Source organism: Plectropomus leopardus, chromosome 7 (assembly GCF_008729295.1).
Source record: "Plectropomus leopardus isolate mb chromosome 7, YSFRI_Pleo_2.0, whole genome shotgun sequence".
In the NCBI taxonomy this organism is placed as follows: Eukaryota; Metazoa; Chordata; class Actinopteri; order Perciformes; family Serranidae; genus Plectropomus; species Plectropomus leopardus.
The window spans coordinates 22,431,085-22,545,633 of NC_056469.1; the positions used below are offsets into that span (position 1 = coordinate 22,431,085).

The window sequence follows — 114,549 nt, forward strand, 5'->3', positions numbered from 1 at the left end:
CGTCATAGATCACACAATAGCCACTCTGAGCACTCAGCCTGGTATTATAGCATTGAGAAAAAGCCACTTAGCTCTTACTGATAATTGTATATCTGAACTGTAAATACCCAAATACCCTGTGCCATACCCTGCAAATACCCAAACAAATTCTCAAGGGATTATATGTCTAGGAATGAATGGTATGTCTGTCAACAGCAGACAGTTTAACCCCACTCCCAAGAAATTGCCTCCGGTTGTTTTGAAAATAAAAATCCTAATTTAAGACAAATGCAATGTTAACGGTCGAACCAGGGCAGGAAATTTGTCTGTGAAACAAAGTAGCTAAAGAAAGGTGTTTGTTTTCCCAACCAATTGGTTTTTGGGTGAGACTAACCCTGCATTCATGTAGTTTCTGAATAATCTGTAAAATGAGTTCCTGACAGGGAAAATTCAAGTGAATGCCCCCTCAAGTCAGAACAACAACTTGAAAAGCTGGTGAAAACTTAGGTACAGGAGTTGCTGAGTTAACATCATAAATGCAAAAAACATGCCACCTTTCATACAAGAAATGCACCCCAAGTGCTTTACAAAAAAGAAATTAAAGTTAGTATTAGTTAGTATATTAGTTTATAATGGTCATTCAAAAAGGGAAACGCGAAAACCATCATGATTCTAATTAGCCAGTTAGCAAATTTACAACACAATTCAATGCTAAAATAAGATAACTTATTTACCATGCGCTGGTGATTATAAACACAAATGACATATTTGCTAAAGAGCTCAATGGCTAAAGAAAAATAATCTTACCCAATAAAACAAATTTGTTTCGATCTCACTCCTTCTTGAATTTACCCCTTTGTTTGCTTATAACACTTCTGTTTTTCTTCTTGTGCAATGAGCTGAACTGCCAAACAGAGTGATACAGTGTCTTTCGTTGGGGCCTCCGCTGTATGCGAGGCCAATACAACATGCTGAAGCTGCTAAAAAAAAAGTCGACAAAGGGCAACGGGGCAAAGACTGGGGCGATCAACGCTCATCGGCAGCTGAACATTGACAGATGGCCGACCATCGGTTTGATGTGTCAGGGCCTTTAAAGCTCATGAACACACCAAAATCACCAAATGATTTCCCAACTTGAAAAAAGGGACCATCTGAGGGGCACGTGAATGCAACACAAGACCTCTGAGTGATGATTAGTAACCTGCAAGATTAATATACTAGCCTTTAGCAATAGCAGATGAAAATAATTTCCCATGTCTACAGTTGAAATATGTTTTCCAATTTCCCACCTAATTAACAGTTAATTGTTCTGCAGCCAATTTTATCAACGTTAATATGAGTTTTTTTTAAATGCCATGTCATTACCTCTATCATTTCCAAGTAACAAAGACATTAAATTGTGCCATACTAATACTTAATACTCTAAATAAGTCTAAAAATAACGTTAATAATCTAGGCTAATAGGGACAAAAATATAATGTGGTAGTACAATAAACTTAATGTGAGCTGGTACATTTCCTCTAGTTCATTGGGGATTTTTCTGCAGCGAATCAACCTGATGAAACTTGACTTTGCAATGAGTCAGAGAGCCTCATGATAAAATCACTTTTAACTTGCTTTAAAGAAATCCTGCGGGCCCCAGTGGACCTACGCGATTAGTCAAGCAGGTCTTTTCATTGCAAGTGAGGTAGAGAGAGAGAGAGAGAGAGAGAGAGAGAGAGGGGAGGGGGGGGGGCGGGATTGGGAGGGGGAGGAGGAGGAAGTGGAGGAGGGGGGGTCACCTTTTGTGCAAATATATCAACCAAGAAGACTGCCACCAGCATCAGATTTCTGTGTATGTGTGTGTGTGAGTGAGGGAGAGAGGCAGTCTTTTGCAGAGAGACAGAGAGAGAGAGAGAGAGAGAGAGAAGTCCAGAAAGCTTTGGTGCATTGAAAGAAAAAGACTCGCTGTTGCCAGATTTCCACTCTACAACCCAAAACAAAGTGAATACTTTTCCTTGAAAAGTTAGGGGGAAAAAAGCAACCATGATCGGGATAACGTTTGGACGCACGTCGGTCTTGTGCACCTTGCTGCTCTGGGCATTTCAAGGTAAGTCTTTGATACTTTTCGTTATATATTTATATATCTTTTTTTAGAAATCACACCCTGTGTTAGTAACTTTATAATGCTTTGGACACGTTCTTGGTTAGTTTTTCGTGGATTCAGGGTGCAGATTTATACTTTTCGCGGACTCTCGAGTTTGGAGGTCCGCTGCTTTCGGGACAAACCTGTCCGTACATGCCGCAGTCTGAGGCATGGAGTTGCTCTACTTTAACACTTTGTAATTTATGTTTGCTCTCTATTCTTGGCTGCTGTCGAGCAACCTGTTACCGGCTGCGCAGATAAGCAGGTGGAAAACCGAATTTATCCCCAGCGCAACATGTAACGTACAAGTTTGTAGCAAACTGTTTTTTTTTTCTTTCCAAAAACAATAGGTTGAGGTTGTAAGATTGTGCAGCCCTGACATACGGGTTATCTCCACGGATAGGATGTTTTAAGGGTTTAGTGTCTCTTCGTAGTTGTGCGGCAAGTCTCAGCGTCTCACTTGAGTGCACGTCTTAGCGCACAGGACTGCGGCACTCCGTTATTTCCCTCTGGACCCCGCTGCCAATCCAATCAAGCCTAAACACTTCTATGCTGCAGCTGCAATAAAACATCATCAAAATCATTGAAAATTCATAATTTTTTGGTAAATCTACAAAAAAAAAAAAAAGCTTCCAAAATGTTTTAGGCATCACAAATACTCCCTCCGCCAACTGTGAGAAATGTTAAGCTTTTATTTTGAAGAGCACTCTGGCCGTCTCTGTCTCATCCACGCTGCTATGTCTGGCTGCTGGGTGCAGTTTCCAGCTGCTTTGATGTCTGATCTGCGGGATTTGCGTCTCCTTTGCTGGCAGCGCGCCTCACCCTCAGCACCCCTGGGTGCTGCCAGAGAGGCTAAGCCATTTTAAATTCAACTCTCCTTATATGCTCGTCAAAGAAAAGTTTTGGATTGCGAACTAAAGCCAATAACACTATATCCATTTAAGGTGTTGCTGTGGTGCTCTACAAGTTTATCACTGACCTCGTTTTACATTTACCATGGAGATTTATTTCCCATGCTCTTCTTCTAACTGTCCCATAAGAATTTACAGAGCTGCAAGTGAGATTATACTTCACTGTACTATATGGTTTTAATACCTCTTTTTAGTGTCACTATAATATTAAAGTTATTTATGTCCTTATTAAATGAGTAATAGATTTCCAGTTTGATGCTGAGGTTTGTTTTTTCACATGTTTGATTTGGAAATACACGTTACAGCCATCAGTGGGTCCTGTGTGACTGTGTGTGTAAATTGAGATCATACTTGCTGAATGTTTTAAGGGCATTTCATGGAAGTTATTTCTAATTTCTTGCTGGTGCAGTGGTTTGAAGCAGGATGAGCTAAAGGGCGGGGCTGCTGGTGCTGGGCGGCTCCCCTCTCTCTTTCACACTCACGGCTTCCTTGTGTATTTCTTATTTCGCTTTAACCTGTAGCAATTTATTTTAATTTTACACAAACATATATATCAGCATCCACCTCAAGATTTACATGGTCTTCTCTTTTTCCATAATACTATTTACACCACGTCTTCCCCTAGATCTCCTTTTACGACCCCCCTCTTTGGCCTCAGAGACAGTTGTTTGCTGTCTGTCCCTCATGGAGCCTTTTAACAGGTGCTCAAAAACAAAACTGCCCTGTAATTGTTAGACGCACTGTAGATCACACATCCCTCTGTACAGCTGTGGTGCGCTGATTTAAAAGCTCAGCTCCAGGTGCTGAGCTCCCCTCGATCCTCGCGTGCTGCTCAGAAGTATGAAGGAAAGGAAAGTCATTATTTCACTTGAGCGCTACAAACGTTGCTTTCTTCAAAGAGAAAGTTTGCCAAATCCCTCAGTTACTGAAGTCTCTCCCTCATCCTCTCTCTCCAGCATAGTTTTGTCTAATAATAGCAGCTCTTGTTGGGTCTCACTGGGATTCTGTCACACAGACCCACATTCTCACAATTACTGGTCACACACCGGCAGCTTGCAGCTATGTCGTTTCTGAACATAGAAGCGCGCTGAATAGAAACTCGGGACACGTAACACCCAGATGTGTGTCATCTCCTGAATGTGTGACGACATATCTCTGAGCATGTGTGCCTGTATTTATGCGTGTAGTTGTGACACACAGATATGTGGTGTATGGTAGCGTGGGGCGCCCCGAGGTGCTCGGCATGCTTGTGCCCAAGATCGCCGCTGACCCTTTGACCCACTCACCCAGACATGTGAGTAAACGGCTCCTCTTCTGCGCTCCTGAGATGCCATTGCGTTGACATTGCAGGGCAGGCATCAAAAGTGGAAAATGTAACTTTATTTTCAGTGTCTTTTGTTGGTGATAGCACAGTTTGTCCAAATTAGAAACACTATTTCTAAGCAGAAGTTGAAGAAAATACATTACAACACTCTATCCTCACTGCAAGGTTATGTAAAACACAACCGGCACTTTATCAGAGTAGCAACTTCACACCAGCACTGCTTTACTTTCTCCCTTAATTTGGATTTTTTTTCGCTTTTGTGGGGGGATAAAAAGAACAAAGTGACATTAAGGTAAAGAGACAAAAGCAGAGTCAAATGGTCAGATGAGTCTGAGCTAAACTGTAGAGACTCCAAAGTGGTCAGGGACAAGTGGAAAGAATCGTAGTGACAAGCATCAGCTGAGTTCAAGGTGTTAAAGTCTAACACGCAGCGTCAGCCTCTTTGTCTATGGCCACCCTAATTCCAGCAGTCATTTCCTCACTTTTAATTTCTGTCCCCCCTGCCAGCGCCGCATCAAAAGTGCACCCCCTGGAGATTTGTGCAATTATTATGGTATTAGGCCCCAAAAAGAGCCATTTAGCCACAAGGAGATAAAAGCCAGGGGACCTCTTTTACAACTGTCCCGGGGCACTTAGTTTTGTGCAAGCATACACACGTGTGCATTCTTGAACACTTGAGTGCAAAAACATTAACAGGTATGCACAGGTAACATACATTCACTCATCAGCAAGGGAGTAGTCACATGCACTCATAATATATGTGCAGTTCATGGAAACACACACACACACACACACACGTAAAGCTTCTTAATGCTGGATTCTGATGTTACGCAACACTGGAAACCTTCGCTCATACAGCAGTGAGTGACAGGTTGATAGTGGCTGCTTTGGGGGTGAGCAAGTCTATGTTTGCCCCCTTGTCATTTAGGCCTCTGGAGTGGGATGGAGCTGTAATTATTGGGGTGATTCATGTGTGTGACAGTGATAGAGCAGAGCACTGAGAAGAAATGAGTGGCATTCCTCTAGACACGTCGGCACTCGCTGTGTAAAGTGTGTGTTTGTTTGTCATCACTTCAAATTCTATGGACGAGGGCTTCCCTTCTGGCTTGAAAACCTCCTCTCACCACAAGTTTCAGGCAGTAATCCACATACAAACAAGCGATACCACAATGTGGCATCTGTCTCTCCATGAAAAGGCAGTGTTACAGGTGCAAAGCTGGAGTCAGTTCACAGCCAGGGTGCATTCTTGTAGTTTGAAGGGGTTTCACTTGCCCGCGCAAGCAGGGGGCACCAGTTAAACATTAGTCAGTGAAAATAAAGGGCATGTTGTGGTTGGCTTGTGTCAGGAGGTCCAGCCATTCAGTAATCATTGAACTCAGAGAAGGAAATTTGAGCTCGGCAACCTTTCACATACCCACTAGTGTTTATTATTCCCAATGAATGACACATTAAAGTCAATTACAGCAGTGTGAGAGCACGCTGATGTTGGCTGGTGAGCTGGCAATCAGCACCGACAGGCAACTGGGCATCAGCAGATGGCAGGTTGCATGCATGTGGTTAATCCCGGTTTGAAGTCAGTTAGCAAGTATGATGTGGTTCACAGCGGAGACGGAAAAGTTTATCCCCTCGCTTTTTCATCCTCATATCCCCACGAGAGCTTCAAAAGAGCTGCAGCCAAAGCTGTGATTACACACACTTCCACAGGTACTCATACATAAACAAAAGGTGTGTTTCTCCAGATCAGCTTTGTCTATGTTCCCATCTTTCTCCTTATCTTTGTCTGTCTGCCTGTGGCTCTGCCTTAGTCTTTTTTTCTGTTTTGTCCTTAAAGGGATATCAATATCAGTTCAAGTGTATGCTATATTTAGAGGATTTTCACTGATTTACCTTTCCGTCACACAGCTCTTTCCGACGGGGAAGCAGTTAAAGGCTTCAGTTCCCCATCTATGCATGCCACCAGACTCCAATGACAACAACAAAAATTTTAGCATGCTGAATACAGGAGCTGCTGGTCTACTGCTTTTATGATCAGTAGGTCAGTTAGTGTGACTTTGGTGGATCTGAACTAACCTTTTTAACTCCTAAAACCCTGGGACTATATCATTTTACTTGTGCTGCCTTTAGACATCTTTCACAAGTATTTAAACATTTGAACTCAATGTTCATTTGGTTTGATTTTTTTCTCTCAAAAAAGCATGGCAAAAGAGGCAATAAGCAACTTGGTAAGAACTGTTCCATAAATTTCAAGAAATAAGTAGATTTAGAAAATTATTTTCAAAAGAAAATGGGGAAAAACTGTATTTATAACTATCATAATTAAATTTTTAAAATTATTTTAATTTATTATAATTTTTAAGCACCCTTTTCCAGTTAATTAGTTTTTTATTTTTTTAATTTACAAATTTTCAAAAAAAGTTTTTTGTCTTTTTTACTATTTTTTGGGTCATATGCTCAGATTTTAAATCGTTAAACACCAAAGTCACAAAGTGTTTAGTGATGTTAAATCGCTGTTTTTCTCAGGTGAGTCTGGCTTTGAAGAGAACGATATAACTGCTTCATTATCCCGCTGGAAAATGAATGTTGGACAGCAAAGTGAAGTGGTTGAGCTTACACTTAAATGAATATAGATTTTTTTAGGTGGGACTTTCTTCGTGGCCAAATCACTTCCAGAACCGTAGATTTCTTAGCTTCCATGTTGATTTCCAGCTTGCTTCTCCAAATTTGGGCGTGTCACCCAAAATCTACCGTTTGTAATATACTGTCTAGGGATAAGTACCCCTCACAACCCCACCTCAAAAAATCTGAACTATCCCTTTAACAACACCTTCAGTTTTGTTTGTGCGTGTTTGCTTGCTGTGATTTACCATGTTGTCTTTGCCCGTGTCAACCACTCTGCTTTTGTGCGTGGCTCACTGTTAATAACCCTGCATAGCATCAGGAAGATCGCCCGCTGTGTTTTTAGTGGGAGAGGGCTCTGTTTGCTTTTACGCCCATCCCTAGAGACGTTCCTCGGCAGATTTATGGCTGCTATTGATGATTTTAAAATAAGAATGACCGTCCTCCCCCGCTTGGCAGGTTCGCTGTTTCCCACTCTCCAGCGAAAACATTCCAGTATGGTGTCTGTCTGCCAACTGTGTGTTTGAATCCTCATTTAAACTTTCAAAGTTGTGGAAAAAAAGTTAAAAACACATTGCTGTGAATATAAAGAAGAAAAAAGCGAAAAAGAAACTGGCTAAAAGTTGTTTTGGTTTCATCTGTTGCTTTTAAGATGCTCTCTTGTCATTAGTGGGAGTTGTAGGGAGGGAAGGAAGGAAGCAGAGAGGAAGGGATGGACAACGAGAGATCAAGGGATGAGATGAGAGATGATTACAGCGGACTGTTGTGGAGCCACTGTGCAGTCTTGTTGTTCTTGTCTCAGGGGAGGAAGATGATGGTGATGGCTAATTTCAAATGCAGCCTTGAAAAGAGGGTACATGTCTCTGTATGTGTGTCCTTGTCTCTACATCTGTGTATGTGATAGTGTAGTGGTGGGGGAAGCTTTTCAGGGTTGGAGCAAAATTGAAAATTCACAAAGCTCTTTCGGGAGACGAGGTTAAGTGCTGCCAATCCATTTAGCAGGAGAGTGCTGTAGCAAGATGCGGAAAAGAGGTTCTGTTTCTGAATATGTTTGTTGTAGGAATACACAAAAACAGCAGGACTGGCTTGAGCTTTTTAGCCATGCACTATACAAATGTGTGCCATTAAATCGCAAGGACGTACGATGGCCGATATTTTTTGTCTGCCACAGAAAATGGCATTTATAGCATTCAGCTCGTGTCCAGCTGTTTTGATCAGTCTCACAGCGTATGAGGGGGGAGAAAATGAACAAAGGCGATACGGGCAGAGATAGCAGCAGTGAGGATCAGACAGGCGGAGTACGTCAGGATTGAGGGATACCAATTAGGAATGGGGAATGTCATAGAAAAGCCTGGATCTGTGGCCAAGGAGATCATTTTCCTGGCAGCAGAGAAGAAATCCTAACCCCTGCGCCCCTCCAACCCTAAACCCTCCATCTGACTGTTGGCTGGCAGAGCGTCCTCTGGGAGCCCCGCAAGCTGTTGCTTTTCAGACATCAACAGTTGCCTCAGCAGCAGTTGTTGAATGCACCCCTCCAAGGCTCTGCCACCCCCTTCTCACACACACACAGACACACACACACACACACACACACTTGGGTTCCATTACCACCTCATGTCTTTCCACACCACTGGCTTGTCCTGTTGTGGTGTAAGGAGAGAGTAAAACTGTATGCTGGCTGTGAACGCACCCCTAATTTAGCTTGTTTTTCCCTTTCTGTTTTTATTTTTATCTGACATGCTTTTACCTACAGCTGGGCATGGTGTAGTGGAGGGTAGACACAGATATTAAGTATTAATTATACCACTTCTTTTTCTGGCCGTTTATAGAATGCTCATCCATCAGACAACGGCTGCAACAAATGATTATTTTTATTGTCAGTTAATCTGGCGATTATTTTCTTGATTAATCGATTCGTTTTTTGTAGGGATGGTAACAATTAATCATCGATTGATTAATCTGTTGTTAAGAATTGAATTGATCATGTGAAATGTAATCAATCAATCAATAGGCTGCCAAAGGATATGCAATATTTTGTTCTGAGCTTTTATTGAGGAATAAACACATTTGGTAATGTCTGAAATAAGCTAAATAAGTTTTAATGTTTTTTAAAAACAACAATTGATTAATTGATTGTTGTTAAGTTTACCAATAATCAGTGAAGGAAGGGTCTATAAAATGCCCAAGATGACATCCTGAAATGTCTTGTTTTGTCAACAACCCAATGATATTCAGTTTATTGTCAATCAGGACTAAAGAAACCAGAAAATAGAAGCTGGATTTGGAGACTTTTGACATTTCTTTCATTAGTTGGTGATTAAGTAATCAATTAATAGTTGCAGCTCTACTGTGGTGTGGTGAAGTGGGGTGTATTTGAAGGATTTTGCAGTTCAGTCTACCAATATGTGACCAAAATGTTTAAAATTATGGCTACCAATACAACAACTCATTCATAACATAGGTATTGAATAAAGGCCTCTATTGATATTGCTATTCAAATAGAATTTTTTGAAATGATACCCAGCCAGACATGCTTTTTTAAAGTTAGTGTACATGATTTAAAACACCTCCCACGCTACTGAGGCACAATTTCAAGCATGTGAACAGATATTTGAATGCACCTCTGACCCAGTCATTTTTTCCTTCGAAGGAGTGGTTTCAGAAATATGACGGTGGAGCCTCAAGGGATTCTTTTCCTCCCTTATCAGTGTGGCATAATGATAACTGGGAGATGAGGGTGACTTAAAGTTCACTAGGCTACAGAATGTCCTGTGTTTACATATGTGCACACTTGTGTGAGTAAATTTACTCAAACTCGCTGCCACAAAGGTTGTCCCAAAACCACAGCCATTACTCCTCTCTCTTCATAACCACTTTTCATGTCCAATCTCTGTCTTCCATCTGTCAGAAAACATTCCTGCGCCTCCTTGACTTTAATCTAGTTAATGGTTAAGCAGCGGTGGTTAACCTCTCCGGTGAGGCTGGTCACTGTTTGACAATGAGATCTTATTGCTTTAACTGGGCCGGGGGGACCTGGGAGACAAGAGTGGGAACATTAATCCTCCATGCAGGGAAGGAAGAGGAGGAGCAGGAGGTGGAGGAGGGGCAGGCGTTTGCATTACAGCACTCATATATACTTTTTCAGCTTGCGTCTGTGTGTTAGATGTTCGCTATGACTTCATGTTTGTGTGTGAGAAAAAGGGGGCTCCCCCACGTTACCTGAGAGTGGGGCCAGAGTGTCATCACTGAACACTCAGTGTCAGCTTTCAGCGCTTCTAACTTGCCTAAAGACATAACTCGTCTTTGTTTCATCAAGGTTTCGCTTACCTGAGCCCCTCTGAAACAACGACCACAGCACTAAAGTTCCCTTTGCGCCCCTCTGCCTGTGTGAACTTGACTTTGAAAGAGAAGAGTAGAGGAGTGAAGTTACCATGCTCTGACTGTTAATGTTCTCCTCTAGTCACATCTTGTACTTAACTTTAGTTTGAGTCTTTTTTTCTCTGTTAGTTCCAGTCCTCCCTGGAATTCTCTTGTCGGTCTCGTTACCACTCCCTAACTCATGCCCAGCTCTGTGAATCATCACTTTTATCACTGTTTTTCTTCTCCACATCTCGCACTCATCCATCTCTCCTCCCCCTCTCACTTGCCTCAGTCTCCATCCGTCATCTGTCTCTCATCCCTGCCAGGGACCAGCACAAAATACATGCATCCTCCTGACCATGTGCTGTCTAATCATCACAATAGCCTGAACAGAAGGTGCCACTAGAAGCAGGGCGTCTCAAATCCCTGGTGGTTCTGAACAGTAGGGGAAGGTAATCTTTTTTTTTTTTGACTGACGGTTCAGTTAATGACAGTAATCAAGCCAAAGGACTTAAGAGTCACTTTTTGCAGGTGTTACAGTATTTCTTAAGTTGCATCAGTGCAGTAGTGGTGGTGGAAAGCAGTTAAGTCTGCAGATCCATTAAGCCAAGTGCATTTCTCAGATTTGTTGTCATTGGCAAATTCAAACTGAATCTCTCGTGTTGTTCATCAGTTGTGTCCATATTCCGGTAATACAAGGCGAGTCAAGTTTCATAGCTTCATTTTGATTCAGTCTGGCAGGAAAAAAGTACAAGCTTGCTCCCGGTCCATATGAATATTTAATCCAAAATCAATGCCTTTCAATTGGGTTATAACTCCATCAGGCTAAATGATTCCAAATTACATGTCAGTGCAATCTGCAGAACAACAAACGTGATGGATAGTTATTGTCGACATAATGTTGGACTTACAGAGTGCCTAACTGATTTAGCCTCTTGTTATTGGGGGATAAAGTAATTATAACCCCAATGTTTTGCCTCGGGAGCATCTTGCATTCTGCCCTGGTGGGTATGTTGCAGCAGTAAATTTAAATTTAGTTAACAATTATTCGTACTGAATGATTATCAAGCAGAACTGTACATGTGAAGGGTGACCACGGTAGAGATTTGAGCTTTCCTGGCTGCTGTATGGAGTGTTGAGAGAGGCTGAGAGGTCTTGGACAGGCAGCTCAGAGGACCTCCTTTGATCCCGTCCCCCCCACCACACACACACACGCACGCACACACTCACTTCAAGATTTGTCTCTGTGGAGAATGATGAAAGATGCACCGACTCCACATGTCAATTAGCAGTTGTGTGTGTATGTGTGTGTGCCTGTCCATTGAAATCAGTGTGTGAGGGTGGGGTTGGTTAATGGCAGGGGCAGAGAGGGCACATGTTCAATAATAAGGCCTGACAAAGGGGGACAGGCAGAAGGAGGGATGGAGGGAGGATGGGAGGATGATGGAGCACTCAGTGTGTCACTGCTTTTCATTATGCCTCACTTCTACTTATTGGTGGAAATCAAAATCATTATAGTAATAGGAATATTTTCCCCCACACCTAAAAAAAAAAATCATAGTATAGCCAGTCACATAGTAAATAATGTAATTTAAATTGCTTAGCTTAATAACTTTTGGAAAAGTACTGCAACAAATGATCATTTTCATCTGCTTATTATTTTCTCTATTAAGTCTCTTAATTATTTGGCCTACAAAATGTAAAAAAATGTTGTCCGACAGACAGTCCCATCACCAAAATATTAATTTAACAGTGATGCAAAACACAGTTGACCACAAATGAGAAACATTAAATAAAATTGTTGTTAATTAATCTTCTGTTGTCCAACTATTTGATTAGTCAACCTATTTTTGCACAAATAATTTGGACTACTTAGTAAAACAACATAATAGAATGTACCATAATTCAACGCATTCTCATAAAATATGTATCCTCATAATGCCAAAATGCAAGCACAAAAGTTTATATATACAAATTTATATATATTATATTTATATATAATTTATATATATATACAAATTATATACAAATTTGCGTCCAACTAGAAACGTAAAATTCTTAACACTAGGTTACAAAATTAATGTACAGTTTAGGAGGTTTAGGCAATAACAGTTTCTATGGTTAGGTTGTAAGTCTATGGTTATGGTTCTTAAATGACTCAAAGTTCATACAGTTCCAAACATGCATATCCTAGGGAAAGTCCAGATTTTTGTGACCCATCCACCACCCCAACCTGCCTCTGTACAAGACTGCTGTGGACTGCTTCCTGTCAGCGCAATGGTCACGTGATTGCAGCTTTTCAAAATATGCAGGAGATGAACAAATTTAGAAGCATTATTTTTTGTAGGAAATCGCACAAATAGTTTGTGAGAACAGCTTGCATCATAGTATATTACCACTGAAAAGCATTGAATTGTAACACTGGAATATCACTCTGCTTAGCTGCATCTTGATTTATTTCAAGCCACGCAGGCATAGACTGTAGAAATAACATCACCCATTGGTTTGTGGACTCCCGTTTAGAGCTGGATCTAAATGAGAAGTGAGGGCACTTTTGGCAGGTAGCCTGTCAATTCAAGCAGCCTGACCTTAATTATGTATAACTTCAAGTCTTAAGAAAGGATAAACAGGTGAACTGTATAAAAATTCACCTCCCCTACAGTTGAAATTAAGCGGAATATTGGCTGTATAGGTCAAAACTGTTTATTATTTTTTGCACTAGGCTGTTCACATTTTCATTTCTGCTGTAAAGTTGGGCATTTTAACATGGGGCTTTATGGGGATTGACTTGCCTCTGGAGCCAGCCTCAGGTGGCCATTCAAGGAAATGCAGTTTTTTGCATTTCCACATTGGCTTCATTTCTCACTCCTGGTGTTTGCTGCTTGATCCCAGGCTTTGAGACTCTAAGAGTTCCCAAGTGGCACACTTGACTGATGCGCTCTATGTATGTGTGTTTGAGTGAAGCTTTTTTTATGGACTAGCCTCAAGTGTTGGAGGCAGCAGGAGAGCCAAGTGTAAACCACTCAACAGTGTTCATCTCAAATCATAAAGTGCATCACTTAATACATGGTGGGTGCCTCTTTGCAGCATATTTTAATGTATTTTTCAGTGAGGTTTTTCTCTCTCTGCACCTGAACAAGGCTGCATTGTTAAGACATTCCTGTAGGCTGTAGGAATGCAGGTATTAATACTGGGCTGATTACCCACACACCAGAGAGAGAGAGAGAGAGAGGGGGAGGAAGAGAGAGGAGGTGTGGAGTGGAGCAGGACGGCGTAGTGAAAGGGAGAGCCTGACTAACGGTGGTACTCGTCAATGTTTAAACCGTATGTGTGATTGTGCACACATGGATGGATACATGTATGCACTGTATGCAGGTGCTTAAGTATGTCAATGTGTGTGTCCATCTACATAGTTGTAAGACGGGGGTGTCTGGGTATTTGAAAGTGTGTCTGGAATGCATACCCCATTAACTGAACTAACACTGCAGTGTGTGTGAGCGTGTGACAAATCAGAGAGTTAGCTGTGGGTGTGGGACAGGACCCGGCTGTGTGTGTGGGCACCCGTCACTTGGAGCAGTCAGGGCTGTTAGGAGCATGTGAACATTACTGCAACCCCAATGTGAACTGGAATCCAGACTTAATGGAGGATATAAATAGGTGTGTGTGTGTGTGTGTCCAATCTCACATCGATGGCAGTACCAGCTGGTGATGGGACAGTGGTGGACTTGTCGCAGAGCCTATAAGTATACTTGGGGGGCCTCACATTCACATGCCCAAAACCACATCTTGTTAGAGGTGATTATTAGAGGGTCTTTAAGTTGGCATTATGTCTACAAAACATTTATTTCATGCATTTTTATGTGGCTTCACTTAAAAAAAAGATTTAATTGTTAGCATTCTCCGCTTCATTTTACTTTGTCTTAAAGGGACAGTGCAACCCAAATTAAAAAAATAAATAGTTTTCTAAGTTTTTCTGATTTCTTGCTCATTTCTTGGGTAATTTCTGCTCAAACTGCTCATTGCCTTCTTCCAAAGCTTTTAAAATAAAAGTTTGGTGTGAGTTGCTAAGTGCTGAAGATATCGGATGTAGAGATGCTTGCCTTCTTTCAAATGTAATGAAACTAGATGGCACTCGGTTTATGGAGCCCAAAGCATAAAAAAATTAATTTGACAACTGAGCAGCAACGTCTCTCTCCAGAAATCATGACCCGGACACTCAAGATAATCACAGATCTTGCTGTGAGCGGTTTTATGTAGGAATAATTTTCTTCCTTCTGAACCACGCCCACTAACCATATCACCATGCAGAAGGCATTGTGTATCTACTGCTAGCTCCCCTAGCATCACAGAGCTAGTTAATGTTACAGCTTAGCCAAGGAGGAAGCCATTAATGTCCCTGATTCGGTAGGTCAGTGTAGTTGAATAGAAGGAAAATAGTTCCAACTGGATTATCTTGAGTAATAAGGTCATGATTTTTGGAAAGAGGCATTGCTGTTTATCAAATGTATTTCTTTGGTGCCTTGAGCCCCACTAGCCAGGGGCCATCTAGCTCCATTATATTTGCAAGAACTGGACATCTCAAACTCTTTATCACTCAGCAAAACACAATAAAACAATCTAGATTCCTAAATAGCACTACAAGAAAGAAGAAAAAAACGTATTTTTGGTTTTGTGGCAAGCTGTCCCTTTAAATCAGTTGTAGCGCCTTTCCCTGTTTGCATTGTGTCATATTGTGGCGCCATGGTTGTGGCCCCTGGTTCACCAGCTGGTGGTATATGATCAGAATTGGAGCCTGTTCTCTTTGGCAAGGAAGTCAGCAAGGTAAAGCCAGCCAAAAAATCTACCATCCACTGCCTACACCCTTTTCTGTAGCCCCTCACCCACACACACTCCCCACCTCGTCCCATCTGTTTGGGTGTGTGTGTGTGTGTGCATGCATTTGGCGCTGATTTTAGAGTCAGTTGGTGTAACGGTTCAGGAGAGCATCAAAGCTGGGCCCACCATCGGCATGACGGGGCAAACAAAGTCAAAGCTCAGGATGCAGCAGTGACCCCTCACTAACACTAACTCTCCAAGGTAGATCAGTCAGAGATGCTACATGGCTAGGTGCAGTTTGAGGAGACATGGAGCTTATGGTTACATTGGTACCAGCCAAACAATGGCATACTTGTCTTCCCGTGGCTACCCACCTGTTCTCTCCTCCCTCGCTTTGGCTGTGTCCAAGTATCCGAACATTACCTCCTGTCCTTCATCGAAACACTTTCTCCTTCCCCCACCCACACTGTGCCTCTTTCTTTGCCTTCTCCCACTGGGGAGGTTTAGCATTTTCATCAGGACAAAGGCAATGGTGGCAGTGCCTGAGAGAGAGGAGAGACAGCTGGACGGTCATGGACTCAAGATCGTGTTTCATGTGTTCACTTGCAACACCGTCTGCACCTCTTTCTCTCGGTGGCCTCATTTCTGCCAGTCACCGTCTCCTCACTGTTTCCTGTTTCTGACACTTTCACCATCTTCCACTTCCTCTTGAGTTCTTGATTTCTATTCTCACTACTGCTATTACCACAGCCACTCTGCCCAAATTCTCTTTCGCTCATTCGATTTCTCATATCACATCCCACTGCCTCCTCTCTCCCTCTCTCTCTCTCTCTGCTGGTTCTTTTTTCTTGTTTGTGTCAGTCTGTTCCCACTCGACTATGCTGGTCAGAGCCCCTGCAGTGGATTATCAGTCAGTTGACTCACAGAGGGCAGCCAAAGCCTCCAGTACAAACATGAGACAATATCCAAATGATTGGCTGGTTGGCTTTGGACCGTGGAAACAAGCCGCTATATCAGTTTGAGCCAGGCTCGGTCCACAGGTCTGCCCATAAACCATATTAGCCAGTAACACGGACACACTGCAGTGCTTCTGTTTGTTTGCAGCAGCTGCTTTGGGTGTAGTGCAATCCAAAATGGAACAATTTATCAGATAAATACAGAAGCTGCTATCGCTTGTTTTCACATAAGGTTATTATGCATGTGGGTGGGAAAAGCCATTTGAATTGCAAATTCTGAATTTTTTTCCCTAATGTTCAGCATGTTGGGCCATCAGTGAATTCATTTTTTATCAAGTTTTGTGTCCTTGCTTCCTGCAGCTGTACTCAACAGAAAAAATAATTACAAACCTGGAATTCGGTCAAGGCAGTTCCCTGCTGTAGGCCTGTACTATAACCCCTTTACTACACTATAGCCCTGGAGTTGCTTTGCCTTTGCCAGCAATGGAAGTAGTAACAGCGCCAAATCAATGCCTGTGTAAAAGGGACAGACGGCAGGTGTGTTATGTGTGCGACAGCTGGCAGCAAAATAAAAAAAAAAAACAGCAACTGAAAATGTCCGCAAATTAAGAAAACACCTAGATTCAGGAGCTTTCACACTCCGAACAGAGGATGAGATAGGCTGCCATATGACAGAGATTATAAATGATTGTCGTTGTATGCCATTGTTATTATTTAGAAAAAGCTGCAGAGCAATATTTTTTATTGGTCACACTAGAGGCAGATGCTGTTGTGTTAAATGTCATGCCTGTCATGCCTCTTTTGCCTTCATGATGCCATGATGCCTGCATGCTATCTAAAATCACACACTGGAGGGGCATGATGCTTTGGTGTTTGATTCTGTGTGAAGATGCAATGGCAGCGCAAAGAAGGGACTTAGCCGTAGCCAGAACCCGACCTATATGTCGGTCAGCCAATTTTTTTTTGGCTGATATTGGCCAATAACAGATATATTGTTATCGGGTTATATGATGTCAGATATGCAGGATATAAAACAAATATAGGAAATTTGTTTCTAACAAAAAATAATGCAGAAACAGATATTAACAGAAATATAGATTTATCAAATTCCCATTGTAGTTTACTGTTTCAGTGCACAGTTGTCATTTTTAAAAAATAAAGTTTATTGTTGAACTGTAAAATATCCTGCCTCCATTACATATCTTTGTCTCAAGTATTTGATTACCATATCCAAGGGATAATAGAATTGCTTAATTCTGTTTATGTATTAAATATAAGCCAATATCATATGTATTAATATCAGAATATTTACTCCCCAATTTCAGTATCAGCATTGGCCCCAGAAGTCCAGTATTGGTCAGGCATGTGCAGATAAGATGATTGTATAAAATCTTGCATAATGCACATTTTGTTTCAAAGCTCCCATATGCAATGAATGAAGAATGAAGCAACCACTTGGCATGATTTATGACAACAGAGGGTGGAGAGCATCTGGGTTCTGCTATACTAAATGTATATAATGCCTCTTCAATCTGAGGAACACATTTGCCTCGATGAAGTGGGTCTTCCGTTCCCATCTGCCTTCACTTGTGCACGGCTGAAACTTAAGCTGGAGTGTTACCTCCAAGTATTACCTCTGTGTATCTCCCTGCCTCCTCAGCCGGTGGTTCACAGCTCATTATAGAGACATAGAAATACAGGGGTGGCTTTTCTGCCCCCCAGCTACCTTTATGCTTGGAGATAGAGAGTTGTAGTCATGGAAAATTCTGGAGCAATGGCGATGACAGACAGCCTCCATGTCTCCTGTCCGTCAGCTTGACTTACTTCTCTTCCACATTCCTCAGCTCCATATTTCTTTAGTTCTTCTCACCTCCTCCTGGATTTGACAGACCCCCCTCCTCCTACTCACACTCCTTCCTGCCATATACCTTTAAGGACATGCTGTTGCCTGCCTGTGCAAACCCATCTCAAACACCCATCCCGCCATAAATGTCAAAATTCGCCCAAGGGGCCTCCACACCAACTGCAGATTGTGCAATTCTAACCCAAGCAGTACAAAAGGCCGCTGTTCTCAAATGACATTTAGTGACACACAGACCCAAGAGGACGATCTTTGAGTAAAAAAAAAACTCACATCGGTGACTCACATCATAACCATTCTAGAAATGTAAATTGAATGTAAAAAAAAAACAAAACATCTGTCATGAGCATGCTTGTGATTTTGGACACAGTGTTATTAATAATGAATGAACGGTGCTGATGGGAGGTCCAGCTTCGCCATGGCTGCCTTTGAGTTCATCTAATTGAAACGAGTTCAATAGTATCATGTCTGCTTTTATCTTCATCTTGTTTCCCCCCACCCCCTCTTTCTCCATCCCCCACTCCAATAATGAAAAGCACAGGCTTACAGCTATGAATATAGTCATATGATCAGATGTTGAGCAATATACAGGATGCATTTCATTTCACTCTTTTCATTTTGTGTCTGTCTTTGACCACTTAGATTAAAATTAAATATTTTCAATCAGTACATGCACGGATAAGTCAAGCTACAGTTATAGGTTTATTAGGCCAATTGATTGGACAACTGTCTAACTAGACTAGCACCAGGGGAGAATCGATTTATTGGCAGAAGTGTGTCTCACACCAACTTGGTAGGTTGCAATATGCCCGATTTTAGTTAGTTGCAATTAGACCTTCTTCCGAGTGACTTATTACGTGACATACCAAACAAGTAAACAAGCAGCAAACAGGCTGCATGTCTAACCAGGACAACATGGATAACCTTTCGGTGCTGTACATTTCATATGTACTCAAATACTTTTTGTTGGTACCTTCATTTTGTTTTCCCTTTTCTTCTTTATTTGTTTTTCCTAGCATTCTTTTATGAATTTATGCTCTTCGACTTTCGGGTCAAAGCCAGGCACAGGGACTATTGGGGCATGTGCAGAACCCTTTGGCTAGTTCAGGTCTGGTTGAGGCGTATACATGAAAGAATAAATCGACCCCCAACCACATTGTCTAGGTGTTTTAGTCTGACGTTGAGAAATTTGAAAGTAAGTCAACGTTTTCTAACATCATGTAAACGATCTGAAGAATTCCCTTTTCTTTCATAAATTGCTAAAAATGTAAAGAACGCTTGTCGGCAGTTTTTATCTCTTCCATCTTTATCCCCTGCCCACTACCCTCTATCTAACCCCACCCTTCTCTCCTCACCTCCATACCACCCCCCTCCTCCTCCTCCTTTTTCTTGTCTAACCACCCATCCATGCTTTCTCCCCCGACTCTCCCTCCCTCTACCTATATACTCAAACATCTCAACATTATTACCAGATGCTTGGAGTTGGAGGAGGTGAATGGGATGGTGCCAGGGTAGTAGAGGTGCTGATAACTAAGCTTCAACACCCCTATGAACTTCCAGAAGCCTCGGTCTTACACATATGCACGAGGATTCACACACATACACACACACACTGTGATGCTGCTCGGCTTCCCACCATATTTTATTTTGCGTATTATTCTAAACAACCAGCACTTGCAACGCCTACCTGGACCATCTGCTCCTGCAAACACATGCTAGACTCATCTCCTTGGACGGAAACCAGAGTTTTTTCTCTGTATTTCTGACTGTATAATACTTATTTTTAAGGAAACCCAGGGTTATGCTAACCTTAAACTTATGTTTTAAGGCTGGTATATACAGACATGTACAAAATGTCACCAGGATATACTAATTAAGAGAGAAGCAAACCACTCTCCATACTGCCTGCCTCTGTGGTATGCAGTAGCCATGATGAAAGTGATCCAAGGACACCCTGACACACTCCTTTTGTAAGCCTCATTTTTCCTTTGATCTCGGTATGCTGGCAATCATACAGCATTGCGTCCTCATGCCAGTTTTGCCACATTTACTTTTTTCTCCCTCTCTTCTTATCAGCACCTGTCATCCTCGTAATCTCCGCCTGTCAGACTCCATCTTCTTGTCATCACTTGTTTTGTTTTCGTAGTTTTACTGACTGCGTTTCTTGATTCGGTATCTTGGCTGGACGTGTTTGCATGAGAATGAAGGCATAGAGGTGTAGTGTTGCAGGTGAATGAAGACAGTCCTTTTCTCGATATGTTTGTGACTTGTGGTTGCTACAGTATAAAGGACAAATGGAATTTCAGTTGAACTCATCTCGGGCTGTAATCAGTCTTCATCAGTCACGTGTGTGTATTATCTGTGATATCACTAAAGTGCCATTTTAAAGATATAGCTTTAGCGTGCAGTGCAGTAAATAGCACAAATAAACACACTTTGTCAAACTAGAGAAAAAGAAGTGCCTGTAAATGGTTCAGAAACTATAAAACCCTTGAAGCCCACCAACATTTCACCAACGGCTGTGGGCAGGATTTGTTAATATTTCTGTCCGAGAATGTGTTACTGACTTACAGTACTTCTTTTATATCATGAAAAATGAATGCCTGAAGTCATTTATAATACTAATTTTTTATATCACTGATATTACTGACATCTGCTGCAAATTTTTGTGTCGAGTTTCACTCAGTAGAGCTCCGATTTAACAGTCATAAAAATCTATAAAATGTATCATTTTCCCCTTTATATGAAGCTAAAATTCATTCTGAATTATGTTAAATGTTTGCCATATTTGTTGGTCTATTTTTTAGTTGTAAGAAATCATAAATCATCTTCTAGAAGGTGTAGATGTTAAGCGTAAGCAGTCGGTTTTAGTAAATAGATTAATATGTAAATCGAGCAAGGCGACTTAATTGCTAACACAATTCATTAAAAAATTGACTGCTCTTGTGATCTAACTTAGGTTGTCCAATTATTTCATCTTGTCCTTACTCATCAGGGCACAATAAACAGGTTTCATATTCTCAAATCCTTATTTTTTGTCAGTATTTTTTTCATTTACGTTGTTATTACTAATTAGTATCGAAGAAAAGTTGTTTAAAATATTAACATTGTGATAAAGAAACTGCCACATGTTCAAAAAGGCATAGGAAGAAGTTAAATGATTAAATCCTACCTCCTTTTTTGTATAACATGATTACTTGAGCATCCTGAGATGATTTACCGCTATACGCTGAAACATACAAGCAAGCACACACATACAAAAAAAAGCACAATACCCCAGAAATTGCAGCTCAAGCCACAATGCACGTCTGCTCTAGTTTACTCTTGACAAATCTATGGGTACTTTGATGATTAAAAATGCTGCAGGCTAATTTCCTTTCAGTTGACTAAATAGTCCTTTCAGCAACTTTAGTCCACTTTAACCCTCTCTGAACTGGCATCCTTCCTTATAGAGGAAGCGTCTTGTTGTTCCTGCACTCCGTGATAACCAGGCGTGCCCTTGGTTTCCAGAAGCCAGTAAAAGAGAAACCAAAATGAAGGGGCCACAATATCGATGAAATGTCAGTGGGAAACACAGACCTTGTAGAAGTGTAAATTTGCTTAAATTAAATCAGAGTGAACGATTGTGTGCGTGGGTGCAATAGGAAGCATAACCTGAAGGGTCACCAGCCCATCTGGTGTGAGATCTCATGGGAGGCCAAGGCATCACACATCAGCGTATGACCTTGGGTATGTTCACTCCAAAGGTGAGGTGGAGCTGATGGTGTTTTTTCCTGAAAAGCAGGACATGGGCGCTGTGTGAGCAGAGGAAGTTGTGGCACCGAATGAGTCAAAATCTGTTGTTGGATCCACAGTGTTGGAAAGAGAGAGCATGTTTGGTGGTTCAGAGGTTTGGTGGGGGGAGTAGAATGTGGCTGAGATATTTTTCAGTGTATCACTAACCTTTTCCCACCCACCCTCTTCCTCTCAGCCCCCACCTCCCATCTTTGTGTCTTTCTCCATCCATGACGACATCCCACTGTTTTTGTCTGTTTGTTTTTGACTTTGCAGCCCTTTCCAGCAAACCCCCCAGGTCTTTACCTACACTCCTTCCCCTTCCACACGTCTTCATCAGCACATTGTGTCTCTATCTTCCATCTCCCGGAGCTGCAGATTTGTCTGTGCAGGTTGAGGCGCGTGTTGTTTTGTCTCTCTCAGGTTACACACATTCCAGATATTATCACCTGGCTCCCTTTAGCTTAGCTGATAACCATCTAGACAAGGGAAGTCAATCACTTAGCAGACAATGACGGATGGTGCCCTCTGTGTCAGGCCCGGTGCCCGCAGATGAAAGGCCTGCACCAGGCACGGCTTTAAGATAATGCGCATGTCATGTTGGACACAATGCAGTTATCTTCTCAGATGACTCTGTTCTGCTGTCAGTTACATTTTCTGTTTTGCTTTGCGAAGTCACCAGACGAGTGTCCCTGGAATCCATCACAATGAGAATGAATGTTGAATATTTAAATCTTGGCTTCATTTCCCTAATTGTTTCATCTGTTGTCTCCCATTTCTTTTCTAATCACATCATCAGCCAAGCTATGAATAATAATTTAATGAAGCATTAATGAATGTAAAAAACGTACCGTGTAGCAGATTGGAATTTTATAAGGATTGGAATAATGTACCTTCTGAAAGTCTCTGGTGAGCCTTGATGTGTAAATGAGTTAGACAGTTTTTGGTGTCTTATTCAGAAAAATGTCTAATTTATGTCAAGTGGCTCCATTATTTTTTTTTTTTAAATCACAGCTCGGAATTGAAATTGTTCATGGCTGACATTTCCTCTAGTTTCATTTTGTCATTGTGGAGCTCTCTCTTTACAACCTTCATATTATCAGGGAACTTGAGGACTGAGTTTGTATTGTGTGTTTATTTCTGTGTTTGCGTCTGTGCGTGCCTTTGTGTATCTCTCCACCTCTAATCCAGCCTCGGGCTGCTTCTGTCCCCTGCAGGCTCAATGTCAGCAGCCTGACTTTGATGTCAAGCCACAATTTATTTGTCTGTCTCTGCGGACTCCCCTGCTGTCCACATAATGTCAGGCAATCAATAATAATGTGACCTACCTATATAACCCGCCTGCCCACTGCTTTAGTTATTCGCCCCCTGGCCTGCACTGTTCCAATCTCTGACCTGCCCCCCGCCCCTGGAAGAACCCCTCTCTCGCCCGGCCTTCGTTCTTTTAACCAATAATGCCTGTCTAGCTATGACAATAACCTCTATGTCTGTTACCGTAGCAACATACAGCTCCCCTAAAGCACATACTCCTTTTGTTAAAAAAAATAGACTCTCTCTATGGAAACAGGTCAAGAGAGGGAGGGTTGAAGATAAATAGAGTGATGCATAAATAAAGAGAGGATGGATCATCTGTTTGTTCATGAATATGTTTAGTGTGCCCCCCCCCCCCCAAACCACCGCTGTACTTCTGTGGAGGTAATGGAGAATGGGAGAAGACAGGTGTGCCATTATAGCGCAGATTAGCGAGGAATGCTGGAAGGTTAATGCAGACGGGAGTTGGCTAACTCCGATGCATATTTGTGTGTGAGCTCCTATTCCCTCTGGGTTTACGTTAAAATATGTGTGCATAATACGTGATCTGCATGCCACTTATGATATGTGTGCTTGCAATGTCCATATGCTGAATGATATTTGAAATATGCACACTGGGTGTGTAAATATGTGTGTGTGCATAGCTTTCTTCCGCCTCCTTGCCCTACCCATGTATGGGCGAGAGTCAGCCTCTCACTATCTCCTCGTCTCCAGCTTATCTGCCGGCCTGTCTTGAAGTGTTGATGCAGAAAATAGAAACTGCTTTGTGGGAATGCATTCTGCTTTTTTTCTCCCTCCTGTGTAAAATATGCATCTCACATGCAACAAAATAGCATGAGACACAGAAGATAATGCAGAATGACATGGGGAATGATGTAGGATGCTTTTAACTGTATACTGCAAAGGGCATTATATCTTTCTATAATAAGTTATCTGCATGAGAAAACTGTTGGCACCAGTTTGAGATATTTGAGGAAGCTGTCTGCATACAAATGACTGTGCGGCTACTGTATCTATATCTATAAATATATTAGCAGTGTGTGCACACTGGTGTGTATATCTTTCTGTGAATCCTCCTCACAGCTAGCATCTTGTCGCAGTGTGGTTGTTAGTGGGTTTCTCCAGTAAACAGCTTCCCAGCCAGTCTTACACCAGCCATGTGGTCCCCCTCCACTCTAATTAAACCCACCGTGGTTCCAAAGTCCAACCAGAAAGACGCAACCTCAGTGCCAGACTCTGTGTCAGCTGCTGCCAAGACCTGTGCGCTGGTTTGTGTGTCAGAGCAAGAAAAATTGAGAGAGCTCATAACCATATTTACCTCTCATTTTACTCTGTCAAGACATAGCGTAGAGGAGCCTGCCAAGGCTCCAAAGAAGCAGCAGGGGGAAAATAAATAAAATTGTGGAAAAGGAGACAAAGACGGATCTGCAGTAGACAGTATATTCAAATGCTTTCCGGATTGAGGGAAAATAGGGAGTTTAGTGGATTTAGAAATCAAGGAGAAGAAAGGGAGGAATGCAGGAGAATAGTAATTAACTCCGAATTATTCTATCTCTGAGGGATCAGGGGGATTAATAGGGGCTTTGGTTTGGATTCTGCACCTTTCACTCTGTTTCAGCATGGGAGTCTGGTTCCTCTATGTAAACTTGTGTGTGTTTGTGTGTGTGTGTGTGTACCGCATGTGTCTCGCTGTACTCCAGAAGGCTCCATGTGTCTGTGCCAGTGGGCTTGTGACCGTATCTACCAGCCAGCCAGCGATTTTGTGTGTATTGATGTGTGACTTTGTACCCCCCACTTACTGAAGTTCATCCAAGCATTATAAGTTAATCCGCCATAATAGGCAAAAAGACAGAAAGTGGGGGAGAGTGGAAGGTAGGGGAGTAGAAAGAACGGGGGGGATGGTGGGAGGCGGGGCACCAAAAGGTAGTGAGAGTGTGTTTCTATGTGTGTGTATGTCTGACAGTCTGCTGTGTGTGAGGTATGCCAGGCAGGAGACTACAGATTTAGGGCTAGACAGACCGTTCTAAATCTTCGGCTTATATGCTGTTTTGGGACAGCGAGTGTTGATAGCCGCAGCAGGCAGACAGCTCATGTCGTACAGATGAAATCATGGTTTTGGCCGCCTTCACCATCACGGCTATAAATCTACCCAAATATGATAAGAAAACACTGATTTAAGAGGGAGACGGGGTGCAAACTTTTTTTCTTTTTTTTTTTAACGAATGAATCATTGGTGGAGTGTGAAGAGGTGAGTGAGATAAGTTGGAATCTAGTGGTTTAGGTGACACATGGAGGTCAGTGATGGCAATGAATTAGCACAAGTAAAAAAATGTGGTGAGGCTTTTGTTGTGAGCTGAAAGTCATATATTTCTAGCACACAATGACTGAGTTCACCTTTTAGCCGGGGTTTCCCGTATCTCTCAACCTCCCACTGAGTGTTGCCACTGTCAACACTGTATCAGACTGTTTGTCCAAGACAGGAGGGGTTAGAAGGAGGGGGGCCGGAAGGCAGGTGCAGGGGTAATTTTGTGATGGCGGAGGAGTGGAGGTAGGTTTTATCCAGCCTGTCTGGAGGCAGTGACCCGTTCTGTATACACACACTATCTCTTGATTACTCCCTGTCCTCCATTTTTTTAAGTGTGCCATTTATTTCACTGCTTCATTTCCAAGCTCCTGTTAACATGCTCTTGAATCTGTTTCCAGCAGCACACGCACAAAGAGACACGCTCCCTTTCAAGCTTTCATTTCCACACTCTTGTGCCCTTTTCTTTCTCCTCTGCCCCTATCTCCCTGCCAGTGTGCACACCCCTTCCTCTCTATCCCTCTATCTGTCCCTCACACACGGGCTTTACCAGCCCGCTAAGCACCATGGCCTGTTTTTTAAAAAATGGAGCAATGGATGGATAAGAAAACAGCAGTTGGGATAAGGGATGTAGAGAAAGGAAAGAATGGAGGAACAAATCAACGCGGACTCCAGTGGCCTGTTATCTCATTACAGCGGTACCGGCTTGTCACGCCCGGCTGACTGGCCCCCTAAGGAGCGCCCTCGCCCCCTTATAAGACCCCCTTTATTCAGCAAGCGCTCTCGTATTTCAGCTTGGGCACAAAGAGGGGCAATTCTCTCTGGTTTCTGAGCTGTCCACACCAGATTTGTGTATCCTAGCTCGGCCAAGGCACACAGTCAAACATGCAACAAGGGCACGGCCACATACACAGAAGCCTTGTTAGTTGCTAGTTATGAAATGATGCTTGCGGATAATGGAGGCTAATAGGGAGAGTGGATATCCATTTGTTCCACCATTTTCTGCCCGTTCCAGCCCTCTTGTGTAGTCCCATGTGGGTATTAGAAGAGGGCTTGAAGAGGGAGCTGCTGTCAGCTGAAGTAGTGGAAACGGTGTTCCTCTTTCTGGCTTTTCTCCCTCTTCTGCCAAAATGAAGGCTCATTAGAAGTGAAGGGAGGGCTGTTTCTAAATGAGATGGGCAGAGTGCTACTCAGCACTGCTACAGAGGGAGAGTGAGAGACAAGAAAGAGGAGGAGACAGACAGTGAAAGAGGACGCATCAGAGAGAGAGAATGCAGACACAGTGATTTTGCTTGAGTGGAGCAAAAAGAGGGATAAAACGATAGACAAGCAAGAACAGCTTCATCATTTCAATGGGCTGTACCTGAATCAGAATTGTGTCATTCAATTGAGATTCGGCTGTTGAATACAAATATTCGACTATTTGTTCCTTTTTTCTTTTCTTTTTTCATGTAGCGCTTGAAAATGGGGTTCGGCTGACGTTTAGTGACAGCAACTTCACATTATAGTAAACAAGTCATGTTAGCCCTCTGTGCTAATGCGTGCTAATGGATCAGAAATGTGCAGCAACATTTTTTGCAGACACTGGATATCAAACAAAAGCCGGAGACTTTATCGCATTAAGTCGCTGTGAGCTGTGAATTCACCACTTAAGCAGAAAGTATAAGATTACATATTCTTGGAGCTTGGCCAGGCACAGCCTCTCTTCCTCTGGGCAGCTGCCTCCGTCTCATTCAGACTCACTCTGGGTCTGCAGCTTCCTGTACCGGAGAGGAGCGTGAAAACAAGGAGCACTCACTCTGCAGCTAAATCTGTAGTGTACTGCTAATGTACTACTAAGTGTACTACTACTAATCAGTCAAAAGGCTTAGACACATGCTACATCTCCTAGCGCACAATAAATGTAACATATTCTTTTAACATGGGGTAGTGTTCTTGTGCGAATTGTTTAACTAGTGTCTTAAAACTGTCCTGTTGTTTTTCCGGTTTCCCTTTTTGAATGATGACTACAGACTACTGCTGCCTGCTGCTGTTGAGAGTTGTTTCCGCTTACGCAGGTGCAGAACAAACATGTTAGTTGGCCGTTAGCTGTAGTCTTTGTGGTGTGTTCAGGTGCAAGCGTTTTGGCTGAGACGGGATGCCCAGTAGCATGTGCAAAGGTTAAGTCCTCGCTGCAGCAGCTGCGGGTTCAATACCAACCTGTGGCCCTTTGCTGCATCTCATCCCCTCTCTCCCCATTCACTCTGAAGACTGGCCTGTCCAGTAAAGCTAAAAGGCCCAAAAAATAATAAAAAAACAACAACAAAACAAACCAACAGACAAAAAAACTTTTTGGCCAAGACAGACGAAATGAGGAGGTGAAACCTTTTGCCTTCGTTGCCAAGAGTTGTTTTGAATCTCAGCTGGTTAAACCTTTGGTGTGTCCTATAGTGACCTCTATGACAATTTCTTTTGTGTTTTACCTTGTGGTCATGGTTCATAAATAGTACCTTTAATGGCCTTTGTTCATGTAATTAGGTGTGCTGACAATGAAAATATATGACTTTCCTCTCTGGAGAGCATTTTTGAAAAGATCCGGGTATGAAAAATACTAAGCCAGCTGTAAGTGTGGCTCTCTTCTCAGTGTATTCATATACTAATTTTGTCTCACATCATAGTGTCTTCAACAGGAGCAAGATCAGAAAAGCAAGCTACAGTAGCATCTTGGTGTTATTTACCCATGGTCCCTCTGTTCCCCTTTCTTTGTTTACATCAGCTTGTGCAGTGTGTGCATAACCCAACCACCCAGGAACAGGCTCCTTTGTCAGGCCAACACAACACCTAGCTGTTACAGTTAAGCAAGAGATGACGTTTGTGAAAAAAATAAGGGGTGGATGGCTGTGCGTTTGAGGAATTGAGCTGTTGAAACATGAAGGGCAGGCAGGTGTGTTTGTGCATGTGTTTTGCTCCGTTTGTCAATGTAATGATACTGTAAATAGGCTACTGTAAATAGAATTTGAGACATTCATCTCTCGACTCATCAGTATGAAAATACACACGGGTTGGCAGGACAGCTTGTTTCAGCCTTTACTGTACGTGTGTGTGTGTGTGTGTGTGTTTGTTTGTGTGTGTGTGTGTGTTTAGGGCTACAGAACAGAAATTCGAGACCCACGGAGAGACATGTTGGCCAGCTTTCACCTGTTTCTCACCTTACGTCTTATCTCAAATCTTATTTCCTCTGTGGAACAAAAGTGTCTGGGTCTGTTTTTTTAATTTAAATCAAACACACTGCGAACTGTTGTATTCTCAAAGACACATACACACATCCAAACACTGTAATGGACACACTCCAGTGGGTTGTTTATTACAGTAAATTGGGCATAAGAGCTGCCCTACCCTGAGTATTTATCTGCACAGTATGCTAGGAAATGACTTGCAGAATGGATTGATTTAAGGATAGAGGGAGAGGGGAAGCAAGAGAGACGGCAGCAGTGGCAGCACTTTGTCCTAACCCTTTTAGCGAGATTAGCTGTAGTCTTAATGTCTCTCCCCTTATTTATACTCTGAGTCAGCCCTTTCTCCTCGCCCTCTCTTTGACAATCCGTCCCACCTTTAAAAGACAGGGGTGTCGATACATTTTCATTTTGGAAATTTAAACCATTACAGTAACAAATGGCAGCAAAGCAAGAGCTGTATGAACCTTCCTGCAACAGAAATGACCCTGCTCTGCACAACTGATCCAAAACAAACACGATACCATGTGAGTTTGATAAAAAGAGGAAGGACAGTGTCTCCTGAGGACGTCTTTGCTTGCAAACATGCTTATTTTTTTCCTTCTTTCAATCACTATACCTAGACACTATTGCTCTGAGTGATAAATACTGAGATATGTAACCTACCATGCTCGACATTTGCAAAATTTAGAGTATTCACAATGAAGATGATTAAGTGTCTGAATTACCAGTCAAAAAACCCACACTTGATAATTCTTCAGCACTGTAATGCTTGAAGCACTTATCAATGAAATTTCTTCACTGGAGCACATGTAAAGGACTCTAATGGACTATAGCTATTTTGTGTGCGGTGGGCTCCACGACTGAAATGACTGCAGTCTTTTTTTTGTCCAGGTGAGTAAATGTGTTTGACAATAACTCTCTTTTGTACATGTATGCATCGCTGTCAGGCTAACGTTACTAGCTAACTTTTTTTTTTTTATGATTATTTTTTGGGCTTTTGCCTTTAGTATTGATAGAGCAGTTTAAGCATGAAAGCGGGGGAAGATAGCTCTACCAGGTGAGCTACAGGGCAAGTTAACTTTAGCTACTATTTTCTACCTACTAAGATAACCATTGCCAGAGGTGTTTTGAAACCCTGTGAAAATTCAGGGTCATGGCTAAAAACATGGAGAAGTTGTGACTGCATATGGTATTTGCATCCACCTTGAGGCATGTTTAACACAAAGCTTCAACATTAAAATTTGATATTACCCTGCCCTCCAGACTGAAGTTTTTTGGTCCAAATCTGCCTTTTTTTTCATTCAGTTTTTTTTAATCTCCTCTTTACATGCTACAATTTTTAGGACTTTAAGCAGCCTTTTTTTTCAATTTGATCAATTGACATAGCTGTAAACTGTGCAAAATATAGGAATTTGTGCAGTGTTTGTAGTCTTTGCCTCTAGTTGCCTGCCCACAATCTGGATAGCACATCAAACTATGACATCATATGCAAAGAAGCTATTACACCAAAACTTTAAAAAGTTACCATCATACAAGTGAAAACAGTTTTGTATTTTCTTCTGTGGCTCAGATGGCACCCCAAAAATCCCCCCGAAGATGTTATCCGGGTTACCTCAGTTTGGTGTTGGAGACTACGAATTCGGAAAGCCTGAGTGCATTGAGTTTAAAAGGTTTTGGCCGGAAGAGAGTTAGAAAATGTTATGCTTTGCATTATAGGAAATGATGGATCTAGTGTTTTTGGAGCACTTGGGTGTCATCCAATTTAAGAAAACATCGGAGGTGGCGTATACATCAGTGAGAGACGGTCCAAAAGTCCCAGTTTGCCTCTTCAATTGTCAGTCCCTTGTCATCCGTCTATCCATCATCATCCTTTCAGGGCTGCTCTCACTCTGATGAGGGTCTTGAGAGGAATTTATAATCTTTACTGCCTCGCTCATCACCAAATGCACCTCATTAGGGTTTCCCATTACAGACGCCGGCAACATTAGCGGCAACATATGCAAGCAGATTGCCTCCACCAAACATTGCATATCATTCTGGCCCATTAAAGCAAGTCATTTACCTTGATAAATAGGTAGAGGCAGTAGGGAATTGAAAAGACACGCAGGGGACCATCTCCTTCTCTCACTTCATCTTTCTCCTTGCTCCATTTTTAACTCCTGCATCTGGGAGGGCACAAGTTTCCTCTCTCTGGTTTGATGCTCATGCCTGCATTTGCATCAGTATCCTCCTGTGTCTGCTTCTTCTCTTCCATGAAACCCTCTAGCCTTCTCAACTCTTCCAAACTTTGCATCGCACTGCTAAAAACTCTCCCAGTCCAACTCTCCTTCTGCTCATCCCTTCGTTCCTGCCTCCACTCTGTTTCAAAATTTTATTTTTTCTCGCCAGGGGCTGTGTTTCAAGGAAGGGGGGAATAGGGAGAAAGACTGGGAGAGCGGGGGGAAGAAGAGTACAGGGTGTGTTAATTGGAGTGCCTCGGGCCAGAGGGGTGGAAGGAAGAGGGAGAAGAGGGAAAGGAGGCCCAGTTTCAGAGATTCGGGGGCCCTGAAACATTAAATATTAACACCTTTTCTCATCTCTGCCCCTTAAGTGACATCTACTGATTGGGTTCTCCCGCTCAGTCGATCAGGACACACACACACACACTCCTTTCTCCCTTTCACCAAATTGAGTTCCCTCTGAAAATGAAAGGCAGCCAGGAGGAGACAGACTGTGGTAATTGGCGGACCCTCTCTGTTTTGTGCCCTTTGATTCAAAAAGTAATGAAATTCCTCTTGATATTTTTATCTGATCTTGCATGCAGTTCACCGCTGTGGCCTTGCTTTTTTTTTCTTTGTTACCTCCACTGTATTAAGACCCTAAAAGTGAGCTCTAATAGGAGCAAGACACTGGCTATTGTTAACTCACTGTTAATGGAGTCACATATAATGGCACCAGATTGTGTCAGCTTAAAGATATTAGCTTTATAAATGGCCTGGATATTCTGTGTGAGGGATGATTTCAATTTTACTCAGCTAACTTTAATGGGGAAGGACACTCAGAGAATACTTTGGTTTATCAGTGAGACGATGAATCAAAGTGACTTTTTTGGAAGCACTTACACAGCACTAAAACTCACAAGACTCATGTATTCATAGCTCTATTTATAATCTCTTTATAAGATGTCTTGGCTTTTTTTTTCTTTCCTTTTTTTTTCAGTCGTCGCTTTCTGCAGAACGCAAGACTGCAATGTCAGCGCCACAAATTCATATTCAGCTCATGTACTCTGTCTCCGCTTTATCCCTTTTTGTTTTTCTCCTCCTTGTTCCTACCATCTATCCTTGTCCTCATTTTCTTCTCCTGACTCACTGGCTCATGCTCCAAGAGGACAAACACACCCACTCCCGCCCCAGCACCCACACAAACACACGTTGACCACACAGCTCTAAACTCTCCTGTTTGAATGGGGTTGACTTCTCACCCCGTTGCCGGGACGACAGGACAGGCCATGGGGAATCTCCCGCCAGACAAAAGAGTGTGTGAGGGGCCGACCTTGTAGCCCACTTCACACTGTTTGTCTTGAGCCCCTAAACTGCAGTGCGATGACACAACACACACACGAGTAAAAGCTGTGATTTATCTGTCGCTACTGCGCACACTGTGATGTTACCTCTCTGCCCTCCACCCGAACACAACAAAGAAAGCCACACACCCGCTGCTTGGCTCGCAGACATCATTTGCCGAGTCATTGAACTTTGCCTGGCATTTTATTGCATTGAGGAGGATGCAGATGCTGATATTGTGGGGAAGACTGATGTGAACCCGGGCTAATTGCTAATAGCCTAATGTTTGACTTAGCTGCACTACATCAATGTCAAGTCCCCGGGAATATCAGACCTCTTCTAAACTCATATCCTTGCCTTTCTGATGCCGTCCTGTCTCTCCTCACTCAGTTTAAATGAACTTCAAATTACATGATTTACGTGCTTATCATATCAGCTTTATTCAAAGCGTTTCAGACACGAGAGAGGAAACACATCTCGAGCAAGGAGGCTGATATAAAAGCTTGACAGAGGAGACAAATGGAGCTAATAGAAAACTTTAGAGGAGCGAGAACAGAACAATAAAAGGTTATCTAACACATGATAAAATCTATTTTCCCCTCACAGTCTCTCCTTTTCCCCCCGTCTCATCTCTTCCATCTTGAGCAGACGAGCAGACGCACATAGCTGGTGGTTTTAGTGCCAATAAATAAACAAAGTGGTAAAACAGTGTCCTCTGCTAGACTCACACGACCTCCACAACCAGCAGTGTGTGTGTGTGTGTGTGTGTGTGTGTGTGTGTGTGTGTGTGTGTGTGTGTGTGTGTGTGTGTGTGTGTTGCCGCAGGGACCCAGGTGTGAATTTTACTTCTACTCAGGTGGTACATCGGTACAAGCCCAGGCAGGGAGACAGACAGCCCGCTCCATATCCTGTGTTTGCGGTGCAAAGGCTTAGCATGTGGCATCTGAACATCCGGGATCGGTCTATCTCACCTTTAATCAAGACACCATCCCCTCCGCCCATTACCAGCTCACACAGATATCAAACAGAACCCTTATAAAACACAGGCAAGCCATAGAAAAATAAAACGAGGGTGCCCTGTTTCACCAAGCAATAAAATTCAAGCTCCAAAGACGTTATTGTGTTTGACTCCAATTAGAAGCCCAGATATCATCTTTGCGTCACAATAGACCTCCGCTGTCGGCTCGGGGAGTCATGACTGCAGACGTTTTTGACTGGCTTGTGAACGGTCAGAAGAGATTTACAAGACTGAGGCCGATTTTGTGATTGCTGTAATTGGTACTTCAGAGTTCTGCCATCCATGTGTTATTGGGCAAAAAAAAAAAAAAAATTCCAGAAAAGTTATTCAGAGGTTTCTTGTGAAGTAAATGCAGAGTTGGGGAAGCTACTTTAAAAGCATAGCTTTGCAAGCTACCAATTACTTCACAGTGGAAGAAGTTGAACTTCAGCAAAGCTACCCTCGGGGGAAATCCAGTTTGGTTAATGAAAGCCACTTAGAAAAGTAGTTCAAACAACTAAGTGAGAAAAAAGATCAAATTGACAATGTATGTGTGATATGAAATTTAAACAAAATATAATATTGAAGAGTCACATGCCAGCAAAAAAAGCCACTTAAGTGCCCAGTTATTAACAGTTTAAAAAAAAGTCCAGGTGGGGGGACTGCAACAAGCAGAATTACTTGGTTAGCCAGGTAACATCTCAAATAGCATGTAGAAACTTCTCTGAAGATTTGTTGATAAATAGCATTAATGAATGCTTATGACAAATTGTGGCCAATCCATGAGAGTTTCTTCTAGCGCCCCCTGGTGAAACTGGCCACTTGACCCCTCGGTTTTTAGGGGGGCATTTTATGTCGATATTGAATTGATGTAGCTTCGTAGCTGTAGTTTTGAATCACCTCCATACAGATCACTCTGCTCTCTGATCCCGGCTACTCCACTTCATGTTTTGATCTACTGTCTTTTGTACTACAACTACGAATCCCAGCAGCCCCAAAATTACACATAGGAAGCGCCCCCTTCTGCCAGCCGCTGAAAACACACTTTGACGTATATATACATCAATGGCACTCAATGAGTTAACATGTAGTTCAGTACTTCCCAAAACAGGAGTAGTCCATGATGGGATGAATTGCTGTGAAAGATTATGCCCAAAAGTTTCTTTTAACTTAAAATTCTCTTTGCTGAATATTCAAAAACAGACGGAGTCAGAATTAGAGTCACTTTGTCAGGAAAGTAGAGCAAATATTTAGGAGTTTGTCCTGGTAGCTGTTCCTCTGGGACTCTTATGACTTTTGGATGAAGGCAATTGAAGTACTTTATCAGTCTCATTTGGGTAAACTTCCTTTCTCATGGAACATCATGAGACACAGAAGCAAACACAAAAGATGCATACAAAAGAGCAAACAGCTGCCACTGTGTCTGTAAAAAGGTCAGCCACAAATCTGTTCTGATTATTTGTGCCGGTTTGTGAAGAATAAAGTCATTACTGAATCATTTTATATGCTGAATCAGCACATTGTTATTTGCTTTGTTTGGGAGATTTTGATGTTTCAATAGGCAGAGTATTAATATCTGTGTGCACAAGCACCATGTGCAGTGTGCAGGATCAGTCGGTGCAACAGGATATTACATGCTTTATCAGACTGTAAGCAATGTTTGCAGCGACAAATTATGTGGTGCGAATGTGGCTTAGGTTATGCAGTTATTCATGGCAGGGAATTTTTTTTAGCTCCTCTTTGCATATAGTATCCTGAAGTCTTTCTTGCATTGTCCCTCTGTCTCCTCCTTGTTTTGTGTTCCTCCTCTCCTCCTGGCCATTTCTCTCTGTTATCCTACCATATCAATGCAGTAAATGACTGCAGGATTCTAATTAGCATTAGATACATATCAGCGCTTCCCTCAAAGGTCAGCACTTAGCAGGACACCAACAGATCATTGCAGCACTCAGTCTGCTATGCCTGGTCCTAGAAGTAACCAAGGAGACACACAAAGTATCTATTTCTGTCTGCTTTTCACGTGTTTTCATTTATTTGTTTCCTTGGTTGTTAAAAGTCTTACCAACAGTTTGGCACTGTGTATTTTTGTCAATTGGGAAACTTCCTCTCTGTCTCTCCCTGTCTGTCATCTCTGTGGCTCTGCGTTACTCACTGTGTCTGTCTCTCTCACTCTCTCTTGCCCTCCGCATGTGGCATTCATTGTTGGTGAGTGTGTGGGGGGATGTGTGTGTGTGTGAGCAGCTGCTGTTCCTGCGTTGCACCTGTTCTTGTCTCATCAGTCAGGCGTTGACGGACTCCAGGCCTTACATGGACCCACCCCGACACTGGCAGTCTGACCCAGCCTGCCCCTAACAAACACACACACACACACACACACACACACACACACACACACACACACATATCATACAGTATACATACAGTACATATATATATATATATATATACAGTTATGCCACTGCTCCTCTCACACTGTCACCTATTTAAACTTGCTTCAACAGAACTGCACAGATCTAACTTTCACTTTTTTATATATCTGTGTGTGCCAAACTACAGCTGTATTATTTACAAATGGCAACAACAAACAGTAGTTTTAACATCATTAGAAAACATCTTTCAGGTGAGCACCAACTGAAGAGCCTCTTTCTGTTTATTTTTACAGTTGGCCCTCTTGGGTACATTTCTGAAATGGATGAGTTTGTTCAATAAAAATGAAACTCACTTAACAAATCAAATTTCCTGTTGCAGGGCATACAGACTAATGCAAGTGTCGAGCAAATGTGAAAGGCACGTAAACACGAGATTTGAGTCGGATCCAGTCTGTGACATTAACAAGCCATTATGAGTTTGAGAGAGCTGAGGGCATCCTGCCACACTCTGCTGCCACAACTGTACTTGCAAACACTCTGGCTCATGATGATGATGTGAATCAGTCTTACTGTCTGTGGTCATAGTAGCCATCATAACATGTGGTCAGAGCCACATTTATACTTGTGGGTATACTCTTAAAGCTCAGCAATTCATTTCACTCACTGGCACCATGACAGCAACAGTGCGTTGGTGTATCAGGCTCTGCAGTGCTTTCCCAAGTAACTGTGTTTACATTCCTGGTGAACTTTTCTTCGTGTGATGACAAAATATGTCTACTGTTACAAAAAAATGAGAGGATTTCTGAACTGTTTTTTTAATTCTTTGATGTTGTCTTCCCTATTAAGAGCCTCCTCTTGCATCTGAAACATGTAGAAGAAAAAAAACACAGGTAGAGCTGAAATGATTAGTTAATCAAAAGAAAAAGAATCTGAAGCTACCAGTATTTATAAAAACAAATCATACATAGGTCAATTTGTCTTGTATGATAATAGCTTTAGATTTTGGAGTGTGTGATAAAACAAGCAATGTCATGGTATCACCTTAGAAATAAAACAGTGACTACATTTACAAGCAGAAAATATTCTAATTTTTGCCTTAATTCTGAAAAAGACACTAGTTCTGCTAAGCTGTTCATATGGCAATTGCCTGTGAATAATTCACTAATGTTTCCATGCAGCTCTGCTTACTCTGATTTACATGCCCTAACGTCATTTATCACATCAAAATATGGAAAATTGGAACAGCGGGAGTCTAGTAATGCATCAAATAGGATTTTTCAAAGTTTTCCTCTGGTGGTGAACTTGTTGGGCTGTGTGAACACTGCCTCCCACTTTCATTCATTCAACATCCTTCTTAAAAAAAGGTTACCGTTGTAATATTTTCCCATATCTGAAAAGCTGTTAATATCAAAATCCAGTGGTTTAAAGTAGACGTGTTTTTCCTTTCCACCAAAAATGCGGGCTTTTCTTTTTGAGTTGCATCTCTATTTCAGCCTTACAACCTGTTTGGTTTGTGTACAGAGCATGCATGACAACACATAGAGCCAACCATAATCAGGCAAGAGTGCATGTGGCACGAACTGCGGTAAAAACCCTAAATGAGATGGACATTCTGAATGCGCTGTATACAGTACGTGTCCAAAAAATGGTCCTAAAAGCTGACAAATACTGGCATGTAACAGAAAATGATATGTTCAGATATATTCAGAAAATGGCCTCGAACAGAGTATCTAAAATGAATATAGTGTTTACACGACCCTTTTCAAATCAGAATATTTTCATATCCAGAATAATAGTAAAATAGTAGTGTGCATTTAAACATAGACATGACGATGTTGTGTGGCATTTTTCTACCATTCACTGACACTTTATAGACTAAACAAATCATTGATTTACAGTGAAAATAATCTGAAGAAATCAGTAGTTGGAGCTGTTGATGTTATAGCCCTGATTTTTTTAAGGAGATGTGCATAAGCTGTGATCTTGCCACAGAGTCCTCGTATCTGCTTGTGTAGCTACATCATAATCCCCTAACGAGTAAGCATAAATGCAGCTTGAGGTGTCAGCAGTGTTGATTAAAACAGACGAGGCAGCTGTAGAGAGATTGAGAAATAATCCCGGAAGAGGACCTGTCAGCGGAAAGTGATGAATAAAAATGAGGAAGTTATTGTTACTTGTTTTTTTTTTAATGGTCGGGTGCTGAAGGTGACTCAGCTCTCGTGACATTGACGCTGTGTCTTCTGTGGCAGGAGGCTGTTTGCTTTGCCAACAGTCAAACACACTAATCCTCTTAGAGGCCAAGGATGTTTTGGACCACACACATACACACACACAGGTACACACACACACCCTCTGACTTTCCTCGTCCACCAGGTACCACATTGCCCTCTTTCTATTCTTCTCAGTTTTGCCCTCACCTCATCGATCAAGTCTTGCATACGCTCCTTGACACAGCGTTGGCACTAGTGCAGATATGCTCTACCTTTGTGAAAAATGCTGACTGTAATCTAATACGACCGTTTCACACCCGTAGCACCATCATCCAGGTGTATACACTCCATTTAAGTAGAGCGGAGTTACCCAGGACATGCTGTAGTCTTTAGCAGGAAGGTGTTTGGGTTGGTGGGGAGACAATGAGGTACTATCAGTGAATGGAGATTCATTCAGAGGTGTGGATTTGACACAAATCGAAAGACGTGCAACTTGGACTTTTACAGCAATGACTCGTGACTTCACTTGAGCCTTTTGCCTTAAATAGTTGATGCCTTCCCCCCAAGCCCAAAGACTTAAATGTATGTTGTTTAAAAAGGGAACCACGAATTAAGCCATTGCTCTTCATTTTTTCAATCAACTAGCATGAACACTGTTTACATCACTTAATTCTCCACATTCTTTTTGTTTAAACCAATCAACCAACTGCACTAAATCAAGTTGCAAAAGAGAAAAATGAAGAGCTAATTTTGCGTCACTGGCCATCAGTTGAAAAAAAAAAGGCATCAAAGGTAATTTTGTGTAAGACAAAATCTACAGGTGGTCAACAAAAACAAATGAATTGCAGAATGTAAAACATGCAAGTTGAAAATTACAGGTGGAGACGCGGCACCTTCCACAAAACTTGTTTCAATAAATAAACACAAAATTTAAAAAGCATTCATGAATTTACTGTAATTTCTTTTTACTGTGTTGCTAGAATCACATTACATTTGGTAACAAGCACATTTTGACTAGAACAACAAACTCAAAGTTTAGGACTTGGGACTTGTAAGTCTTGACTTTCGGACTCAACTTAGACACACACACACACACACACACACACACACACACACACACACACACAGACAGCTTTCTTTTTTTTAAGTTATCATTATTTTTTATTGTAAAGCACTTTGTAACTTTGGTATGAAAGGTGCTATATAAATGCAGTTACTCTTATTATTAATAATATTATTATTATCCTCTCCCTCTCTTGTTGTTTCCTTTATGTCTTTCTTTTGTAATCCTGCATTCTCTTTTTCTTTCTCTTTTCTGTCTTTCAAACATACACATGCGCAGAATAGACACATGGCCGAGTTTGTGCGTTGGGTATTAAAGAATGCTCTTTGAGAATGAGGGATAAAAAGAGGAGAGTCAGAGAGAGAAAGAGGCTCCCGGTTTGATGTCCAGAATACGACAGTAGGTGAGGGGGAGAGCAAGAGAGGGAAAGAGGACAGGAGAGAGGATCCAGCTGGTTCTTTTCATAATGAGGAGCTTCTGCTGTGTGTGTCTGTCGGTGTCGGTGTGAGTGTGTGTGAGTGTGTGAAAGAGATGCAGGCGGAGAGCTGAAGAAAGAGACAGACACACAGAGAGAGTATTAAAGATGGTTTCACATTAACTTTTCAGTAGATGTGGGATTGACACGACTCTCTGGGTCTCCTCCACTCTGTCTCGCTGCTTTGACTGCAGACTTGCATCTTTTCTTTTCCTCACACACTGTACTTAACCGTAGCTTTTTGGGCGGGTTCAGTTGCTCATAAATATCACATGCAATACAGATGTACACTAAGAGTGAGTGTGTGTGTGTGTGTGTGTGTGTGTGTGTGTGTGTGTGTGTGTGTGTGTGTGTGTGTGTGCACGCACACAGGTCACAGTCTGACCGTCTCGTTCCCATCTGTCTTCCTACCCCGTCACGCACCCCATCACACACCACCTCACACACACTTTCCCTCTCTTTGGCTAAATCCGATTATCTGCTCTGCGTCAGCTAACGAGACCCCCGTGTAGCTGCCCCCCCCAACAGCCCCGACCACTCTCTTTCTTTCTCTCTCACCCACAAACACACACACAGTGACAGCCTGCAGCATGTGTACCTAAAACACATTCACGCGCACACACACACACACACACACTGCTCTGGGCTCAGATTGGACGGACGACTCCCTAATTATGCTCTTGTCTCTTGTCTGTCCAGCTGCCTCGTGTGTAAAACACAGAGCAGCGGCCTGACTGATCACTCTGCACCAAAACATATTGTGAATGACACCGAATGATGTGTGCGAAGGGGAGAAAAAGGGTGAGAGTGGTACAATGAAATCAAACGAGAGGTGGCGAAGGGGAGAGGGAGAGTTTGGCAGAGAAAGAAAGATGTGGTACAGATGGACTCTGTTGATGTACATTTTTCAGCACATATTGCTTTAACTGCCAGCGGCTCTGTTTAGTGACCAAGCAACTGAGCAAACTTCAGCCGAGAGAAAAAAACAAGTCAAATACTGAGTGATAAAAACATCAAAACCATCCAAACATCCTCAGGAACTCATTTATGTATATATATAATATAGTTTCAACAAATTTATATATATATATAAACTGGTGCTTCATGCTTACATGTGTTTTCAAAAGCCGAATTACTTGAGGCTCTGTGTCATTTAATGTGATACGTGTATGAGTGTGTATTTTTCCCATGCAGCACTTAACGGGACTCTTAAATCCTAAGTCTCTGCCTAAAAGCGCAGCGCTCAGTTTACTCACACATTCTTGTACGTTTGCTTGTTTGGCTTGCTGTTTGTGTTGGCACGGAAACATAGGAGGATTTTCTTTTGGGCGACATCCCTCTCACACACTCATGAACATGAGACTTGGTTTGTCAAACTAATGTCGCTTCACTAAGAGCTCCTTGTGCACAATATTAAGAGAGAGAGAGAGAGAGATAATGGATAGAGAAGATAGCAAAAACATAAAAGGAAAAACAGAGGGGCATTATGAAAATAGAGGAAAGGGAAGTGAAAGAATTTAACAGACATGACATCTTTTTTATCAAATGTCAACGCTTGACTGACCTCTGACCTCTGTGTGGTTTGTGGGTCATAGTGAATCACAGCATCTGACCCTGGAGGAATGTGTCTCGCTAACAACTGAGGAAGCACAGAGTTTATTTTTGACAGCTTTCCTTATTAGACCCTCTGTATGTACTCTTTGCCTTCTTTCTTCCCTTCCATCCTCTGCCCTCTTTTTACCTCACACTTGAGTGATAACAAGGTGACCATCCCTCTCATCTCTCTTTAGACATTTCAGGCAAGCACTCTTTCATCCTCCCCGTCTTCGTCTCTTGGCCGTGCTGTTAAAACTAACCCGTCAAACAACCACGATTCCCAGAAGTCCATCCTCCCCTCTCTTATCTCCTAGTTTCTCACAACAAATAAATTATTTAAGTGTCGATTTTGTAGTCCAGAAATTGATGACATGATTAATTTATGTTATCATACAGAGTGTGGGGCTGGGTTGTTCATTAGCAACACATATGTCCTGAATATGAATATTAATTTGATACTAGATCTCTGGTTATTTAATGATACTAAAAAAAAGAGTTAATGTTTGGAGTGTTTGCAGCATAGAAGCTTTTTGGAGGATGTTTACTGTTGCTTCCTTGGTGCATCCATTATTTACTCTATGAAAACATTTTTCTGGTTGGACTTAAAAGTACTTTATGCCTATTTTATGCACTGTTTCAAGCGTGTGCATATCAAATCGTACAGTATATGGCATCCATATGTTGACTTACTTTATTGATTTCTTGCTTACAGATTCCTTAATTGATTTGGCAGTTTAACCCCCGTCACTTAAACAACATTGTCCTTTCTTTTACACATTAAAGCCTCACACTCAACAGAGTGGACTCCGGTGCCTTCATGTGTTACTGTACCATAAGATTTATGACACTGCATGTGCTGCAGTGACTTCATTAACAGAAATGGAGCTCCTTCTCTTCCTCCAGTTCCCCCTCCTTCGCCTCCCTCTTTTCCCCGCCTCTCCTCTCTGTAATGCAATCTCCTTGTCACGTTGTCTCTCCATAGCTAGATTCTACAGAGAGTTAGAGAGCTATAGTGCTCCCTATCCCCACTGGAAACAGTTTGGGTCCATCTTGTGCCCTAGCTGCTACTCTCTCCCATTGATATCTGGGACAGTTTGTGCATCCTAATGTCTTCATTGAATAGAGAACACTGACAGTGATGAGGGCCTGCTAGCTTCCCCCTGGGTCCCTTAACAGCTTTACTGCTGTTCAAACACCTTTAAGGGAATACTGATACTTGTAACTTGCTCCCTTTGCAGTCAACGGCTCCTTTAGTTAAAACATATTCTGATGGACACCCAAAGTCAAAAAGACGTGTCGACACATCCATTAAGACTTCTGAAGTGACTCCTGCAACACCATCCATATATTTACTATGTTTCAAACAAACCTAGTTTTGCAAACAGCTGTAGACATTGTGGTTTTATTATGTCCTCTGTACCCCTCTCGAATGTTATCAGCCCACTAAAGCTGAGGTAGCTTGGAAGGAATCTTAAAAAAGCAAAAAAGAGCAGAATTATAAAATACACTCTCCTTTCTCTGTCCTAAGCCCCTCCCACCACATGACCACGGCATATGCACTCGCTTCATACCATTGTTTTCCATGCATTTTATTTATTAAATCCTATTTCATTGTATAGTTGCACGTAGCTCATTCCCTCTGCCAGTCCTTGCCCCACTTTTTACTCTCTTTGTTCATCATACCACAAAGGAGACAAGAATTAGCTAGCAAGCAACCCCACTGTCTCTCTGCCTCGCCACTATGGACTGCTGCTATTGGACAAACAGTTGGCAGCTATAGCAGCTCAAATTTGGCCAGTGCAAACCCACTAGCGCCAAGAGTCACAACGTGCTGGTGGTCAGCAGCAACACCAGGTCTAACCTGTGTAAAGGCAGGGGTTTTGGTTTGTGCAGCTGCCTTTGCACTGGCTGGGGGGCCTTCTGTGTGGAGTTTGCGTGTTCACAAGACATGCAGGTTAGTTTAATTGGTGACTCTAAATTGGCCACAGGTGTGAGTGTGAGCGTGCTTGATCATATTTATTCAACCGTATTTTTATTATTTCTATCTATTTGTATGATTCTCTGCAGTTTGTAATGGTGCTGTGCAAGTGAATGTGACACCTCAATTGGAAGTGATGAAAGGAGAGACTGCCAAACTTCCCTGCAAATACACCGTCTCACCACCATCAAGCAACACTGTCGTCGAGTGGTACATCGTAAGTCATTTCCACATGTTGATGTTCTTTAGTCAGATATTTTTAGACTGGATATGTTTTTTCCAGTAAAGGTTTTTTATATTCAAGTGTAGAAAATACTGCAAGAAAGTTGTCTATTTATTGTCTTTTTTTCCCCTCCCTCTTCAATTAATTCTCATGTTTCATCCTTTTTCTGTATCACATTTTATCTTCGATACATCCAGGAGGAGCATGGAACGAGGGAGCGTGTGGCTTTTTTCCAGGGTGGCCAGGGAAAAGCTGATGACAAAACTCCTCTGACTGGGCGCGTCAGCATTGGAGAGGATCACACCTTGACCATCTCCCCCGTTCAACCATCTGACCAGCGCATCTTCTACTGCCAGGTCACTGCTGGCACCACCGGTTCAGGAGAAGGCCCCACTATGCTCAAAGTCTTCTGTGAGTTGCCCCTTTTGGCCTTTTGTATGACCTCAATGTACCCTCACTTTCCCATGACTTGTTGTTATGTGGAATTTATGACTTAGTTTGTTTCTATCTCTGGCACTAAAGGTTTATGGCTTTAATCAGATCTGCATGTGTTCATGCATACTGCCATTTAGAAGTGGCTTAATTGTACCTAATGCATGTAATGCACTTTGATGATTGCATTTGACACAGTTACTCTGTGCAAACCCTCTTCATAGAACCTCTGTGCAGTATCATAAAATGTGATTTGTCACAATTGTCTTTATGTGTCAAGAATAGCGCAGACTTCAGCTAATATTCTTTAATAATGTTCAAGACTTTGGAATCTTTTCTGATGCCTGAGGTTACCAGTTTCCTTTGATAAGTTCCCCAGAGGTCAATTAACCACAATCTAATCACTCTTGACACAATTGATGAATAGCTCAATCACACCTGTCATGTCTCATATATCTCACCTTAATAACGCTCCAGATTTATCACCAAGGCGCTGAGGGCTGACCCCTGCTGCAGGCCGCTGTGTCCTCTCCCCTCCCACAGCAACCCCCCGAGCAGACATCAATCATACTTTTAGCATTTAACTGGCAAACCAAAATGAATATGATTCATTTGCATTTTGGGTTGGACTGATCAATCACTCCAAAAAGGGACTATTTGTGTTTGAAGAATAGCAAAACAACCCTTTCTTTAGTCACGCCCCCACTTAGAAGAAAGAGCTTAGAAGTTAACCATTAACATTTATGCACTCTGGGGTTTACAGCAATCTCATAAAATAAGCTATTAATTGTGAATGGGCAGTGAGTGGTAGACAGTACCTCAATGCAGTGGTATTTGACAAAGGCCTTTTAGATACACTTAAAGCCCACACATGTAAGAAAACAGCCTCACGCAAACCAGCAATCATTCTTTGGCCACATTTGACCACTTGACTCATTGGGGTTGAATTATAGTGTGTCTGTCCTGGCTTAACTTAATAGGACTGAGTTATGAGGTCTCTTGAGGGTTGAGCTGTAGCAGCGATAGCCTGGTTTCTCTCTCTTGGGAGGCCTACAGTAGAGAGCAAACAGTGTGTCTGTTAAGCAAAAAACACACTTTAACAGAATAAAAATAACTCTGCCTGTACATCTTGTGCTCTCCCAAAGGGTAACTTCTGTATTTTTCAACCAGGACTCTATTTTCCCATGTTTTTGTGTCCAAGTGACTAATAGGAACAACATTTTTTGAAACTGGTACAGTATTGAGTGACACTGCTGTAGCCGGCAGCTATGAAACAGGCTGTAATGTAACTACTCAGGACATTTCTGGGCTTCTTCTGGTTAAACATGAAGGCTCTTCCTCTAAAAAAGTTTTTCTCTTTAGGGATCCTTTCAATAAGAATCACAATTTGAGCCATACATTGGCAAAAAAATAAGCATGTTTAGTGGACGTAAATTGGTGGTGCAGAACGCCACAAGTGGTCACTTGCAGCCTCGTTCACAGCTGCTGGCTGCTGCCATCTCATTGAATACTGGATTTTATTATTTTTTTTAAATGTTCCTATTAGTCATTTAGAAACAAAGACATGGGAAAATTGTTGGTTGAAAAATACTGAGGTTACCCTTTAACTCTCTTGACATTTAAATTTCCTGTTGTATGCTAAAAAAAACTTTATTTGGCTAAATCTAAGAAGACTTGTAGTCTTGCATCGTACATGTAATTTGCTGCCTGCTTTGCATAGTCTGTGGAAAGGTAATGGCTATGGGAATGCTTCGGCAGTTTTTGGAGTGGTTTAACAAAAAGAACCCAACACAAAGAATTGAGTGAGTGAGACAGAGAGAGGAATACCCATCCACTGTTTATTTTTGTAAGCAGTCAACAGCTGCAGGCAGTGATAAGATGACCTTGCATGTGAACAAGTGAGCTCGGGAATAAAGCAGAGAAACAAGAGGGAACACTCACACCTGTGGTTGTGCGTGAGGCAGAGAGAGGGGGAGTGATTTTTTTTGTTATTTGACCCCTTATCAGCTCATGTGAACCGGGTCACACTGGAATAATGTGAAGCAGGATATTTACTGCTCAACTTAATTACCAAGGGCAGCAGGCATGTGGGTGGGACTGCATATATGGAAGTAGAAGGTGTGTGTTTGTGTCTATGTTAAATTTTTTTCCTTCTAGTGAATCATAATGATAATTCCCCCCCTTTTCTTTTTCTGTTGCTTCAGTTGCTCCTGAGAAGCCAGAACTCACTAAGCCCACAAGTCAGGCCATTTCTGTGGGAGCAGCTACCAGCTCTGAGGTGTGTACACAATTTCATTCTGTTAGTGAGTTTCTGATTTCCTATGAACACTAAAGACACACATTTTAGTAAACTTTCTTTTATCTCACCTGCATTTGTTCATGTGTATCAGATCGGTACCTGTGTGACGATGAACGGACATCCCCAGCCAAGAATTATCTGGTTTAAAGATGACCAGCCCCTACCCGAGGTCAAAGATAAGGACAGCAGTAAGTGTCCACATGCTGTTTGTTCGAACAGTGGTTCCCAACTTGTGGGTCGTGGTCAAAATGTGGGTCACAGGTCCATTCTGAATGCACACTTTATTTACAGTGAATTTCCAGCACAGAACTTTATTTTGTAGTGCCATTTCCTGCTGAAGAGTGATAGATGTTTTTTTTGTTTGTTTGTTTTTTGAGCACAGCAGCTATTATTCTGCCTACCAACATGCTGTTCCTTTGCAGTGTTTTTTTGTCACTTTTCTTGAAGCAATAATATGTCCTTTATTTACTAACTTTTAAGTAACTGCACTGTATTCTTGCAATACGTTTTATTCCATTGTTCTCAAAGACTAGGTGTCGTATACGTTTTGTGAAATAAAATTGATTTATGTGGTAATTTTTCTCATGTGTAGACCTTGAACTATGACATTGGAGAAATCTAGAGTCTGGGGAATCCATTAAAAAAGAAATGTGCCATAAAGAGGAATGACACAGGAAAAAGTATTGAACTTGTTCAGTGAAATATGTTTATTATTTGGTAGAAAAGCGTTTGCTTGAAATACTAGCTATGAAATGCTCCCTGTACTAAGAAGTTAATCTCTCAGTGTTCATGTGGGATTTTAGTACGTTCGTCCACAGTATTTAAATCTAAAAGATTCTGGGGTGCCTGCTGGTGAACCTTGACCCTCAGTTCCTTCTTCAAATGTTTTATTAGGTTTCAGTCTGATGATGGATTTGGCCATTCCAACACCTTTATTTTCTTCCTTTGTACCCAGTTTAGAGTCTCCTTTGTAGTTTGTTTTGGACTGTCGTCCTGCTGGAAGGTCTTTCTGGTGGATGGCACCAGATTTTTCAGCAACGCTAGTGTCTTGCATGTCATTGCAAGCAAAAGCTTTTACACTAAGTAATAAAAACATTTCAGTTCCAGTTTGATACTTTTTCCCTTTGTCATTCCACTTTATTGCTCCTAACATTATTATTTCTTTATATGTGCAGTTTTATTGAGTTAATGCCAGTGTCTGGTCTAGATTTCTTGGGAATAGTAGCAATATGTTCAATGAATATACACACACATCTTTAATAATTATTTACCCCACTGTATATAGTATATTATCATATGTCGCACAAAGCAGAGGATAATAAGAGTGTCTTCTGTCTCTCCTCTCGGTTAGACCCCCACATGTTTCCTGCTACGGTGAAGGAAGCCTCTGGTCTTTTCACTGTAAAGAGCATCCTGTACATGAAGCCCACCAAGGCAGACAAGGACTCTGTGTTCCATTGCGTTGTGGAGTACAGCATGCCAGGAGACAAGATCCAAGAGAAGAAGTCCAACACCATCACCATCAACCTTAACTGTGAGTGGAGGAATAACAGTTTAATTTAGTGAGCATTACATGTGCTTGTAGGGGGATTTTATCACCTTCAGACATGCACAACCAGACCAGCTGTTAGCCCCTGTTTTCAGTCTTTATGCTAAACTAAGCAGCCCAACTGCTGGCTGTAGCCTTAGACTGGGCTAACACTGGATACGGATTGGCCATTAAGTGTGCCAATTTTCTAAGGAGCGCTGGCCTTTTGTTTTTCGGTGTCAATATTGAGCGGATCAGACTGTTCATACTGCACGAGCCGCGATCTGCTGTGATAGTATTTGTGTCAAGTCAATTTTTGGTGCAAGCCTTAAGCGAATCAGGCAGGAAATAATAGTACTAATAATAATAATAGTAAAACATTAAAATTACCTGGAAAAGTGCTTATAATAACTTTGTAACATAATTTTAATAGTTATAAATACAGTTTTTCTCTAGCTTTTTTTCGATAGATAATTTTCTTTATCTACTAATTTCTTGCAATTTGTGAAACATTCATTACCAAGTTGCTCATTGCCTTTTTCTCATGTTTTTCAAAGAAATTGCCCCAATTATCTCAGGGTTCAAAGGTTTAAATACCTATGAAAGACATCTTAAAGCAGCACAATTAAAGTAATGTCACTCCAGGTTTCAAAGGGTTAAACATTGTCAACAAAAAGCTTTTAGTGTTATCTGTGTTGGTTGCATATATTTTATGTTGCTAAACACTGTAGTGGAATTTAACATTGAGCCAAAGAAGAATAATGAGACAAGGAAAGAGGAGGAACTGGGAAAGTAAAGAATCCCGTCTGGAATGCCCTCCACATCTCTGATTGATGACATACTGAATAACAGTGTAAATGTATCCAAAGGAGGAATTTTCACCTGTTCCATGTCTGTTCTTGTCCATCTAGATCCCTCTGAGAAAGCGACCTTTTCCCTAGTCAACACTAATCCGATCAAGGAGGGTGACAATGTTACCCTAAAATGTGAGACTGATGGAAACCCGCAGCCAGAGTTTGACTTCGCTAAAGATGTATGTGTCTTTTTTTTGTTTGAGAGAGAAAGAGCAAACTTTTTGTTCTCCTTTTGCTCTGTGTATCCCTAATCTGTTAATCTTTGTCACTCTCACTCGACCCCGTCCTTCCACCTTCAGGGAAAACCCATCAAGGGTGAGGGTGGTCTCCTGACTCTGAATTTTATCAAGCGCACAGAAAATGGTGTGTACACATGCACAGCCATAGACTTCGATAACCTGGACGCTGACTTGAGTGGAACTATCGACCTCGCTGTCAACTGTGAGTGAGCCAAAGACACACACAGATACACGCAAAACTACAGGATCAAGTAAACGCACATAAAGAACCATTTACCTCCTTGTTTGTGCAGTTTCGCCTCTGAAGTAAGCCCTTTGTTTCATCAGTAAATCATAGAATTAAAAGGCTTAAAATGGAATGAGCTTTAATGGAATCCTTTGAGGAGGCCGATATCCAATTCAATTTTTCACAGTTCATCTGTTACTTTAATGTTATCCCAAATACACTCCCTAATTTGATCTTATCACACACATTAAGCGGAGATAGCCTAGAAATAGCATGGAATAGGCTTAACTTGGGCTCCGAAATGGGCATAACTTCAGAGTAAGTGCATTAGCTTTGTACTTACAAAAAAAATTAGATATTCTGCTTAGTACAGTCGTTTTAACAGCCTTATTACATGGTTGTTTAAGCAATGAGAAGCGTTCAGATTTCAAGAGGCGCTTCTTTAATCCCTTAGAATGTATATAAGGCCTTAGGTTTTGTGCGTCTTGCTCTCTCTCTATCTCTTAGTCGCTTTCCGTTCTCTTTGTCAGACATCGACCCAGTGACCGTGACCCCTGCCCAACCTCAAGTCGTCATGCTTGGAGACAAAGTGGAGTGGCAGTGTAAGACCAAGGCCTCAGCCCTGCACACTGTTCAGTGGAAAAAGGTGTGCTCCATTTCTTTCTAAACGCTCCTACCCTTCTCCTTTACCTCTCACCTTTTTCCACATCTCTCCACAGAATTGTTTCTGAGCATTTTTAGAAAAATGTGTTCAAAATGAAAAACCTATCATTCTTACATATGAACAGCACTGGCTGGATGTTGGACAAGAATTCAGTCCCTCAGGGGGCTACATGTTTGGACATTTTGGTTCAGCTTCAAACAACCCTACTTTTCTTCACTGGACAAGATTAAATTTTACAATTTGACACATAAGATAACTAAAACAGTGTGCAGCTGCCATGCAACACTTGAGCCTTTGGATCGGATGCAGTGCTCCCTTTAAAGACAGTTGTGGCCCTGCTACATAAGCTGCATTGTCTTGTGTCCAATCACAGCAACTGGAGAGCAGACACTGGTGTGATATGTGCTGTGAACACCAACACATATTGTACAACATTAAAGGTCCATTTTGTAGGATTGTGGCATTTATTAGCAGAAATGGTTTATAAAATTCATAACTATGTTTTCCTTAGTTTATAATCACCTAAAAAAAACCCAATATTGTGTCTTTTGTTACCGTAGAATGAGTTGTATATATCCATGAGCAAAGCAGGTCCTCTTCCTCAGGGTCCGCCAATTTGTTCTACAGTAGCCCAGCATGGACAAACCAAACATTGGCTCTAGATAGCGCCATGTACGTTTTTACACCAGCCAGTGTAATCCTCCGACATGCTCGGCACACAGAAGACGTTTCAGTTCTTTAACTTCACAGCTAGATGCCACAAAATCCAATGTGCTGGACCTTTGAAATCTCTGTGAAATGGAAGTTTATTGGATTTTTAGCTCCTGCACTGTGACGTATTTCTCAGTGAAACTGGATATTTGAGCGGTGTACAGTCACCAGGAATTTTTCGAATTTGATTGGACTGCTAAATAGTGGGCGGGCTCAGAGTTTAGTGCAATATGGAGGTGTTGCAGTGTCCCCTGTTGAGTGGACTGTTGGCTCGACGCACACCTCCCTCACTGCTGGTTCAGGAGGAGGACAAGGGAGAGGAATTGAAATCAAGAGTTTGACCCACTAATATCCAAACACCCATCTCTCCCTAACCTGCTCCATAATGCTCTGTTAGTACAGTGTATGTGTGTGTATATATATATATATATATAGAGAGAGAGAGAGAGAGAGAATATAATATATATATATATATATATATATATATATATAGAAAGAGAGATAGAGAGAGAGAGAGAGAGAGAGAGAGAGAGAGATTTGGCAGTAATGAGATGATATAACAAGAGCAATTATAAACAGGCACATGGGATTAAAACATGGAAAATGTTTTTTTAAACTCTCAATGGGTAACTCTTATATAATTTGTTATAAAAGACTAGTTTAGTTAGCCTCAGATAAACTGCACCTGTTCTAAAAACAAATTCAGTTTAAGATACATATGATTTCTGATTTACAGTAGAAGAATAACTTCATGTCATGCAACTGAGTTCACATGTAAACATTTTAGACATTTCACATGTAAACATTTTTCAACAGCTGATCAGGGTGATAGATGATTTAAACAATTTGGAGTGTGCATACTCTGTGTGTAGCAGGTTAAAATGAATACTAGCAATGAAAAGCACTCCTTTTGGTTTCTTTTCCAAAACATGTACTCAGTATGTATTTTCTACAGTAAACAAACCAAATAGAAGATGATTTGTTAAATTTTAAAACCACTAATACGTTTTGTAGCGGTGGTGCTTTCTGTATTTTGGTATTCCTCTCCTCTCCTCCACTTGTTATGTGCAGAATGTTCCTCCTGTGTCAAGCCTGTTGTTGTAGCCCGTGTATCTATTGTTGTGTCTCTTGGGTGTGGATAGAAACTCATAGACTACTGGTTTTCTGGATAGAGAACGTGTTTGTTCTCAGTAAGAAGGATTCCTATGAGAAGAAGTTGAGAGGAATTGCAAGAGACAGGTTCATCATGGAGGACGGACTTTGATCTGTTATCATTGCGCTTTGGAACAGTTTGTGTGTGAAGGTTCTTCATCTGCTTTCCCAGCATAGCTGCGTGCCTCCAGACTAGATATTAACAATGCTGTTCTGCTCTTATATTCACACACAGAGAATTAAAAGAAAGAATTGAGGGCTGATGGTGGACTCCAGTTGGTTTTAATTCTGTGTATGTGTTCCTGCAGGGCTCTGACGTGCTCTCTCAAGACGGCACGCTTTCTATAGAGGGCGTATCCTATGAGCAAGCTGGGAAGTACATGTGTGTTGGAAATGTGCCATCTGTGCCAGGACTGACGGCCCAGACCAGTGTGAACCTCGTTGTCAAAGGTAACACACTTGCATACATACAATTCCATTTTCAATTCAATGTAAAAAGCCCAATATCACAAATCACAGTTTGCCTCAGAGGGCTTACAACATATGACCCTTCTGACATTAGACCCTCTCAGCAGATAAGGAAAAATAACTCCAAAAAACCCTTTAGTGGGGAATAATTGTAGAAACCAGACAAGCAGTTGATGTCGTGTGTACTGAACAGATCAAATAATAAAAACAAGAGAGAAGGCGAGATATGCACGCACACCAACAAAGGTAAAACTAATGTAAGATTTTAATCACTTCAGCATCTGTATTATTATATTTCCATGCACACACACAATTTCACCACAGTCACACTCACACACTCATACATAAATAGCTTCCACTGCTAAATTTACAAACCCTCGTCTTCTGGCAGTAACTTTTTTGAAGTGTGAGATCGACTGCTCAGGGGCTGCGAAATAGATTCCACATCATGCTCTATTGTAGGCAGAGTTTGTTTATTTTTTTAAATTATCCAGTCTTTGCTACAACCACCCACAGGATAATAACAATGGTTGCTATCAATCCTTCATTACATCATTGTGAGGGCGTTAGGGCGTGCTTGGTATTGTTTTCAGTCACAGGAAGGAGGTTGTAAAGTTGGATGCAGCTGAGAGAAGGTGTGGCTTCCTACTCTGTAGATAATTTAGTTTCAGTATGGGATGAAGCCATTAGTGCACTGTAAAATGTAATACAGGAGTGTAGTGGGATTGACTAATATTTTGTCCTTAAAAATAAGATAAGATAAAACTTCATTTATCCAGAGGAAAATTGTTGTACAGCAGTAGCAAGACAACATTAGAGGAGTGCAGACACAAAGCATGTAATATACAAGGACTAGAATAACAAAGCAGAAAAAGCAAATGTCTTGCAAATATAAAATACAGTATATAGCAAATATGAATTAAGTCTGAACTAGATAGTAGTAAAGTGCAAATTTAAGAACTAGCTCACAGTAAGGTGCAAAATATAACAAAAAATTGCTAATAATAAGGTGCAAACAGTAAGATAAAACCAGGTGCAAACCAATATATAAAATGACACAAAGAGGTGACCAGTGTGAGTGATAAAGATGGCATGGTTGCTTCTGAATATGTGTCAGATCTGAGGTAGTTGGTGTAAAAGTGCAGGGTTTATAAAGAATGTTCATGATTATGTCCATGATATTTCCTTATTGTCACAGTATTTCACATTGTATTCCTTGCATCAGCTATGAGAAATTGAGTCTTAATGACAAGAGTCCTACAAGATACTGTGTGTGTCCCTCTGTCTCTCATCTCTGCCCTGAACAATGGAAGGTGGGAACTGTAGTTACTGTTACTCTCAGTTGAGGCGAAGGTGACATAAAATAGAAACTTAAAGGTACATGTGAAAATATATAAATAAAATAGTAGTTTAACTGTGAGTAAGAAAGAAATAATCACTGTATGTAATAATATAAAAGAACTGTAAGTCCAAAATAAAAATGTGGAACTATTACTTCTAAAATATTAATCTTTCCACATTACTCTGTAACAAGATAAATCAGTAGGGCAACTAAACTAACCCAAAAATAGAATGTGTACAGTAACTAAGGTTACAGTTGAAAGAAAACAGACCTGATGGGAACTTGCTATGTCTTTAATTTGTTTCTTTTAATAATAATGGACACAAAATGTACCACAATCATAACCACAGTAGTAATGACTGTAACAAGCTCACTGGGAGCAGCCTAAAAATGTATTTGTACTTGGTGCAAATGCTCTGAAAGTGAGTTAACTTCAGCAGGTTTTATATTTTTACAATTCAAGATGACTTTGATGACTAATTAACCAATTGAAGTTCAGTTAACTCATATTTTCATGAGAGCAAAGGGACTTATGTCATAATTTTAACCAGCCTGAAATCATTTACAATGCAGTGCGTGTGCATGTGTTTGAGCTTTTGCCATGTTGTTTATACTCTGAAGTTTCCCCTGTTCATTGGCTGCCTCACGCCCTTTCCAGGAAAGCCGATGATCGAGACTCCCGCCGTTGCAGAGGTAGGGAAGGAAGGAGACGTGGTTACTCTGAAGTGCTCGGCCTATGGCTCCCCTGCCCCTCAGTTCACCTGGAAGCCCTCAGGGAAAGAGGTACGGATGTAAAAACACAGTACAATACAAACATAGAATTACCTGATCGAGTGTATAGTTTAAAAGAGTCACTCGGTAAACAGATGTAATTGCTACTTTCTTGGAAAAGGTTGCACAAGACGGGTGAGGATGTTTTCCACATAAACAGAGCTAACACTACACTGAAAAATCTGACGAGTTGATGTTACTTAAAATAACCTTGGAAACCTTGAAAAAGTGAAGTAATTATAACAATAAATCCTTATTTATGATGACTTTTTATCTAAGTGTTAAGTTTACATGAAATTTAGCTATATTTACTTAATTTTGTGAAGCTGTTGCAACTTAAAAATGACAAGTGAAATTACCTTGCTCTTTATTTTTTAGTACTGACAACTTCAGTAAACCAAGTTAGTCTTACCTAACTTGATCATGACAAAGATGATTTTGCCAATGACGGAGTTAGGTGATCTGTGAGTTCTGTTTTCTTAACATGTTTAGGAAAATACAAATATGATTGACTAGTTTGCAAGTGGCAGAATACAGATATATAGCACGGTAAACTTTGTTAACTGAAGTTTCTAAAACTTTGAAAGACTGATATAATTAAACCTGTCATTTTTAAGTTGCAACAATTTCACAAAATTAAGTAAAAACTGATAGATTTTATGGGAACTTAACAATTAGATATAAAATGAACATAAATTAAGATTAATAGATACATTTACTTAATTTTTTCAAGATTTTTTAAGAGTAAAATCAGCTTGTCAGATTTTACAGTGTATCAGCATTTTCATTTGGGTCAATGTGTAAAGTTTGAGGCAGGATTTTTTCTAACATCTGAAGATCTGCGTCTTGGGAGGCTGGTTGTTAAAACTTCAAAAGCAATAGAAAAAGGAGGGAAAGAAACAGCCTGCGGGCTTTGGAAAGTAATATTTTATTCTAATACTTCATATTGATGTGTTACAGTCGAAAAGAAAATCCCATACGAAGCAGCTTTAAAGAAACTTACATAGGGAATACAGCCTCATAACTGAAATATTACATAAAATAAAGTGAATAAATGAGAAAACTTTCATGACTCTTCTGAAAGATGTAATCAGCTCAGAAGCAAATAGTGGTGTGTGTAAGATCAAAGAGGAGAGATATTTAAGCTTGCAAAATGAGCGTTTCTAAGAGCAGATTTTGATGTAGAAATGAGAATCATAGGAAGGAATTTGGAATAAAGCATCACTAGAGTGTGCACAATGATAGGAATTAGTGTTGAATGGATACAATGATTAAAGAAAGGAAAAAAATGCCACAAATTTTAAATGTAGGCAAGAAATAACAAAAATTCATGTTGTCTTTACTCCATCTCTCTCTTCACTCTATTCTTCACTCCTGCCAGTCTGTATCAGTGGAAGGTGACAAGGTGGTGAGCACCGTGACCCTACAAGCCACAGCCGAGGTCATGAAGGACGGGGTGACCTGCGAGGTCTCCAATGAGCACGGCAAAGATAGCAAGACCCTCTCAGTATCTCTCAAAAGAGGTCAGTGTCAAGGAGATGACGGCAGCAATGATGCTGTGTAATCTCCCTCCCCCACCTTCATGTTTTTTAAAATTTTGATGTTCAATTGTGATAAACAAAAGTATTTTTGTTATGAACCAAAACATCTGATTTGATGAAACAAGTTGTTGCTATTCAGGGCTCTTTGTTAGTTGAAACTTATAATGTAGCTACTGTAGGCGTTTGCTAAACAGGATGCTCCACATGAACTAGTTCTTATGCAGATTAGTTGTCAGTAATTTATACACACAGTGTATATAACAATCTATAAAATGCTGTTTGAAAGTGGTGTGAACAAAGATTTTAAGTAACACCAAAACTAATACGTACACTATTTTTAAAAAAAAAAAAAAAGGTGTTGGCTCAGCAACAAAAAAGATAAATAATGCAATGGTTTGCCTCAGTCTTTTTAAAATTATGACCACTTCTTATGAAATCACGTGCAATGAACACAGTATACTGAGTTGGGGAAATGACCTTTATTTTCTATAATGAAAGATATTTTTAAGTAGTGCTTACTTACTAATTGATAACATAAACATACATTTTTAAGTTGATTACTCAAAAAAGCAAGATGCTCAAACTAATTATTCCACATTATTTATAAACTGCTTATTTTACTCAAACAGCATTTTGCCTACGGTGGAACTACAAGGCTGTCTATGTGAAGATTAACATAGTGGACAGAAGGCCCAATATCCTGAAAACAAACACCCATTGCTCTGAAGGGCTTTTTTCAAGAAATATGCAACACACTATTCCAAACACAAGCTCATGGCTAATTATTATGCAGAAAAACGTCATCGGGCCTTTCCTACTATGGTGATAATTTGTAATATGAAGCTTTCATCCCTGTAGTTGAATTTTTCCTCAAATACCTGTTTCACAAAGGATGATAGATTTGGTTGTTTGGTTGTTTAAACGTACATGTTTGTGAATTATTGGTTGCATGTGAGGTTTTTCAAGGTAAACTTTCACTTATATGGACTCAATAACATCAGCTAGGTCTGCTTTTTGATATTTCTCAACTCACTTAAAACTGCATGAGTACTACTAACTTTAAACACATACCTCTCCATGTAAACTGATGTAAACTTAACAAATTTATTAATATTATTCGTGTGAAAATGTCACTTTTGGAAGTTACGGTATGGCTTATGATGCTGCATAACTTCCAATTTTCTTTGTCAACTCCTTCTGACTGAATGGCGCTACAGATGTTCCTTGCAACCAAATATTTGTAGTAGTTGCTGAGAGCTCAGGAGGGGCTTCATGCATAATCTTAATGAATTCATGAAAAGCTTATGCAACCAAACCCAGGTCTCTTTTGCTTTTTTCACCATAACCTGCAAACTAAACCCTTTCTTCTTTTTCTCCTCTCTTGCTCCTCTCTTACTCCTCAGCTCTTCCAGTTGACAACTCGGCCGACAGAGGTAGAGCCTTCTCCCTTCTCCTCTTCCTCCCCTCCCTCCTTCTCTCAGGACTCTTTGTTGTACAGACCCTGTAAATTAGAAATTCCCCCTCCACCCATCCCCTCTTGCCCCGGCCCCTCCATCACACACACACAACTCCCTCTGCTGTACTGTAATCTTGTATATTTGCCCTCTTGCTACCAAACACTGTGGATATTGTATATTGTTATTCTTCTTCTCTTGTCACCTTTGTATGATGTCTGTCCGATATTTTGTGGATGCTACTACAACTTTTTGTGGCCCCTTGGGGACAATAAAGGAATCTATTCTATTCTATTTCTTCCTTTCCTCTCTTTGTTTCTTCGCTGTGTCTCCTTTTGGGTTTCCTCTTCTTTCCGACTGCCTTCTTATTTCTCGCTTTTCCTTTTCGCCGTTTCCACTCGCCGGGGTGCTCTGTGTGCGTAGGACTTATTAACCTTTGTGTGTATATGCTCCTAGTGGTGCTTGTGTTGTGGTTGTTGCTTTGCCATGCTATGGGACTGAGAAACTCTCTTTTTCTCAAAGTGCTGCTCTCTGGAAACCCTGTGCTTACGTCAGGTCTGTATCGCTAACCCTATTGACATGTGTATGGCGTTCGTCCAGAACTGTAAGTCACTGTGTGTGTATTTATGTCTGTGTGCACACACAAGATAATGTATTTGTGTTTACAAGAGCTGATGTGTTTTGTGTATTCATACTTGTATTACTGTAGTTGGGAGGACAGACTTTAAATTCGTACTTCTTGGGGTAAATGAAAGGTACATTGTTTTGATTTTGTTCATCACAACTTCAAGTTTAACAATAGTTTACTGTACAATATTTCCAAGCCACAGTTGATCACTTGTTTTGTCCAAAAAAAAAAAAAAAAAATCATACTTCATACTATCATATTAGTCTTAATGGAAATGTTTCAGGTGTCCTTATGTAAGAAAATAATTGACAACATAAAGGCAAAGAACCTTCCCTCCACCTTGCCCTTTTTTTTTTGCATATCAGGACACCACAGAAGATAATTGTATATTTCCACCAACACCACTTATCACAGTCAAACATGAAAAAGAAGTCAAATTTTGCATCCATTTTTTAGGTAATTTAACTCAATGAAAAAAGCAGCAGTACTGTTACCATGGTAACCATCAGTTAAATACATCATGTGCATTGTTGAAGATGGTTTAGTGTTTACCAGAACTACAATTGGAAGTACAATTTTAAAGGAATAGATTCACATTTATTGGAGTCTTGGCAGCCTTGCCAGTGGAGACTTTCAAACAAATGAGATATAACATGCTAATTAGATAGCTTTAGAGTTGCTGGCAGGCAGTTTTTGTTGTTCGACAGAGCCAGGCTAGCTGTTTCCAGTCTTTAGTTTAGTGTATTTGCTAAACTAAAGCCACTTTCCCACTGCGCAAAATCCCACTAACATCGGTTTTTTTTATGTTATGGGAAAGGTTACAATTGGCATATACACCCATCAACTCCATTCCCTGATCGGCATTAATGGAAACATAACACCTGGGTGAAGGCATTAATTTCAGCCCCTTTAGCGGTGGCATGCAATGATGCACCACCACAAAATACAGTCTGTTCCCATCCAAGCAGCACTCAAACAGCACAACCCAAATTAATCCGCACTGGGTTTGAGAGAGATTAAATAAGTACCAGATATATAAAGGCGTTACGTAAAGTTTTCACTATCCTACATATTGCTTTCTACTGCATACATAACTGTTGTCCAGCCTGTCTCTGGAATCTGTCGTGAAACATGGAAAAAAAAAAACACACACACACACACATAGGGAGGAATACTTGTCTGCTGCAGGGCTGTGTACACAGCTCTGGTCTACTGGCAATGGGAAAGGGCTTATTTCAGGGGTTAAGGGTGTTGAAAAGGGGTATAAGCAAACCATTTCTAGTCTCCAAATAAGAAGCATATTCCCCAAAATGTTGAACTATTCCTTTAAACACTATCCTTTGTGAATTTGTGGGCAATGACCTTCAAAACACTTGTGAATCTATTTTAACATTACCGTTTACACATAACATTGAATGTGTAAATAATATTGTAGTGTTATGTCCTCACAGGTATAGTAATACAAGTGTAGGTGGATGGGTGAGTATGTTCTGTGTTGTTTTCTGGCTCTGGTCAGCTGTCTAGTATTATCTGTAAGTATACAGGCCCCGTTTTTGGGTCCCATCACTTTTCAGTCATTACATTCAAAAGTTAGACTAATCCCACATCCCACTCCCCGCTCCTCCTCTCCACCCACCCATCTCCCCATTGTCTTCATCTGGACACCTATCTTCCCCCTCTCTCCACCCTTCCCTCCCCATCCCTTCACCTCATCTCTCCCTCTTGTGGTACCCAAAATGAAATCCCCTCCCCTGCCTCCCTCTCCTCTCCCCCACGAATCAAACACCACCACCCCTCTTCACCCCCAATGATTTCCCCTCTCCCTACCACTGGCCCTTCAAAATCAAAAACCATCTTCCTCCCACCTCCTCCACGGTGATCAATCCTTCACTCCCCTCCATCCACTTGTCCCTCCCAACCCTGTCCTCCCTCCACCGTCCTACCAACTCTCCACCCCACCACCCTCCCCCCATGTGTCCCTCCGTTGCGGCGCTGTAGCTGACAAGCAGCAGGGAGGCTCCAGCGGCGTGGTGATAGCCGTGGTGGTGTGTGTTCTGCTGCTCCTGCTGCTGGTGGCTCTGATCTACTTCCTGAACAAGAAGAGTAAGCTGCCCTGCAGCAAGAAAGACAAGAAGGAAGTGTGAGTAGACAGGATGAGGGAAGGAGACAAGGGGGGAGGGAGTAATAGAGGGACAGAGTGGATTAATGTTGGCAGTCATTATCTCGTATGACTCAATAACCACTAAAAGTAAACTACAGTGTTGTCTTTTGTAAGGATGTTATTTGTGTAAAATGCTGGGAAACAAACTTTTCCGAAGTAGATTAATTTCAATAAAGAGAAAAATGATGATTCTATAAATAAATAGATAGATAAATAAATCCAATATTTAAAAAAAAGTTAGAAATGAAATTACAGACCTGTAGATGAGTCTACCAGTATAAGAGAATATATAATAGAGCTACTAATACTTGCGTGATTGCTCAATTTTTTGGCATTATATCGAGCAACATGCTGGGTTTCCCCATCTTTAAAATAAAGCCATATTTTGATCCATAATAATAACCTCAAAATCTGCATAATCATGAAAATCTTGCACAGTGAAATACTCTAAGGCAACTCAGTATTCTTCTTCATGTCAAAAACATTGTGTAGAACTCAAAACATCAATCAATATGCTTTAGTCATCCATTAGTTCATTCTCAAGGCAATAATAGTTCATTTTTCTAACATCTTTCCACTCTCTCTGCAGGGCTAGTGGAGAGGTGAACAACGACATTGTGGTGGAGATGAAGACAGAAAAGGCCAACGAAGAGGCCGGTCTCCTCAACAAGAGACCGTCCACAGAACAGGTCAGGCCAATGGACACAGGCAACAATGGGTTAAACCGGGTCACGGACCCGGCTTTTGGTCAATAGTGAGCTTTACTTGCTTCTGCATTCATGAATGTGACTCATGATGCTACAGACTAATGGTATGCAGCAACAATTCGAGCACTCTTCAGCTAGTGGATGAAAACAAAGCCATTCCTAATCTGAATGGGCTTCTCACAAAAAAATAGTTTCCATTTACGCACTCTTCTTCATGTAGTCACTGTTTGTGGTCATGCCTGAGAGATGCAGAGTCTTATCATTGAAGACAAAAAGAAACTCTCTAAAGCTTGGCATCATGTTTTGGAGAAATTAGCTCAACGTGGCTGGTTGTAAATTTAGTTAGTACATTCAGATTATTTGGAGGTGCTGAAGTAAGAAATAGTAATTTAAAAGTAGCATGCATTTGATTTATTGCAAAACCACAACGTTGAAAATGGCCATGCAGACATAAATATGCCTCATTTATAGCAAATGCAATTAGTTAAACATAAACATAAGCTTTATTCTCTGCAGAAATATCTTCAGACACATCAGTCATGCAGATTGAGAGTCTGGAGTCAGTTTTAGTTCAAAGGGAGCAGGTTTGAGAAAACTGTCCCTGCAGCTCAAATGATGGAGTGTGACAGCTGTACAGAGTCAGCCAAAAATGTCATCACAAATGTAAAACATTTCATCAGGAAATTTATTGCAGCGGCACATTTGAAGGGAACGTAAAAGCCAGTTTAGGCGAGTCTTGTTTTATGTGATTTTTTTGAACCGACTGACAGCAAAACTGCGTGACATTTCAGTACTGCAGTGAGATTGCACACATATTTTCTTTGCTTTTGAAATGGATATAATGAGAAGATGTAAAAGTCAGCCTCTCCATATGCTACCAAGTTATGTTTCTTCTCTTAGATGTCATTAAAAAATGATCACCCCCATGAGCTGTCTTCTAAAGGGCTGCATCCCCAGCCACAGACAGATGTAATTTTATTCTCAAATGTCTCACTATACCAAGAACAGTAGCATAAGCTTATATTTCTTCCAGCTTGTAATACCAGCTGCAGAACAGATGACAGTGATATAGTGCTCTGAAAAATAGGCCTAGTATTCTTCTATCAAATGTTCTCTATTTTCTGCATTTCCCCTTGTTCTGTCAGATCTCTAATAGAGGCATTTAATGCCCCAAAATATTCTTAGAAATTCTATATGACGGATATGAAAAAAAATGTAAAATATTGCATCATAGCAAATTTTCCAAGACATTTATAAGTATTTGGTATTTTAATTTAAATGTAATTAAAATTGTATTACAGTTACTGAGAAAAAGAATGTGCTATTAGATTGCAAAAAACACAAACTAACTAACCAATGGAAGCAGCAGTCGACCACCAGCACTCATATTTAGTTAAAATAACTGTTTTTCTAAATGGAGTCTGGTGGCCTTTACAAGAGCATAGATGGGGAACTGAAGTCATTTGCGGACTTCCAGTTGAAAGGGCTGTCTGACAGAAAAGTAAAGCAATTTAAATACTGTCAATATAGCGTATACTTAAACTGACTTTCTTGGGATGGCTAAAATACGCTTTGTTGCTGACTGCCATCCACTGCAGTTTATTGCTTAGCTTCTGTGTTGGACTCAAGCCTACTTCTTCCAACCAGGAGCATGCTGACTGACATTTACTGTTTGAAATATACTGACTATGGCTAAGTACCTCATATAAACCCACTTCAAAAAGTCGGAACCATCCCTACAAGACAAATTTGGGTGCAACACCATCAAGGGGAGGTGTGTTACAGGAAGCTGTCTTTATGTCCAGACATGCTTCATTCATTTGGCAGTACTCACTCAAATTTTGAACATTACTCCCTATCAGTTCTGTCGTTTGAATTTGCACAACACCTCATCTGCCAATCAAATCATTGTGCATTGCTCTAAGAAACCTGAGTTTGCTGTGCGTGCACCCAGAAGACCACGCCAAGTTGGGTGGCTACTGTATGTTGTCCAACATTATTATTCAGTGTAAATATTGTGAAGATGCTGTCAATATTGACATGATTTATGTTTTTAGACTTAGCACTTTCATTGACAAGTTAAAAATATTTGCAAAAAAATAATCAAAAGTAATCAAATGCAATAAATAACATCGCTTTGATAACTTGTGACATTTTTTAACTTATGACAACAGGGCAATTAGTAATCTGTGGAGGGTTACTTACACTTAATTAGCAACTGATAAATTGTTGAATAAGCTATGGATGAATATTTAGAGGAAATATTTATTCATGAAGTTAAAGAATACTTTTAATTCAGTTTGCTTTGGGGCATGTTTAAACAATAAATATAACATTTTGGAAGATGTGTAAAAGAAAAGGATTGCACAAGTCATAATTGCAGTATTTTATCCATGTTTAAGGATTGCAGATTTATGTTGCTCTTTGTGCTTTTCTCTTTCTGACAGTGATGAAACGAGGCAATGAAGGTGACCGACTGAGGGATGAAGGGAAGGAGGAGAACAGTATGAAGACAACAGGGCTAGTTTTTATTCACTACACAAGACTGTGGGGGGTAACAAGAGGTGGAACATGGACATTACTTTGTTTTGGGGACTTTGGGATGCACACCATGTTTGTTTTTGGTTACGCATGTTTTAAAACCTGAGGTAGACCTTTCTAGATGGAGGATTTAGGTTGCCTTTTCAGATTAAACTCCATCCATAAATGCTACCACAGGTTTAAAACCATACATGCAAAATCACAATGTGACATCACTGGATGACATTATTATCATTATCATGGCTTCTTTTGATTTTTTCTCACCATTCACATCTTTGCTTCGACTCCTCTGCAGAATAGAGCTGCACAGCGAGGCATGGCCAACACAATCCAAACACAGTGGCAGGATCTTTTCTATTTTATCTACCCCAAATGAAACACAAAATGCCATTAAGCCACTGTGTTGATCTGGACATTGTGTCTGCATGCAGGTGTAACACCAAACGTCTATTCTGCCTTGGAGTCTGCACTTAAATCTCTGAAATATCACATGGTGCCATTCTGTTTTTATTCACCTCAATAAGTGATGATTTATGCTCACAACATTTAATCCCTCAGCAGCACACTGTTTGGCACACACGGCTGTAACATGTCTGCTCAAAGAAGCACTGTGTTTGCTTTAGTGTCGTTTGTTTAATTGCATTTTGCCACCTGTAAATTCTTTGTGTGTTTTTTTCCCCCCAATCCTTAATTAGCTTTCCGTAGAAGCAGACCAGGCTTTTTTAATATAACGCCAATCCTTTCTTTTAAATTGCTTGCAATTTTTTTTTTAATCCAGCTAAAAAGCCACCAAACAAGCAAGCTATTAGGTTGTACAAATTGTTCTTGCCATTTCCATCATACGTGTATATTATGTTAGTACTTCGCTTGTTCACACTGCTCTCCTTTTTTTTTTTTCTGTAAATTCAAATGCTACTATTACGCTGTCTATCAAGCAGGTGTACTGATGTGGAGTTACTGTGGTGACTAAACTGCCAGCCCAGGACCGTAATTGCTACCATTTCTTACCAAGTCTTTTGCAGCATTTCAGTCCTCTACTCTGGGGATGAAACCATTCTCACAAGCGTAGCACGCAACCGTTGTGCTCAGAAAGCCCAATTATCATCAGCTTTCACTGTAAAATGTGGCGTAATGGTCGACAATCTCAAACTGTGGACTGCTGTGTTGTCGTTTTTCCCCCCGTGACAACAAAATTGAACCATCGGGGGCTGCAGCACAGTAGTCACAAATTCACCTGTTAGGAGAAATCACCGTTGCAGGTTCACTCTAGTTTGATAGAAGCAGGGAAGGGAAGGCGTGGGAGGGATCGTGGGTTGTTGCTCGAGTTTGTGATGTACTTTTTATTTTTACCAAATGGAAGAGTTTTTGAGTGTCACAGCAGGAGTGTTTCTGTGTTTAGGTACGCAATGATGGCATTTCTGTTCCTCCCCTACACTGTCGGCAGGCCAGAGAGGTTTGAAAGCGGGTTGCCCTTTTACTTTGTTGTACACTGGAACCAATGGCCTTGATTTTTTTAAAAGAATGTCACCTCAAACCACTATCTCTGCCCACAAGGCTGTTTTATTTTGTAATGTCTGTCTACTGATCTTGCCATATTGACTGTTAGCAAACCTGTGATGGCAGGCGAAGATAGATAAGTGAACTTTTTATTTTTGTTTTATATAAAAATATTGTGGTATAAAAGTTTTTAGAAATGGGGATTCTTAATTTTGGAACTACTGAGTTTTCATTTTCCCATGCTTTTCCACTCGCTCTGAGAGAAGAGGGATTTTTTCTTTTTTACCTAGGATTCTTTTTTTATAAGATTTTTCTCAGTGCTTTACTTCACTCTCTGTGTACTGTATACTGTATATTTTGTGGTACGCTGTTGTGACCTCTGTGGTGTGTTGATGTATCTTTTTATTTTGTTCCCGCTGTTTAGAATTTATAATGAAACAAACCTCCAAGAAAACAAATCACAACATTATATTCTCTGTGTTTTTATTCCCATTGCAGGAACAGATGATTTGCAAAAGCTGTTGATTTCTGTGGCAATATCAGTGTTGTTTTTGTTATCATGAACATGAATTTCTTTTGAAATTAGCTGCTTTTTTTTCAGAAACAGAAAGCTGTATGGAAGCAAGAAAGTGTGTGTGGCCATATGATAAGGCAACTCACACACCTCCAAACATCATCTCTAAAATCTTGACACACCAAACTAAAAGCTTTTGATGTAATTCATCCGTGTATGTTTTTTTTCCTTACACTTCCTAGAGGATGACATCTAAATTAATTCCTAGCTTGCACCAAAGTTTAATCTCCTTGATATAACCGGCATTATGTAAATTCCCCCTCACGTTGATTGATCCCGTGATTTGTTGTGACAGAACAGAAAAATCGAGGAAGCCCCTGTTTTGCATCGATAACTGCTGGAGGGATGGGCTTGCTGCCAACTTTACCATGCAGCGTTCTCTCTGCTCACTTTCATGTTTAGAAATGAGCTGAAATGAAGCCATCAATCATCAGCAAATTGCTGTGTGGCTTTGTGCATTGATCGGTAACAGTAAGGAGGATAACTCTTATCAATAGCAGCTATAATCATAATTGAAAATGTATTCATGAAAAACAAATGTTAATCAAGAGACAGGATGGAAGAATTCCTATACAAATCTAAATTAGGCTGTTTTATTCACTATATTTTTAAAAAAATTCTCCCCTTCCTCTATAGTCAGCTTACATAACAGTGTGCTCTAACCTTGTACCACTTTGTGACAGTTTTGCACATGAACAGGCTCTCTGGTTACGAACCTATCAGCGCTGCTGCCCTGTCACACACCCCCTGCTCTGCTGGCTCTTCCATTAGGAAATTAAAAATCTCCCATCAATGTGACCCGCAGAAATCGATCTGTGCTTCGAATACAAGGCAGCAAAGACGGAAGCAAGCTGTACGAGTGAATTGGCGGATCAAGGAAATTTATGGAAATTGTAAATAACTGTCAGTGTCATCCCCTGCTGATACAATGCTCTTGAGGATACATATCAGCATCTTCAGGGGTTTAAAACCTGCACTCAAATGTGCAAAAAAAATGCTGTTTTAAATGATTTTCCACAAAGGAAGCAATATTCTACATACATTCAATTCTTATATAAAGACTGTATAATGTCTCAAGCATGAAACACAAAATATTGACAGAGATATAAAAAAATGCTGGATCTCATTACAAAATATCTTCATCCCTGTTACATTACCATTAAATTTGAAGAAAACTTTGGGGGTTTCTTTGCATGCCTCCATGGAAAATGGAAAACATATTGATTTAGTGGTTGATTTGGGACTATGTTTAACAACACTAAAACTATATCAAAACGTGTGTTCACATTTCTGACACGGTGCGGTAAAATCCAAGTCTCATTAATCCAGTTTGGTTTTGAAGAAAGCACAGATAAATTTCACCTCTGTTTAAAATAGAAGTTTTTTGCAAAAATGCATGTGTTTGGGAAGCACTCAGCATACAGCTGGATAATTGAGACTTGAATTACGCTGTATGAGTTGTGTGAGAGTCTGCAGAAGCAGAAGTATGCACGCACATTCAATACAAACTTGGATCAGCTGCTGAACCAAAGGTGAGTAAATAGCAAAAAGAATAGGCTTGCGCAGTTCAGGGGCTCCAGTAATTGTTATTTAATGTACCAAAGTGATGTTTTGAACAACACAGCTCTTCATCAGACTACACTGACAATGTGATCTTAAATAGGTTTTGAACAGTCATGTGATCAATCACGTGTACAATGTGTCAAAATACACAAAAAGAAGTACATACCAATGAATAAATACACAATCACACACAAAATACATGAGTAAAGATATGTATAAATATATTATCTGTTGTGTATCGTGTAATATTGTGTGAATTTGTCGACGTACGTTTTAAAGTAATTTCACTGTTGTTATACAGTAGTCCCAAATCAATCAGTAAATTATTATGTTCGCTATTTTTAATGGAGGCATGAAGGAAAATAGTTTACTTAACAATTCAAAGTTATAAGGCATGACTAATTGATAAACAAATGATCATTTTGTTTGTAAAATAGTCCTATAAGTATGTCAGGACTATTCTAATGGCCTGTGACTGACAGGGGTCCTAAAAAATATTAGAACATTAATACAATTTTTCCAATGGACAATTATTGACCTATCATTGTTAGCATCAAATTATATTTAGAATGTGCTTACTAATGATAACGATATATTTTTGTTTTCGTGTTTTGGCACCAAAGTAAACGTCCAAAGAGCCTCTGTATTGCCTCCTCGCCCCCTCTATTTTTTTATCAAATGGTTCAGTCCTTCCCCAACACCTGGCGCAAACAGTAGTAATTAGCACAGTGCGGAAGCGTGTCGATGGCGCTTTACCCAAAGCGTCAGCTTCCCACAAGAAAAGTTTGGCTACTAAAAACGAAAAGAAAGAGTGTCAATGTGTCACAAAATTCTTCACAAAGAAAGGTAGGTCACCTGAGTGGTGGAAGTTAACCTGTTTTGTCCATGTAGTGAAACAAACTACGTTTGCTCCCCAAACATTAGCTAATATCTTCACAGGAAATTCCATGTTTACCTTTCGCTCCTCTTTTAGTTGTCGTTCAATAAATAGCCAAACTTTCGGCAAGATATTCATACTAAATCAGTTTCCCTGTCCCTGTCCCTGTCCCTGTCCCTGGTCCCAGACTGAAGTATGCAGCTTCATCGTCAGCAGTGTCCCCAACACCCCGACCAATGAGCCAGCCCTACTCAGCTGAAGAAGGTGAGCAGCTGCTGGTCAAATGATCTGTTAGTATGTGGTAACTGAAATTGCTGTTATTGTATTATTTCCAGTGGTGGAAAACGTTTTTTGTGTTTATTTTTGTTTATTTGTCTTTTTAGAATTTAAGCAAAAATAGAAATACCACAATCTAAAAAAATGCACTTGTAAGTCATTATACAAAATAGCTCCTTTAAAATGTTATAACCACACAAATATTATTTCTGTGTATGTAACATGAGCCCCTTACGTTATGATAGAATATTGTATGAGTCTGTTTGCAAGTAAGAATAGTTCGGTGTTTGTGGAGCCAGTTATAGATACAATTACTGGGATGAGTGGTATAATACTGCATCATATCATATAAGCAGAGCACACAAAACAACACACACACAGTGATGGTGGAAGTACCTGAAAGCCATACAGATTTCCTACCAGAATATGTGTTTTGTAGAAGTTTAAGTCTCTTATTATAGTATTACTTGAGTAGAAGTCTAAAATTATCAAATATTTACTGATCTTAAGTATCAAATGTAATTTTAGGATATTGCATGTACTTAAGAATTGAAAGTAAAAGTACAAGTACTTGCTGTTGATAAAAATTCCAGTAGACAGAATTGTGAGGATTTTGGAGTAAAAATGGAGCATACATTGCTCTTAAAGAAAATCAAGTTGGTTTTTTTTTACAACTAAAAGTATTTAAAGAACAAAAAACAGTTTTTTTTCTCTCTCTTACTTCTTCATTTGTCTGTCTATCCCCTCCTCCTTTCCTCGCTTCCTTTTCTATTTTGTGGTAAGTGACTAAGATGCACAAGGGAAATAGTGGAGTAAAAGTATACTTTTCTTTTTAGGAAATGCAATGGCGTATAAGTGAAATTTGACAGAAATATAAAAACTCACATTAAGTACAGAAACATTACACCCCTGGACACGTGTGTGTGTGTGTGTGTGTGTGTGTGTGTGTGTTTGTGTGTGTGTGTTAAAATAACAAGTGTAAGTTTCAGATAAATGTAGTGGAGTGAAAAGAACGATATTACAAAGGAAGAGTTATTTAAAGCTATGAATGGGTCAGTTGGGTTCTGAAGGTGTGCTTACAATATTTGTGCAGGATTTGTGCAGTGGTGGGGCCCAATGTGATATCTTTAAATGGGGCCCAAAAAACCTGGTGGCACCCAGGGATGCAGTAATGTTATTTATACACCTATATAAAGTTCAGCTACCACGTCAAGTATACAGCTGAGTCAGAGTGTACAGAACTGACAAAGATTGTTTTAAATTGCACATTAATTCAACTATTGTGTAAATATTGTGTTATTTCCTCTTTTAAAACTATACGGTGTTATTTTGGTTATAGTAATGAGTTTAACCCTTTGAACCCTGAGCAAATTACAACAGCAACAGCAAAACGTACCCCAAAATAAGCAAAACAAGAGGAAAAAAAAAATTAAATAAAATACTGAAAAGAATTATAAATAGTAATATTTTTTCTGTAACCTATTTTTAAGTATATAATTATAGTTATTATACTGACAATTTTTTTGAATTTTTACCGCAGTTATTTATGAATATTCTAATGATTCTCTCTCACCTTTTTATTAAAGCTAATTTTCAAATAATTTTAACCTTTTACTAATTTAGTTTTTGCAGTGTTTGGGACATTTTAGGCTTCGTTGCTGATAGCCTTTTTCCCCATGTTTTCGGGAAGAAATCGAACCAATTTGCTCACATCTCAAAGGCTTAAATGCCTTTGAAAGGCGTCTGAATGCAGCACAAGAAAGCACAGGTTTTAAAGGGATAAGTTTGTGATGTGAATCGAGAGAATGTTAAAACAGTGCTTATTTCAGTAATTTTGCTGTGAGTAAGTGATCTTGAGAGGATCAGTGCTTTTCAGTTTTGCTAACAATGAGGCGGATTACTGTCACTCCTTCCCATGTCCTTCCCTTCCTTCCTCCTCCCTCCTCCCTCCACCCACTGTGAGTTTTCCTGCTGGGTTTAGTTACAGTAGCTTTAAACTGATTTAGCCATTTAGTGTCAGCCTATTGAGGGATGACAACCACTGTCTGTCCCCTCAGCCTGCTCGACCTGGATCTGATGGCCACTCAGTACGACTTGGCTCAGATTCAGCCCAGAGGACACAAAAATAGACACAGTCCTCTGTGCTGAGATGGATCCAGGTTGAGCAAGGCTCGGGAGGCAGCCTTGCTGACAATATGCGCTTCATCATCCTACATAATCAGCACACACATGTAGTTTGCACACACACAACACCAGGAGCAATGAGGTGAGGTGAAGTTCAGCACTGACTGTGTCAAGGAAGGAAGGGAAGAACATAATTGATGGTGAGACTTGAAAAAGCCAGAAAAGAAAAAAGGGAATAATCTAGATGGAGTGAAAAAGGATTTAAAGGAGGGATGGGGAGGGGAGGAAAGTGAAGGAGGAGATTGTGTAGTGTAGGAGGAGTTACTGTCAGGATGGATTGGAGTGAAAGTAGTAATTGGTGATGAAGGACGAAACAAAAGAGCCTTGTTAAGAGGTTGTAAATCTGCATTGGGCTTTAAACAAATATGGGCTCTGAAGAAATAAAGCAAGAGGGAGGAAGAAGAGGAAGGGAGGTAAAGAGTCAAGGTGTACAGCAGAGAGGTGGACTGAGATAAAGACTGAAAGAGCGCTTGTGTGATAAATGTGTTTATCTCCCTCAGTCCTAAGGTTTAATATCCTGTGTGGTTTGAATGTGTTTACTGTTTGGGTGCCATTATGAGAGACAGAACGGAGAGACGCTACCTGTGTACTCAGCAAATGTGTGTGTGTGTCTTACACCTGCCTGTGTGAGCCTGCATTTATTCGTTGTATTCCTGATATCTATCTCTCAGCACGGAAGATTTGTTTCATTGATTATATCTGCGAGTGCGCTATTAAACCGAGTGGCGGCCGATCCCCCGCCGCCTCAGCTTCAGCGTGTGTGTAAGCGTGTGTCACTCAGGAGTGCCAGGCCACCTATGGGATGTTTGGTTATTAAGGCACAGCTGGGCGTACTTTTGTTTTAATTGGTTCGGCTACATTGTGTTGTGTCTGAGGGAATGAGAGGCAAATACAGCAGAGGGGGATGGAATTTCCAACAGGTTTTATGAGCTAAAGAGCATAAAAACAACTATAAATACGTAGCATTGATGAGAAGAAGCAAGAATGTGATGGGAGATTTAGAGCTGTGCTTCACTCCCTCTGAGATAATGTAAGTTAATGGCATGATGTGGTTTGTGAGTCATTTCGCAAGGGTCAGAGGTCGCTTAAAGTTTCCATGACAGGCTGAGGTCAATTCCAAGATTCAGTTAAAGTATTAAAACACAAAGGTCAGGACTATTTTTAACCAGAACCCTTCAAACACTCAATCCAAGACAGCCCAAAAGTGCTGTCCAGCGATGTCCTTTTCTGTTGTGGCTTTATGTCATTATTTGGACATTTCAAAATGTCATTAATGAATAACAAAAGAAATGACATTTTAAAAGCAATTTATGTTAATTTAGGTAAACGTGCCCCCAAAGTGTAGTTAGTCCTCAAAAGTTAAAGACTTTTAAGGTGCAAATCTTATCTGGCAAGAAAATGCAAATGTCTGTCCTTTTCTACTATAATGCGAATGTTGGCAGTTGGTTAATTTGGGTGGCGCTAATATCACAGTTAAAGGCCATAGCAGAATAGGAAGGTATAATCAGATGATGTACTTAAAAGAGTGCCAGTCAAGCTCAAACAAAGGGGGAACAGTGGACGTATAATAACAGGGTGTGAACTGTGTTAAAAGATGACTTAGAGAGGTGGCAGTGGCCTAAGCAATGACGTTAATGTTATATCATCATTTATTTGCTGAATTTGTCGTCATTGCAAGCACTTACATTAACAGTTATCAATACAATAACTTTTCCAATGCACCCAAGTGTAAAATCTTTGTTGAGATACTGAGGTTTTTTTGTTTGTTCTTTTGCACAAATTGAAAATTCACTTGCACATCATGACATTATTACAAGAAGATCACCAATTAGATTAACTTCACTGTGAAATATTCTGATAAATTGCAGCAAGGACTTGCTCAGCAGCTCAGTCACCAGAACAAATTTCTTTGCCATCACATGTTTCTGCAAGCCGCAGATATTTTACATTTGCAAGTTTCATGCATACAGCCCTGTTTCTAAAATGATGTAGTACATGAGCTGACTTTTTCATCATGAGATGGAGGGCATGGTGGGTGCTGTGTCACCTTGGCAAGACGCCTGTCAAATCATTGTTTATGACCAACAAAGCCATCACACCCTGGTGAAGACTATTAAAAGTCGAAACATGTTGGTTTATCCATGCAAGAACAAAGAAACTGCAACTGTAAAACAAACAACTGTAATTACAGTGCCGTACTTCCTATTTTTTTAAACAACAAAATTGGTCGAATTTTTAGTAGCTGTTTCTCCAGCAGTTTTTTTTGCACCAAATGTGGGTTTATTTTAGCAACGTGTTGATTTTTCACAGAGGATAGTACCTCAAAAATCAATTGTTTTATTACTGAAACATAGCTACTTTACTAGCAAGGGTTGTGCCACCAAAACCGGGTACTTTAAGCCAAAATATTTTTTCCTTATCATGACCGAGTGGTTTTGGTGCCTAAACCTAACCACACGTTAACCACAGCAACTTTGAAATATAAAGTTTAACATATCCAACAATGTGGTTTGCAGACACATACAATGCCAACATTTTTTCTCATGTTTGGGTTGTGTCTATTGATGTATTGGATTATGTATGATGTGGTAGATGCATTTGTGTTTGCACGCAGTCACACACCATGGAGTGCTGGTTTTAAAGGCAGAAAAATCCCCTGAGGCTCTGAGAGAGAGAGAGGGAGAAGATCAGAGAGGAAAGTCAGTGTTAAAAGAAGAGGAAAGAGGGAGAAGGGCTCGGAGGAGCTGAAGAGCAGCTGTTGCATGCTGCTCCTTAGAGAACTTCTGTACATGCTACAGGCTCCTCCCATTGGCTAACATTACAGCACAGCAGCTGCCTGGAGAATAAAACACACACACACATCTACACACGTGTCAATGATTCACCCTCAGAAATGCGGCATCCCCATATCGACACACTCACAAACCAAAGTTACGCACACACATAACTCCTATCTTGAATGTGTACTTGTGTGTGTGGTTAACTCCTGAAATGGCATGCATACCTAGAAGGATGTTGAGTTGCGTAGAGTATTGAAAGAGAAGCGCATTCTTTGCACTTGACCTTGTTGTCAAACTCTCAATACACCTTAAAACACACACACATGCACACACCTGCCTGCGGCCAAACACACACAGAGCCAAGAAAAACAATGGTTGCATTTACATCATGCAGCCATCTTACATCGCTCCTTCACACTGGTCTGTCTCTTTGTTTTGGTTTCCATCACACATACATCTGCACACACACACACACACACACACACACACACTGGAAAGTTTGTCTCCCTCGTGTGTTGTAACAGTAATAGCAGTGACACTGAGAGCAACTTAAGGCATCCCAAGAGTACACCTGATAATTACTATCATATGCTCCACTGACTTACTAATGGAGGTTTGCTATTATATCGCACTCTGCCCCTTTTATCCCTTTCGCTCACATATTCAACCTTGTCTCTGCTACTGTCTGAAAAAAATAGGATATCGTGTGTGTATCACTTGTTTTGTTTAAACAAGAGCCAGAGTGTTTGGAACAGGTCTTCTTTTTCTCCTCTTATTTACACCCTCGCTTCCATTTTCAATCTCCCCTTTTGAACTCAGTCTCTATAAGCAGTAAGTAAAACTTTTCAAAACCCACATTACAAAGTACTTTTTCAGTTATATATTTAAACCAAACCGCAAGCAAAATGATTAAAGAATAAGCACAAAGTGGGGGCAAAGAATCACCAATGGAGAGCAGCTTAGAGTCAGAATCATGACTTTGTTTACAGTACTCAGAGAAAGATAAAAGCGGGAAAAAAATTACCACCAAATATGTAACAGAGGACTAATAATCATCAAATAAAAAAATGATTTAAAACTATATCAGCAACTGTTTTAGTGTCAAAATAGCATGTATTTCTCACTCTATATGAGCTTAAAAGATAAGATTAGTTGAGTACATTCATTGAAATAAATACAAGTTTATGATCCCCTGAGGACATTTGGCGTCATTGATGTATTATAATCTCTGCTGTATCAGTCACAGTCATGTGTAGTCAGTAGATATGTATAGCAAGACAGCTTAGGGTGGAAGTACTGATGAATTTTTACAATATTTTAAACCTCACCATAATGAGTTTATCCGTCTCCCCGATCCTGAGACACGGCTCTATTTATGTGGGGATGAAAAGTCAGTGTGCAACATTAGCTGCAAAATATGCTGAATGTGTGTGAAAGAGTGTGTATGTGTGTATTTATTTTGTGATTATTTATTTTGTTGTGTAAAACATAATTATTCAATATTACAACAGTTAGTGCCGACCAAGCAATTTGACTGGTCATAAGGCATTCCATGAGTGATGATATAGGCTACAGAACAACATCACTGGGACTGCTAACTTTTAACTCTGCATGTATTAGTCCACTTCGCAGCTGTCAAAAATCTGTTAATTCATCTCACATCAACGGTTGGTAGTTATCTAACGTTATCGTAGATTGTATCTTTGTTTGAAGAGCGAGGAAATCCCATCTGATCAGCATCATAGCTCAAAAAATACCTGAGCAAAATCCTGCCTGATGCAAAAGCCCTCTACCTGCAGCCCAGGTGTTGGGCAGCTGTGACAGACGATTTTTGGTAAACCGCCATTTACTGGGAGTAAACCAGATGTCAGAGATGTTAAAAGGATGTGCAGTGAGGCAAGGACACACTTGTCTGACACTAACCGAAGCCTGAGAGACACTGACACACACAAACAGTCTGAGACTGGACTCGAGTTGATGGAGATCACAGCAATGAGTAAACACTCACTGGAGCGACCAACTGTCTGATCAAACTAACTCATCTGAATCACACAGGCCACCAAAATGTCTGTTAACAGACTCTGATTTCACTGAAAACACAGAGATAAATGTTCATGATACTATGCAGCTGGTCTGTGCATAACATGAAGACCCAGCTTCAACAGATTAGCAAGCAGCATGCAGGAAAATGTTTATCCGTTGCTAGGCAACAACTGTCACTTCCAGTGGTTGCGGAACTATTTGTGTCAGTGGAGCCAAAAAAATCATTAATTAAACAAATCATAATCTGGTTTCACTTATTACTGTTAACTAATAAAAGATTGAATCACAGCCGTGATGATATACAGTACAACATGGCTTGTGATATTGCTTGAATATGTCATTTCGCTTTGGCAATAATGTAACTTGAACATCATGCCAATAAAGCTTTTTTGTATTGAAGTCATAGTGAACTGTGGCAAACACGGCTTGTAGCAGTGTCAATATGATTATAGTGTAGTTCGTTTTAGCCTAGCAGTAGCTTTCTGGTTCTGGTGACTGTATTTAGGCTTTAACAATCCTGAAAGTGGTGTTCATTTGTGAAGATTATTTTGCCGAACAAAGCTTGTAAGTAAAATTAAAAAAATTTCAATACAGAACTTGTTTTTGGCTATGATCCAAAATCCAATAGAAAAATCCCATTGGCTTTTTGAAAAGGGAACCAGGGAGGCGTTAGCTTTCAGGTTGGCCTACAGAAAAACATCATCTCTGGGACACTCTATTTTGTAGTAACTAAAATGTGTGTTTGGAATGAAGTGGAGTAAATGTAAAAGTTGACAGAAATACTCAAATACTGTGAAGAGGTATTAATATTACCTCATTACATTACACCACTGCAAACATTAACTATGTGCCCACCAGCATCTCTAAAGTGACAGCAATGTTGAGAAGCACTCATTCGCACTTTTGACCTTCCCCACTTCCTTTACCTTAATGGAAGTAAAAAAAAAAACTGCCAGCTAGCTCATGATGAGAGAGACTGCTTATTACAGAGCCAGAGGGGGCTTATCAAGCTGCTCTGTGTCGTAATAGAAAACACTACACAGTGTTTAGTCGCTGACAGCTGCTGTGCGACAGTTTGTGTGTTTGGTGTCAAGGTTTTCCTTCTCCTGCATTTCCTCTTTGTGTGTGTGTGTGTGTGTGTGTGTGTGTGTGTGTGTGTGTGTGTGTGTGTGTGTGTGTGAGTGTGAGTGAGAAGCCCTGGTATTTCTCTCAGCTGCATCCTTATCATTTTTATCAGGCCTGTCCACTTTATTTGATGCTGGATCAGAGGACGTAGCTCTGCATAACCTCACACACACAAGGGAAAAATAGGTATGCATGTGTAAGAGTGAGTGAGAGTAAGTGATTTTGTGGGAGCTGTTTTGCAGATGCTCAACCAATGTATATGTGTGTGTCTGTGTGTGTGTGTGAGTGTGAGTGTGTGTTAGTGTTAGTGTAAATTATTTACTTCCAGAACTGCCAGACTCTCCTCCCTCTACCTTGCACTGCCTGGCTGTGCCTGTCTCTTACCATTTTTGCATGTTCATACACAAACTATATGTCTTTCCTTCCCGTACTCGTTCTCCACAACTTTGACCTTCGTAAAACTGCATGAAGCTTCCTGAAGTTTAATGCTTTCAAAGAATTTCACAAAAGATTTCTGGTCATGACCTGTACTGTATGAAAAGCTTTCTGGAGGCTTGCTTCTTCTCTGAGCCACATGCTGCAGGGTAAGGGGCAGCACGGGTGGGGCAAGAGGGGCTAACATTCCTTACTAATTGTATGTGCTCCCCATCCCTCCCTTCCCTTAGTATGTGTGTGTATGTTATGTCTGTGTTTGTGCTTCGTAGTGCAGAATAGTTTGGGAAATTGCCGCCAAGACATGCGTTTGTGAAGTTGACCTTTGCCCTGCAGGGTCAGGGTCAGGGTCAGGTTTTATGTTTCAAAGGTTTGCTGTTACGCTACAGTAAGTACGAGGTTGGTGGTCATATCATGGGGCATTTTTTTCCAACTCTAATTCTACTTACACATGCTTTCTGTGTCTTGACATGTAGAAAAATATATTTCAAAATAATAATCTGTGACAAAGCTCATATAAATCAGTGCTAGTTCTGCTAGATTTGCTCTATTGGCATAAGATGTAGCGCAACATTGATTCAATCTATGCCCGGCTCATGAAAGAATTTGCATTTGCCTGTTATAGTCCCCAGGAGAATGTCTCTTTTCAAGTAGAAATCCTTTGCTGCACAGGAAATGATGCATTAATCCATGTGGCAGCAGCAGCAGTTTGTTTAAAATCTGTACAGTAAGACAAGAAGAAGTTGGCTGCTGGTATCTTACACGGTGTAAATGTGCTTTTGATTTTGTATAGGACTCAAATAATCAGGCATCAAGTTCATGTTAATGATGTATCTGTCACATTTGTGTTTCCTGCACCATTACAATAAAGAGCAGTACTGACATGGGCAGATTATGAGAAAATTGGCCCCTTGGCTTTGATATGCAAATGTCCCCACCACCTCTTTCACATAGGAGCAAGCCCCTTCTGTGTAAAAGGGACAAGTGGAAGGACAGAATCATGGGCAGGATGGGTGTGACGTTTTGACAACGTGATATGGGTGTGACCCATCGCAGGAGATTTGAATAGCAGCTAGTAGCAGTTACAGGTTTACTGACTGAAGATGAACAGCAACCAAAAATGTCTGCAAAATGAGAAAACAATAAGATTCAGGAGCTCCTTCCCTCTGAGCAGAGGACTAAATCAGCCTCCATATAACAGGGACAGTAAATGACAGAAAATTATTATTGTGATGTTGTGCCATTGTTATTGTTTAGAAAATGTTGGTGATGCGTATGTTATATGTCATACTAGAGGGTTACACTTAGGGCCTGTGGACCTGTGCCTTGGTAGGCCTGTTCAATAATCCATCAATGTGGATTGGGTGTATTTTAAGAGGAAATATGTTTAACAAAACTAAAAATCTCAATCCAAAATCAAATTCTTTTCCAGTTTTATTATGTGAAACCTGCTCTAGTTGACTACTGCTGCTCAACTGCTATAATTGTAAGCTATTGTAAATTATTTACTCCCCAAACCCACACACTTCCCTCCCTATTACTTAGACAAGTTGTCTTTTCCTCACATTTAATTATGAGTGTAGGAAAACTCAATTTTGACATTAAAAGCAAAGCAATCTCTCAATTCTTTTAAAGTATGATATGTCATTGTTTTGGCAGAAATGAATTGCTCAGTGTACAGAGAGAATCTAATTATTTATTATTTATGTTTCTAGGCGTGAAGCAGGAAAACTCTTCTACAACAGGACCCCTGAGATGAATTAAACTATGATCAGCCAGCCATTCACCCAACATCCCTTTTGTTAACTCTCAGAAAAGTAACACTGTCTGTGGCATTTTCAGTATTCTGTGGATGACATTTTCTGCAGGCGGGGAGTTTCCAGGTCTGCAGTGATATATGAGTTGACTTCTCTCCCCTGTGTGACAGACCTATCAATGAGTCCCGGCTCAGCTCAGGGGAGTTTGTCAGGCTTACCTGGTGTTAGCGATGGGACATCTCTCTTTGCTTGCGGTTGTGTTTGTGTGCGTACAGGAGAAAACATACAATATACATTCCATATCGCCTGTTCACTGCAGTGAGCAGCTGTTACCAGGATTACACACTGTGTATCTATTTGTGTAGGATCATCCGGTGTTATTTTTCTGTCTCCCTGAAGTAAAGAGTGCCCTCAGGTGATGCTTTCTTACCGCATTCCTCACACACAAACACTTCAAGACATGCAGGAAACAACATGTTCTGGTATGTAGCAGGAGTGTTAACCAACCTGTAGAGATTGCAGGCCTTCCAGAGTGAGAAAGATACAATGGAAAATGACAGAGTAAGAGGGAGAGATGAAGCGGTGTGTATCCATGGCAACGCGCCGGTCCATGGTGTTTTTAGAGAAGTGTATGATGATTGCAAGGGAAGGCAAATGGATTCCCTGTGGGGTTTAATTCTTTGTAGCTGTGGCCCCTTTTTGAGAAAACCATTACTGAAAATGCACCTGTGTGTGTGTGTGTGTGTGTGTGTGTGTGTGTGTGTGTGTGTGTGTGTGTGTGTGTGTGTGTGTGTGTGTGTGTGTGTGTGTGTGTGTGTGTGTGTGTGTTTTTTTTTCTCCCCTCTCTGTGCAGGAGTTGTGTGGGACGAAAGCACCCTTCACTTCCATGGCTTGATTCCCGTTTGGATCGCAAAAATCCTGATCTGGATTGAAGGAGTAATCTTAAAGGTATGTAATGATTTTTTTTGTTTTTTGAATTGTTTTCCTTAGTGGTGGTACAATAGTGCAACCTGATCTCATGTCGGCATGTTGAGGACACTGAGAACATTTTGGTTTGGCCTTTTAAATGAGTAGCATGTAAATTTTAGGGAGACATAGTGGCATCTAGCTGTTAGGATTGCAGATTGCAAACAGCTGACGCTTCTCCTGGTTAGGACCCCTTCAGTTTTCATTGTTCAGGAGTTTTTTTCTGGGAGCCAGATAGTCATCAGAGGTCTCTTCCTCTTCAAAACAAACAGACCAGGTGATTAAAACCAGTAATAACACTGAATAAAGCAGTTTCACATTAAAAATCTTTTTCTCCCACACTGTTTGGCTCATAGCAGACAGGCCGCTAACCCAGTACCTGTGAATGTGCGCTCACCTTTTTTTCTCTGATAATCCAGACATTTTGGAGGTTTCTACAGGAAGATAAACTAATTGCAGATGTCTGTTCCTCTCCAAAGCAAATGGACCAGGTAATTTAAACTGGTAAAGACACTGAATAAAGCAGTTTTGTCATGTTAAAAAAAACTGTTTTTTTTCTGCGCTGCTCATTGTTAAGAGACTACAACTACAGTCATCAACATGAGCCATATAGAGCCAGTGTTTGGTTTGTCCACTCAGGGCAGCGTAACATTGCGGAGTCTGTGGATGAGGACCTGTGTAGGTACAAATGGCTTATTCTAAGGTCACAAAAACACAACAGTTCTTATTTTCAGGTGATTAAACATTAAAGACAAGATACTTGTTTTATCTATTCCTTCTTTGCCAATATATCCCCTAAATCCCCCTAAAACACTTAACCTTTACAGAGTTTATTATTTTGTATTCATGGTTTTTATGAAAAATCTAATATATATGTATGAAAATAACTCTTATATACTATGCCCAAATACACTAAATTATTCTCAGTGTTCAGACTGTATCAAAGAAGTGTCCTTGTAGCTGTATGGTAATTTTTGCAGCTATGGATTGCATTTATATATTAATCGTGAAGCTAGCGTGTAGCATAAAATGTTCCCATTATTGTGTCCACCCCCCACCCCACTATATGTAAGCACTCATGGCACTGCAATGCACTTTGTAACAGCATTTACTAAACAGCTTGGGTCCACTGAAGTGCACATGCTCATTTAAATTCACTGCAATTTCCAATATGAATGCATAATGCTTCCCCCACCTCTATTTCTCTGTCTCTCTCTCTCTCTCTCTCTCTCTCTCTCTCTCACACACACACACACGCACACACACACACAGTCTTAAAGGTTGTGTGTGTGTGTGTGTCTGGGTTGACAACCTCCTCTACTGTAGTGCTAACTATGATGGAGAGAGTGAGAGAAAAGCAGAGGAGGGGATGGAGCCACAATATTCATTAATCCATCAGCCTCCATATTATCACCATCCACACACATACACACACACCTAAACACACCTATTAACAAAACATCATTTTAATCACTTATTCACTCACTCATTGCCTCTCAGAGACACATTCCACACCTTTACACACACCACATCCTACAAATACATGCACATGTACACACTTCTGCCTCACAGTGTGCTCTTGTAGCTATTAGGCTAGTATCATTAAAGCTCTTCAGTCTAATTATCTCCCCTGATGAGACACAGGTCTCAATGGGACGACGGGGAGAGATCTGGCATGATTGACTTGGCCTGTGCTCTTCTCAATGAGCCATTAGCCTAGTGAGCAGAAACACATACTGTATATAATCACACACACACACACACTCACACACACATGCACACACCTGAGCTAATGTAAGTCAGCCCACCGTATTCATTTACATCTTTGTGAAAAGACCTGTCAGTTGTTTGGAAGAAAAAGTCTGATGGAGGGATGAGTGTGCATGCGGTGTGCACTCTCTTTCTGTTTGTGAAGGTGCTTTTGAATTCGTCACTTTACCTCTCTCATGAGCCAGGTGCCACAGGGGAATGCTGGGAATGTAAGCCAGGGATGAGTGATGGCAACTGTTTGCCAGAGAAACAGAACGATGGAGGGAGATGGAAGAAGTGAGGGAGATGCCTCAGCGTTTACTCAACAGATATTGTACCATCCACTGATAAGCACTGTCACAGCCTAGGAAAAAGATTCCCCCCTATGGATCATCGTTCATTTAAATTCCCTCATTAATCAGTTTGTGCCACGGTGTTTGGGCAATTGAAGATGATATTTGTTTTCAGTGTGGGCCGTGCAAGCGTGCCTGAGTTATGAAAGCCAGTAGAGAGAGAAGGTTGAAGGGAGGACATTTAGAAATTGGGAAATAATTTACAGAAAGTTGGAGGGAGTGGGGTTGGAAGGAAAGAAAGAAACAATGGTTAACCATTAATAAATGTAAGCATATTATGGCTAAGTGGGCTGAGAGAGAGGCTTTCACAGTCTAGCCACAATTTTTATGTGTGCATGTTTGTCTGCAGGGTGGAAACAGAAATGCAGACAAGAAGAGAAGCTCAGTGGGAGTCAAACTTGTGTCTAGAATTTATTCCAGGGCATAAAAATCCCTCTGACCACACAAAGGTCATGCTGTCTTTACAACTTCTGATTATGTTCGTCCATTAAATTCTGAGTGGGAGCTTAGAAAGATACATCTGACCTCCATAGGCCAAGAAACAATGTGCAATTTTGAATGCGTCCTTTTTCTAGAGAAAACACACAGCTATGCTCTTCCTTAGACAGTTATTGTTATAAAGTAAGATTTTCTTGCTTTTTTTCACAATCCCCAAGGAGATTTAAACTTGCTTTTGGACCATTAAACAGAGAAATGTTGAGCTAGCAAGGACGTAGTTCATGGCAATTCCTACCAAAGTTAGTTAATCTAACCTTAGACATTTTTGGAACTGAGTCTAACGTTTATAAGCACTTATATAACTTGTTGTTTAGTCATGATAGGAGTGTGGCTCTAGAGATGGCATTATCACTCTGTCCGTCAGTCAGTCGGTTGATTTGGTCCAGACTCAAACGTCACTGAACAACACTGAAACAACTATTGAATTGATTTGCTGCCAAATATGGGGCAAACAGTCATGTTCCTGGTGGAGTGAATTGTAATACTTTGGTGATTGCTTAACCCTTGTAAACCTGGGCAAATTAGCTTGATTTCTTGAGGAAATAACCCAAAAAATTATCTAGAAGTAGATTACCTGAAAATGCATCAAAAAATGAAATAACAAATGAAAACAAAAACAAGCAAAGAAGGAAATTACCTAAAAACTGCTTAAAATTATAATAAATTTGAAATATATTTTAAATAAATGATTATATTATTATAAATATATTTTTTTTAATAATAATAATAATATGTCTCTGGACAGGTCTCTCTTTTCCTAGCTTTTTTAAAAAGGATTTTCCAAATGTACACATTTTTTGCAATTTGTGCGATATTTCTTGCCAAGTTGCTCTTTTTCTTTCTCCCATGTTTTTTTTAAACAAATCAAACCAATTTGCTTAGGGATCAAAGTATAAAATAAATGTTAACCATGTCCGAATGCAACACATTAAACATGATGTCAATCCAGGTTTCAAAGGGTTAAAGGTCCATGGAGTCGGTCATGTTGCCACACCACATTTTTATAGTTGCCTAGGATGGACAAACCAAACTCTGGCTCTAGATACGGCCATGCACGTTGTCATGTTTGCCCCTGTAGTTTGCAGCTCCTCAGCGATAAGCCAAACAGTGTCAGAAAAACTCTTATTTCAACATGCAGTGTTTGTTTTTTATCAATTTAAATCACATGGTCCATTTGTTTTGGAGAGGAGGAGGTCTCTGTGAAAAGTTCAGCTCCAAGTAAAAACCTCCTGAACATCTGGATCTTAAGTTATCAGAGAAAAAAGGTGAGCACACATTAGCAGGTGCCAGGCTGGTGGCCCATCTTCAAAAAGCCAAACAGCTTTTGAGCAAATCTGAAATTTAACTTGAAACTGCTTTATTCTGTGTTTTACTGGTTTTAATGTTTGTTTTGGAGAGCAGCATACTTCTGCAGATAATTCAGCTCCCGGTAAAAACCTCCTCAACAATGAACATTGAAGGAATCCTAACCGGGAGTTCAGGCTTGGCACACCAGAGGAGGTTCAGCTGGTTGCTACTGCAATCTTCACTGCTAGATGCCACTAAATTCTACACACTGCTCTTCTTCTTCTAGTGCCATCATCTGGTTAAAATTTCAATTGGTCTTACACTTTTCTTTATGACAAAATACCTGCCGAACTTATGATATTCCCATTAGCCTGAGCTGTATTTTGAGCAAAGTAGCACATTAGCATACTCGCACACTAAACTAAGATGGTGAGTATGGTTGCTACTATACCTGCGAAACTTCAGCATGTTAGCTTTGTCACTGTGTGCTTGGTGACATTTGCATTCAGCACATAGTGTATAAGTACAGCCTCGCAGAGCCGCTGGCATGGCTGTAGACTCTTATCTGTTATATCTCAGGCATGTCCCCTCTACTCTACTGTATAGCGCAGTTTAACGTTGTTGAATGGCTTTGACTCACTTTATTTGCAGAGTAAATGAAAGGTTGAATTCCAGCTAGAAATTACAGAAAAGGAAATGGGCTGTGGTGTTTGCAGAAGCATAGAAGATAACCCATTTCAATTACCAGAGAGTTCAGGTGGAAATTATTATGGAGATGTAGTCTGGTAAATCAGGAACTACGCCCTCTTTGGAGGGAAGTAGACCACATACTACAAGCCATAACAAATCAGTACACAAAGAGACCAAGGAGGTATTTGGGGGAAATCCCACATGATTTCAGAGTTGTTGTCTTGGGTATCCTGCCTGAGGGAAAGAGTAAAGTATCTATTATATCTGTTACAAAAGATAGAAATTACTCACACAGTAGCTATTACATTAATCTGATTTCAGTCAAATCCCTCAGAATAATAAACAAAGGATATTCAAATTGAAAGAAAAAATAAATAGCAGCTCTTTAAGCTCACACCAATTAATATCACACTGTTCTTTAAAGTGGCATCCCAGTTACCAAAGTCAACCCCTCTGTGTGCCCTCTGTCTCCCGCAGAGGTGGAGAGAAGGGGGAAAGGGGGTGAGGACTCAGAGGATCTGGAGAGAAATGCTGGGAACAGATGGCGGAGTGGCCCCTATGTTCAGCTGCCTGGGTGATTATGGACACAGCTGTCAGTCACTTTGTATGTAAGTGTGAGCGCACACATGTGTATATTTGCTTTTGTGTGTGTATGCAGTGTCTGTGCCTCTAACTCCCCCATGTGTTCTCCAGTTCCTTTGTACTCAGTGTGTCTCAGTAAAGTTGCATTAGATCCTTGTGTTTATTGCTGTGGCATATTTTTGTGAGCGTATTGGTGTCATGGCAGAGCTCAGATCTGAGATCAGAGTTCACACAAAACCTTGCAAAGAATGTGAGATTTATGTCACCTGTCCACAATGTCAGGAGCAAATTCTTTCCCTCCCTCTCCCTCTCTCGTCTCTGTGACACTTTGGCACAATGTGTTTCTGTTTCTTTGGGCTTTACCCCCATCTAGTGGTGCTTCACATTATTGCTGCTTCAGCTGCTAAGCCTTTGTCATGTGGGAGCATTTTCACCGATGCAAAATACCCAGGTACACTATTACTGTCATTATTTTAATTATTTTTATTTGACTTGATTTGATTTTTCCATTAAAAATACATTAGCAAACTATATTAAAACCTAAATCACAAGTTAAATTTCAAAATGACGTTTCTGTTTGGGAAAAAAATAATTACACAATTTCAAAACTTAAAGGTCAGTTAGCTGATACTAAAATTATTATCCAATAGGACTAAGTAATTAAAAAGTAGTTTCAAAGTATTAAACTTCAATTATTTCATATGTTTAGGCGCTTTAGGGCAGCAGAACAACCTGTAATCAGAGACTGTAAAACAATTTCCAATTCATTTCATGTTTCACTTCATTAATGTTGTGATATTCAGTCTCCTTTTCGCTCTGAAGGAAATATCTAGCTCTAGCTGTTTAATGCACCACTATGTTCACCAGCTACTCAGTAACCTTGTCTGTCTACAGTTTGGCGCTGGGCAGTTCGTTTACAACAGAGCTTTTGCTGAAAACAGCTGCTTGCTGCTGCAGGTGAAAACAACTCAAAGTTGTGATCTGTAAAATCAAAACAATGAGTTAAAAGATGCTAAAACTCCATAGACCTGAGGGGTAGCCTACATCAGAGTCAGAGCTTCTCTGGAAATACAGAGTATATTTTCAAGAGATGCTCACAGTGATGCTATCTTCTCAGGCCTTGGTCAGCAGATTTTAGAATTAATGCATAGAACTAGCATTGAGAGTGATTAAAGTTTTTCTCCTTCCTGCCTGGTACAGTCCCTTAAACTGCACATGTAAGAGTAAACTTTCTAAAAATATGTCAATGGCAAGTAAAATACACTGGCAAGCCACAAAAGCCCTGGAGCCTGCTCCTTATTGAGGGGATGAGGGGAAAAAAGCAGGATGTGTCTTAGCAGATAGCTCCCATCTTCTCTTCAGCCAGTTTGAGCTCCTGAGCTCGGGGAGGTGCTATAGAGTTCCTCTGACAACCAACAATGAATTCAAGAAGTCTTTCTTCCCAATTACCATCAATATTTTCAACTCATCAGAGTCACTAATGAGTTTTAAACCACAGGCAGACAGTTTCATAAACACATTTAGTTCTTGTTCTCGTTTCTAATAACTTAATCTATATGTTTGTTTTAACTAACTGCTTGTTTGCGTTTTACTTTTTTGTCATCTGTGTTTGGTGGGCTAAAGACAAAGTTCCACCCTGGTGGACAATAAAGATCTATTCTATTCTATTTTATTAAATATCAGTGCAGAAAATACATCGTATCAGTGAAGCTAAGCCCCCCCTGGCCCTCCTTTGAGGGAACCACTGCTCATTTGATCTGTTGTTTATCTAAAACATAGACTAGAACACCTTTAAGTACCATTTTGGGTGTTGTTCTCATGTATTGTTTTACAAAACAATTTCAACTTGTGTCACAAATCACAAAAAAAAAAAAAATGCTACTTATTTAATCGAGGAACCATCATTCTCAATATGTAGTGTTTTTAGTGTTCAACATGTGGAACAAAACAACTTTTTCTAATTTACCGTCACTGTCACATACAGCAGCATGTGTGAAATTATGATATGAAAAAAACAAAACATCAGAGTTAATTTGCAGCAGCCATTAGCCAGCTGTGGAAACTTTTTTGCTGCGGCAGATGAGGAAAAGGAAGAATCACAGAGTAAAGGGTGCACTAAAATTCATGAATAAAACATTAAGCATCGGGACACATGACATTTTATTTTTGTTGTTGTTTATATCTACAATTTCGGGTTTGCATACAGATTTTTTTTAATTTAATTTAATTTTTTTGTAGCTGAGCGCAGAATTTGCATTTGATGCTGCAGCAGAATGTTGAGAATCTCTTTTGGTTATTTATGTCAGTTAATCTTACCCACAGATTAACTTTCATTAAACACAATTAACCCTAAACTTTCAGTTTAAGCATGTTTTTCATAACGCTTACCCTTCCCAGTCCAATGAGGAGCAATGTTTATAATAGTGTTAACATCAAATCTGTGAATAAAGTCTCTCTGCTGCCTCATGTCATCATCACTGGAGTGGTTTCAGTTGTCAGAGTGGGCACGTAGCGGTCCATCACATTGTTGATCCACCTAATGTACTTGCACAGCTTGGTGTAGACGGTGGGGTCAGCTGGATTCCTGCAGCCGTGACTGAACCACCGCACACCCTGCAGCTGGCCCTTGCACACCATCACACTGCCACTATCATACTGGAGGGAGAGGGGAGAGAAAATGAGACTCTGTTGTTTTTGTGTATGGTTAAAATGAAATGAAAATGCTGTGGGAGGCAGAGAAATACAGCAGCGTGATTCACGTGTGATCGTGCTCACCATGCAGTTATCTGTGTTTGCTTGTCCAGCGCAGACCATGCCCGGGCTCCAGAACAGGAACTCGGGGAACGTGTTCATGCAAGTCTGGTCATCCACAACAGGCACAGTTATACACCTCAGGCGTGGAGAGGGCTCATCTGTTTCCAAGAGCAAGAAGGTGGGCTATTACTCAAACTTATAGGTATCCCATCTGAATCTTTAACATCAGTTTATTCATTATGATTTATTTTGTGCTATCACTCATCAATCTGTCACTCATTCTTCAACAAAAGCTCCCTTCCCTCCCTTCTCCAGCTCTGTGGATTACTTCCTATTTTTATGCATTGCCACTTCTTGCACTGGAGCATTAAGGTCTAAACCTTGAGTAAATACTATTTTCAAGGTCTACCTCTTTTAATTAGTCCTGATCACTGACTGGGCATTTTGACAGGCAATTAGAAAGCACTCTGATTAAAGAAAGCCATTTTTAGTCGTTATTAAAACAGAATGTTCATGCCTTGTTAGCGGCGCGATGACCAGAATACTGATGAGCTTTTTTGCAAGTGCATGACCACCTGCTGATCAGTATTTCCCTGAGTCACTGTGAAAATGTAAAAGTAGTACATTTTGTATTTCTTTCTCTTTATCAAGCATACATTTCTGATAAATGTTTCCTGCTAGAGTGAGTGTTTCTCTTGTTCCCTGGAGTCACTACATGTGCATTAGCTTTCAAAGAGCACTATATAATAGCTTTTTGCGACCATTAATAACAGCAAGCATTTCAACATGCAAAGCCAGCTGGTATACATCTACTTATTAATGTACTTCAGTCAAGGGGAAGGGGTTTATAAAGAATTTCAAAAAAATAAAAAAATTATTGCACCATAGTTACTATATTTAGATAAACCATCATGGCTCATAAGATTTTGTCAACAATGTAGACAAAGTGGTGTATATTAATCATTTAATGTATTATTATTTTGGGAACTTTTCTCCCCTCAAGTACACAGTGGCCTCTTTCCCCCAGGCCTTATTTAAAGGGTTAGTTCACAATTTTGGCATTGTAGATTAATTGAATTTTATTTGTTGCTCACAGCATTCACAAAAACATGTAAAATTCAACACTTCTTTTCAGAATCAGTGCCCAAATACAGAAGCTGGAGCTGAATACATAATCCACATCACCAACTGTCTACAAATTTCAAGGGATTATTTTCCGCTGCAGACAGGCTGTATAAAACTGTCCACAGCGGGGTCTGCTGAAATTTTCATCTCCACTGTATTTGAAGACATCCCTGAGATTCAAAACAGGTTTCAAAACATTCCCAAAAAGGTTTTACAAATGCATTCAGCATGTTTTTTCAGGCCTTACAGATACACACAAGGCATTTTGATGAGAAACGCTAAATGTAAAACAAATATTACCATAAAAGCTCTACAGGAGGCCTTAAGTTAGATCAAATATTCATAGGAAAGCTTGTAGGCCAGGGAATACTTGTAGACTGGATTAGTGAACACTGGCTTTGCTTCAATTATACTAAATTCTAATGTGGTGACAAGTTAATGAGGTGTAAAAGCCACAGTAGCTTCTTTAAATCCACTTACATTGATTCGGGATGGTGGATCCCCAGCCACTGACATGGCAAATCTCCCCAGGCTGAGGGCAGCGGCTGGGCAGAGGGATGGGCTGGACGTACTTGTTGAAGCGGGCGGGTGTCTCCAGACGGACCAGCGTGAGGCTGTGGAGGGGTGAGCGGTAGGGACTGTGACGGATTACATCAGCAACATAAATGTGCTGCTCAGTGCCCTCATACACCGTCACGTCATGTTCCCCAAGAGATGCAATGGTGGTGTACGATCTGCATGGACAAGGGAAAAGAGACTCTCAATTATTAAACTGAGGCAGACTTTTCAGGCCTCGGGCAGAAACAGGCCCATGACTGAGAAACAATGCCTTCAGACATGAGCAGCAGGTTAATGAATGTGGTTTAATAAAGGAGGGGCACAAGCGAAATTTGCAGTAGTTCTACCAACAATATCCACTCTCTCTAGCACTCACTACCCAAAACATGCATTGCTGATTGACTTGTCAAGGCAGATTGTATGTCTATAGACATATTTTTTTTTAATTGTAAAAAAACAAAAAAACAGACTTATTCATGAATCCTTCTCGTGAGGGAAACAAAAATTTTAAGACTTTTTTATTTTTTGGCTTCAGGAAAATTGTTCCAGACGTCAGAGTGGATGAAGACTGGAGGTCACGCTGAAAAGGCGGCAGTAGTTGGATTACAGGTAAAAAAAAAATTTTTTTTAAATCTGAAAATAAAAATGCTAGATTTTAATAATACATGTTTGAATTCTAACAAAGCAGAATATATCCAGCACCTCTGCTGGGTTTTACCAAGCCCAGATGGGATTTTATACTGTTGATATTTTGGTGAAATTGGATGTACATTAAGATTGCTGCTTAACCAAAACAAAGTTTTTTTTAATTGAATGTTTTGACTCTTTGAAGAATGAAAATCATAAAAAAAATCTCACTGCATACGAATAAGACACAAGAAAGCCTGACTTTGCTTTGCTTTGCTTATTTCTTGCCTTTATATATTTTTAGAAACTGATTTAAGTGTGCTCTTTAGCTGTATGATGAGAAAGTTTGTGACCTGGAAGGAAAAATTTTCACTGGACAGGAAGGGGATGAAAATCTGTAAATCAACTAAAACAATCAGACAAATGTAGTGAAGTACAAAGTAGCAAAGCAGAGAAATACTCAAGTAAAGGGAAGTCACCTGAGGTGAATAGGATAAATGTTTTAACTAATAGATGTCACCATTGTCACCATAGAACTTTCTCAGTTGATAACTTTTAGTAAGACAGTTATAAGACATTTAAATGTTATGTTATGTCTGTTTTTTTAGAGCCAGTCATTAAGGACAAAGCTGATGAAGGAAGTAGTTCAGATAACTACAGACCCATTGCTTTAGCTGGTGTTCTTTCAAAAGCCCTAGAAAGAATTCTTCTAGATAGATTAAATGAGTTCATTAACTCCACCGACCACCAGTTTGGTTTCAAAGCTAAACATGGCACTGACCTTTTTAGATATGCCATAAAGGAAATTGTGAACAAGTATAGGGGTCAAAATTATTCAGTCATTATGTGTTTTATTGATGCCTTTGACTTTGATCATGTAAATCATTCAAAGTTGTTTTTTAAACTGGATTAAAAAGGGGTTCCTAAATATATTGTAAGAGTTTTGGCGCACTGGTATGCCCACTCGACTATGCGTGTAAAATGGGGCAGTTGTACTGTATGTCATCCCCATTTGGTGTTGGTAATGGTGTGAGACAAGGGGGAATTTTCTCCCCCAGTTCTTTTTAATGTATATATTGATGGTCTGCGCTGGATGATGTATGCTCAGGCTCACATAAATTTGGTATTTGTTCAAATGAAGTGAAGGTATTTTTGTTCAGAGTATATTGTACACCACTTTATACTGCCCACTTGTGGTCTAACTACAAAAACACAACTTTACAGAGATTGCAGGTGGTTTATAATAATGCCATGAGATTATTACTCCAGAGATTTAGGTGGTGTAGTGCCAGTGAAATGTTTGTGTCTGCAGGAGTTAATACCCTCCAAGCCGTTTTAAGGAACCTCATGTATAAATTTATCTGCTGACTTGGTGGCTGTGAGAATGAGATAATACCAGCTCTATCTGACTATCTATCTATCTCTATCTCTATGAGGTATAGCACAACACGTCTCCAGTCCCAGCTGTGGAGACACTGGTATAGTTGTCTCTTTGTTGGACATTGATTGAACTATTTTTATGACGTGATCTTACTCTATTTATTGGATGTGATTTTTTTTTTTAATATGGACTCTGAGTCTGGAATAAAGGATTGATTGATTGACTGATTGAAATAATTAGGTGTCAATTTGCATGCATTTCCAGAATAGAAAACTGTTCAAAGTCAGCTTCAAAATTTTTTTTTTTTTTTTGCTTTGTTGCCATATTACAGTCAAAGGATTTCACAGAGGGAATTTTGCATTTTTCTTTTGTCACTCCAAACATAAGTTGATACTGTCAACAGTCATAAAAATAGTTTCTCCATGTTTTTAGGAGTTTTACATATATCAGATTATGAATAAAGTATGAATAAACCCCTCAGTAAACACCTTCAGAACATAGAATAAAGAAAATCTGTAAAGTTTGGTGTATTTAGGTGGTACTGAAGTTGAGATTTTTGGCTCAGATTATGAGAAAAAAAATAATTTTGAGCAAATGGCCTTAAAAGATATGTACTGTAAAGTTACAAACATTTGCAAACAAAAATGATAAATGAACAGACAGCACCATGAAGCTTCGTCAGTTGATTACTTCATAAAGACACTGTTACTGTTTTTATTTTACACGTTTTCTGATATTTTATGTTTAAATATGCCACTGAGGCATTATTTATAATGCATGCTTTTTGCTTACATTTCAGAACAGAAATCTAAACTAAAACAATCACCTACATTTTTATTTTGGATGGTTTTTCTCCACTAGTTTGGAAGAAGACATGTTATGGAAGGAAAATATCCCCAGATCTCAAAACTGGCCCGTGCATGAAAATGTATGTGTCAACCCACGTCGTCTTGCCTAAAGTACAAGTACCTCGAATTTGCACAGTGTTTGAATAGTTACATTTCACCGCTGGTCATTTTTACGTACGTGGGTGTACAGTCAAAGGAAGTTACTATCCACCATTCGTTAATGAGCGCTCCACTGCAGGACACTCCTCCACCTTTCAGATGGACCTGCCAGGGTCTGGAGTGTGGCTGGCACACCTTGTGGTCCTCTAGAGGAGAAGCTCCTGTAACACACAAACAAGACCAAAGAGAAACTAAATGGCTACTCAAATATTAATTCATTTTATTTTAGACATGCCATGATAAATATCTACCTGCAAGCCCCAGACCAACCAACAGAAGGAGAAGATTCATGTTGTTTTTGCCGCAGTCTTCTGTAGTTCTGATATTGTGACGTAGTCAATTATTCTGGATTATTTATACCTGCAAGATTTTTCCAGGACAGTGAACACACTTCTTTATTACTATCCAGCATCATTTCCAGTCAAGCCTTTATGATAGCATTATCAGATACATTTTTTTACACCTCCACTTAACAATATGTTCAGTTAGACAAACACGCCTTGTTTACCAGAAACAAGGAAGACCCTCATTTATTGTGCAAGATATTGTTCAGATATAATAGATTTGAGTTACAGTTTTTTGTGTTTTTGGTGAAGTTAATACCTTTTTTTTACAGCAAGAATCTGCTGTGCACAAATTCATTTGGTTTAGTGGGAAATATGAAAGCCATTTTTATGGCTAGTCTGTGCTTAGTGCACTCTAAAATGAATAATTGTGTCACAGATAAATGAACAAAGCTTTGTAGCACCAAAACAAGTAATTATAAAGGAAATAAGAGTGGCGATATTGTGCCCACTGCTGTTTATCAAGTTAATATTTCACCATGATGCAACTTTTAAGGCGTCTTCAATTATCACGGATTGCACAGCTCTGCTTCTGGGAAACCAAGATATTTGCTAATAGTGTTCTTTTTTCCGTTTTAGTCGCTAAAAAGTGAGTTGATCAGTTATCAGTTGATAAATAATGGCTTCCAAAATCACTTTTAAATATGGGTAGAGGGCTCTTTGCAAAGCCTGTTATCATTTCATGAGCTCAATTTTTGCGAAAAGATTTACATGATCATATAGTTAGTGGACTCTTTTCAATTCGACCCCAAACACCTCCTAAAACTTTCAGAATCATTAATGTTTTGCTAAATTATTTACTTCCTTAGTTGTTTTTCTGTTTTTCAAAGAGCAGAGTGGGTTTATTTATTCTTTTTACTTTATTGGTTACCCTGTTGAATGTTTAAAATAATAGACTTAGCCTGATATCAGCCATTAGTTTGTGGACTCCTGTGTTGAAGCCTCAATTTTGGCAAAGTGGCCATTGCCATCTTGGATTTTGAGCCAGAAGTGTTTATATTTGAACGAGAGGGTGGTGCTGTGACAGAGAGAGGGTTGGATCAGATTTGTAGAAGAAAGCTTGTCACTCAAAGCAACCCTGCTCTTAATTATGCATGACTTTGAGCCTTAATAACATTTGGTGAACTGGTGAATTATATAAAAATTTACCCTGTACATTTGTAATGAAAAATATGGGAAAAATAGCTACAGAGAACAGAAGTGTTTTTTGTTCCAGGCTGCAAATTGGTTTATTTCTGCTGTAAAGTTGGGCATTTTAATATGGGCGGTCTAAGGTGATTGACTCGCCTTTGGAGCCAGCCTCAGAGAAACTGCAGTTTTTGGCACTTTTACATTGGCTTCATTTTTCAGCTTTGAATGTTGCCACTTGTTCACCCATTAACTTATGCCACAGCATAATCTTCCTGGGGTTCACACATTAAAAGATGTCCATTAAAAACATTAATATATTTGCAAAAACAAGATCAAGAGCTATCAATATTAAAAATTATCAATATTTTCAAATGACCACATATTAATATTTATAAAATAAAGGCAAAGCTGATAATTACAACAATACAGCTGAGCACACAATTACAAGAAAAGTGATCGAATATTGTTTTTCCTCAACTACTGTAAGAAAACATGGCAAAGATGGGTCATTATGGGTCAAACTAGATTTTAATTTATCAGTTTTAGCAGTATGATATTGATTAAAGTAGATGTCAATATGAGCTCTTGTCTTGCTTTATGATGTAGAGAATTTGTATTCTCTGTTTAGCCACAGCTGCAGATGCCCACAGATTAAATCATATTAGTGTCAAAGCCAAATCAGGTCACAGTCGAAAATTTAAATTAAAAATTTGACACAAATTTGGATATCAAATACAAAATGCAGCTTCTTTCAAATTGTTACTGATACAGATGCTAGCACTTTATCTAAATTATATTATTATAATATTTATGTGATCACAGTAGTCAGCACCATAAGTTTCATTTCTATAAGAATCAAACACTTCCTGCATTCTGGTTAATTTTTATGCAGCACTTTGTGCTTTGGTCATGTATTTCATGTTATCAATACAAAAGTCCCCTACTACCTTTATTTTGTATTCGTGTCCCATGAACCCCCCCCCCCCAGACATCTGCTCCTATGGCAGTAGAAGTCCTACACAAATGTGTAGTTTGTCTTGTGTCCGTCTGCTGCTGTTTACATCATTAGTAACAACTAAACAAGATGAGCTATGTCTCTCATTTTGTTTGTGCTGGTTGCAGCTTCAGAGGGGACTACATGTTGTAGATTTATGCACTAATTAAAAATCACAACATTCTTGCATCACTGTTTGTCAGTATCCACAAAACAAACTTCACAGTTTTTGTTGTTTATTCATCTCCGTCGGTTTCTCTGCACTCACATTTTACATGTTGTTTCTTTTCATCCATTATTAATTGCAACAGAAGCCTCTGTTCTCGTGCTGCCTCAGCTGATAAAAGCATGGCGCCTCATCGCAGATCCGTACAGACGTAAGCACGTGATCCTTTGCATCATTGAGATAAAAGGAAGCACAGGGGAAATATGCACGATTTATTACACCAAACAGTAAACTAAATTCTTATTTATCAACCACAGACACCAATCTTTTTTGTATAAATATTTTATTTCAAGATATGACAAATATTTAAGAGGTGGGGTGACAGAAAGCACCAGAAGGTGGCAATAGATTATTATATTATTATTTTCATATCTGTTTTTTCTCAACTCTGAGACTTGGGAAGAAATTTGTTTGTACATGATAAGGTGCCATGTGCTCTTCCTCCTGTGCTCGCCAAGTTGCTCTGTCCTGTTCATTTGTACAAGCTGTTAGCTGTTGTTTTTTAAAATAACTGCAGTCCCCGCTTGGTGGTTATCATCTTTTACTGTCAGTGCAGTAGCCAAAGAGCAGGGGGTCCATCATTTGTGAAGACGTTTGTAGATTTTGAGGCTTTGGTGACACGATATACAACAGAGTTCAGATGGTCAAATGACGTTTCGTGTGGAGCTTCAAAGTTCTCAAGCTGTCAGAAAATGTTGCTCAGGTGACTAGAAATCAGTTTTTGTTTACTGCTGGTAAATCATGTGGTAAAGCTGGTCCTGTAGAATGCCGCTGTAGGTGCTAATGACTGTGGTAGTTTCAGAGTAAAGATTCCTGTGGGCAACACACAGAAAGAAGAGTTTAAATATGAATCTGTACTTTTTTATACTGCAGCAATTGAACAGAACCTGCATTTAAAATCTCTTACATTGCCTTCTCCTCCAGCTTCATGCCCTTGATGCCCTCAATGTATTCACTGGCAGTGTTGACAGCGCTGTTATAGTAGGACTTGACAGTGTCTGTAACCTTTGTCAAGGTCCCTTGCTCCTCCTCAACCTGCCTTGCCACACGGAAGCTTTCAGCGCCTGCACAAAATAGGTCAGAGGGTACCACATTTCATTAGGGAAACAGATGATTTATCCTATTCTGAATTTAATTTCATGGCTACAGAGTGCACTTACTAAGAGCGAGGAGTGCAACCAGCACAGTAATGACCAGCAGCTTATTCATGGTGTCACTCGTTTCTGCGTGGAGAGAGAACATAGGAGACATTTAAAGCTTACCTCACTTTATCCACTAGGGTGAGACATTGTCATACATTTCTGCACTTGTGTAACTGATAGTTAAGTTTCTCCTACTTGCAATTCTGTTGAACATGCTTCCTATGGCTTAAGTTTTTCTTCAAATGTTTTCACATCTAACTCAACATCCTTGTATTTCTAAGACTATTACACTCTAACTCATTTATAAATTGAAGTAAAAGTGTTAGTACTCACTTTATTCCTCTCCAGAAAAAAGAGTAAGAGGCACCACTGGCCCTGCCTGTTTATATAGGAGCGTGGATGTGTTGACTTGTCGCTCCCAGAGCCAAAGTGCACTTAGGGTAGATAAACCTAAACCATTTCCCATGTGTGTTTTTGGGAGCATGTGTGACATTGTGTCATGATAAAACAGACATTATGGCTCTCTATGTACACACAAGGATGTGAATAAAGCACCAAAAAGGGGCTTTAAACATTATCAAAAGCTAGTGATTAGATTTTCTAAACACAGGGGCCGATGAGGAGGCACCATGTTTGTGTGTGTGTGTGTGTGTGTGTGTGTGTGTGTGAGAGTGTGGTGTGTGAGAGAGAGAGAGAGAGGAGAGAGAGAGAGAGAGAGAGAGAGAGAGAGAGAGAGAGAGAGAGAGAGAGAGAGAGAGAGATGCTAACTTTGAATACAGTCAAATCAATTATTTTCCATAGATTAGGTTAGTGTATTACTGCAGCACACTCTTACACCTTGCCCAGTTCACAACCTCAATGAGGAGGCACTTGTTACTTGCATAATGATAATAGTGGTGATGCGTTCATGTCACAATAGTCCTAAGTCCTTAAAATGCCCCCAAGTCTAGAGTGTGTTGAACACGTCATCTGGCCAATTCAAGTTATGAAATATTTAGGCCAGCTAGATGACAATGCCAGGGCTGCAATTAAAAGACAACTAATTTTATGGACGTTTAATTGGTGTTATTTCTTATGTTTTGGGGGAGAAATAATAAAAATAATGAAAATATGTTTTGTTTGTACAGCACCTTTCTAAACAAAAATACAAAGTTCTTCACAACAGCAAAATAAAAGCAAAATCTGAATTACAATGAAATAAAACCCTGTTAAGAATAGAAGAGTAAGAGTAAACTAGAATAGATTTTACACTATAAAATAATACAATTTATTATCTGACATACATACCAAAGAATTAATCAAAATTTAAAATTAAAATTAATTAAAGCTCTTACCCAGACTGTTTTAGGACATGATTTTCTGGAAAAGGTGCATACTATTTATATTGGATTTATTTTCAAATGATAGGAGGAGTTCAAAGTGCAGACCAATTGGTTTTGTTTATTTTCTATTGATTGTGGTTTGCGCATACAACTTTTGTTTCTTTTTAAATAATTTGTGTTTGATACCTTGACCAAAATTATAGATTTTTTAAAAGATTTCGATTTTTCTTGTTTGGCCTTGAGGTTGGCAAATATTTTGACTCTGGTTAATAAGTGCACATGCTCTTTAGTTTGCTGTGGCAGAACATTTAAACACAATTATGTGAGCAACAATCAGATTTTTGTTTTCATAAGTTGTGTTGGCCAAACTGTAGAAGTCACAGAACACAGACTTTTACAATAGTATATGGGGGCTTTTACGTCTTCATTGATTACTTAAGATAATGATTATTATCTAACAATCATCAAACTTCCGCACAAAAAGTTTATTAGCTTCTTAGCTGCCTGTGTTACACAGAGCGATAGTGAGTTCACACTTTGGATCCATGTTTTGGGGGTTTAGGAGTCATTTTATCTGTAATGGCTGCATGTTGAACAAATCCTACGTAAACATGTGCTCCAGGCTCACATGTCCTGTTGCTTGTGACCTGAGAACTGCAGTCAGTTTGAGGACAGCTGTGGGCAGCAGTGGGATTCAAACTGTCAGAGAGCTTGTAGTTTTGATAAAGTCCAGCTGATGCTGTGATGCAGTGCTGTGATGACTCGGCTCTACTACAGACAGCATTAAGCAGCATAATTTGATGCTCACAGAGGCCACGACAGTGATTTTATATCATTTCTGTTAGTCAGTTGTCTGATGTGTCATGTCCTGCACTCTGTAATTACACAGTGGGGATATTTGTATATTTATGTGAAAATAATAATAACAATTACTAGAATGTCTGAAATTAGCAGAAATGAAGGATGAGGATGTCCTGCTGCTCTCACATAACATGCCATCATTCAAATTGACCTCAGGCTTGACCAACTTGGAACATCTATAAACACTTAATGAAAGAATTACTTCATTAAGTTGTGATTCATTGGAATCATTGTAACAACACTGAGAAGTCGTCTTCAGCACCTTAATTTCAGCTAGAAAATAAGAAGAAATGATCTATGTGGTTTGTACTTTTATCAGTGACAGACATTAACAGTGTTTGGATTTTATTCAGAGTAAGTAATGTATTGCGCATAACTCATTTTAAAAAATAGTAATGCAGTTTTCGACTAAGTTGCTCCCTGGAGAAAGTAATTTGTTAACTGTTACATGCGGTATTGCAGTTTGTCAATACTATAACGTTAAAGGTCCAGTGTCTAGGATTTAGGGTGAGATATTGGCAGAATTCGAATAATATAGTAAGTATGCTTTCTTTACAGTAAAATCACCAGAAGATAAGAATTGTGTTTTTGTTACCTTAATTTGAGACGTTTATATCTCCATAGGGAGCAGGTCATTGACTATTTAGATTGCCATGTTGCACCACCATGTTTCTACAGTAGTCCAGAATGGACAAACCAAACACCGTAGCCCCTCGGCCACTGTGAAGTGAAAAATGTAAATACTTTTGAAATGGGTGCTACATGACCAGAGAAAACACAGTAAAAAGGAGGCTTTTGGTCAAGAGGTGGGACACCTACAACTACTAGAATGCACCGTGCCACACCAAACCAATAAACACTGCCGCTAGTGGGCAACGTAATGCAAACTGGTACTGTATGTGTGAAACAATGGCGGCTAGCTGGCAAGAAACAGTCTTACATTACAGTTAAATATTAAGCTAAAATGTCTTTCTGAAAACAATTGAGGTGAGAAAACCACAACACTGTAACAGAATCTGGGTTTATATTTGGTAAGTACTGCTGAGTTTTTACATTTGATCTCAGCATGGCGCCTGCTTCCTGTTCACAAACTTTCCCTATTACAGCTAAACATGGCACTAAAATGTGTTTCTAAAAACATTTTAAGCGAGATATGGCAGTGTAGTAACATAATCTTGATATATACAATTAGCACTGCCTTGTTTTTGGGTTTGATTGGATTTTAGCCAGTTGCAGTTTTTGCCAGTTGCAATATGCAATCTTTACCAATTGATGCCACTAACTCACCCTAAATCGTACACACTACCCCATAACCCTCGCACACACCAGCATAAAACAATGCTGAGGAGAATCAAGAGGGCAATGCAGTACGCTAAAACTGCTTCAGAATAAAACTATATCAATGTTGAGTTTTGCCTTCCTAACGCTGCACAGCATCGTTAATTAATCAGTCAATTAACTGCCTCAAAATAACACATCAATAGGCTAAATAGACAATAATATGATCTAATAATAAGAGAGACTGGCCTTCTTAACACAGTAGATGATGACAGACTTAGAACTAGAAAAACATTTTTAAAAGCCACATGAACAGCATTTAACAGACCAGACACTCAAACAAACTCACTCAAGGTGCTTGCTCACAAAAAAGTCTGACTTCTTCAGAGTCATGATGACAAAATATACGTATATGTTAAAAATTGGACACAATTTATTTTCTTATCAGTGGTCTATGTTAAGTAGTTGAAAGCGCTCAGCTCCTAAAGCAGCAGCTGATATTGTTAACCAAACATCCCTGTAATGTTTTTAGCTTAATTTAAATGTATAACTATGATAAAATACAGTGATTAGTGAGGTCCATAACAACTTTGGTTCTGCTCATAAAGTAATATAAAAGGATAACTTGTGCCACAAAATAAAGCTTTATGCTATCAATTGTAAAAGTAAACCTTTAATCTCTTGATAAAAAAAGCACGCTTCAGATAGTTTCCAGTTCATTTTAATGAACACACCCAAACATATACAAACACAATCACACAGAGACTTTGGTTAGTGTATCAAATGCAAAATACTTTACATGCACAAAGTGCATAGGTGGTGTTTGCCCTGCTTTTAACTTTGCATGTTTTGACAAAGATATTGATTTTATAAGAGGCAAATGATTGTATTGCATTGTGCATCACTCTTCTCAGCCTTAACTGCTGTTTGTTTCTATGATCTATCATCGATTACGGGCTGCTAACAGGTGGCTTCCCCTGGTTGGTCTTCTTTACTCAGCGGGCATGAATTTGTCCAGGTAGACCTTGATGTGGTCAATGGCATCGCTCAGATAGTTCCCAACATGGGGACGCACGTAGTGTCCATATACACCCAGCACTGATGAACGGGCCTTGTCCACCAGAGGACCTGCTTCCTCGCCCACGGCACTGCAAAAATCAGGAAAGACAAATTATTTTAAAGAAATCTCCATAATAGAAAGACTTGTCACCTAGCTCAGTACTGGAGAAACCCTATCTTTTATGTGTGTGTTGAATTCTTAATAGAAATTGTGATTTCACTGTAAATTTGCAGTTGGCATGGACACATTATATAACATTAGCATTATTTCTGCCAGTTTCCGGTTTGATAATTAAAGGTAGTTACTGAAAGGATGGTTCTCAGTTAACACTTACGTGGCAACCTTGACGAAGGCTTGGAACTCAGGCTTGGTTTGCAGGTCCTCAATGAAGTCTTTTGCAGCCTGTCCCCGCTGATCTTGTCCCGCTTTCTCCACCAGAGGAGCAGCGGCAGCCTGCAGCTTACCATAAGCATTCAGCAGCCTCTTGTAGAATGTAGCTTTCATGTCATTGTACTTGGTAACAAGCTCCTCTGATGGTTCAGGAATATCACACAGGCTCATGGAGACTGGAATGAAATCAGAATGTTAGGACTGTTAGAATAGAACTAGTGTAGTAAAATGAATTACTCGATCAGAATAGGGCAAAAGATCAACAAGAGATGTAAATTCTTTTTTTTGGAGGAATCATCAAAAAACCAAAGAAAAGCTGTTTTGCCAATCTTGGTTTATCTCTCTTGTTAACTATACCCAATCTCAGATTTCTTTGGACGTCATTCAATGTGTTATTTAAATATCAGTCTTTATCTTGCGTGCCAGCCACAGATAAATCAGAGTAGGAGCCAGTCATGAAACAGGGTCCATTTAATTGGTGTAACACATGTGGATGCAATAAACATGTTAAATTTGATCATTTTACAAGAAGGTATGCCTAAAAATGTACAGCATTTACATTTAAAGTAACCTGTTTCAAATGGCTCTCTGTTTTGAGGGGTTTTTTTATACTCAATAATTAATATTTTGTAAAAAAATCAAATATATTCACTGCAATTGTTCAGATTGCATTGGTACATTGCCTTACCCTGCAGAGCGAGGATCAGCGCCAAGACGTATTTTGCATTCATGTCTGAAACAAAAGGGAAAAAAAAGCTCAAAATGTTGAAGAAATTTAACTTTCCGTTGGAAGAATCAACATTCATCTCTATATTTAACATTTTAAGCTCAGAAGACAATAAACAAGTTAATACAACTTCAAATACTAAATGCAAAAATCCAGTAACTAAATGTTTTATAAAATAGATGTTTCAGTGAAATCTATTCAGAAGTAGCATCAGAAAAGAAGCTGTAAAGGCTGCTGCAGTAAGACGAGTGATTACCTGCTGTTGTGTTGGATGTACAGATCCAAGATGTGACAGTCTTCTCTGCAAGTGAGTTGTCTGTAACTCGGAGCTCACATCTGGACAGGATGATATAGGGGGGGACTGCAAACAAACGTCATCTGATGAGCATACACACCCCTACACACACATATGCATGCACATGTACTTTCACACACACACGTTCACCTTAACAAAGTCCAGTGTACATTAAATATTGTATGTTGAAATATGACCAAGTAGGTTAGTTATGCAATGTTCCTCATATTTTAGTTTATCTGTATTCATATGGAGATGCACTTGGAGCCCTCCTGATAATACAGCAAAAGTGGTGTGTTTGCAAAATGTCACAGTGCATGTATGTCATAAGCATCATGTCTCACAGGGCAGAAACCTTTTAAAGCAGATTAGGTTGTTGAAAATAAAGATTCAACTTTTGCAATACAAGATTTTTTAATGGAGTAACTTATGCAAAAATACAAATCTGAGACAGTAAGTCAGAATCACTTTATGATGGCTGCTTGGAGATAGATCAGAGTTAAATGGTCAGCAGGTCAATCAGCAGGGACATGTTGTACTGTACCCAGAGCAATGCATGCTGAGATTTCTACCATAACCTTTCACCCTCACACCCTGAGACAGCCTCCATGCAGGGTGATATATAAGCGGTTTTTATAATGATTTAGAGGTTTTACTTTTCTGTGTATTTTTATACTTTATTTTTCCATCTGTCCTAATGCTCTACAAATAAACCCCTAATGTGACTCTGAATATGTATGCATGCAAAATCTATAGGTGACAGAACAAGATTTTGGTATTGTAGGTGTTCTGGTTTCTGTTTATAGCCTGAGTAGTAATGACCAGTCACGATAGTAAACGTGACTTGTGAAAAGACAAAATGCATTTGCCGAGTTTATCTTCAACTTTATCTTAAAAAATAGTTAGATGAGACAGTTCCTTCCTCCCCATTACAGATTCAACACGCCAACAATGTCAACAAGGTCAAATAAATAAAACAAAATAAGACATAATAAATCATAAAATGAGAGACATTACATCGGTGCATACTTAAAGGACATACTGTTACTGTTAGAATGGTGAATCTACATGAAATTTGGGTCAATAAATTGCAGACCGAGAGTCCATATCATCAGTAAAGGGTTGTCATATCTTGATGACCTGCTCATATTCACTTCTCAGCCAGTACTTTCATTTCTGAAAACCATTTTGACAAGGAGGGAGGGCAGTCTGGTTTTCTTGTGAGAGTTACATATAGCCTAAATTTTCTTGCAACATCAAGCGCAATCTTGATTCATTTAAAAACTGTATTACTACTGAGATTAAGACCAGTGAGGTCACTTACTAAACATAACTCAGGCTCTACTGGAAAGGAACCGCCTGCAACAGAGGACATAGTGCTGTGCTTCACTTTCACACGTAGCCATACCTTCTATTGTGCTACATCTAAAACATATTTCAGATATTTTATTTAGGCAATGTATGTGGAGTGAGATAAAGCTGATGTAGAAAAGTATAGTGAATAATTCTGAATCTTGACGAACTAAACCCACCACTTTTGGCTTGAGTGCCTCCTCCCTGGAATGTGAGGAAGTCTCAAAAATGGGCAGGGCTAAGACATGCCCAGTCACCCAATCATGTTGCCTCTCAATCCACAGCACCTCCCTGCCCCCTGCACACACACATAGTAGTTGGTTTGAGATGGAGTGATGATAAGGTGGCAACAGGGGGCTAGGTTAATGATGAAAGCAGAAGAGAGAGCAACAGCAGAATTAAATTGCAAAGCCAGGTTTTAACCTCGAGAGACCAGTCACTATGCATATTTATAACATAGTATGTTGAATTTTGATACTTTGCACTCAAATGTCAAGAGCTGGACCTGAATCAACCAATAACACTTCTAAATACCAATACATTTTCAACTGAAAAGAAGTAATTTGGGGGTTTAGTTTGTCTTTAATGGTTGCACAACACTTTCTTGACACAGAATTCCCAACAAGGATTCAACTATAGAGAACCCCAGGAAACAGTCCTAAAACCATCGCAAAACCAATAGCATTTCAGCACCTCCAGTTCCTTCATTTCAAAGTCATTTTTTTTTGTTAGAGGCTTAACTAGGATTTTTGGTTAGCACAGGCTTAAGAGACTGCCAGCCTTTGCTCCAATACATAAATATAAGTTGGTTGGTAAATGAGACTACAGAACCTAATCAGACTGAACACAGCTTTACATTCTTGTCGTGGTGGTGACACAATAGTAGTGTAGTTCATTTATAGCCCAGCATTAGCTTTTTACTTCTGGCGATTGCATTTACGGTTCAAAAATCCTGCGCTCATTTGTGGAGATCATGTTGCAGAACAAAACATGCAAGTATCATAAATGGTTGTTTTCCACAGAGCTTGTTTTCTGTAATAATTCAAAATCAAATTGAAAAAGACCTGAAAAAGTCTTCAAAGGCATTGAACCAATTAATCTAAAAATAAGGCCTTAGTTGGTATTAAAATGACTTACATACATCTTTCTTTAAAATGCTCAGACATGTAATTTAATAAATTCCTTTTCTTAAACTCATCATGCTGGGAATCCAAGCAGGTGAATCTCACATGCAGATTGAAAAGCACGAAACCGCAAAGAAAATCATCAAGAAGGTTCACCAAATGAGTGGAGACGATAGCTAACTTTGGCTCCCACTTGACTTGGGTGGGGCACAGTGCAGCGAGGCAGTGGGGACCAGAGGCTGGGCAGTGGTTACCGCAGTTGTCTGACAACAAAGCTAACAGAAAATACAAAAAGTCAAAACATTTACATTGCAAGACATTGAAGTTTCACCTCCTCGAAATGGGTAGAACTTTGCAGCGCTAAAGGTCACTAAGGCAATGGAGTGCCTTTTGTAGTTAATTTTTGTTTGTTTTTTTTTTATGTTATGTTTTTTGTAAACATTAACCAGTTTTTCCTAGTAAGACTACGGACAATCAAAAGCAAAATTATTGACAAACGACAAGATTGACAACCTTGCTTATCATGAAACAATTGTTCTACACTGAATTAAGGACATTTGATCACTTGTTGGAAAGTTGGTTTCTTTTGACTCCTCAAATGACAGTAGTGTCCCTTATAGCAAATTTCTAATTGAGTTATTCCTTTTTCATGCCAGAGTTAAAATACTTTGTTATTAAAAAATGGTTTTTTTTTGTTGTTTTTTTTTTTTAACGTAAGGGTGTTTTTGGTGACAAGTCTGTTGGTTCATAAAATAATTTATTAATCTCCCTCCAGTTTCTCAGAAACTTTTTTTATGGTGGTTCTTTGTTTCAATAGAAATAGTTTGGCCAATGGTTTCGCCTAGTTTAAATCATTCTGTTTGGGTCCAAGCGGGAATGGGATTAACTTCAAACAAATAGAAAACAAATCAAATTTGTGACACCTGGGCATGCATTTTGAAGTGGTGAAGGCAAAGGCAAGGTTGTAATGCTGTGTCAGTTAGTCTAAGATTAGTTCACACCCAACTTTCATGAAAAGACAAAAACATGTTGTTACAGTTACAGAGAGAAGTTTTTATATTGTTGCAGACTGGCACATTGCAACTTTGAACTCATTGCGAATCTTTGGTCTGGACTAGTCCTACTCTTCTTTCAGTTTTATCAGGCAAAGACTGAAATGAATATTTGTGGTAAAACATACATTTTGATAGCTCACACCTTATTGTGTTCTGTAACGCTGAGATAAATCTATCCATCTCTTCAGGTCTCACTCCAATTTTTTATTGAGATAGCATAGTTCAATTTATAGAGATTCTCAAGGTCTTTGTTTGGTTTTATTCCTTAATACTAAAACATCTGTGGCTAAAAGAAGTAGTCTGTTCAGTGCTGTTATAGTCCACATTGTTCAAAGTTTGCTCTTTTCCATGTCAGTCTTATGTCCTGAAATGAACTATATCGATCCAACAATGATCTCAAACAATGAAATGGCATTTGTCTTCTGAAAAAAAAATAAATAAAAAAATTCAAATCCCTAAATTAAAACCAAATACCTACCCAATTAATGAATAGCAGAATATTTGGTTCCAGCCATAGTAGATACTACCTGAGCCTATTGGTCATTGCTTTGGAAATAATGTAATCTGAATTTAGGAAGGGGATGGCTGATATGAGCAGCATATTGGCATTTAAATTGGTCTTTTTTTTTTGTTTATGCCTCTGCGCCAACAATAGCTGTTGCTGGAGGCATGTTTTATTGTTGTCTGTACAGATGTCCTATTCTTGTGATGTCCTATTGTTGTCCTAATCTTGTGAACATGGTATCTCAATAACACCTTAAAGGAATTTCTGTAAGTTAGCACAAACGTAAGGATAAAGTGATTACATTTTGGTGGTCAAAGGTCAATGTGACCTTGCATCCGTCTCATTCCCCTGAATGTGATATCTCAAGAATGTCTTGAAGGAATTTCTTCAAATTTGATTGTCCATGTGGAATAAAGAAGGACCTGATTAGAGTTTTGTGGTCAAAGGTGAAGGTCATTGTGACCTCAGAAAACATGTTTTGGGCCATAACTCAAAAAATCATTGGATAAAATTTCACAAAAATGTCTAACAGGATAAAATGATGAAGTGCTGACATTTTACATACAATAGGTCAAAGGTCAACTTCACTGTGACACTATAATGTTTTACAAAAACTGTTTTCTGGCCATTGCTCAACATCATATATCAGAAACCGAAGGAGAGACATTTGTTTGGATACTAAATTCGTGACACTTTTCTTGAGACTGTGCTCACTGTATGGATCTTCTGTGCTGCCCCGGGGAAGATATGTTTGAAACATTCATGTTTTCACAAATATGGATGTTAACTTTAAGTGAAACTTGAGTTGTGCGCTGCTGATGAATACAACCACATTGTGATGATTCAAGTTTGGAATAAGGGCAATAATGGATGTGGAGAATGACTCAGGCAGACTTTGAATTTTAGAGGCCAGATTACACATCTTCCTAAACAGGGGCGAGTGAGCACTTCTTTAAATTCTGAGGGGAGCAGTCATCACTGGGGGATTTGTTTGATTGTAGCAAGGATTTTGCCTTATTTATTTCCATAGCCCTAATAAGTTTATCTTGATTTTCTCGACCCTCATCTCGTAGGTTGGGCAATTCTGTAGAGGAGAGGAATGTATCTATCCCTGAGGTGTCATTCAGTTCTCAAATGTAAAGTTGTGAAAAGTACTGCTTATATGATGTTATATCCCATCAGTTTGAAGAGAAATCATGGCTCTCCTCTGCTTTCTGCTGCCAAGGCCTTGTGTGTTTGTATCCCAACTCATCATAAATCTTGTTCGGCCTAAGAGTGGCCATTACTGCCTTTCAGATGTTAAGGGTGTTGTAGTCAAGCTTTTTGTTGACCACCAAATGATTTTTCCCTACAGGAATACATTTTATGTTTTTATGTTCCAATTAGGCAATGTCTTTCTGCAGATCAGATAATTCTGCTGTGTTTTTCTTTTTAATGCTAGATGTATACAATATAACTTGGCCTCGTAGAGAGGCCTTTGACCTTTTCAAACCTGAGCAAATTGGTTGAATTTCTTCCAAAAATGTGGGAGGAAGACAATGAGGAACTTGAAGTGGCCCAAAATATGCAGAAAAAATAAAAATAAACAAAAATGAGGAAATGTGGAAAAATGTAATATAAAAAACTAAATAAAAAAACAGATGACAGTGTCCTTTAAAAAGAGGTAAATTTTTTTTTCTTAGGCATATTTCTAAATTTATCATTTGAAAAAAAAAAACTTCTCTGGACATTTTCTCTCCTTGCGTTCTTGCATCTTAATGTAGCAAAAAACTGATGTCGCTCCAGGTTTTAAAGGGTTAAGCACCCCACGGTATAAAATCATTTGTACCATTTTGGCAGTTAGTGTGACAAAAACTTTTGATTTGATCAAAGACATGATCAGTTCACCATCGAGTGGTAAGAATATTCATTTATTGTCAGCTTTTCTTTAGTTCTGAGGAGGTTGATCAGTTGGATTGGTTGCTTTCAGTGGCTTGTCTGGATCGTCTCCGACACGGAGCTTTTGAGACGAGAGGCCCATTGAACGCAGCTGTCAGTCACTGGTTGGATGTGGTCTTCATAGTAAGCACCAATAAAGCCCGCCACTGGTTCTCCCCAGCCCTGGACTTTAGCTTTGGCTTTACTATGAGACGCACAAGCACACAGATGAGTAACAAGGTACATATAACAGGAGGACAAACAAAATATTTTGACAATTCTGATAGGTGGTTATCATTCACAGAGAAGTACAACATGCTAAAATGAATGAAGATAATGATACCTGGCTTTATCTGCCAGCCTCTGCAGTATTCCTGGAGAGTCGGGTTGTATCGGGGCTGGTGTCTGAGCCAAAAGTGGGCCGCATGCTGAAGAGATGTTTTTCAATCAGGAGGATTGAATTAAAGAAAGTGAGACTGAAGATGGAGAATTATACCTTTCATTATTAAGATGAGACTGAAAACAAGCTCTTTCACATGCATTTGCCGTGAGAAACACATCCATCAGAACTTAATATGTCATGATATTATTTTTATTATGCTGGAGTTGTCAGCAAAGACAGTTTATTCGCAGTTCAAGCTAAATGTAACAAGTGCCGTGTTCTCAAGATGTCTCAGCCTATTAGGTGGCTGCTGATTTGTATGCGGGCCAGTCAAAATCTCTGCTCATCTGTTCTGGCAGGTGAGATTTGGGTTTTAGTCAAGTGTGGGTTTTAAAATAAACATTTTCAACCAAGCAAAGCATATCTGTGAGCAGAGTCCACCACAAAATCAAATCAGTGCAATTTAATCTTGTCATTACTTTGGCTCTGTGCTTGCTACATGTCCAGAGTGGGAACAACTCAAATGCCAGAGTTCATAACTTAATAACTATGTTTCACCTACAAACTTAATGTCACAGCTGTCTAAAAAGATAGGGTTTTTAAATTGCTTGTTTTGTTTTAGACATCTGTGCTTTGCTATATTATTGTGTTAAAGGTGTGTGTTCATATGTCCCTGACATGTGTGCAGCTGCCCATTATGCAGCAGAAATGTTTTTTTAATTATAAATTATAAAAACATTTTAGTGCAATCAAATTATACACAGTTGAAAGCATTTGGGTGTTTTATTTGACTTTGAATTCAAATATGTTAAAGATCAAAAAGTACAACACCTTTTTATAAATCAATGTTGGAAGTAAACCTTGAATCTCTTTATAAAGAAGGACACTTTAAATAGTTTCCAGTTCATTTTAATGAACACACTCAAACATATACTTACACAACCACACAGAGACTTTGGTTAGTGTATCAAACACAAAATACTGTACATGCACAAAGTGCATAGATGGTGATTGCCCCACTTTTGACTTTGCATGTTTTGGCAAAGATATTGATTTGAAAGAGGCAAAGGATTGTATTTGCATTTGCAATTTGTTTCTATGACCTATCATCTACTACAGGCTGCTAACAGGTGGCTTCACCTGGTCGGTCTTCTTCACTCAGCGGGCATGAATTTGTCCAGGTAGACCTTGATGTGGTCAATGCCATCGCTCAGATAGTTCCCAATATGGGGACGCACGTAGTTTCCATATAAACCCAGCACTGATGAACGGGCCTTGTCCACCAGAGGACCTGCTTCCTCGCCCACACCACTGCAAAAATCAGGAAAGACAAATTATTTTAAAGAAATGTCCATAATAGAAAGACTTGTCACCTAGCTCAGTACTGGAGAAACCCTATCTTTTATGTGTGTGTTGAATTCTTAATAGAAATTGTGATTTCACTGTAAATTTGCAGTTGGCATGGACATATTTCTTAACATTAGCGTTATTTCTGCCAGTTTCTGGGTTGATAATTAAAGGTAGTTACTGAAAGGATGGTTCTCAGTTAACACTTACGTGGCAACCTTGACGAAGGCTTGGAACTCAGGCTTGGTCTGCAGGTCCTCAATGAAGTCTTTTACAACCTGTACCCGCTGATCTTGTCCGGCTTTCTCCACCAGAGGAACAGCGACAGCCTGCAGCTTACCATAAGCATTCAGCAGCCTACTGTAGAATGTAGCTTTCAGGGTATCATACTTGTCAACAAGTTCCTGTGATGGTGGAGGAATCTCACACAGGCTCATGGAGACTGGAATGAAATCAGAATGTTAGGACTGTTAGAATAAACCAGTGATGGAAAAAAAGATGAGAATAACTCAAAACAGCATCAAAAGATGTTCATTTGATAAAAGCTATCCCTGTAAAATCTTGTTTTGGAGGAATCATCAAAGAGCCAAAAAAAAAACTGCTTTGCATATCTTGGTTTCTCTTTCTTGTTAACTATACCCAATCTCAGATTTCTTTGGACAGTATTCAATGTGTTATTTAAATATCATTCTTTATCTTGCGTGCCAGCCACAGATAAATCAGAGTAGGAGCCAGTCATGAATTTAATTGGTTTAACACATGTGGATTCAATAAAAACATGTTAAATTTGATCATTTTACAAGAAGGTATGCCTAAAAATATACAGCATTTACATTTAAAGTAGCCTGTATCAAATGGCTCTCTGTTTTAGTTTTTTTTTATATTCACATAATAATTAAGCTTTTGTTAAAAATCAAATCCATTCACTGCAATTGTTCAGATTGCATTTGTACATTGCCTTACCCTGCAGAGCGAGGATCAGTGCCAAGGCGTATTTTGCATTCATGTCTAAAACAAAAGAAAAGAAGACAGAGCTCATAATTTAACTTTCCATTAGGTAAAAAATACTAATGTCCACATTTGAAATTTAAACCTCAGAAGACAATAAGCAAGTTTGAAAAAACAAATGCAAATGCAAAAAATCAGTACCTAAATGTTTTATAAAATAGATGTTTCAGTGAAATCTATTCAGAAGTAGCATCAGAAAAGAAGCTGTAAAGGCTGCTGCAGTAAGATGAGTGATTACCTGCTGTTGTGTTGGATGTACAGATCCAAGATGTGACAGTCTTCTCTGCAAGTGAATTGTCTGTAACTCGGAGCTCACATCTGGACAGGTTGATATAGGGGAGGACTGCAAACAAACGTCATCTGATGAGCATACAAACACCTACACACACATATGCATGCACATGTACTTTCACACACACACACACACACACACACACACACACACACACACACACACACAGGTTTGCCTTAACAAGGTCCAGTGTACATTGTATTCACTTTAATTATTGTTTTATGAAATATGACTAAGTGGTTATGCAATGTTCCTCATATTTTAGTTTATTTGTATTCATATGATCCATTATCTCCTGATAATACAGCAGAAGTGCTGTGTTTGCAAAATGTCACAGTGCATGTTTGTCATAAGTGTAACATCTCATGTAGCAAATACACTTTTAAAGCAGCTCAGGTGTTGTTAATAAAAGACATTTTTGAGTAGACAATATTATGCTACCAGACATTTTCTGAGAGAGCAAGTCAAAACCACTTCATGATGTCTGCGCAGAAATAGTCAACTGGTCAGCAGGTCAATCAACCAGGACATTTCTAGACACAATGTACTGTACCCAGATCAGTGCATTATGGGATTTCAACCTTTACCTTTCACCCTCACACTTAGTGACAGCCTCTATACAGGGTGATAAATGACCATTTTTCTTAATGATTTAAAGGTTTTCCTTTTTAGTATGTTTTTTCTGGTACTTTTTTTCCCAGCTGTCATAGATCATAGATGCTTGGCAAATATTAGCACTTAACGACAGCAACAGCCAGTAAAACTGGGGGATTTATTTGTTTAATAGCAGGACTGAATGTAACTCGTTGAATATATTTCAAGGGAAACATCACCTACAGCAGCAGTGCACCTTTATACAAAGAAACTGCAGGTTATTCTCATAAATGCTGTATAGAAATCATGTCATATATGTTGATGAATTTACCTCCTCACATATTTTATTCATGACTGCCTTGAATTCCCTCTTATGATCTTCATCTCTTCCTATTTCTTGCAGGACAAGCTGGGTTTGTACAACAACATCTACTACAGAGACTGACATAACCAGCAAAGCACAATGAAACCTTAAGACATGATCAGTTCACCATCGAGTGGTAAGAATATTCATTTATTGTCAGCTTTTCTTTAGTTCTGAGGAGGTTGATCAGTTGGATTGGTTGCTTTCAGTGGCTTGTAATTGTCAATGGTTGTCTGGATCGTCTCCAACACGGAGCTTTTGAAACGAGAGGCCCATTGAACGTAGCTGTCAGTCAATGGTTGGATGTGGTCTTCATAGTAAGCACCAGTAAAGCCCGCCACTGATTCTCCCCAGCCCTGGACTTTAACTTTGGCTTCCCTATGAGATGCACAAGCACACAGATGAGTAACAAGGTACATATAACATGCAGACACAAACACATCGATGTGCGCACAAACAAAATATTTTGACAATTCTGATAGCTGGTTATCATTCACAGAGAAGTTCAACATGCTAAAATGAATGAAGATAATGATACCTGGCTTTATCTGCCAGCTTCTGCAGTATTCCTGGAGAGTCAGGTTGTATCGGGGCTGGTGTCTGAGCCAAAAGTGGGCCGCATGCTGAAGAGATGTTTTTCAGTCAGAAGGAACAAAGATTCCATAAGCTCAGAATTAAAGAAAGTGAGACTGAAGATGGAGAATTATTGTCTTTAAAGCCATACCTTGCAATAGTAAGATGAGACTGAAAACAAGCTCTTTTACATGCATCTGCCAAGAGAAACACAACTGTCAGCAGTTTAAATGTCATATTATTTTCATAATACTGGAGTTGTCTGCAAAGTCAGTCCATTTGCAGTTTAAGTTAAATGTCACAATTACCGTACTCTCAGCACATTACTTTCAAAGAATGTTTTCGAGCATTTCTCTCACCTTACAGCAATAAAATCAGCTCAGCATCAAAGAAAATCCCCCAATTTAAAAAAATGTGTCCATTAACTTCACAAGTATGTGCAAATGAGTGACAAAGTGCAATTTTACCTTTTCCTCCAACTCTGGTCAGCACAAGCTGAATCAAACAAGTCTTATCGAGCCGTTTTATTTGTATTAGGAGACTGCCACAGGGTGTACATTGGTCCAGATCGGATGACCATTCGTAGTGCTGTTTTTTTATCATTTTATCGACAAACATCTGAGAGACACCAAAGCAACATGTCTTTGACTAAATATTACAAACACAAAGTAGTGATCTATTCTCTCCTTTAGTGTCTCTTAGACTGTTTTGACATCAAAAAAAAAAGAAAACTGGTAGTTTTCCTTAAGCCGTTTTAACTTTTTTAAAGACATAAAAACTTAAAAGCAATAGTTTGTCACATAGTCACATAAAAAGCTACTTTGATTATCACCAATATTTGTGCGATTAGTTTTTCTTTTCTGTTAAATGTTTTTTAATTTGGCAATGTGAATGTTTGATCTGCAGATCCTGAACTCTTTATATCTTCTAACAATCAACAAGTTCAATAACTGTCGGGGCACCCTTTGGAACGGATGTCTCAACCCATCAGGTGGATGCTGATATGTATTCAAGCCAGTCAAAGTCTCTGTTCATCTGTTCTGACAGATGAACAGAGACAGAGACACACTTTAGTCGTGTGTGTGTGTGTGTGTGTGTGTGTGTGTGTGTGTGTGTGTGTCTGACATGTCTGCAGCCACCCGTTATGCATTGGAATTTTTTTATTTGTAATTTATTTTAAAATATAAACATTTTTTAATGCAATCAAATAATGCACAATTTAAAACTTATTGTAAAAACATGTTTAAATTTAAGTATTTGGGTGTTTTGTTTTACTTAGAATACAAATATGTTAAAGGTCAAAAAGTAGGACAACGGTTTTTTTGATCAATGATGGCTCTAAACCTTGAATCTCTTAATAAAGAAGGACACTTTAAATAGTTTCCAGTTCATTTTAATGAACACACTCAAACATATAAATACACAACCACACAGGGACTTTGGTTAGTGTATCAAACACAAAATTATGTACATGCACAAATTACATAGAGGATGTTTGCCCTGCTTTTAACTTTGCATATTTTGGCAAAGATGGTTATTTGAAAGAGGCAAAGGATTGTATTTGCATTGTGCGTCACTCTTCTTAGCCTAAACTGCTGTTTGTTTCTATGATTTATCATCTATTACAGGCTGCTAACAGGTTGCTTCCTCTGATCTGTCTTCTTTATGTTTGGGCCTCGTTCACCAGAATAGGCCCAGACAGCTGCACAAACAGGAAAGAGAAATGATTTAAAGAAATGTCCATAATAGACTTGTCACGTCTCCGGAGAAACCATATATTTTATGTCCTTGTTATATACTAAATAGAAATTGTAATTTCACAGCAAATTATGCCATGGACATGGACACATTTCTTAACATTAGCAGCTGAGCACCTTTCCTGTCAGTTTTAGGGTCAATATTACAGGGCCTTTACTGGAAGGATAGTTCTCAGTTAGTACTTACCTGGCTTTCTTGTGGAGCACTTCAAACTCAGGCTTGGTTTGCAGGTCCTCAGTAAAGTTTGCAGTGACCCGTTCCTCCGCATTGTCTTTGAATTGTATCACATGGGGAGCAGCGGATGGCTCCAGCTTTATAAGCATTCAGGAGAGTCTTTTAGAGTCTATTTCTCATTTTAACAGATGTCTGAACAAGCCGCTCTGATGGTGTGGGAATCTCACACAGGCTCATGGAGACTGGAATGAAATCAGAATGGTAGGACTGTTAAGATAAACCAGTGTTTTAGAAATTAAAACCAGAAAAATGCTATCTATGTAAATCCTTCTTTTGGAGGAATCATCATAGAACCGAAGAAAAGCTGCTTTGCATATCATGGTGTCTCTGGGTGCATTGCGAATTGCATACTTAATCTTTTTGCTCTTATTATGTACTGCAGCTGCCCTTTCAAGGTATTCACTGTTGTATTAAGTTTGCACACAATCGGGACATACTACTTCTGCATTACAATGCATCCTGAACTTTGACCCTCTTGCTCATATATCCATTATCTTGGAGCTCAAAGAAAATACCATTCACTGAGCTCGCCAGAGACGGAAATTGACCCGAAGAACTCTGCTGTTAGTATAAGTGCTTACATTATAGATTCAAACATTTTATATGAATACAATTAGCCTACATATGCATTTTTTCTATTATTGTTTTGTTCATTTTCTTGCTGTTGGTGGTCTCTATGATTTTTTTGTTCACTTAAACGATCAATTTTCCAATTATTACCATTTGACTAGTCTTCAGCCACTTTAATGTGCTGTCTTTGCAGTGTCTGTCAACTGTCAAATAGCTGTCATCTGCCTGCAGCTCAGCTGATGTGACATATCTCTGCCTGTGCAGAGGTTTGTGGGTCAGAATATTCAGAAAAGCATGC

General features: G+C 39.7%; 4 protein-coding genes and 1 long non-coding RNA gene across 8 annotated transcripts; 1 reads left to right on the forward strand and 4 right to left on the reverse strand.

The window, feature by feature from the left end:
* Positions 1-1,834: 1,834 nt before the first annotated feature.
* Positions 1,835-64,936, forward strand: bcam (basal cell adhesion molecule (Lutheran blood group)). 2 transcript variants are annotated; one of them, XM_042489836.1, is made up of 15 exons: positions 1,835-2,068; positions 42,869-42,996; positions 43,200-43,413; positions 45,639-45,712; positions 45,825-45,921; positions 47,085-47,267; positions 48,173-48,294; positions 48,415-48,556; positions 49,111-49,226; positions 51,416-51,557; positions 53,576-53,700; positions 55,070-55,211; positions 59,310-59,451; positions 60,062-60,161; positions 62,627-64,936. In XM_042489836.1, exons 1-15 carry the CDS (start codon positions 2,005-2,007, stop codon positions 62,627-62,629), a joined length of 1,794 nt encoding a protein of 597 aa, XP_042345770.1. In that variant the 5' UTR covers positions 1,835-2,004; the 3' UTR covers positions 62,630-64,936. The 2 variants fall into 2 exon arrangements, with proteins under 2 accessions (XP_042345770.1, XP_042345771.1); XM_042489837.1 differs by lacking the exons at positions 59,310-59,451; positions 60,062-60,161; positions 62,627-64,936 and adding an exon at positions 56,633-57,618 and having other exon boundaries at positions 1,837-2,068.
* Positions 64,937-86,416: 21,480 nt separating this feature from the next.
* Positions 86,417-91,696, reverse strand: LOC121945192 (trypsinogen-like protein 3). The gene is made up of 5 exons (XM_042489244.1): positions 91,657-91,696; positions 91,425-91,566; positions 88,313-88,566; positions 86,729-86,865; positions 86,417-86,608 (listed from the first exon to the last, which is right to left on the reverse strand). The coding sequence occupies exons 1-5, from the start codon at positions 91,694-91,696 to the stop codon at positions 86,417-86,419; spliced, it is 765 nt and encodes a 254-aa protein (XP_042345178.1).
* A 2,689-nt stretch (positions 91,697-94,385) lies between these two features.
* Positions 94,386-95,593, reverse strand: apoc2 (apolipoprotein C-II). 2 transcript variants are annotated; one of them, XM_042490735.1, is made up of 4 exons: positions 95,576-95,593; positions 95,261-95,323; positions 95,008-95,164; positions 94,386-94,913 (listed from the first exon to the last, which is right to left on the reverse strand). In XM_042490735.1, the coding sequence occupies exons 2-4, from the start codon at positions 95,307-95,309 to the stop codon at positions 94,826-94,828; spliced, it is 294 nt and encodes a 97-aa protein (XP_042346669.1). In that variant the 5' UTR covers positions 95,310-95,323; positions 95,576-95,593; the 3' UTR covers positions 94,386-94,825. The 2 variants fall into 2 exon arrangements, with proteins under 2 accessions (XP_042346669.1, XP_042346668.1); XM_042490734.1 differs by lacking the exon at positions 95,576-95,593 and adding an exon at positions 95,438-95,471.
* Positions 95,594-107,090: 11,497 nt separating this feature from the next.
* LOC121946340 lies at positions 107,091-107,561 on the reverse strand. Its single transcript, XR_006106004.1, has 2 exons — positions 107,473-107,561; positions 107,091-107,334 (listed from the first exon to the last, which is right to left on the reverse strand). It is a non-coding gene; the product is annotated as an uncharacterized LOC121946340 (long non-coding RNA).
* A 3,361-nt stretch (positions 107,562-110,922) lies between these two features.
* apoc4 (apolipoprotein C-IV) lies at positions 110,923-112,316 on the reverse strand. 2 transcript variants are annotated; one of them, XM_042490871.1, is made up of 4 exons: positions 112,157-112,316; positions 111,841-111,886; positions 111,655-111,739; positions 110,923-111,494 (listed from the first exon to the last, which is right to left on the reverse strand). In XM_042490871.1, the coding sequence occupies exons 2-4, from the start codon at positions 111,884-111,886 to the stop codon at positions 111,284-111,286; spliced, it is 342 nt and encodes a 113-aa protein (XP_042346805.1). In that variant the 5' UTR covers positions 112,157-112,316; the 3' UTR covers positions 110,923-111,283. The 2 variants fall into 2 exon arrangements, with proteins under 2 accessions (XP_042346805.1, XP_042346806.1); XM_042490872.1 differs by lacking the exon at positions 112,157-112,316 and adding an exon at positions 112,049-112,146.
* Positions 112,317-114,549: the final 2,233 nt, after the last annotated feature.

Coding starts and splice junctions, on each gene's coding strand:
- bcam (XM_042489836.1), top strand. CDS start 2,005: ATGATCGGGATAACGTTTGGACGCACGTCGGTCTTGTGCACCTTGCTG. Junction 42,997..43,199: donor CTGTCGTCGAGTGGTACATC/GTAAGTCATTTC, acceptor CGATACATCCAG/GAGGAGCATGGAACGAGGGA. Junction 47,268..48,172: donor CATCACCATCAACCTTAACT/GTGAGTGGAGGA, acceptor TTGTCCATCTAG/ATCCCTCTGAGAAAGCGACC.
- LOC121945192 (XM_042489244.1), bottom strand. CDS start 91,696: ATGAATCTTCTCCTTCTGTTGGTTGGTCTGGGGCTTGCAG. Junction 88,567..91,424: donor TCCTTTGACTGTACACCCAC/GTACGTAAAAAT, acceptor TTGTCCATGCAG/ATCGTACACCACCATTGCAT. Junction 86,866..88,312: donor ATCCACCATCCCGAATCAAT/GTAAGTGGATTT, acceptor TCTTGGAAACAG/ATGAGCCCTCTCCACGCCTG.
- apoc2 (XM_042490734.1), bottom strand. Junction 95,165..95,260: donor GGTTGCACTCCTCGCTCTTA/GTAAGTGCACTC, acceptor TATTTTGTGCAG/GCGCTGAAAGCTTCCGTGTG. Junction 94,914..95,007: donor AAGCTGGAGGAGAAGGCAAT/GTAAGAGATTTT, acceptor TGTTGCCCACAG/GAATCTTTACTCTGAAACTA.
- apoc4 (XM_042490871.1), bottom strand. CDS start 111,886: ATGCATGTAAAAGAGCTTGTTTTCAGTCTCATCTTACTATTGCAAG. Junction 111,740..111,840: donor TCTCATCTTACTATTGCAAG/GTATGGCTTTAA, acceptor ACATCTCTTCAG/CATGCGGCCCACTTTTGGCT. Junction 111,495..111,654: donor AAGCTGGCAGATAAAGCCAG/GTATCATTATCT, acceptor TGCATCTCATAG/GGAAGCCAAAGTTAAAGTCC.